Source organism: Anas platyrhynchos, chromosome 1 (assembly GCF_047663525.1).
Source record: "Anas platyrhynchos isolate ZD024472 breed Pekin duck chromosome 1, IASCAAS_PekinDuck_T2T, whole genome shotgun sequence".
Classification (NCBI taxonomy): domain Eukaryota; kingdom Metazoa; phylum Chordata; class Aves; order Anseriformes; family Anatidae; genus Anas; species Anas platyrhynchos.
This window is the reverse complement of record NC_092587.1, coordinates 190503182-190647360: the sequence shown is the minus strand read 5'-3', so window position 1 is coordinate 190647360 and position 144179 is coordinate 190503182. Positions and strand designations below refer to the sequence as shown.

Sequence of the window (144179 nt, the reverse complement as noted above, 5' to 3'; positions counted from 1 at the left end):
GCATACAAGATAGCTACTTAGTGTCACTATCCACGGGGTTTTATGCCTAGTTGGAAAAGATAACTTTGCATCCACGTTGGCAGCTGGTAGTTAAAGTTACGTACATGCTTAGTCTCAGGGGCACATTTTCTTCCCACACTGTACCAGATTAATGCGAGTAATACAGACAAGAGCATGATGGATACAATCTAAAGCACATACAGTCAGACTGCAAAGAAAGGAAGGCATTTTTTTTTTTTCAAGGGCTCAGGAAAGAAACTAGCTGTGTGTTGTCTGTGGTATATTGATTTTGTTTTTGTATTAATTATGTTTTAATTTGTATTTTGGCTACGGTGCCACCTCCTGCTGGGGAAGGGAGGACACGGGGGACACAGGGCTCTGGGCTAGAGGGGCTTCAGCTCCACCACCAAGTGCAGGAGCACAGGGAGCATGGGGCAGTTCTCGTCTGCTGTGGATAAACAAAACTGGAAGTAGGTCTCAGAGATGTAAAGTTTATCTGTGCAAAAGTAAAGGAAAAAGACCCGAAATACTCAAGTAATGCTACACAACTGGCTGTCCACTCTTTCCGTTATGTCAAGGTTGAGGCAAGGAGCATCCCATGGAAATGCAAATGGTTTCTCCTTTGGCAAAGAGAAAGAGCAATCACTGTCTGTAACTCTTTAGAGATTGTGGCAGTGTTTGCTTACGGTATTCTCCTGAGTAGGGCGTGGAAAGAGATTTTAGCATGTTTATACTTGTTTATTTGTAGAGAAACCAGATAAAGCAATGTGTAAAAATCTGTCCTTGGATCTGAAAGGACCGGCTTGAGCCTCAGCAGGAGAAAAGAAACACACCCGTGAGGTCTTGTACAGCCTAACAAGTTTCTGTGTCCTTCAGCAAATGTGTCCCACAGCATCTAATGAATTAGCCACCCACATCGGGACCGGGACCTGCCAGTGACCTCCTCCACTGCATGTGAGCTCAGCTATACCTGGCACAGGCATCTTCCCACTGGAGCTGGGCAGCTCAGAGAGGGACCTTTCACCCTTCCCACCCCAGTGGTACTGCAGGTCATGGGGCTGACAGCCCAACAGCCCTTCTGGAATGGGCTTCCTCCCAAAACACTGCCAGCTGAGTCACATCCCTAACTTTCTGGCATGCTGACTTGGCCAAGCTGTAGCACAGCTGACCTGCAGGTCAAAGCACTTCTCCCAGCCAGCACTTCCCATTTGATTCCACATTCAGAGTGGGAAGCATCACTTTTTGTGATAAATTAATCTTGCTGCAGCATAGTAGAAAGGAGCTCTCCTCCAGCAGGCAAAGAGACCTGCTCACCACCTGCGAGCTCCCAGTTAGAGTTAGATAAAATCCCTTGGCTCCAGCATATGCAGCTGATCAATTGTAATTGCCATCCAACCTGCAGTCTGGGCTCCGTGGTTTTTCTTCCTTTGAAGAGTTCAGCCACTGGCCACACTGTAGCAGTGAGTGCAAATGAATCCCCACTCAGCAGTGGTTGTGTTTTCAGTCAGGAAAAGCAATGGACTTCTAGAAACATCCCATATCTTTAAAACTTCTGTTGGCAATGTTCTTCTCATTCCTTCCTAGTTCATAATCCATCACATCTGTCACCTGTACTCAATGCCCATCTTGCTGTTCACTCATGTGGGGAGGCCCAGGACTTCTCCTGGTTCCCCCACACCAAAGTGGATGCAAAAGCAAAATAGGCAGCCTGTTCCCTGTGCGTTGTGGCACCACTCCCTCTCTTATTCATACCTCACACAAAGCAAACTCTGTGCTCACAAAAGCTTGACTATTCTTGACACTGTTCCCCAGTGCATCATCTTGGCTGTACACGTCTCCTTCTCATTTCTGCCAGCTATATGCAATTGCCCTGACTTGGAAGAACTCTTTCCATCCCTGTGGCTATTTTATTCTACTCTAATAGCTAAGATTGTTTTTTGCCCCAGTGGTGAATACAGTGTAAATAGGAAATGGAAGCATTTGCCCTCTTGAAATTGGAAAAAGAGGTCATATTAACTTGACAGACTCTAACTAATGGCCTCAGAAAGGGTGTCAGCTGGAAATTAGTTTCTGTTCCTACTGACCTGAGCCAATTTCAACGTGCTAAGCTCTTCATAGCAGCCTCCATATGCTCAACCATAGCCTGAGCCATTCAGTCCCTCCAAGCATTGATTTTTGCCCCTAGAATATTTATGTTCTGCACAAACATGTTGTCCAACAGCTGTTCAATGCAGCGAGCTTTTATTCTTGCTTGCAAATGCTGAATTCTGTAACAAGGTATGGAAACATTTAAATCATAGGGATGAATTTTGTGTGGTTGCAAATGTCTTCTTTTGCAAGGTTTTGTTGTTTTTCAGGTCTCTTCCTCCTCCTGGTGCTCTTAAGAGAAATGTTTCACATCTGGGCCTTAGCAAGCTTGTGGGCTATGCAGGTACAATAAGGAGTATTTTTCTCTTTGAACTCTAGCAGACTGGAAAGAAAATACTGCCATCAGCCTTGGACCCCCCCCCGAGGAGGCTTAAGTACCATTGTGGGTAATTTTGCCTGCAGAACTTTATTGAGAAGCAAAGGCAATGCCTAAATATCATCTTATTTGTATGTTGCTCATTGGAATAACATCATTGCAAACATCCCTTTTACGTGAGCTTCTTTCACCCTGCTGAGAGATTGATGGAGGCCTGCGAGAGGCAGGAGGAGCGCCACATGACCTTTCTCTCTCAGTGCAGGAGCAAAGCCATCACTGTAATTCTCACAGGGCAGTGAATGAGATGCAAGTGACTCAGTCATATCCTGGAAATCTGCATCCCCCACTAGGGCTGGTGGGAATCCCCTGGCACAGATGGCCCCAGCAGCCCTTTCCAGCCCTGGTGTGAGCAAGGCATGTGCAGTCTGGTTCGGGGGAGGCTGCTGGTGCTGAGCACACAGGCACTACACTGGGTTGCCACAGCATGCCAAGTGCTCGTGTCCACCAAACGCTTCCCAGGTTGGCATAATTTGGATTGATCCAAATCCAATCCATGGTTTGGAGAATTTCCCTTCCATGAAGTTGCATCTCCTCTTTCATTAAATCCAACAGTGCACGGAATCTCTTTGTTCCTAGAAAGGTTGCTACCAGGCAGGGGGCTCAGCCCAACACAGCTGCACTCATTCTTTGCTGCTGTTAGAAGTGGCAATCATCTCCCACTGTTATCTTTTCAATTTCTCCTTTCCCAGATGCAAACGGAGCCCGATCCTGCAAGGCAGCGGGAGTTTCCCTCGAGAGCTGGAGCACTTCCATCACTCATCCAGCTCATCTAGGCATATTTTTTTGTATTTCACTGTACAGAGAAAGTCACTTACAGTCATTCAGCTGCACATATTCTCCCTGCTACTCTTACAAATAACATGTTCAAACAAGTGCCTTCTCCCATATAGCCTGATTTTTATTATCTCAACTTGTAAAGAATCTTAATCTCTTGTTATGTTTACTGGTCCACTGCCTTGGCAGCCTTAACAATGTGTATTTTATTCAATAATTAGAAAAAAAAAGTGACCTTTACTAAGCCTCAGAGGAGTTAAAGGAGGACAGGGCATGGCACAGGCTCCTGCTCAGAGCAGCAGCTCCTGCTTCTCTGCAGCATCTGGGTGACACTGGACAAAGTTAGAGAGATTAGGAATTTCACAGAGATGTTTTCTGAAAAAAAAAAAAAAAAAGAAAAAAAAAAAAAGCAACACTCTTTTTGTCTTGTGTAAATCATCATTATGTCTCAGCATGATAATAGTGAGATCAATAGTGCCATAGAAACCAACAACGGGCAGTGCTCATGCTGCAGCCCAGAAAATATTCTTGAGGTGTGGCTAGACAAGTACTTCAGTTCAGACTAAGAACACACGTTGCAGTCGCCCCTTTCTCTGAGCTTTGGTGGACATCTTGGTGTGGGTCACAGTGGGTCTGAACTGTATCCTTTCAAATAAAGGTTTAGCTACAGGATTCACCCCAGGACCTGAGCACCTAATGCACTACCATGGCAAGTAAGCCTTCAGTCTCTGGGGACAGACTAGAACTAGTAGGAGGTAAGAAAATACTGTGAAAAGTGCAAAGTGTAGATGCTTGTCCTAAGTACCAGCTGCCTTGCTCTGTAGATCTGTCTGAAGAGACTGTATAATGGACTATGTCCATCCTTCCCCACCATTCCCAGCACCTAAACAATCAATTCCATCTTCTGAAGGTGCCAGCAGTGCTTGTAAATGTCTTCAGCCTGCTGAGGGGAGCAGGGAAGCGGGACCTCAATTATATTTCTGCCCCACAGCTACTGGGGTTGAAGGGTACTCCAGTGAGCACATGGGTGGACTGGGACGGTTCTTTGTCCTGGATTTGGGCACAGTAGGGAAAAGTTTTGAAAGCTATTAATCTGTCCAGCTTCACATGTCTGCATCAGGAGAAGACAAGTCACACCACTTTTGTCAAGGTAGGACCTTGATAAATCCCTAGGACCAAACCTAAGGATTGGGTCGCATGTGGACATCTAAGACTGTACCAGATAACTTCTATCTTTTATGGCCAAATATATACAAAGACAAGAGGCACACCAGACCAGCTTTAATAGTTATCTGCACCTACAATCCACATAGCTTTGTATGACGAGGAGTACACAGTCTGACAGAGGGAACAAACACAGCCATGGAGCCAACACAGCCGGAGGTGCTCAGGTCCACCACAAGCCCAGGGCTCCCCATCTCACAGAACAAATAATGCATGTGGGAACCTCAGCCCTCACTTAGGAGTGGTCTGGGTATCCTGAGTGCAGGCAGTTGTGGAAACAGGAGGTTTCAAGCAGGGACAGGCTTTTACTTAATGAGAACAGGATGCATTGAGCAAGGGGAGGGAGAAGATTGATTGAGAGCAGTCTTGGAGAGTATGCGTTTCATGGAGAAGGTAAGTTAACATTCAAACCATAAGTTGGGCTCTGTCTGCCTCAAGTCATTAATGGAAATAGGTTTGAATTCAAAAATAAGTACTACAGTGCAGCAGAAACAGCAGGCTGCTGGGCAGAAAGGCATTTTGTGTTCAGACAGTGACTGCCTCTCAATCAGTGCGTCCTGGGAATGCTCTCATGTTGTTCTGTGTTGGTGGAGACGACATGTTTAAATAGCAGAAAATGAAATGGTTTTCATTGACAGAAAGCTGTGAGCATCTGCCACAAACCCTCCCAGCAATGCAGCACCACTTGGAAATGGCAAATTTATCCCTGGATGTGATGGAGCGTTTTTCTCCCATTTCCAATTGTTTTGCTTTCAGGCATGTTGCTGCCAGTCTGGGCATGGGACCCATCTGCAAAATGCACCCACCTGGGCATCTTGGACTGCAGGGACAAGTGGTGGGCTGGTGGCTTGTGCAGCCAGAGGAGCCTCTGCCCATGAGGATGCCCACACAGGGACAGGGCAGAGCTATCACACAGCCAAGCACATCCATCATTTCCTTTTCCCCTAGGGCAACAGGTTGTCCCCTACTTATTTCAAGGTCACCAGCATCCTACCCCACCTGATTCTCCTCATTAGAGGGGAATGCTGAGGAATTCTTCTGTGATTAATAACCTTATCTATCCCCCTGGGCTTTTTTTTCTCCCTCCATTTTTAATTTTACGTTCTGCTTACCAGCTGCTCTTGTTCATTAAAAAAAAAAAAAAAAAGAAAAAGAAAAAAAAAAAACACTCTCTAATTCTCATTAACACCATATGTCTCCTGGTTATTTGAGAAATGAATGCAAAATATATTTAAAGGATTAGTCAGATCGTGATAGGCAAAAAGATGGAAAGGCAAAAAGCAAATGAGATGCGCGTCAGACTGTTGCATCTGCTTTTCGCTGCAGCACGTGGGCTCCACAGCCAAACCTAAAACAGCATCCCAGCGTGGTCTCCCCGTCCTGTGCCACTCGTGCTTCCACAGCCGCAGTGAAATCACAGCCATCTCCCTGGCTCTCACCAATTCCAGAGCAGATTTTTTTTTCCTCTTTCTTTTTCATTGGAAAGCTACCACTTACCCAAAATCAGCTTACAAACTTGAGTCAAGAACTGGTTATAGTTGGAGACAGTTATCTCCAAAGCACTGTTGAGGATTCTTAAGACTGTTTTCTTGCATTCACAAACCTGTGCCCCACAAAACACTGCCAGCTGTTGTTTTCTGCTTTATTCCTTGCAATCCTCTCTCTTACAGAATTACCCTCACTATGCGGTGCTTGAAGCACTTTTTTTTTTTCCTGAAATCTCTCTACTTCCCCATCCAAACATATTTATTTGATTTAAATTATGAGCATAGAATCACAGAAAGGTTTGGGTTGGAAGGGACCTTTAGGCCCACCCAGTTCCACCCCCCCTGCCATGACAGGGACACCTCCCACCAGACCAGGCTGCCCAAAGACCCATCCAAGCCTGGCCTTGAGCACCTCCAGGGATGGGGCATCCACAGCTTCTCTGGGCAGACTCTTCACCCTCTGAGTGAAGAATTTCTTCCTTAGGTCTAATCTAAATCTCCCCTCTTTTACTTTAAGACCATTACTCCTTGTCCTATCACTACACTCCCTGATAATCAATCAGTTTTCCTTGGAACATAAGGCAAAAACTCTTACATATTTCTTTTCTCTGGAGTTTCTGTCATGTTACAAAGCCCATTCCAGTATTTATAAATTCAGCCTCCATCCTGACATCCTGATTGGTAAAGGAGAATATAAACAGCAGAGAATTTGGCTTGTCTGAATGCCTCTGCACTTCTCCAGAGAGTGTGACATCTCATCCGATGTGCATTACCTCCAGGAGCACACGATCCCTTGGTGAAATGAACGTGTCCAGATTTCTTAGCCCATCTATTACCATCAGACCCAGAAGCAACAGAGCTGCTGACTGACACTTTTACAGCACTGACATTGAAATTCATTATTTAGTGCAGATCTGCAAATAGCTATGTGGAAAGGAATGAACATCTTTATATCTACACACATATAATGAAATTTTCATATGAAAATCTATATATTTCCTGTGGCAACTTAATTTGTAATATGAATGGTGTTGCTGATTATGGTCTTTTGCTTGTTTGTTTGTTTGCTTGCTTGTTGTTTTTCCATAGGGAAAAAATAGCGAGCCATTAGCAGCCTGAGCAGAGACTTCCTGCCCAGAGGACAGAGGGAACAGGGACGGCTCTAAGTGGATCCTTCGCAGCAGAAAATCTTGTTTAGAGTAATAACCAAAAGCTGCTGTTTCTCCTGAGAGGCTGCTCGTATGCTGGAGGTGGGTTATTTTCATTCTTCCCTGAAGCACACCTGGAAAAACTGAGGCACATGAGTCACTAGAGATAATGCACAAAAATCTTGAAAAGGCAGGAAAAAAAGTCTGATTCTTCTGATCACTCACTCAGCATCCTACACAGAGGACTTTCTACAATCCATTACAGGAAGCTGAAGTAGTGGATGGGTTGCGATAGCTTAAGGGATGGGACAAAAACACCAAGGTAGAAATAGCTTGCAGTTGGTGCCGCAAGATTAATATGGTGTTTATAGTGGGCTAGGAGGGAAATACATTATAATATTTGTATTTTATGGTCATCATATTTTCTTAATGTTCACTTATATTGACATTTAATAGCCTGCTTGATTAATGTCAAGGAAAGCTCCAAGCACAATTTAATTATGTTCAAAATATTTTGAATCATGTAGGCAATTTCTTCCATGTGTTTTACTCAAATTACATTCGTCAACCTCAGGTCCCCAGCCACTGTGCTGTTGCTGCCTCCTCCCACACCAAACTCACCAAGGGGAGCCCCAGCACACTGTTGGCTGGGCAGAGCTCTGTGGATGCTCTCTGGGAGTTCACATTTGCAGCATGGGCAGTATGGCCAGGTATACTTTGCCTGATGGTTCCTCTTGCTAAAGAAATAGTTGTTGTGGCACAGACAGCAACTCTATGTGGTGACAGTAGCTTACCATTTTTTTTTTAAGACAAACATATTTAAGGCCTGATTTATTTATTTATTTATTTTCCCCAGGGAAATTAATGAAAATATTTGAATGAAGTGTTGAATAACTACAGCATCAAAAACAGATAATGTGATCCACTTATGGCTCTCATTAGTACTGAGATCTGGCGGTTTCCCCCATGAGCAAACTGTGATGCAAAAGAAAGTCTGAGTTTCCATTCTTCTGTTTCTCAAATCTGACTTTCAGATCCAGACTCTCAAAGCTATCTAGGAGTGACTAGCTCTCCTCTGGATATATGGGTACTGAATTTTGTACAGACAAGCCTTGGCATTTTCCAAGTCATCTATATTCCTGAGTGGTTCTTGTTTAAAGTAGATTCTTCTCCTTTTCCTTTCTCCTTTTTCTTTCTCCTTTTCCCTTCTCTTTTTCCCTTTTCCCTTTCCCCTCCTCCTTTACCCTTTTCCCTTCTCCCTTTCCCTTTTCCTTCTCCCTTTTTCCTTTTCCCTTTTCCCTTTCTCCTTTTCCCTTTTCCCTTTTCCCTTTTCCCTTTCTCCTTTTCCCTTTTCCCTTTTCCTTCCTCCCTATCCCTTTTCCCTCCTCCTTTTCCCTCCTCCTTTTTCCCTCTCCTCTCCTCTCCTCTCCTCTCCTCTCCTCTCCTCTCCTCTCCTCTCCTCTCCTCTCCTCTCCTCTCCTCTCCTCTCCTCTCCTCTCCTCTCCTCTCCTCTCCTCTCCTCTCCTCTCCTCTCCTCTCCTCTCCTCTCCTCTCCTCTCCTCTCCTCTCCTCTCCTCTCCTCTCCTCTCCTCTCCTCTCCTCTCCTCTCCTCTCCTCTCCTTTCCATCCCCAAATTTTATATTTTTCTAAAATACACAGCCTTTGGAAAGTACAAAACATTTGATAAAACGGTTGCCCTTTTCCAGAATGAAAACCTGCATATATATGCTCTCATGGTGCATTTCCACACAGTTAAGTCTCAAATAAAATTTTTCCTTTGTGCATCTTCAAAAAAAGGAAGGGTGCTTAGGAGAAAATTAGCGATGAAAGGCACCACAAGTACCAAAGCAGTAGAAATCTAATATCAGAACCAGGATGAAATACCACTGTTATCATGTGTAAACAGATTTACAGGGTTTTGTAAATTAATCTGGTGTAGTTGTAATTACTGAGGGGCTGTTCCTGTCTTCTTAAAATATTCATTCAAATTGCTGTAAACTCATCTGGAAATAATAGCATTCAGCAGCAAGACACTGCAGCTCCCAGGGGAGCTGGTGAGGTTGGTCTGGGTCTTTTTTTAAAAAAACTCACCCTCCTCAGGTGGCCAGGGTGAGGATTTGTGCAGATTTCTGCTGATTCTTAAACAAGGCAAGCATCCCAGCAAGGCTGCAGGATGCCGTTGCGACTCCATTTGTAGGACACTGATGGAGAGAGGGCATTAGCATGTGAAATCACTCGTTCTCTGTGTAACTGATGAGCAGAGCGCCTCTTGGCATCCATACTAATGGAGTGGTTCGGCATAACACAGGCAGTTTATTTTCTGAACTCGTGGCTTGGGTCACCCGAAATCCTTGGCTGGTTTTGTTTAAAGAGTAAACAGCAATTTCAGCTTTTCTCCAGAGAATGTCAGATCATTTCAGATGGGTTTGCTTATTATAGCCCTGCAAGTTTTGATATATATGTTATATTTAAATTACTGCATATGTCTTGTCAGTAGAAAAACTAAAGTGAGCAGCAAATGAATCTCCAGATGAACAGCTATGCCTTTTTGCACAGTTAAATTAAGTCCTTACCTGAATTTGATACAGTAGAAGAGCCACTGGCATAAAGCTGAGGCAGATTTATTTAACCAGAGTGCAGGTTAAAGCTGGGGAAAAGCCCAGAATGCAAATATGGCATCTCAAATGCTCATGGTGCACCCATGTCCTCCCTGTAAATCCCTGCCAATCTCCCTCACAGCACATGGACAAGGAATTCCCCCACCTCTGCTGGCAAAGAGCTGAGCACAGTCCCACAGCTGGGGCAAGCAGGCAGGGCAGGGTGTCACCAAGGCAGTAGGAATGTCGATGCTTGTGATACGCCTGTATCATCTGCATAGACTGCATGCTGAAAACAACACAACATTGTATTGACCACATCTCCAGAGGTCCCTTCCCACCCCAACCATTCTATGTTTCAGTGATTTCTGCCTACCTTTGAAGAGGCTTACCTATTTTCTGCATCTCCCACTCAGACCATTTCTTCATATGAAGTATTGGCTGGATGATTGCCTTTTACAGGCATATAAAGGTTACTTTTACTGGAAAATGGAAGCTCCAACAGCAAGTCTTTAGAAAAACTCTCCTGGTGTCTATTGGCACCTCAGTGGGACTGATTTAATTTAATAAATAGATTGTGCATTTCTATAACTCCAGTAGGATCCAGTAGGATCAGGCAGTAAGGATCCCTGCTTATTGCAGGGATCCTTACTGCCTGCTTAGGCAGTGCACCTAACCAGTCTTGTTGCTTGTCCCTCTGTTGATGTGCACATCTAAACTAGGGAGTTTCTAAAAACAATCAATGACTGCTGTGAGACCAAATAAGTTCCTAATCCTTTCGCTCATTGATCGGGGAGCTGAAGCCCCTCAGGGAATGGCAGGATCCCTCACCTCAGCTGTCACAGCCATTACACAATACTGTTGCACTCCTTCCTGAGTCTATAATAGTTTGTGTTTGACTAGAGCTAGAGACTGTCTTCCAGAGAGATGTCTTCCATTTCTGGGAAACCTCAGGAGGTAGAGAGCCTGCTCCTTCTCCTGTTGCACAGTGCTGTGGCAAGTGGTGCCAAATTAAAATTAGTGCCTTGTTTTTCCTTACTCAAATTTTCTATCTTCAGCATCCAAACACCAGATCTCATTATACCTTCCTCTGTCCTGAGCTTAACACGCCATTTGCTAACCATATTTTCTTCATGTAAAGGTTTTGCAGGTCACAATGAAATTATATTTTGGTTTTATGTCCAGTAGTGTGAATGAACCAAACCCTCTGAAGCTCACACAAAGCAGCATTTCCTCTAAACATTGCACAACTGTATGAGGCTTTGCTGTGTCTTCACCAACCTTTCTACACACTTGAAACCACACACACAGCTGGGGTGGGATATAGCTGGCACACTGTCATCTCGGTATCTGTGACCATGGGCACCCCAGAGTCATAGGAAAAATGAACATTTCCAGACTGTCAAGTTCAAGCTACCCCACAGTCCACGTTGGGGAGCAGTGTGTCACTTACCACGAGCACCTCCAGTGGACAAGAGGAATGCAAGAGAGCCTGGCTCAGATGCATGTGTCCATTTGTTGTCATCTAAACCCTGCCCTGAACCATTCCCAGTTCCTCAGCATGGTCTTCATGATGCCATGCATACAGAGACAAAATCACCTGCCCAGTCTTATTTGTTATCCTTCCCTTGAGGCATGCAGAAAAATCATTTTTCCCCAAGTATTTCAGAGGGAGTTGACACTGGACCCCTGTTTCACTGTAATCACAAAATCACAGCATCACAGAACAGCTGAGGTGGGAAGGGACCTCTGGAGACATCTGGTCCAACCCCTGCTCAAGCAGGGACACCCAGAGCAGGCTGCCCAGATCCACGACAAGGAGGCTTTTGGAGATCTCCAAGGAGGGAGGGAGGTCCCATAACCATTCTGGGCAAGCTGTCTGTTTTCTAGGCTTGTCCCCCATTCTGTGGGTTTGGTGTGAAAACCTTGGCCCCATTTGGCTGAGAGTTACTCCAAAACACCAACATCTCCCTTACATATTTTCTTCATGGATAACCCAAAGTGGGATGGAATGCAGGCTGTCTGCAAATCCTCTATTCTCAGCAAATGTATCTTCTGAGTGGGACCTTGAGGGAAGGACCCTGGGCCATCCTGCCTGATAGATAACTTCTACATGACATTGCCCTTCAACGTGCTCCATAGTCCAGGAGGCATGCAGCATGGTTGGAAATGAGGAGACATTTCTTCTCAGGAAGAGCAGTCAGGCGTTGGGACGGGTTGCCCAGGGAGGTGGTGGAGTCACCATCCCTGTGGGTGTTCAAGGAAAGGTTGGATGTGGTGCTTAGGGACATGGTTTAGTAGGTGACATTGGTGGTAGAGGGATGGTTGGATTAGATGATCTTGGAGGCCTTTGATTCCATGACTCGGCAGTGAATTCCTACCAGGCCTTCCCAAGCCTACTCCAAGCACCTACAGCCACATCAGCCCTGCCAGCTGACTGTGCTCCCAGCCATGTGGCCAACCTCAAAGGCTCCTTCTGCACCGGAGGGAGGAAAAATGTTTTTTCCTGAAGAGACTCAAATTATTCTGATGGCTCTGATTGGCCATCTGCTTAGTGTCACACCACCCTCACCTACAACTGTGTTATGCTTGCTGATTTTAGCCTTGCTTTGAGGATGCTGATGGAATCCTTGTAGTGCATCTGGAGAATCACCAGGCACAGCCCCTCACTGGGACCTCTCCCTATGCACTGCTGCCCATGACCCAACAGCGAGCCCAGGCTTAATCTATTTAATTCACCTGTTCTTCACAAACAACTTTTAGCTGCAGATGGAATATGCTACAAAGTCCTGAAATGCCTTAAAGATTTTGCTATGTTCATGCAGTTTACGTTCTATGAGCCAACCTTTTAATTTAAAACATGATCACATTTGCTTAGCCAGACAAATTAAAGTCTGAGCTGTTAAAATACCCACATAAATATATGATTTTACAATCTGTGGTCAGGGTAATGGCTGGTAAAATGCCTGCAGCTGAGGAGCAGAGCAGTAAAACACAGGCAGCAAATCAAAGAGTACATGGGGTGTTCCGTGTCTTCAGCTATGATAACAGTCCATGCCTTGACATCTGATTGACAGCAGGGATTTTTCTGTTGGCTTCAATGAGCAGCGAGGTCTGAGCCCCCAAAAAGCAGAGACAAAAAGCAGCACTCCTGCAGCAGGGCAGCAGAGGAGCAACAGGAGGGGCAGTAGCACAGCAGCCTGCGTGCCACCACCAGAGACGGCTGGAGGAGCTCACTGGAGGCAGGCTGTGGACACCAAGAGTTAATACACTTCTCTCTTCCTAGCATTTTCACCCAGAAAGGCCACAGGGGAAGCTGGGTCTGCATTTAAGGGAGACGAAATAAGAAGCACAACAGAGCACCGTATACAAATGAGCAGCAAGCAACTGCATTTTGCAGAACTGGGCGTAGAGCATCATCAGTAAAATCACAGCCCGGTGCTTATTAAGCTCCATCATGTCCAAATCTGGCTTTTTCATACAATTTGCATTCCCTTGACCTTTTTCTTCCAGTTGTATCTCACAGGGCTATTCCACACCAGCATCTTTCTGCAAAGGAGCTCTGCACTGGTAGCCAGCCAATGACAGAGACCTGTATCATGTCTGCACTGATCTGAGGCAGCTAGTGACTTGGATCGATGGCTTCGTCTATTGATGCCCAGCTTTTTTTTTCCCGTTTTGCCCTAGGCACACAGCTCCATCCTGCACACATTTCCCTTGATTACATCTTGCTGTTGTGCCTGTATCTTAATGCCCCTGGAGCTTCCTGGTGGGGTGGGGATGACACCAGACAGACTTGTCCACCACTCACACACTATGGACAGGGCATGAGGATGCACACACAGACAGGTGTTGTTTGTTTCCATCTAATGCAATAAACCTAAGTAAAAGCCAAAAAGAAATAGGACCTAAAGGGCATATTTCCTGAGAAGAGTTACAAGATTGTACTAAGCCTGGCTTTTAGTAGGGACACAATTTCCCAGTCCTCTAAATACAGACCAGTGAAACGACCATACAGATAGCAGCAATATAAAGCTTGTTTCTGGTCAATATTCAGGAAAAATTGTTACAGCTCTTCCCTAGATATTAACTGGTGAGGCTGGCAGGATTGTTGTTTGCAGGGGCTATGTGTCATGTACATTGTTGAAGTCTGTGGTGTGCCTTATGCTATCAGATAAAATGAAACAAACCATTTCAAGCCAGGTTAGGGGAGTCCAAAGCATGCTTTATTTGCACACTATGTTTGTCCATCTTTCAGGATCCCCCAACCCCAGCTGCAGGTACAATACAGAGGAATCTCTCTCTGGGCTGGAAAGTTAGGTACTTGCTGCTTATCTGTTGTCAGTTTAAACAGCCAGTCTGTTATGCATGGAGAAGGCAGCTCATAGGTCACCAATGTGCTCCAGCCGTCAGAGTCAAAGCTGACAAATGAATCAGTGCGTGATGAGACAGCTGTTGGCACCAAGGAGCTGATGCTCCTCTTTTCCAAATGCCAGTGCGCGGGGGTGGAGGCAACAACCTGGCAGAGCCAACATCTCTCAGAGCTGCTCCTGCAGGTTAGGCTGATTTTCATGATCTTTCTTCTTCTACCCAGCAACACATTTGAATGACCTGAAAAAAAAAAAACAGAGAAAATGACAGAAAAGAAATAAATATCCCAAACAGGGTAATCTTACATGCAGAAAAGGCAGATAGGCAGAGTGGAAGGAGAAGACCATGGCGCTTGCTTTATTTTTTGACAGTCAGTTCTTCAAGACGTGACATATCTTGGCCTTTATAGTATACTAGTCAATGCATCATAGATCTTATTCACATTTCTGGACATTAGTAAGCAAGAAGTAATACTACTTCCCTAGCTAGTCAAGCTAATGCATTAAAGAATTATATTTTCAAAGCTGTCACTCTCATTGAATGCAATGGCACCAAACACTGAAAATCTTTATTGGAACATTTAAAATGGAGGATGATAACACCACTGGACGAGTCCATTAAAATCATAACTACACAAAAATACAGTGGTAGGAGAAAACCTCTCTCACCTTTCTTAGAGACAAGACACCAAACAGGTGATACTTGAGACATGATTAGATTGTTCAATGGAAAAAGTGCAAGAGCAGGAAGCATCCAGGAATTTCTGAAATTAGGTGTTCAGTAGGGAAAACAAACAAACAAAAAAAAAAAACGCTTGGCCATATACTACTAGGCAGCATGCAACCGGTCTGCACGGCATTGCATTTTGAATTGCATTAGTCGGTCTCCCAGGCAACTCATCTTGAATTCAGCAGTGATCCTTCTGGAGCAGAATCTACGAAGATGAACTTAGCCATCAAGCCACTGCTGAGAGTCTACAAGTAAAGAGCAATATAACACAGTTATTAAGGAATACAACATTCCAATTCTTATTCTGAATGAGAAACGGGCTATAGTTAAAAATTACAAAGCTTCTGGATTATCTGCAAGGTTAAAAAAGAAAATACTTGGATTTCTGTTCTGATCTAGCCAACTGGGCTGCAACTGCTCTGCTCTACCAAAAGCAAAGTAATGCTACAGGTGGTGACTGTGATATGGTCACCCCCATTTCAGCAGTCATCATCTCATGCAAACACATTCCACCCACTCAACAGCACAAGACCTCAATTTTTTAACCTGTGTCATCCAGCCCAGAATTCACACAGAGCTACAAAAGTGTTTTCTGTGAATGTGTATCCATCTTGGAGGCAGGAGGAAGAGGATGGCCATACATGCAGACCACAGGTTGTTATTTAAGCAATATAATCTGTTTGTGTGTTATGTATGACACATTCAGCAAGGTTATACATTTTTATTAAAAAGAGAAAGAGAGAGAAAATTTTCTATCGTAGTTGTAAGAATTAACAAGTGTTATCTTATTCCCAGGTTGCTTATCAAAATCTTTGAACAAGTCTGAGGGGTATGACCAGCCCATCTCACTCACTTACATTCATTACACTGAAGTATGAGTTTTAAAGGTCAGTTCTGACAATTTGATGCCACCAATTAACTAGTTTAGCACCAGTCACACTACCAGATGGGAAAGAAATGGAGCAGCAGTGAGCTGCTCAGAGAAGCTGGAGCAGCAGGTTGCTGCAGTGAAGAACAAAGAGAATAAGGTCTGGATGCTAATGCAAAGTTTTGCCATCACAACGGGCTTTTGATGGCCAGACAATAAACAGTGTTGACCATCACTGCCAAGGGTCTGAAATGCATCATCAATGAATTTAAGCCAATTAGATGAGTGACACTAACCCTCTGCCAAGACAGGCTCCATTCCCTGTCCACCTCATGCCTGCACAGATGCAGAAATTCCTCTCTGGCAAAAACAACCCTTAGGTGTTGTCTTCCAAGACTGTGATAGACTGGACAGAAGCAAACTGACACCTGGATGTGCCTGGAGCAACTGCACACTTTCTCCATTGCATTTCTGTAGGTGAAAGGTAGGCACTTCAATGTGATCAAGGGCCTGAGTCAAAGTCATTGGCCCCTGGCCATGCAACGAGTCATAGCAGAAACACATGCTCTATAATCCATCTTGATATATTACATATTCCATCACCTTACCACCCGTGGCATCTTTCTTCCTTCTTTCCATAGGCAAAATACCCCTTGCTGTCTTGGGAAAGGACAAAAAGAATCTTCTTCCTTTTCATTATGCTTGATGGGGATGGGGTAAGAATATAGGTTTTTAATAAATAATAATAATAATAATAACAACAACAACAACAACAACAACAGTAAAAGGCAAATTATTAATTGCAGAAAAAAAAAAAAAAAAGAAAAAAAAATGATAATATACAGCAACAGAAATCTCCATAATAGGGAGAAAAATTTTGCTATATTAATGCAGCTATAGATGAGCTGCCAACACTGCAATCACTCTCATTTTTGATATAATAAATATTAATATATGACCTGTCTCCAGTTGTCCTTGAAAGAATAACCATGGAGGGAAAATGAGCTAACAGCAACAGACACCTTCAAGTATCTAGCCGGCAATATAAAATTCTCTTTGCATCAAAATAAAATCCAGTTGCAAAATAATCACTAGAATTGCCTCAGCATCACTGACAGGACAAATAAGCACACACAGGTGAAATACTCAGAAAAACATTGTCCCTTAATATGTGTGATGAGTCAACCTCCACTGCACAATGGCAGCCTCATACCTATTGAGATCATATTCGGAGTAGTTAATTTATGTTATTATTCAAAATGTCACTGACAATTAGAAGTCCTGACATTAGATCAGAGTTTGACAAATACCTCACCCAGCAAAAGCTGTGCTTTAGCACGGGAGCTGAGCTGGCATACATACACCAGAGCTGCTGCTTTGTTAGGACTGGAGCAGCACTCAGAAACTCCAGGAGAGCCAGAACAATCCACGGGCCAACTATCTACATAGGATTCATTTTTCTCAGCTATCTGTAGTCACTTAAGACCAATTGGCTAGTCTGGGCTCACTCTGCAGACACGGGAGATGGTACCTAGAGTTGTGTGGGCCTGAATCATCCTATGGAGGCCACAATGTCACTATTAAGGAGACAGAAGCCTGGAGACCTGGCTTGAGTGAAAGACAATTACAGTTTAACCTGCATGGTTACCCATGCTCTTTCCAAGGAGAGCGTGAGTTCTCCTCCTGTAAGAATTTACAACATGCTGCCCGTATTGTAATTCTCCTTTGGGGAACTAAATTTCATGAGACAAATAAAGAACAGTAATACAATGATGTAATTAATTTTAGAGTATATTTCATATGGAAACTTGGCAAGTCTCTTATTTCTATTAGCCCTGAAAGCTGTCCTTGATTTCAACACTGGCATTGATGTTGCAGGAGCAGCAGCAAGCCAGTAGTGGTATGGACAGACAGGCTTTCTGCTTGGAGAGCCTGTGGTGTTTGGTGCAGGAAAATGCAGGCCAGGGACTCTCAGAGCTTTGTGAGATGTCATATGAAAAGAATATCTCAGAGATACAGCCTCGCGAACAGTTCCCCCATTTTCTGCCAGAAAGCATTCAACTAGAGGAGCCACTGTCATATGGCATAAATACCCAAATTAAACAAGGAACAGAGAGCTCAGCAGAGAGAATGTGTCTCTAGCACTGCAGCAAGGACATGTTACCTCCTGGGATGTGAAAGAAAGGAAAAAGATACTTTTTTTTTTTTTAAATACATAACCCGGAGTTAAATTCTTACTAGTTAAAGACCAAATGCACACAGACCAAGACCTAAGTGCTGATGAATCTTTCCTGAGTTTTAGAGCTACCTCCAAGGGAAAACCAATTAAGCAAGTTAAGCTGCAGACAGGAAGGGTGATGATGACCAGGCCTGAGGAGAGCAGGCTGGCACTGCAGGATGGGGCTGAGGGATTCCCTTTCTGTGCTTGGGGAAGGATGACAGAGCCCCCAGGACTAGCAGACTGTGTTGTGCCACTTTCGAGCCTCTTTTCCTCCATCATGATATCCTTTGCTTCCTTTCCATGGGGACTGCTACAGGGACAAATTCCTGTGATCCTCTCACAGCCTTCTCTACCTCACAAGCAGTCTGTGTTTCAGTCAGCCTGAGAGGAAAGATACAGGCAAGACATTGCAGGCTTTTAAGTGCATTCCACTACATTGCATGTTTATGACACCATCAAATGGGACAGGTAGTCATTATAGGAAATGACAAAAAAGACGTAGTCAGCATGTGAAACCTGTTGTTACGGATATTCTATTTGATAATGGCTATGAAAAGGAGAATCATCTGGTGCAGGTTCTCTGGGACTCAATTTAAGTCACGTCATAGAATTACAGAATGGTTTGGTTTGGAAGGGACCCTAAATACAATCTAGCTCCAACCCCTCTGCCATGGATAGTGGACATCCCCCAGCACCTCTTCATCCATCATATCTCACCTTTCTGCTGACCCAAACAGCCAGGGCTGGATGACACTTCATCCCGGCTGGAGGTGAGATGTCACCTGCTGTCACACTCAGGACTTCAGGGTCATTCAAGGTCTGGTGAGGAGGTGAGGACCTTCCCATCTGAAGAGTGGAGCAACAATGGAAATTCTTGATCTGCCTTAGAAAGAAAGATCACTGTCCTACTGAGAATATAACAAGCCCTTCACCTCCCACAGCATGCTCCAGCTTCCTTGATACCCCTAGACTTTAGGGCACACATACCAAGTACGTCCAGAGCACTCAGGATGTATACTTACCATCTTTGTAGAAACCACAACTACAAAATAATCATCATCATCATCATCATCATAAATCTATTCTCAACTTATATTAAAGGACAAAGAACTCTAGAAATCCAGTGTCTTGGTAAAGATACACTCTGAGCATAACTGCTGCCTCTATCTACGACTGTTCACCGTGTCCTTGTGGCTTGAAGTGGATATTGAACAACTTCTGATTCATCACCAAGTGCCTCTTTGCTGACTGCCTTTCAGCCAAGGGCCAGAATCAGATTTGAGGTTTTGGGAGGAATGCTTGGACCCTTTCTCTGGACATCTATTAAGCAGCCTCCTTGAGAATTTTTTGCCTGCCATCTTGAGGGCACAAGAGGTTGTGCCAAAGCAGAGCTGTCTTACAGCTTTATTCCCTTGTAGGTCTTGAGAATCACCTCCAGGTGATCTACAAAAGAAGCACTGCTTAATGTGTTCCCAGTCTTTTAAGCACTCGAAGCAGAAGAAGGATCGTGTACCCATCACTGGAGCTGGAGATATGCTATACATGTGCTCACTCACCCTGCACCCTCTTCACTTTCTCTCTCAGAGCCCTGAGTCATCAATATGATTGCTGTATGCCAACACGGCCCAGCCTTTAGTCACTGCATGGAGCATGAGGGCTGTGAAGTGCGTGCATATTCACCTGGGGACTGCAAAGGCAAAAACTCACCGAGCTTTCTGCATGCTATTGCATGTTTTAAGAAATAAGACTGAATGAAAAATGATTTTAAACATTTCAGGGTAAGTCTGCCTACTACCCTCAGACCCTTCAGTTCACAACATAGCTGCAACAGGGAGTTCAGCACAACTGGCCCTGCCTAAGCCAGCAGAGAGGAGCTAACTGGGAGCACAGCATCTTGTACCAGTGCTACCAGGTGGCTGTGGGAAAAGTTGTACACATTTGTGCTGCCCTTGCATCTATGAATCCTGTGTTAAACCCTCCATAAATCTGGCTGTGCACAAAGTCAGCACATAGTCCTAGGTGAATAAATTGAAATAAATATATGTATTCATCCATCTCTCTTCGAGCTTTTGTCACCGTCCCCTGAGAATCCCAGTGTAAACCCTACTTAGTATGTTGGCAAGCCTTCTGACACAGTTATTCTTGCACCACTTTGTAAGATGGATGCTCTTTCCCCAGCTGTCCTCACTGGTCTAAGGAAGTTTAAGCCCTATCTTAGACACTGGCTGCAGAGCTGAAACTTGAGCCACTTGGACCTAAGCCTCTTCCATCCACCAGCAGAACTGAGAACCCCTCCTAGGACCCCACAGCCTTAGTCCTTGTCCCTGAGGCCTTGGAGTTACTCTTGAAACACTCAGGGTCTTCTGAGAAGAATCATTAGAGCCTATGTGGATGAGCAAGCAACAGGTAGTAGTCTGAAGGCTGAATATGCCACTTAAATCTCTTGAGTTCATCCCATAGGACAGCCTTGATCAAACAGAAAATCTCCTGAGACAGCTCCCCTGGCAGGCCAGGGGTGCCTCCGTCACCCACAGGAGGGCGTCTCCCACCACTGCCACCCAAAAGTTCTTTGTTCCAGTGTATGGATCAGGCTCACCCAGCCCAGACACCTCCTCAGCACAACCTTCTGGGCTCACCTATAGCCAGGGCCATGGACCTGCTGAGGTCCTGCACCTCTGCAGGTGATGAAGGAGCCTTCCTTCTGTTGTGATGGGTCACAAATGTCCAGTCTCCATCTAGGGGATAGCCCTTTGCCATTCCTCCTTCTATGCAACATGGAAGGAGCTCAAGGCAGGGCTTGCCCCAAGGACCAGTCTGCTGCTAATCTGCCCTGATGCCATGCAGTGGGCTCAGCCCCTCCATCAGTGCCTTCCCTTGGTACCTCAGCAGCTTGGCAGGTACACAGTCCCTACAGAGAAGTGTAGATCTGCCCTGAGGAGATCCCAACCAGATCCTGGGGGTCCCTGGTCTTTCCAGAGCAAACCAGTACTAAGAAATGGTCTTCGTGGAGCCTCCAAACAGCAAAGAGCCTTAAGTTGCACTTTAAATGAGTTCACTTAAATAAAAAATAAAGTTTAAGGAAATAACTCTTATACTTGGAGACAAACATGGAGACATGAAACAATGGCTCATCTAACAGCTGCTTCTCCATCTGGTTTAGCTTCAAGACTGTGTCTGGATCCCTTCTGAAGCCTGGCTAATTCCCTCGATGATTTCTGCCGTTCCTCAAGGCCTCAGCTCACACTGCAGCTGAAGAAAGGCTTCTCTAGTGAGGACTGCTCGCCCCCCTTCTCCTCTCAGCAGCCCTTCTCCCAAGAGACAGTGCTACCCCCAGGAGACAAATTGCTAAACAGGGAGGGATTTTCCTGCATTGAAGCAAAGTCCCCAATGCAGCTGCAGCTCCTCAGGTCCCCACCAGCCAGCCTGGCCTCAGCCCAGCTGGGAAAGCAGCAGGTTCACCCAGGGGAACACAATGAGAGCTGACAATCGTGCCGTGCTCCCACATGAGGATGAGCTGTACACAGGCTGGGAGGTCTGTGCCCAGCTCTGAACTTGCTCAGCTCCTCACTGTGGACTAGACTGCCTGTTTCACAGCAGGGACAGCGTGCACAGCAAGTGCTCTCTGCTGTCTGGAGAGCTGTGACCAAGCCGTCAGTTCCCATCAGTGCTGACTGCTCATCCACAGCCAGCAGCCCTGAACCAGCTCCTCGGGAGATTTCTCTCTGTCTGACTGGAATACATCACCTAAATACCAAGCTGGAAGAGCTGTATCTTCCCCTTTAAACAAAGAAGGAGGTGAGGTTGTTACCAAATCTCAGGTGCTGTTCCTGTAACATGAATAAGGACCAGAGGACATTGCCACTCGTGGGTGTGCGGACCAAACATTGCAGGTGCCTGTGTCTAGTCAGGTATACTCCACCTGAAGGCAGTGTAATTCAGATATCTGCCATTTATAGTAAATAATTTTAGCTAGCAAATTTAGACTGACTAATAAAGCATTGGATCATGTTTAATTTTGTGTTGAAAGTGATGGGACTATCCACACACCTGCATTAAGCCTAACCTTGGTTGCTTAACTGAATCGTACCAGCATTATATATTTGAAACTTCAGGGGAAAAATAAAAAAGGATCTTTCTATGGTGCTAATTAGATGAATCAGAATAGTTTTGTCTGAATTTTGTAGAGTTTCAGCTCTTTCTGCTCTCATTTCTGAATAGAACAAAAATAGCAGGCAGAGTTATGTACAGATCCTTGATAAGCCCCCCTTCATCTCAGCTTGGTCCCTAAATTTTCTAATAATTGCTGGTCTGGCTATTTATAAGGAGTCTCTATCTTTCCAACAATAAATGCTTATTTCTGCATGCAATTTTTATAACCTGCTACATTCAGATTGCAAGTTGTTTCTGAATATACAAGATTGCATTTCCAGCTCCTCTAGATTGGTATTGGTAAGTATTGTCTACTGACAGCTATTTTAAAATTTTTGGTTACAGTGAACCAATGTTAGTTTGTGTGCTTTAGAGGTGTTTAAAGTATTTTTTAAGAAACTGTAACTATTTTTAAAATTTCAAGTCAAAAGAAATCAAGTCCACATAGTTCTTTTGGTTTTACATAGGGAATAATAAATCACAAAAACACTGGAAGAGTTGTATTTATATTGGCAAAAAATGGAACAGTAATCACAGATTACACATGCCTGCAAGGTAGCAATATACATAGACAACAATATACACAGTCTCAGAAGCAGAAGAGTTGTACAGAGCCTCAAGGCAAGACGTAGTAGAGGAAAGTGAAACAAGGAAAAATTGAGGTAAAATATGCTGGTTTGCTGTTATTTTGTGTGTGTGTGTGTGTTGTTTTTTTGTTTTGTTTTTTCATAAGTACAAATAATCAGAGAAGCAACCTTTTTCAGGACAAGAAGACATTTTTGATGGCATATAGAGTTCACTCATTATGCTAAAGGGTTATGGGCCCTCTGATATGTTCAAGGTCCTCGAAGCCCATTTTGAGTCCTTACTGTAAATAGACAAGTCAGCCTTTTACTGAATGAGGAGAATAGGTTTTATTTAGTTAAGTACCATGCTCACACTTCTGTTTCTCATTGTAATATAAATCTCTCATTCTTTAAAGTCCCCACATTCTCCTTCCCCACCCTTTGGTACCCACTTGAACCACAGCCTCTGTAAACAGCTACCTCATCTGGCATCTGTTGTACCTAACACACACCTATTTGCTCCTATTGTATCCACCATACCTACATGGCAAATAGTTTAGTCTTTAGGCATTGCTATAGGGAAAATACAGTGGCAGGTATAGCCCTGTAGCAGGTCTGCTTTTGGACCTTCAGAAAGAATAGTCTTAATCTTAGTTAAATGCTCTTCACACTGCAATGAATAAAAAAGACTGTTTTCAAGTAATAATACAATGATGCACACCAGGTAGCAGAAAAAGAGGCTGCTCCCTCCAGGACAGTAGTGTGCAGGACAGGCAGCTGTTTCAGGTTTAGGTGGCAAGGATTTGGTAGCAGGAGGGCTGGAGGGGTGGCTACTATGAGCAGAGCCCAGCAGCTGCCCCACATCAGAGCCAGCTCCAGACAGCTCCAAAAGGAACCCACTGCTGGCCAGAGACAAGCCATGAGTGACAGTGCTTGGGCCTCTGGGAGAGCAGATTGAAGGAAGGGGAAATCTGCTGTGCTCCAGCAGCTGGGAGAGAGGGGAGAGAGCTGAGAGAGCAGCAGCCCTGCAGCCCCCAAGGGGAGTGCAGCAGGAGGGCAGGAGGTGCTCCAGGCACAAGGCAGCACAAGTTCCCCTGCAGCCCGTGGAGAGGCCTCTGGTGGAGCAGGCTGTCCCCCTGCAGCCCATGGGTCCCACATGGAGCAGATCTCCACGCTGCAGCCCCCCCATGGGTGGAGAAGCCCCCGGGGGAACAGGTGAATGTGGCCTGGAGGAGGCTGCGGCCCATGGAGAGCCCCCACTTCAGCCTGCACCCCACCCTCCTACCTGGTAGCGTCACTTTTTTGTAGTAGTGTATGGTGGTTGTTGTTTTTTTTTGGTGGTGGATTTTTCCTACAATCCAGGTTTTCCCCATAGGATGGGATTTGCCTGAGCAAGGAATGCTGCTACATGCTTTTTTCTACAGACAGCATCAAGCTCAACATTTCTTGGTCTTATGCGTTTGCAGGCCTTCAGTGAAAACTCTTTTGGGTATGAACTCTGCATTTGAAATATTCTTTTGATTGATTAGTCACTAAATTTGCAGGAACTCAATAAAAAACATAGAGAAGTACAAGGAGAGCAGGAAGGCTTAATGACAAATGGCTCAGGATCTCAAAGTTCAGATAAATGGCCTTGCTAAATGGGCTTCAAAATGTAGAAATTCTTCTTAATGCATCTAGCAACAGTAACGCAGCAAGTGTTGCCCTCAGAATGAATACAGATTTCTTCAGATGAGATCACTAGATTTTGGGGGATCTAATGGTGAGAAGAAATGGTGTAAAAAGTTTTCAGTTACCCAGACAGTGTCAATCTTCTGAACTTTCTTTAGCTTTATAGTGATGGAAAGTGGGAGTCAGAAAAAACAAGTGGGAAGGAAAATAGGTGGGAAACAGTATATAAAGGACCTCTCCAAATACCCTGCTAGCACAGACATTACAAACCAACTGGGGAAGCACAAAGACACTAAAACCTTGAGCATCCTTGGTTTTCTTTCAGTTGGCTGCTCAGCTGGCATGAAACCAGCACACCTCAGCACTGAAATCACAAGCAGGCAGACCACAGAGTCCAAAAACTCAGTTATTTTAACTGTGACTTTCATACTATCCATCCACTAAAGATTAAAAAAAAAAAATGTGAAAATGAAGACGAGGAGGATCTAATAGTTGGGGTGCACCTTACTGCTCATCTCTGTTTTAGTTGAAAGAAGAAGAATTACAGATCAGCCCCATTTCTGTCATAGAGGAGTATCAGTAAATATCCTCAATTAAGACCTAGAAAAGTGAACAGGGTGCTAAGAGAACTGGATGAAATTAAACACGAGGATAGTGTAGACTGAATGGCAGAGGAAATCTTTCTGCCTGACAAATCCATCATTTTGTGGAATGCCCTCCCTGTTACATAATGGGAGGGCCAACAATTAAGGGGAACATCTAAACCCTAGACATGAAGAACCTAAAAAATGCTTAACTGGAAACAAGACAGAACTGGGAAAGAGATCATCAGTATGGGTATTGTTTCTGTTCTTATTTATTCTGCACTCACCCACATGCTTTAGGAAGATGGATGAATAATAAGGTCTTTCCCATCTATAACTTACGTAGTTCTGTAAGTTTTCATTAAGAGGTTTATAAAACTGAGCTTGCAGGGAAATGGGATACCAGAAAATGTCTGAATGCTGCAAGGCAATTTCACAATGTGGGATTTAAACTCATTTTGCCCCCATGAGAAACTTCACTGGGTGACAACTGTGGCATCCTTTGTGTCAGCATAAAAAATGATTTGACTGCTTACAGCATATTTTCCAGGTCTGTGAAAGCCTTTGGGATTATACTGGAGGAAAGATTTAGTTATGTTTCTATGGAAACCATAACTGTTATATAAAAGCCTGTTTAACAAGCAAGAGTGTGATACTGTATCTCCTTCAATGTGAGCCACCTCTGAGATGCCTCACTGATAAACTTCCAGCTGGGTTTGAAAGTCTAGCAGGACACCAGTGGGTTTCTCACACCTCTAATAGGAGTGAGAGTCAGCAGGTACTGCTAGATAAATGCGTAGCATTGTGGCAGAGGTGTTATAATCCCACATGGAAAGTTGCAGTCATTTTGCTAGACTTGAAAATAAATTTTTCATCAGGTAGATTGTGCAGTAATGATTTCCTAAGTTCATGCCTTTCACACTTACCCCCTGTTTTATCCATGTGTAACTTCACTGACTCCAGTATGACCCTAAGGATAAACACGGTTATGTTTTTTCACAAAATACTGAAGTGCTCCCAGCTGTTTGTTTGTAAACACCTAGAGATAGAAGTGGTATTTTTTTCACTTAGTTGCTACTTTTCCTGAGTTGAAAGTCTCTTTTGAAATTAAGAGCTTTGTCCTTTTGACACTGCTCTTCCCAGTGAGCACACAGAAATGGCTGTTGCAGTGAAACACAAACACTGTCATGAATTGGAATTTATTTTCACACTTTCTCCTTGGAAAATAAGATGTTCAAATCAACTTTTGGAATATATTTCATGTTTTCACATTGATAGCACTACCAGCCATGTAGTGGATTTCATTGCAATCAGTTAGAAATAATAAAGCTTGGTGTATTTGATAAGCAAAATAGCAGCAAAAGCTGAGAAGGAAAGTTTGTTTTTAGTTCCTCATGGTTATCTTACCACTAAATATTCACTGACATGAAAAAAAAAATCACTTGAGGGAGGAGCAAGGATCGAAAGACATTATATAGATAAAATGTTATGTCAGGAGGTTCATTTTTAACCATCTCCTACTACTTGGGAAAAGTGCAATGGGTTAAAGTAGTTTTGGATAGTATGAAGATACTTTGTCCTTTAGGGTGTGAGCAGACCTTTATGGATTTTAACAAAGCTATTAACATACAGTTTTGTCAATGCACTTCTAAGTCATTCACAGAAGAGACACAGAATTCCCCCATCCCTCCCTGTGAGAAATAGGGATTGTGTCAGAAGAAACATCAAGGGGATATCCCAGACTTGTTCAGGTCTTTTCAACCTGCAAGGACTTGTGCAGGCACTTAACTATGCATACCATCCTGTTCCCTCTGAAAATGTTGTTATTTTCCACAGAATGAATTAAGCTCATTCAAGTATCCTTACAACATTGCAGCATCTTCACTTGTTTTCTCTCCTACACAAGATGCTGGAGAGCCCATTTGTGTACATTGTAATGGTTGATGTTAATAAGAAACGCATCAACCTATACTGCATTGATGCCATTGAACATTTGAGTGATCAAAACAAAATAATTGCTACTCTTTGCTGGAGAGGCCCAATTGTTAGTGCAGGCAAATTTCATCAAAGTAGTTGAATTGATGCAGCAGCCATTAAACCTAAGCAAGCTACACAGTCAGTCTACACTGTAAGGTGCTAAGAGGTGATTTAGGTCTACAAGGTTTTGTTCTGGTGGGACATGGAGAGTGCAGGAAATCTGGATCAAAATAGAAAGTCTCTAAGAAAGGTTCCACTTTACCTGCTAAAGAGAAATATGGCTTTTCATATATCTGGTGTTGCCACTTTGCTGTTAATTCTGTTTCTGAACTGCAAGTCAGGACTTTCCCTGGGACATCTTGGCTCATTCAGTCCCTCCAGCTTTCAGTGAGCCAGGGAGGTACCTTCTATCCCCTTTCTGCTGGAACAACTGTTTCTAACATCACTTGCTAGAACCAGTACTGCCATGGGTAAGCTCCATTTCTGCAGAGATGGAGAAAAAAAAAAGGGGGGATACAAACCATGCAGCAACTTCTCAGTTCAATACTTAGGGTTGAAAGAGAGTACCACAGTTATACAATCTTGAAGTGCAAGTCATACCCAAAGGCTCGGTGCTGTGGGGGAGGATGAAAGCCAGAATTCAACCCTCCATGAATTCCATCTTCTGCAAGGCCCTGCTGTCTTTCTTTTCAGAATCAACAGACTAACATTCTCCAGTGGTCACATTCTGTAGCAATATTTCCAAATAATTACACTCTGAAATTTTCAAAACAGATGTTTTCAATTGTTTCCTCACTGATAATCATGTTAGTTAATTAGGGTTGTCTTTAAGGGCTAGCAAAGGTAACCAGGACAAACAGCATGAGCTGCATGGTGCACGTCTCTGTCAAGCAGAGCACATAAATTGTATGCAGCTAATGCATCTTCAGCTGTTTCCTCTGCATCTTGCAAAATCTAATAACTTAAGCTTCACACCTCTGTGATGGAAGGAATATTTATTTTCCTCATGCAGAGGGAACAATGCTGCCATATGGGCTAAGATTTCAAGACCAAATTTCTAAGAGCAGTTTCAAAGCTTGGTTCAAATGAACACTACTGACAGCAGGTTTGTTCTGGACGTAACTACTCAGTCTTGTTCAATAGAAATAGCTTTTAGAAATCACTTCTGGAAAGCTCCAGACCTGCTGCTTCTTCTGGTCTCCCTGAGAGCTGTGCCACATGTGCATGGCTAGGAGATTCCTCCCACACCTACTCAGACTCCAGTCCCTAAATTAGAAGTGGAGATAATCCCTACTTAGTCCTTGGTCTGGCCACTGGCCCTGTTGTCATCCTACAGGAACTGGCTGGCAGTTCTTTGGCAACCTGCTCCTCACTCCTAGATGTGCCAGGGACACAGAATGAGTTTTGAAAGTCATGCAGCTGTAGCTACTCAGTTTTCAGCTATGCACGGTTTCAGCCACATCAGTTCCAGTGCACTTTGCATCAGCATCAGCAAAGTGCACTCTTAGTCCCTCATTTCAGTTGAAAGAATGTAATTCCTGTAACCAAATGCCTCTCGAACTAGTGCAGTAAATAGCTGAGACCTGCTCAGCTCGAGCTTCTAAATTGCATTCCCACCCCATCTTTTGTGTAGATGATCTATGTTATGCAAGTGGACCATCAGAGGAGGTCTAACTGAAAGCATTCCACCAGTTTTCAGATGACAAAAGCATCCCCACTCGATTTTTGAAGTTGCTGATAAATATATGAGAAAGTACATGAAGAGGAGGTAGCACTCTGTTTTCCAAACATTTCTTGGAACAGCTCTCATTTGGAGTGTCTATTCACACACTAATATGAGTCCATATTACATCAGGCATAATAGGGAAACATAAAAGGTCAGTTTAGCTGATGGTGTGAATAATTCTTCCCCAGTACAACCTCAAAATTTAACTGAATCATTCTTTTGCAGAGAAGAAGCAGATGTTCAGAGCCTTCCAGCTTGGCCTACCCCCCTTAAAATAAATGTGAAATTTGAAGTTCAAATTGTTTCAATTATCTACATATGCACATGCATACACATAAGAAAACAGGCACCAGTTCTTGAACAAATCATTTAAAATAAAAGTAATTATTTCTTTCAGGCACTTCAGCTCAGCTCTAATGGCCATTCCAAGAATCAACTCTTTCAGAAACCAACTCTACCAGGGGAACAGAGAAGCTACCAAACCTCTCTCCCCACACATATGCTTATTTGGGAAACTGGCTGCACACACAACTTGGATTCACAAATCATAACTTTCCAAAACACACAACTTACTCACATGCTGAGAAAAAACACTTGAAATGTCATGTTGCTGCATTCACTGGTGACGCTGAGCACATGATACCATAACATAAAATACATGGCAATTTTTACTTGTCCTACTCGCTCTGGTAGAAGGACACCAGTAGCTGGCCCTCTAAGACTTCTGTGAAGTCCATGGAGCTGCCACTGCTTGAGCAAAGGGACTCCTCAGATTCAGGAAGAAAACATAGACCATAGAACAGAATAGTTCATTTGGAAGGGACCTTCAAAGATAATCTAGTCCATCTGCCTGACCACTTCAGGCAATTAAAGCATGTTAATGATGGCATTGTCCAAAAGTCTCTTGAACACTGACAGGCACGGGCATCAACTGCCCTTCTAGGGAGCTTGTTCCATTGTCTGACTACCCTCAGAGTAAATACATTTTTCCTTATGTCCAGTCTGAACCTCCCCTGGTGCAGCTTTGTGCTGTTCCTGCGCATTCTGTCGTTGGCTAAGTCAATATCAGTGTCACCACAATTTCTTCACTGAATTAAGCCTGTCTAGTTTAGATGAGTACAACTATTTTTATTCTTATGTCATCAAATCTCACCTCATTAATTATACAGATGGTCGGTTTACAAGTTGAAATGTTCCTTATCTCATAAGAGATGAAAGACAAACATCTAGAAACAAACTAATGTAATTTTGGAAGATATGTGTTTGTATGTCTTCAAATAAAGGGACAAGTCAACCCAGAACTCCCACTAAGTAATAGCATCAGAATCTAGTTTTAGTTTAATCTAGTTCAGCTTGCTAGAAAAAGGTTATTATTTTGTTTTTTTTTTGTTGTTTTTTATTGTTGGTTTTTTTTTTTTGCTGCTAAGTACTAAAGATGAGGGATTTGAATGTTTATACAGAGCTAAATATATGACAAATAAGGGTTTTTTCAGCAAATCCCAAATGTAGATGGAAGTTACAAAATGTTGCCTTGAAGCTATGAATCCCTAGTATTTCAGATGTATTTCAAATGCTGACTGGGCTGGTTTTGCAAAATAAGCATTTAGCTAAAAAAAGAATTGTGTGCTTAATATGTCTTCAGTCAAGTGGAGGACAGAAAGCAGTTAAGGAATCACCTAGAAAATACCAAGTTATAAAAACATCTTAAGAGGTTAAGAAATAAATTGGATCCTCAGATTAAATAAATCAGAGCTATGCAAATTTAAACCCGAGACTCAGACTGGAAAGGTGTTGACTTTTTTTTTTTTTAATGAAATTAAAATCCAGAAAAACATTAAATATTTACTGCTGTATCACTGAGGCTTTGGGAAGTGCTTCAACTGAAGTAACTTTGAATGATGGCGGTAGAGATCCACTCATTTACTCCAGCAGTCCCTCAGGAAGCAGATGATGGGAACCAACACCCTGTACAGTACAGACAGAGCCAAGAGAAATGTGTCTTGTTGCTGCAGATTTGATCAAGCCTGAATTCTGTATATCTGGCTTGTCCATTTGTCATCCACCACTTGGAAAAATCCCATGTTGCCAAAAATGGGAACTGGGAAGCGAAAGGACACTAACACCATGAAAAATTGCTGTGAGCTCCAAAGGCCAGAACTAGAAAACATCAACCAAACAACAAACCTCCAATGTGCTGTGATTGCTGTTGTTTTCACCAATAAAATTCATAGTCATCACTTCCATGAGACAGAAACTTTTTATTGCAACAGGCATTAGATACAGAGCACTGCAACCAGAGACAGTACAGCGAGACAGATCTGCTCCAGAGTAGCCCTTTGATTTTGTTATCAAAACTCTTTCAACCGAAGTAAACATTAGGCTTTTTCTGTTCTTTAATCTGCTATATTCCACTGTTTTTAAAAGAAAATACAGTTATTATGTGAGTGTATTTTGACGTAAGTGACAGGAAGAAAATTTAGCCTGGGTGAAGAGCTAGTGACAAAGGCTGTTGTGTATGTGCTGAGCACAGGATGTGAACTGGCAGAAGAAACAGCTAGATGAGCCAGTGTAGCACACTCCAAAGCACCAACAAGAGAGGTTTAGGGAGCTACAAACCACTCAGCTGGCACTAAAACCACACTAACGTGAATGCTCAGTGTAAGTACACCTAACCACATTCCCTAAGGCAGGATCTCAGGTATGAGCTAAAATAATACTTATAAAAAGTGTCCACAGCTCCTGGGGCAATTAAAGACAAATATTTGATGCTGCTCATAAGCCCACCCATATTTCCATTTCCCCAGGTTAGCTCACATTGGTCATTTTGTGTTTGGTGAGAAACCTCAAGCTGACCCATTATTACCCGTTCTTCTCTGTCTGTCATGTCAAGAGGTCAAATATTGTTTCAAACAAAGGGACAAACAGGCAGAGCAAACCTGAAAGAAACTCACTAGTCAGAGCAAAAGAAGGTGAGAAATCTGTTCCTCGCCTCTAAGCAATTGTCAGAGATTGGGTGTTTTAACAGTGATACACTAGTGGTTACATGAGGTGATGACTGTATTAAATACAATGCGCTTGGGTAACTGAGAAGTTATTCTTAGCAGTGGTAGCTACAAAAGGCATCACTATCTAAGGCATCATCTAAGCTTCATTTAAGGTGGTATGGCAAGACATAAGCAAAAACTAAGCCACAAGAGACAAAAGGTGCAAGAAGCTTATCCACAAGAAGCTAAGTCACTGAGTCTCTCCTCTCCATCTCATTCTCTACTTGGACTGGACCTTCCTTTGTCCTTCCTTGCTGCTTCAGTCATGGCTCTGTCTTTCACCCATTCCCTGCAGATATGGAGGCGATCCATGATCATAAACTGCATTTTAGTCAAAAAGCCACAGGCATTTCCCAGGATAAAGTTAGAGCCAAGCTTTGATGATGTCTCATTTGGAGTGGGATATGAGATGAGTGGAACAGTGATGAAGACGGGGCAAGTGCTCACTTACAGCAGAAGAACTTCACATTGTTGAGTGCTGTATCATCCTGAAGGCCCTGTGGAGGTTCTACCTTTGTCTGGAGACCACATATTTTGCAGCTTTTACTCCATGGACCAAATCTTCCCCATGACAGCCCATCACCTAGTAGCACAGCTGCATCTGAGCATCTGAAGCGGATGTTGTTGGCTGCTGTGTCATCACCTCCTCCTTGAGACATCTCTGTTCTCAGTGAAAAGGAAACCAAGTAGCCTCTTGGACAAACTTGGAATTTGGTCCAGGTACCCCACCTGCCAAAAAAAAAAAAAAAAAAACAGACAAAGGAATGTCTGGGCTCTGAAATCCCCTGGGAAGTGCCCCTTCTCCTTACAATTCTGCCCTCGAGCTTAAAGGCTCCGTTGCTCCCAGCAGTGACCAGCACAATGTCTTGATGCAGTCTATGGTCCCTCACTTTGTCATTCTTTGTTTCCCTCTCTTCCAAGGATGCGATTCTCTCCTTATTCATATCTCATCAGAATAATACCAGAAAATCCCAGATTGGATAGTTACAGTTCTGGTGGAAACCCTAAAGACAGTGTGTTTTGTGATAAATCCCTGGCCTGTCTCATAAGTACACATTAGACAGCAATGAGAGCATGCTCTCTGACATCCCAAGGTACAGTGGTTCACTTCTGCAGGGCCAGGACTTCATCCAAATGGTTTCTAAATATATGGTTAAAAATCCCTTTCCTCACATTTGCCCCACAAGCTGCAGATTTCCAAGAGGGACTCGAGCCCAGGCACTGTAATTCAGTTGTTCGTAGCTTGCAGAGGAAATTTCAAGAGCAAACAGAAGGCAGTAATGTGAAGTACCCAAATTTAACCACCCTAAAAATGGATGAACAAAAAGCCTAGCCACCTGTTTCAGTTTACTTTATGTGCCAACTCTGTGTAGACAAAGCAAGTCAGAGAAGAGACCCCTGCAAATGGTGATGCCTGTGGATGCTTTGTGAGCTGGTGCTGACAAACGAGGGAGAAACCCGTGCTACTTACTTCCCCACCAAGGACTCGATGACTGAGTCATCCTGGCAACGCAGCCGAATGCCATTCAGGGCTGTGTCGTCATTTCCAAACTGCGAGGGCTCAACCTGCAGTAGAAGACACACAAGGACTGAGGCAAGGTGGACAAGGCCCAGGAAACACCCTTCATGTCCTAATGAGGGCAGTCCTTAAGTCCTAAACAATTAAGTCCCAACCAATTTCTGTGCTGAAAAAGAGAAAACATCTTGGGAAGCATGAAGGAAAAGAAAATGTCTTGGGAAGCATATAGGAAGCAAGTCACACCAGGAATCAGCTATGTACCTACATAACACTTTCAACATGCTTTTCTTTGTGTTTTTTAACTCTTTCTGACCCAACAAAGTAAGGCAGAGAGAATTCATCCCAAGAGACGTGCTGGGAAAGGCTGCCACTCTCCATGAGTCCCGATTTTTGGCACAGACGTGGCTTCCTCCAGCAACAGCCACATGCAGACCATGAATCTGCTGGCACTCCTCTATCCAGCTTGACAGCAAAGCAATCCTGGCAGTAGATTTGTTTTTGCTCTAATATAAAACTACTTTGCCTAAAAAATAAAATAATAGTAATTAAAAAAAAAAAATCTTTGCTGGACTAATTATGGTGGCTAAATTTTCTAGGCTAAATTTTCCTAAAAACTCCAATTTGGGAGTGAGACAGTGGAAAATAAGGAGAGTTTTACCTTCAGCGCAAATCCCTTGGCATAGCCGTAGCGGCAGAACTGCCGGCTGCCCCAGTTGCCCCAGTGGCCTCCATTGGGCACAGTGATGACAGAGGTGTGTTCACGTGCCACTGTGCCCAGGGTGCAAAAGGAGAAGATCAGGATGAGGGTTGCTGGCATGAGGAGCTTCATCTCTTCCACTCCGCACCTGTTGAAGGAGGGCTGATAGACAGACAGGGGAATTTATACCCTGCCAAGTCAGCCCGGGCTTCCCAATCAGTCTATCAACAAACACTGTAGGAACAATAGCTCCTGCCCTGGCAGTGACACAGCACTGCTGGCCTGCTTCTAGGAGGTGAGGAGCTCTCCCGGGAACACGGAGAGTCTGACAACCAGCAGATGCTGTGGCTGCAGAGGCACTCTCCATCACTGATGGGTTATAGCAAGACCTACACTGTCCTTTCTGTGTCCATGGAGCTTGGCAGAGGCTCAGTGTTGATTCCCACTGCTGGCTAGACAGAGAGCTGGCCACAGGGATGTTTGCCTTTTTGAGTGGAACCAAATCATAACCATTTTGACTGAAACCTCTTGAGTGAAACCATCATAACTATTTTGTTTATTTCTGGATGTCTGGCAAGAAACTCCACGAAGTAACACAGGGGACCTGGTCTGGAACAAAGTGTAAGTAAACTCACACCCTGTGTCCCCCAGCACCCTTTGTTGAACAGGATTCCTGATAAGCTAGATATATATGTAGGTTATTTATGGTTTCAATGCATTTTTTTTCAACTAGTACTTTTATCTTGATAATAATAATAAAAAAAATATGTGCTTTGTGACAAACTTAAGTCAGACATGCTGAGATGCTCACAGCACTTCTCAGGGAGACTGCAAAATAAGTGCCACCAGGAGTGGAGGTGTAAGGCAGTTTTTCCAGAAAGGTGATACCGAACTTGAGAGCACAGTCTCTGAGGATGGCACAATGCAGGGAGAGGTGAATTTGAAGCCCTGGTTTTGAGAGACTCTCTGCACACATTGATAACCAGTGCTCTCTGGGGCCCTCAGCCAGGCTTGGCAGGAGCTGCTTCTCTGTTCAAGAGGCAAAGAGGAGAACAGATTTCAGGAATGTATCCTGAGGCTTAGGATTTTACAGAAGAATAGGGTGCCAAACCTTGAATTACTGGAAAACAAAGATTTTCACTCTTCTAAACTTCTTCAATCTCTGCCCTGCTCCCTCTGTTCCTGTCCTATTTAGAGGTGATGTTGGCTTTCCCACCCTTCAGGCCTTACCCCCGTTCTGCTTGTCCATGCTTCTGTGTAGGTGGCAATATCTACATGGACGTGGTGGGAATCTGGACAAGCCTTCTGGTGCAAGGCACCAAAAAAAAACACCACAAGTTGTGAAGCCACAGCCTGTTTTCCTTCTTAAACCAGTGCTTTCATCTTGCTTCTCCAAGGGGGGCATCAAAGCCCAGAGGGCAGGTGTTTTTCCTCCCAGGGACCATGCAACTATGGCTGGCAAACCAGGTGTGTTTGCTCAGGCAGGGTCAAACAGTGGCAGCCAGGGACACCCAGACCTGCTCTTGGCTGCACATGAACAGAAAGGAGCAGGAGGACTCAGAAAGAAACAGCTGAGACCCGGTGGTAACACTGCAAAGAAAAAGCAAGACCCCCATACCCATTTCTTTTTCACTAGTCCCAAAGCATCTCCCATGTCTGGTTTACCTCCACAGCCTGTCAGAGCCTACAGCACCCCCTCACAGACTCTGCTCCCATCAGGAGATGCCAGTCTCTTGCAAGAAACAGAAGAAAGGGTCCCAGGGAACCAGGAGCCCATGGTGTGCATGGGGAGCCATGAGAAATGACTCCTACACACACCTCAGTGGCCCCTAAGAAACCTCAAGCCCTGGACTAGCACTGTCACTGTGGGGCTTGGGAAATATCACTTTCCCCATTCATGGTCAATGAAACCACCCTGTAACCTGGGGTGCCAAGTGTGAGATGATTGATTCCTTTCTGATTTATAATTTTCTAAAATTATACATTTTTAAAACCTACCCATTAATCTTACTTCTCTGTCAGGCAGGGAAATTCTGCTCCTATCACATCCTCTACCATGCCCTTGGTAGAATTCTGTGTAAAAGATTAAATATACTCATCTAGAAAAAGTTTGAGGATTCTTTTAGCAGTGTGACTTAGAAGTGAGCATTGCATCATAACTCCCAGCCATGCGTGTTACCCCCTATCTTGGGCACTTTTGCTGCTTTTTTCACAAGATCCAGCTCACACCAGAAGTTTCTGGGAGCAGGGTGGGGCCTGCCATGGTGGTTTGCTAAGAGAGAGAGAAACAAAGGACGAGCAATGCATACTGATGTCCATAACTCAAATCAGCCAGTCAGACGCAAGCAAGAAATCCATTCCTGTCTGTGGAATTGTGGAATTAAAAAATAAAAAATAAATAAATAAAAAAAGGTCAAAAAAAGGTCTTACAACCTCAGTCCGTTTTTAGGCTTTAGTAGGCTAAAAACAGTGTTGCTGAATTACAATTATTTTTCAGCGGTATAGGCAAATGTTTAAGAGAACACTAATGAAAAAAAAGGATGTTCTAGCTGGTCTTCTATTTCTCATTCATTAAACTGACTCATTAATAGAAAAAAAAATAACAGGAAAAATGCAAGTGAGACTTCAAAAGTGAGACAAGAGACAGGATTTTCTAGACATATGAGCACAGAAAGCTTTACAGTGAACAACAGGCTAAATATAGCTGTTTCTCAGATGTAGGAGGAGATAGTTTTGCATCAGCAATGGGATATAATCAAGAGCTTCACTCTGAGGTGGTGCTCCTCTTGTGAACTTGTTCCAGGCAGTTTCCCATCTGTCCATGGCCTTCAGCTTTCATAAATAAATTTTCCTCAGAAACTTAGACAATTCAATTATCTGGTTTACTAGGCTGAGCACTCATTAGTATTTTTTAACACAGAAATTAGAATTTTTACAATTTCTCACATTTCTTATTTCTGTATTATCAGTAAAACTAACTTTCCTTCATATATGAATTACACTTGTCTTGTTCATATAGCCTTATCCTTTATTTCCTCACTTTAATTTTGATTTATAATAACTAATATCATTTTAATACTTTCAAAAGAATACATAATTTCTACGTAGTGGGTGCCCTCAATTTCTTTTGCTTCTTAATTCCTGTTCAAGAACCAGCACATCATTACTGCTTCTTATTTTTGCCAGAAAGTGCCACAGAGCAATCAACTGTGAATGAACCTGTAAGACAGAGAACCTGAAAGAATGTAACAAGACACTTATTCCATGCCTGCAGCCTCAGGGCAGGACCAGTCCACACCTAAGTGTTCCTGAAGAATGAAGGATGTTCAACCTGTGCTTAAAAACTTCCAACGATAAACACATCAAAACCCTTAAGCAAGACAATATAGTGCTCAGCTGTCCTTACTGTTGGAACAGTTCTCATGTCAGCTTAAATTTAGGACTACTGCTGTGGTTTTCTTTTTTCCTGTTCAGAGGCTCCCTGCCCTTTTCCTTCATACTTGATTAATTTCAGTTTTACTTGCTGTCTGTCATGCCCACACAAGGAATGAAAACACATACAGGGTCCACTTGTCATTGAGACCTCACTGTAATTTCTAGCTAGAAAATCAAACATCCTAAAGAAACCCTTGCAGCAGATAGAAAGCAGAGACCATGGCCAGTAACCAAGAAATTGTTTTGCTCGTATCTCACAGTTGCTTACACTCTTTGCACTGAGACATCCACTTCTTTTCCTCAAGGCTGTGTTAGAGGTGAGAATCAGCAGGAAATGAAGTCTCCCTCCCATCTTCCCCTCATAATCCTTCTCATTCTTACAACTCATTTGAGTTGAGGTGCTATCTGGTTTTGATTTCTTCCTTCCTAACCCTTCAGCCAGCTCTCAGTGAGTGCACATATTTCTAGCAGTCATTAACAAGACAGTGAGTAGACAGCCTGGATAATACAAAGGGTTGCAAGATTCATCAGCAAATGAATGAAGAACTCTAGCAAAACTAAACTTTTGGGCCTGGATTTGTTCCTGGCAAGGCATCTGTGTCACAGCAGAAAGACACTGGAAAAGGAATGTGGGAAGAAACTACAGATGAGGGTACAATGGAGAAGCAAAAGACTTCAAGTGGATGAGTTAATCATTCCCAGTAGTGACTTATTTATACAGCTGCAAGTGCATGAGATTATCCTGGTGTTGCTGTTTGAGATGTACTCTGTGTTTCCTACTGTCATCTCTTCCCTCAACTAAGAAGGCCCAATTTCTTTGGTTATCCTGCATATGTTTTCTCTCATCATTTTTCAGTCTCATCATTTTAGCTGATCTCTTCTGGACTCTACCCAGATGGTTATACCAATTTTGAACACCATTTTCTTAGACCTTGCCATTGCTGAATGACAGTGGAAAGGTGGAAACTTTCCACTTGGCTACTTAGTTAAAATGCCTGGTTAGACAGCAAAAGCATTTTGTTCCATGTAGAACTTCTGCCTCACCAGTCATTCTCTTTGAAGGTGACTGCTCTCACATCGGTGTAATACTTTGTACTTGTGCTTGTTTTGAATTCTATCCCCATCTTCTAGTGGTGTCAGCATCTCCCAGGTTGGTGCCATCTATAAATTAATAAGCAAACTCTCTATTCTACCATGCAAGTCATTAATAAAAATATTGAATGATTCCAGACTCAGAACAGTCTCCCGTGGAACATGGCTCAATATATGTTTCTACAATTGGATTAGTCTTTTGACATTTTTTACCATTGATTCAAATTGCTAATTAACAAAAATAAAAGAGCCAGACCCTCCTGTAGTGCAGCTTTACTGACAGCCAGAGACCAAACATCAATTTACACCCACTGCAGATCTATCACTACCTCCTCAGCTAAAGATCATTTTGCATAAGAAAACTCTAGCAACTTATTCTGAAAGCATATTGGGACTACTTCTCAGGGTTGGCCATAACCTCAGACACAAGGCTGCTCAGTCCCCTGAAGAGCAGTGCTGTGTCCTACCTCATGTGGCCAAAGTGCACCCTTTCAGGGGATGCTCCATGTCGGGGTCCTGCTCCCCGACACGGTCCTGATCCTGACTGCATGCACTGTCTGCACCCTGTGCATACCTGAGCTTTCTTCTCCAGTAAGATCAGTGGTTCCCTTGGTGGGGACAGGCTGCCACCAGCTACAGGACATTCTGCATTGAGGCACAGGTTGATCAGCACTGCTTGGCCATGGAAAGCTGCATGGTGCTAACAGCAGTGCCAGCAAGGAAATGATCCCCAAGCACTTCAATCCCAGGGTCCCTGCAGCCACAGTGAAACAGAGAGCTGGGACCAGGCAACTGCATGTCACTGACTTCACCTTCCCCACGTTACAACTGCTGGACATCAACCATCATCCCAGTTCCATTCCTAGACCTTTACCTGCCCTGTGGAAAAAGCAGCACTGCTGTGGCTGGGTGCCAGCCATGCGCGTGGTGGTGGGGTGGATGTGTGCTAGCTCAGCTACACTAGGCCAAACAGAGCAGGCTGAGGGTCAGGGAGGGAGGGAGGAAAGGAAAGGGAAGAAAGGAACTGTGTACCAAGCCCTGAAAAGAAAATTGAATATTTTTAGATTATTTTGATAAATACCAGATCATTCAAAGTATATCTTAATTTTTTAAAAGGGATTTTATTATCAGACCCTGAAGAGGAGAATGAAAAGAAGGAAGAGGGCATGTCCTCAGCATCTAGATGTCTAAAAGTGTTTAATATTTGTGAAGAGCTGTTTACTTATAGCAAATGCTTGTATCTCCTAAGGTGGTTCAGGTGCTGACTTAAAATGCTTTAGTCACTACTGAGCTGCACACTCAAAAACTTGGAGATTGCACTCTGCCCAGAGGCAGGCAATGGGAGTCTCCACTGTACCGCAGGTGTTGACAAAATGTTTTGAACCCACCACTCTAAGATAAAGATTCATGGGAGAAAGCCCATCTTTTTACAGGAAACCTACATGTGGAATTACGGTTCCTTTCTATTCTGAACCATAGCAGAAATACTTAATGGTCACCACGAACCATGAGGAATTACCACTGGCTGCTGCAGCATGAGCATGTGCACTGGTGGGACAGCTCAAGCCAAAGTCTTCTCGCTCCCAAGAGCTCTTCACAGGCCGTCATGCTGATCCAGAGAATTTACTGTGAAACAGAACCTGTCATCTGTAGTTAGCCACACACCTCTGGAATTGACACTGCAAGGTATATCGATCCAGCAAAGCTTTTAAGCACAAGATTAATCTTCTGGATTTCATTTACATCCTTAAAGTTCACCAAGTGCTAAAGGGCTTTGCTGTACTGCAGACAGCTTGCAACACCTTAAAAGCTCAGCCCTTCAATTAGCAGTCTCCAAACCATGGCCCAAAAGCCCTCACCAATGACCAGCAAACCGCTGAATTGTGAGGATCCTCACTTCTTCAGTTCTCACTTGTCACCAAATGATGAGAACCACAGGGGCCTGGATCTTACAGCTTTTCTTGGGGATTTTCTTGTCTCACACGATGCGGAAAACTCTGAACTAACAGGTTCTGCTTTGTCCCTTGCCCAAAGCCTCAGAAAAGACAGGAAGAGAAATGCTGCAGGCAGTAGGAAAGTCCCAAAGGGGGCAGAGTGAGTATGGGAGGTACCTTGCACCTAGGTGCTGACCATTAACATGGACAGAAGCAAGGAGAGGACTACACAGCTACAGGGAGTAGACGTGGGGGCCATTTCACCTGGCTGCAGAGCTCTGTCAGCCACAGGACCCTCTCACACCTCCTCCCCAAGCCATGTGGAGACCCACCCGGAGTAGGTGACACCGGCTAGCACAGCAGGAACAAAGTGCTTGGTCACAGGAGGAAGCTTCTCTCCCAAATGTTTCCTAATCAGGTTTGCTCCTTTGTAGCCAACCACTGTGAGGAGTGGGGAGTGAAGAAGAAGTGCTGTGGAGGAGATATTAGGCACCAAGAAAACTTGGATCTTAGGAAAAGCAATGGCATTTCCTCACCCCTCACCTCATCAGCAACTCATCACGTCCTCACCTTACCTCATCAGCAGCTTCCAGTGCCACAACATTTCTGCCGATTTTTTTCTTCTTTCTCCTATCTGGTTTCTGGTTCTGCTGTGTCTGATTTGGGAACTTCTGGCCCTGTGCTGCCTGTGTACAACCCAGGTAGTGCCTCGGGAAAAGGGAGGGCTGCACCTCTGCTTCCTGCCCTGCACCAAGGCAGGGTGTGCAAGGGGCCACAGCTGCTGCTGCTGCAGCAATAATCCTTCTCTGCTTGGGGGTGAAATATACCTGCTGAGGTGGAATAAAGAGTCCATTTAGTGCAATTGCTGCTGAGACACCTGAATGGGTGCAAAATGCACTTTTTTTGCTTACATTTAATGTTCACACTAATTAGGGAAGGTGAGATGTGGAGAGGGAATACAGATGATAGATAGTCTGTCAAACTTTGCACTGAGCCAGCACTACGTGTTGTTGAAATGTTGACTCTTTAAAACAAACCAAAAATATATATTTTTCCCTAGCCTCCTTTTCAGAAACATCTGAACCTGAAATTCTGCAGAAAAGAATAAAACACAAGAAGTTTCACCACAAGCCTTTATGATTTGGCAAAACAATCAAAATCATTAGGCAGCCTGGTCAGGACACCTGTTCTTCCCCTCCTCCACAACCTCCTTACTCCTCTACTGCTTCTGTAAGTCTCAGGTGATTTTTTCAATTTATGTTTATTTTTTAAGAAGCCACATACCCACATCCCTACCTAATATGAGCTGCACTGACCCACTGCTGGTTTATATCACTCTCCTCCTGGATGAAGCCTACAGGCACAAGCTTCCAAATCCCCTCTGCTCTGGAGTCACTGTGAGTAGTGGGGTGTTCCACACTGATGGGGACTGCCAGTCTCTGAAAAACAGCTAAAATTTCCATGTTGGTATGACAGAAAATCACCTGCCCTGAGATTCTCTCACAGAGGGGCTAGGTGCATGTGCCTGACATCTTGTCTTTTTACGTGTTTGTAAAGTTATATACATGTACTGAAAATGAGTAAAAGCTCTAACAAATGCAAGATTGCTTAGTTCCCCCTCCAAAATCTAATCCTCTAGCTGTCAAGGAATCATTAATGGTGAGCTGTTGATTTAAACAGGGACTTGCCCACAGCAGGTCTCCTTCAGCAGCACTACAGGAAGACCACTTAACTCTTCCCATTTGCTGCCACATGCAGGTTTTCAGTCATCCCCTAGAGTTTCTTCTCATGAAAGACTCCTTGTTGTGGTGCCAATCTCTGCCTATTTATCTCACTGCTCTAATCTGAAAGAGTCTGCATGTATGCGCTTGCCAGTCATCCTGCTCTTCATATATCCTTGAAACTTTGACACTGCTGCTCCATTTCTTTCCCCATGGCTCACCCCTCGTTAGACATGGGGGAAACCTTCCTGTTCAGTGTAAGGACAAGGACAGTGCCTGCATGTTGGTCTGTGGCTCCCTGCTACCATGCAGGAGCGACCATATAGATTATGGTGAAAGGTTCTGGGGAACAGCAGGGAGGGAGAAGAAAGCAGACACCTTTTTTCTTTCTGTGGCATCACCTCTATGTCCCAGCCCTTTCTCATAGTCTCTCTTCACCCCTTTATGTTCATGCAGGCTGCAGCCAAGATTAGGTCTGGGTGTCCCTGGCTGCCACTGTGTGACCCTACCTGAGCAAACACACCTGGCCCAACTGCTACTGTTGGATTCTTGCTTGGTTTCTTATTTTTTTGGGGGGGGGGGGAAGTGAACACTTTGGTTTAGAGAACACGGAGCAACAAAGGGCAGTGAAAAATGTCACTTTCCCATCTACTTGACATTCTGTGCTTCCTCTTTTTTTTTTTTTTTTTGGCACTCAGCTAAAACTCCAATGTACCAGACCCTTCTGGACTGGGTCATTGCGTCCCAGCCTTACCACCCTTGGTCCCTTCAAAAACATCTTTCTGCATCACTCTGCCAAGACTTCTTTGTCTTCAATATTAAATTAATCACATAAAAGTACTGAATTAAATGAGTAATTGATTACTCACAATACACTACTTCTTGAGTTTCCTATTTACCTCTTAGAGTGTAATTTTCTAAGTAATTTTAAGAAGCAGCTAAACCCCTCAAGCAATGCAAGCAGTGGCATCAGTAGAATTGAAATTTGCAAATGCACTGTACTGACCTTCATCATCTGAGCGGGGATTGCTGTTGTAGGAGAAATGAGTTGCCGTTTTTAGTATGAGCTTTCCTCTGTTCATCTCCCTCATGCTTCATTATCACCCTTCCAGAAAACTTTCCAGAGAAACTTTTGCATTGAATCAGGCACTGAAAATTTCAGTACAAACGGTTAGAGTCTGGAGGCTACTAATGGAAGACAATCCTCTCCACCTTTCTTCTTGCCGTTAATTAAACTCAGTGTCCCAACTGGTCCCATAGTCCTCCTTCCTGCTTCTCCTGTTGCTCAACACAAAGTCCCAGGTTTGCCCTGTGGCAGAGAAGGGATCTCTCCTTTTAGCCCCTGCTACTCCAGAGGACTCTTTTGTGCTCCCTGGTACCTAAATGGGGAGGTTCTTGGAGCAGCTAGGGGAATCCCCACTATCATTTTAATTGATATATCAATGGATTTACAAAAAAGGTAAAAGTCTTCTTCCCCTCCAACACTGTCTGTTCCAGCTACCCACGTCATTAACCCCATCTGAAAATCGAAGCCAAGATTTTCCACAGGTATCACCATCTGCTGTGATGGCAGCAAGTCACAGTTTCCCAGATCTTATGCCAAAAATTATTTCATACCAGGATTTCCCCCTGCATGTCCAGATTTTCAGTAGTTTCATGCAGCTGGAATGTGGATTTTATCCATTTCTTAGAATCTTATGGATATTTCTCCAGAAAATCGTTTACAAAAAATAGGGAAACCCTATCTATGAAGGCATGAACCCTCTTAACTTCCCACACAAATGCCCCAGCTGTCATCCCTCAAGTGCTCTATTTTCTCCATCTTTACAGCATACCCTGCTCCTCAGAGTAGGATTACACCTGGTCTTTGAGGTGCTTCTAACATTACAAATGGTGTCTGTACACTTCAGTTGAGTAGCACGTACTTTGGGGAATTTCTTCAGTGCTTTTCTCTTTTTGTCCCTTCCTCACCCATGGCAAGACAGAGAAGGACAAAGCCCTCGAGTTTCTTAACATACAGGTCCAAATGGCTTGGCCATAATTGCTTCACCAGTGAGACTGAGGTCTTCATCTTAACCTTATGCCTACATGAGGTGCAGATAAGCAAACCAAAAGAAGGAAGAGAGTTTGTTTTTCTCCCCAAACTGGGACAAGCCACTGTGGAAAAATACCCTATTATCAGTGAGAGTCTTTTCTATGGCCACATCTGCACAATTTTATCATGTAATTAGACCTTGGCTCCTGCCAATGAGGGATCTATTAGTGAAAAGCTCCTCAGACAAAGGGAAGCCGTAATGCATAAATTAATGCAAATTGAGTGTGGGCTCTCCCCTCCCATGCTACTTGGAGCTGTTGTGATTTCTGTGTTGCTGCAAGCAATTAATGTACTGCTGGAGCCCGGGGACAATGAGCTGCTGGTAGGGGGCAAGGCCACCCTCTCATTTTTTTTCTGAGAGGTCCAGGACCTCAGGTTTATAGCCTGGGTGAGAAGGAAATATGCAGGAAGCAGTCTGTTTGCAGATTTTTATTGAAACCATGTGGTGAGTCATCTTCAGTTTGAAGTCCTTCAGACAAGGAAAGCACTTGCAGAGGGTGCTATAGGAGTGCCAGAGAGAGAAAAATGGGAAAATGTACCTGGTGCAGTTAACTCTGGTGTAAGTGCTGCCTCTCCTCTCTGTTTATACCTCTAGCCTGAGACAATTCGTGTGCAGCACTGGGATTTATCCATGGAGGAGAATGTTTTCACAGCAGGCAGAGCAAGGCTGCCGCTGCTGTCAGTGCTCCTGGAGCCAGACAGACCTCAGGGAAGGCAGTGGCTGAAGAGGCTCCACGGAGCCCCAGAGCACCTCACCCAGAAGGTGAGTAATACCTGGCTAAGACCATCTCAGGATGGCCACAGTGCAGCTCCCCATGGGTTGACAGAGGGAAGTCTGAGCCTTCAGGGATAAGCACAGCATACCCTGTGTGGCATATATAAAAATACACTTGTTTCATGGCACTCAGTTTCACTTGGAGATAACACAGAATTCTACTGCCTGCCCCTCAAAAATGCCATCTTCAGACATGTCAGGAATAGGAAAAAAAACAAAAAAAAAAAACAAACAAACAAAAAAAAACCATTATTGTTATTGATAACAATCCCTAGTTCTTGTACTTTTTCAAGAAATTAATGTGTTGTCCCAGGGTGGGACAAGGCTGGGGCACAGCAGTTCTCTAGTTGCTGCCAGAGGAGATGGGGTAGGTGGAGGCCATGAAGGCAGAGAGACCTTACCCCAGGAACAGACACCATCAAGCCATCCCATTCTTTGCAGTAACCATAGTGTTCCTGTGATTTGCAGGTCCAGGCAGGTAGGCTGGGTGCACAGCCTTTTCATTCCTCATGGCTCTAGATAATGGCTTATTTCACTCCTGCCTTTTTTACGTCCTACAACCAGTTTTGGTGCAGGTAGCTGTGGGTGGCCAACTATCCTGCAATGGCCAAAGGTCTATCAGACCCCTTGTTCTGCCCTACAAGATCAGAAGCAGCTTTTCCCCATTAGCTCTCTGGGTCTGGAACAAGCCTCCCAAAATGTACAAGTAATCTCTTGCAGATGGCAGCAGCAGGATTTTCCAGGAGGCTCGTTATTACTTGGCACTTACCTCACACCGTCCTAACTAGAAAATACCTCCACAGAGGACAGCAGTGGTGATGAGCCGGCCAGATGCTGCTGGCTGCTGCCAATGTATCAGAAACTTGCTGCCCCTGCTCCTGCATCCGGTTTTCACTGCTGCACCACCTGGGACCCAAAGTGAGGAATCTTTGCACTAAAATTGCACAAAAGTGAACATTTTCTATCATGCATGAGCAAATGTGAGTCCTGCTCCTTCTCTTAAATAACTACTGCAGCTCTTGGCAGAGAAACTCAACCCAAGGAAAGCACTGTTCCTACTGTCTCTTTCCCCTGTTTGACCCAAAAATGTCCTTTCAGCTCCCACCCCTACTTCAGAAAAGAGCTGGCTGCCAGTCTGAGGGCGTGATTGCCAATCCCAACCCAACCCCGGCCTGTGCCAGCCCTCAGGCAGGCCCACACGGGCTCGCTCAGCTCAGCAAACAATGCTATAGCTGGAGGGAAGTGCCAAGTATCCCTACAAAATTGCCTCTGTGCTATTTCTCACATGGCACTGCTAGGCAGGATTTATGTCCGTGTTTGTTTTCTCCACTGCTGCTTGGGGGATACTTACCCTTTGCTAGGCTCACATTGCTGGTCAGGAAAAGGACTCCCCAGGCAGAAGGAATTTGATATCCAGTGGTTTCCTATCTGCAATGCTAGTCCAGCTTGTATTAACAAAGTTTTGACATTATTTAGTACTTCCACTCTTCTGGCCAGTGGTACGGGAGCTGGGAAATTCAATCAGGCTTAGGATCAGAGTAAAACATACTCCATGCAATAATACGTGATATAATAGGTATTTTTTAATATACTTAATCCAATAAATACAGCACATGCTGTAATGATATACAATTTCGGTTACCTACATTCTCCATCAATGGTTTGGGTAAACAGACCCCAGCTGTCCAACAGCTTTTGCTAATATTCTCTTTTTTTTTTTTTTTTCCTAATTTTACCATGAAAATAACAAAGGCGATAATCACATTGTAATGATGCTTTTGGCAGCAGCCTTCAACCATGTGCTGCTTGGTGAAAAGCTCCCACAGATGCCCATCACCTCCAATTTCATCTCTCCTCCTTGTGGCACCCGACTGAGGCTTCGGTGTCTCCAAGTGCAGCAGTGCTGGGGCCACAGCAGGAAGGCAGGTGAAACCCCAGGAAAGCTGTCCCCACAGTGAGCTTATGAGGAGCCTGACACCATGGTGGGTGGCTAAGGGGGAGAAGTGGCACCTCCCTCCCACTTCAGTCCATCCATTGCTCACCAGCCAGCAACACTTCAGCAAAACTCCTCCTGCTACAGAGCCACTCCGTGTCCCAGAGTCCTGGGTGGTGAGGACTGGCAGCAGATAGGGTCCCAGTGAGGCTCTTTTCTCATGTTGTTCCCATCAGGGCCTCCATCCATCCCAAGCACAGCCAAAAATCCTCCAGAGATGGAGGTCTCCCACCCTTCCTAGGCTTAACTACTCTTTTCACCACAGCACCAGCTGCAGACCCCCAGCTGAACTGCTCTTCCCATGGCTCCCTTTGCCCAGACCTCCCACCTCTCAGTTATGTGGTCCCAGCTCTCACGCTCGTTCCTCGCAGGTCATGTTTTCCAGACCTCTGACAATTTGTGTTGCTTTCCATTGAACTCCGTCCAACTGGGCCACGTCCTTCTGGAAGTTCAGAGCTGAACAGGACATCCCTGCCAAGGACTCGCAGGCCTTGAAAACAAAAGTCACTCCATTTGTCTTGCAGGCTGTAATTTGGTTCATATATCTCGCCATGGAGACGACCTCCCACCAGTGATTTGTGCTTAGCCTTTGACTCGTTGTGACCCTCAGACCCTCCTCTGCAGAGCAGTGCTAAGGCAGGCATTTTTCCACATGCAGATGCTTATTTTTGTGTAGGGTGGGAGCTCGCACTTGTCCCTGCAGAGCTGCTGTCCCCAGACTATTTCTCCAGTTTGACAAGATCAGTTGTCAAGCTCAAGCTGTGTCCTCCAAAGCATTGAGTCCTCTTCCAGTCTGTTGTGGTCTGCAAAGCTTATGACTTACTTTACAGACAACCATTAATAACAACACTGCCTGATGCTTCCCCATTAATGACTCTATCTCCAGAAGCCAACTTGTTCATTCTTCACAAAGCTTTTCTGTGGAAATTGGATTTGGTCACAGCAAGAGTATTCGTGACAAGAACAGAATTTAAAAGCCTATTAAGAAACAAGACAAAGCAAGTGGTAAGAGGTAACAAAGCTAAACTCAAGTTATTACCTGTCTCCCATCCGAGTACAAAAAATAACACATAATGCATGTCATCTGCATCACCTTGGAGCTCCTAGCCAGTGGCAAGTCAGAAACATGTGTCTGTATGCCACTAGGATGCAACACAGCCGGGGCCAAGCTCCCAGCCCCATAAGCCAGTGTGTCCCAGTGAGGACCTGAAAGATGGAAGGGGTTGGTGCCTGGGGCACAGCTTGTCAGGGAGCCCCAGGGAGCTGCAGCAGGAGCTATTGGTGATGTTGAGGGTCAATAGGAAGCAGCCATCACTCCTGTGAGAAGATAAAAGCTCTCTAGCTGCACCTTACTTGGCCAGAAAGGGACCAGTTTTACACTCAGTCTAATGTCCCCGTCTAGCAATGAACTTTGAGCAGTTGCCCAGTTGTCCAAGCTCATTCTCAACAAATGTGGCCAGTTTCCCTACACCTTGCTGTCGTACTCCTCTCACCCTGACAGCCACTCTCAGAGGACACAGAAGTCAGCATCAGTGGTTACAAAGGTTGGATCACCCCAAGCTGCTGGAATAGCAGTTCCTACATTTCCAAATCTGGGGGCTACCCAGCAACTGCTCTTCCAGGATGCTCAAGATGAATGCTCATCCTGCAACTCTACTGCAGCTGCCCTCTGCCTGCCTGCTCTTTCCCTGCCATGCTCAGGTCCAAGGAGCATCACAGCTCTGTCCCACTGTGCCCATGAAGGCTTCTGCAGTAATGAAGGGATTACACATTTTTCCTCCCGTGGCTATACCAAGGGATTAGCACTGACGGTTAAAACCTTTTCTTTTCCGTGATCTCCTTTTTGCCTTTGTATTTTCAATATCCAGTCTCACAAGGAAAATTCATTTGTGCTTAAGGTATTTTCATTGGGTTTTTTAATTTCTTCCCTTTTTCCCCTTGGTTTGCAATCAGCAAACAGGCCCTTGGTGTGTATTAGATTAAAGAACACCTGAAACTCAGATTTGAGCCAGGAGGCTTGTTATTAAAGAACTTAGGACTTTGCAGACAGCATTTAGGAGGGTTTAACTCTTCAAATGTCCCAAGTTCCCAGACAACACAGAAAATATCAGAAGCAGGTGCAAAGAAAGAGCTCAAAAGAATAAACCTCCATGGCTTAGAAAACAGAACTGATGAAAGTAGAAAAGAGACTCAGCATGCATAAACTGGAAGGGGGAGCATAAATCGTGAAGGAAAAGTAATTAGAACTAACTCAAGGGACAAGTCTAGAGAAGAGTTTTGCCTTCACACTTCTGTCAGTAACACTACAGTATACCCAGTCTTATACCAGTTCAGTCCTGGACAACATTTCAGCAGATATGGCTGTTTCACAGCACCTGAGCCTCCTGCTCAAAGAGCCAACATCAAAGTAAAATTGAGTTTCTCATAGTGATGTCCAGTCAAGTTCTGAAGGTTTTTTACCCAGGAAATATTCTTTTGTCAAAGTTGCTTATCTTCTCTCTTCAAGGAAGAGCCTTCTCTGCACCACCTGCAGAGAATTCCTTACACCTTTTTAAGAGTAGTTGCAAAGTGGTTTTACATACGTGATACCAAAGCTGAGTTCAACATAGGGAACAATATTTAAATTATTCTCAGACAGCTTCTCTGAGACAAGGTGAAGGTGTGGGGACAAGTAAGGGACATATGAAGGACAGAGCGGGGATATTCCAGACCCCTTCTCACCAAGAAGTTCAACCTCTGTCTTTCCAATCTAACATAATGAGAAATCCTCCCTTCGTGGGCTCACAGTCTGGTGCTGTCCCTGAGTGGAGGACTGACTGTTGAAGAAAGAGAAAAGGAGGTAGAGGTTGAAGTGAAGGAGCTTGCCCAGCCAAGGAAATGTTTATTAGCAGGGATGTGGGAGGCATTGCTGATGCCATGGATGGCTGGGAAAGTTCAGTGTACGAGCAGACACTTACCCAAATAATTCAGTGGCATTTTCCTCCAGCACCCCAGCATAACGAATGCAACTGCTGATTTTCCTACCCTTCCAGTCCACGCCTTACTCTTACAGCAGGGAGGGTTTTGACCTTGACTCTAGAAGGAGGCTCTTCACTTTGGAAGGGTTAAAAAGTAATGAGAGATGAGAGGGAAACATGAAACTAAGTTTAGTTCCTTGTTTGTTTTCTAGCTCCCCACTCAGCTTTCTTCCACAGGCAGAGCTAATTACTGGTGTGAATTGTTTTCACTGCTTCCTGCTGGAATATCCCAGAATCACTGACCCATGCCACTGCCTCTGGCTGCCTTCTCCCCAGGCAGCCAAAAGAGAGCAAAAAAAATACAGCAGACATTGAGCAGGGACTTTTCTCAGTGAGGATCCCACTTCTGGGTGGTCCTGTGTGGAGAAAGGAGTTGAACTCAATGATCCCTGTGGGTCCATTCCAACTGAGACATTCTGTGACTCTAACTCCTACGGGGAGTGACAGGGGGACAGGGCTGCCAGGGTGGAAGCTCAGATTCACCAACAGAGAGGAAATGGGAAAAGTTATATGAAAGTGGAAGACAAAGAAAATAGACTCTATCAATGAGTGTGACTCAAGAAGAGCACAATTCAGTTCTGTGGATACAATGAGAAGCTGTAAAACATCTCTCCCTTTTTGGCCTCAGCCAGTTTAGGGCCTCTTCCCTCACCTCACTCCTCTTCACTGCTTCTCCTTACCATCCTGGGTTCTTCTGCCACTGCTCCACCCTAAAGCTGCAACTTTCCTTGTATTCTGAAAGACTCACTTGTACCTGTCATAGTTTAATGAAAACACTTCACCCTTCCTCCATTATAATGCTTAGAAGGAGGGATGACTACCATGCATCCATGAATATGTCCAAATCAACCATGCAGCTCCTGGCCTCAGCTCTGTTCCTTTCATTCCAGTCTTCTCAGCAGAGCATCTCAATATCTCCAATTACTTTGTGCAAAGGTGTCACCCTGAGTATTTTTGTTTTCCAGACTCCTGTAATCCATTTGCAATGAAGTCAGAAATGTGCCACCTTGTAGGTACCTTTCCTGACCCTTCATCGCCTCCATCACACCTTTCCATCACCTCCTTCAGCATCAAGAGCTCCCACTCAGCTGTTCTCAGGAGTTCTTATTTTGTCCTGCTTGCTCAAGGTGCTGTAGACAAAATGACGCACACAAGGACGCTGACTGCAATAATAAATATGGGGCAGGGAGCAGCCACAATCTCACAGGGTACTAAGCAGGAACAAGTTGTTTGAAGAGTTTTATTTCCCACAAGCACAGGAAGGACACAGGGTGGAAAGGAAGAAACAGGAGCAACTAGTTCCAAGGTGAATTGCAAAGATTTCAACAACAATAAATAAATGAATAAATAAAACAAAACAAACAAGTAAATAATTTAAAAACCCTTTCCTTTGTACCAAGAGTACAAAGAGGAGGCAGAAATCTCAGAAGACAAAGGAGGGAGGAAGAACATCCTTAACACTTTCAAGTTCACAGCCTTTTTCCACACTCACACATTTGAAATTTGTTCATGTTCATATCCTCTCTGGTAAGTAATTCTTTCTTAAGAAGTCTGTGAATGGTCCTCAGTAGCACCCATGGGGTGAAAGTTTCCACACACACATTGAATATCTGAACGCATGGACACAGCTGGTTCAGCCATACATTTGTTTAGTCCCAGCTGGGAGCTCAGGCATTCCAGCAGTGTCCAAAGAAATCACAGAGCCCTTATGCAGCAAAACAGACTGCCTGCCACATGGCATGCACTCAGAAGCCTCACAACGGGATATTTAACCCTTTCCACCTAGGCCTTGGAAACAGTTTTGACGTTTCAAGTGGTTATGTTTTTATTGCCCTGTCAGTCCATCACCAGGTACTTCTCTTGCTCTATATCTATGCTGTTAAACTCCACAGATCCATCTATTAACGCAGGAGAGCACCAGACCTAAAATCAAAAGATAACCACTGCGTACATGAAAGGGCAGCAAGGTCACATATCTTCATGGGTGGGTATCCAATATTCAGAGATAAAGGCCCCTGAGGTAGTTCAGTTTTCTGGTATAGCAATTCCTGTTTACAATTAGATATACTAGGAAAATTCATAACTCATCTGTTCTCAAAGGACGGAAGGACGGACGGACGGACGGACGGACGAAAGAAAGAAAGAAAGAAAGAAAGAAAGAAAGAAAGAAAGAAAGATAGAAAGAGAAAGAAAGAGGGCACTCTGGAATACACTTAAACAAAATGGTGTCATTCTTGTCATGACTGCCCCCAAAGGATTTGCGTTACCTTTGTATTATTATATCACTTTCATATTCCTCGTTCAATTAAGTATGTTGCTGTACACATCACTGATCCTTTACATGGCATTAAATATAAAACAGATGCTATGTCTGCATGGCAGGTACCTAAAAAAGCACTAGTCTTAGAAGTTATTTCTTGGCCATCCTGACTAGCTTTTGGCCCTCCCCATTAATAAAGAAAACTCTTAAATTGGCTGAATCCAAATACAATGGAATGTCTTCTTGAATAATAAATAACCCTGCTTCTGGGCTGTGAAGATCTAACAGTGAAATCCTGGGAGATAAATCCATGCCCATTACTCCTTCAAATTTATTATTTGACTAATGTAGGATTTTGTACTGTGTATGCCCCTATTCTATAACTCTGAACCTCAGGGGTTGTTGGGGTCCACCATAAAGTGACAAGGCTCACATCAGCTTCTCACTTTCTATCCATTCACACGCACCATCCCTTCAAAAAGCAGCTGTAATTCACAGCTGCATGTGGCTCTCTCTTTTCAGAAAAACATGAATTAGATACCAGATGGAAACCCAAGACTTTACAGTAATGGTTCTGCTTCTTGTGCAATCCTTTACCCTGTTGCACAAGAAGAGCTTTTCAAAATGTTTAATCTTACATTCCTGAATTCATGCCTATTTTGCCTTTAAGTCACCTTTGAAGTCAAATAGTCAGCCCTACCCACTCTTTCCCCATACCATTGCCTCTCTGGCACCATGTGGAGGACAGGAGTGTTGATGTGACAGCCACTTAGAGAAACATTCACACTATATGATTTGCATCTGAGAGTCCTTGTATTGATGGAGGAGCTCTGTCTCATATTAACTGTCTATTCTGGTGAGAGACCTAATAAGTAAAAACCCCTTTAGCAGACCAGGGTCCCCATGGTGCTAGGCTCTGTGCAACCAAGGAGCAAATGGATATTCTATGTTCTAGTCTTTTTTGCAATCTGAACACATTCATATCCACATATTTGCATGCATAGAATCACAGAACGGTTTGGGTTGGAAGATCACCTAGTTCCAACCCCTTCAATACCCCAAGTTTTTGACACCTTCCACAAGATCAGGTTGCCCAAAGCAGGTTTTGTTCCATCAGTGCATTAAGCAGCCTTTGGACATCACTCCTAACTGAAAAAAAAAGCAATACTAGCCATTTGCAAATTCTGAAAGGAGTGAATTTAAATCTGCCTATGGATCACAGAAGCTTAAATAATGAATATTAAAGCTGAAAAATAGGTGCCTGCAACACCTTGCAAAATGCTCGTGTCATGCAGCATGACCTCACCTCTGGGCATTTCTAACAAACTGCCTTCATGACAGCAGTTACCTCCAAAAATGCCCTAGAAAGTTTCTTGTTTCCTCTTTCAAATCAACAAGTGTTGGACTCTAATCTGAACTGGAAAATAAACTGCATCAGAAGACATTGCAGTCTAGCAGCTCCTCTATGGTTAATGGCATTCTTCTTGCAACCCACCACATTCCCTTTAAAAACAATACAATGCATCTCCAGCACTGCAAAGTTTGAATTTGGATCCTCATTAAGCAAATGTCACCAAAGTTCAGAGCTTTTACAAGCCAGCTTACTTCCTCTGAGAACATTTTAATGAAGTACTTATTTATATTTTCCCTGTAGTAGAAATATTGTATCTGATATTATCTGTTATTTTTTATTTTAGTAGAAGATTTGTTTTTGCTTCCACAAGTGTTTCTTTGACCTGTAATAAAATCCTTACTGAAGTAATGTCTAATTCTGAACAACCAAGTAATTATTCCAGTAAATCCAAAGGAGGGCACAAACAGCTACATCCCTCTGACCTCTTTGTGCCTTGTTTCAGAAACGAACATGTACTTAGCACGGTAGAACAAAATTTCTTGTGTTGTGGTTCTGCAGGGTCATAGCAGAGTGCTGCCTATATTCATGCAATTAAAAAGGAGGTTAATGAATTGCTAAAATGCATGTTTCTAGTGGGTAAAACAGATAGAAAACATATTTAAATGGGCTGAACGCTTTATTAAATGAAATTATAATAGATACTTGTCCATTGTCATTTCAAGATGAATTGCTGTAATTCCTCACCTCTGCAAAGTCCATTAGTTAAAAAAGGGCCATAGTCTCTGTGATGCAAATCAGTATCATCTCTCATTTCTTCTGACCTAAACTATTTCTCTCTCTCTTTTGAATCCTTGTCCTTTGATGTTTCACATCCCCTTTCTGATTTTTCTAGCAGAAGAAGCAATTGGCCTCAACCATGATTTCATATACGTGCTTTCCAGTGCCCATTGCTGTGTCTGAGATTTCGTTGTTTTGCCCAGCTTCGCTGCAGTGTTTGCACAGACATTTCCATGGAGTGCGGCTGCCTTCCCTAAGCAGGCTTCAGAAGTTGATTTAGGAAAAAGACAGTCTTTGGGGTAGCTTTCAAATGCTGCTGTCCTGTTGGACAGATGATTGGAGGTACATCACCACACCCCTGCCAATTTGCCATGTCTGGAACAGGTTCTTTTGTACATCTGTGAAGGAGGCCTATCCTATGCCAAGGTCTGGAGCCCTTGCTGAACAGGAGCAAGCAAACAGCATTTACTCCAGCACTGCTGCTCCTTACATCCATGTGAAGCTTTCATAACATTTTCAACAATGCATTTTACCCAGGGCATTCTAGCAGTGGTGATTAGAGTTTTTCTCCTTAAGTTATGATGTCTGTATAACCGGATTTGTTGAGGGAGAATGAGGTTTCCTCTTCCCATTCCAGAGGATAAGGATATGTTTTGAAATAACCAAGCTGCAGTGGTAATTCAGCTTGGGGAGAATCTAAATGCAAGGAAAAAACAGCACCTAATCTTCTTTCTTCTCTAAAGCATGATTATGAAGGATATTTTAAAAAGAAAAAAAAAAAAAGAAAGAAAATGGGTTGTATCCAGAAAGCAGATAGCACCATTCACTGTTCTCACAATACTTTAAAGCCTCAAGTATGTAGAAGTAACATCTGGTTTTACAAGAACAAGTCTCCAAAAAAGTGCTACAATTTTAACACTTTGGTAAAATCTGTGTCTTGATTGTAGTTGTAGTACATATACCAAAGCCTCATTATGCATCTATTTTTTTTCTTGGTTCATCACAAAGACCTGTCAAAAAACAACTACTGCCTAAACACCCAGTTCCCCTTCTTCTCTAAATGTTGCTTGTCTGCTGTTTCAGTTGTCTAAATGCACCTCTGTCATCTGTAATAAGGTAATAGACCTAAAAATTACTTAGTGTCATCTTGTGTCTTCCACTTAGGTACAGAAGATGTTTTAAACCTAAATTGATGCCTTTATTACATCTTTTTCTTTCTGTTGCTTGTAGCACTTTTAGATATCAGCTCCCAAGGACTACAAGAGAGAGAAAGAACATAAAACCACTCTAACGTTAGTGTTTATTTCTTGTGCTGAAAAATCGCAATACAGAGTTCAGGTTCAGCTTGTACTATTTCAGTTCTATTTCAGCCTAATTTGTCATTTGTGTTTGCTGTATTAATTAAACAACACGCAGATATTCCACACGATGAGGTCCGGTAGGAGCTGGTGTCCAGGCTACATTGCCTGGAGCCCAGATAATGAAGCAGCCTTGCTGGCATTACACGTTCATTAATAGCTTGTGTGCTGAAGTTAAGTGGAGGAGGGGAGGGGTTGAGGGGGAGAGAAAAATAATATCATGACCTGACAGGAAAGAAGAGCAGGACAAATTACCAGTATCCGTGTTATTAATTGCCCTCAGCAATAAAGACAAGGTACCCTGTGCTGCCCTGGCAGGAGTTACTGGCCAGCCAGGATCCTTTCTCGGCTGTCCAGTGCTGGCAGGCCTCTCTCCTCCAGCACTTCTCTGCTCATATGAATATGGTGTTGTGGTGGTTTCACATCAAGGGCTGGCTAATCTCCCCCATACTGCTCTCTCATTCCCCCTCCACCAAAGGCCAGGGGGAGAAAATATAATGAAAAAAGTTTCAAAGGTTGAGATAAGGACAAGATCACTCACTAATTACTGTTACAGGCAAAACAGATTCAGGATAGGGAGACTGACAAAATGTATTGCCTGCTGCTAACAGACTGGAGCAGTGAGAACGAAAAGCAAACTAAAAACACCTTCTCCCATGCACCTCCTTCTACTTCCTCACACCATGATACACAATGGAACAAGGAACAGGGGAATGGGAATGGATCAGTCCATGGAGGTTCATCTCCGCCGCTCCCTCAGGGTCCCTCTCTGCCCCTTCTCCCCATGGGGTCCCTCCCACGGGATGCCGTCCTTCCCGAACTGAGCCTGCGGGGGCTGCCCACAGGCTGCAGCTCTTCAGGAACTGCTTCCACACGGGGTCCATCCCCCAGGATTAAGGGCTGCAGGGGAACTTGTGCTGCCTTGTGCCTGGAGCACCTCCTGCCCTCCTGCCGCACTCACCCTGGGGGCTGCAGGGCTGCTGCTCTCTCAGCTCTCACCCCTCTCTCCCAGCTGCTGTAGCACAGCAGATTTCCCCTTCCTTCAATCTGCTCTCCCAGAGGCCCACCCAGCGTCACTCATGGCTCAGCTCCGGCCAGCAGCGGGTCCCTTTTGGAGCCGTCTGGAGCTGGCTCTGATCTGACATGGGGCAGCTGCTGGGCTCTGCTCACAGAGGCCACCCACGCAGCCCTCCTACTACCAAACCCTTGTCTCATAAACCCATTACCTATATCCCCCAAATTATTTCCTTTTTGTTGTCTAGAACAACTCCCTAGTAAATAGTGAAGTTTTTAATTCCAATGCACTTATCTTCTATCCCCCTTACACTGTACTGCCAGACAATGTTGTTTGTGTAAATGGACTTTCACTTAAGCCAGTTTTATACATATCCTAAGAGATGCAGGCTTATTTTGCTGTCCAGTAAACACAAAACACAAAGTCAGTTTCCTGAGTACATTTTCTATGGATAAATGCAGTTAAAAAAAAAAACACCTGTTTGCTATTCACCCCACTCAAACTATGCTTGTGTTGCTTAAACCTCTTAGGATCACTTACACAAGGCCTTTCTTGAAATAGGCATTACAGACCATTAGTTCACTATTTGTATACCATCAGAATGATGGCAAAAAGATACAAGTACCTAAAATTTCTCCAGGTTGTCAAGAATGATTCTGCAGCTGGACTGGGAGGACTTGGTCTGGTGCACACAGAGCTCATTTTTCCCCTGCCTTTTTCTTCATCCCTCTTTATGTCTGTAAGTTGTTTGGGCTAGGCTCCATATTCTTACATACGTAGGGTGTCTTTTTTAAGAACTAGAGCCTCAAACTACCTCAAAGAGCTGTTGGGTTTCTGCTCTTGCCTCCCTCCGAGGACTTTTCACATGAACTTCAATAGCTCTGAAAATAAGAGCTCTTTTGGCAGAGCTTATCTTTGAGTGAGATAACTGCACTAATACAAGGGTTTTTTTAGTTATTTTTTTTTTAAATACTCCTGAAAAAAAATTCTAACCAACATCCTGAACACTGAATGTTAATTTGATGATGCTATTTTCAGTGAGCGAGTTGAAAGTACCTTGAAAAGACAATACTAATAATGGGAGTGTGCCAAAGACTACAAAATAGCTATAGAGCAGCCATTACAGAGTCATGTGCTTCCAGCAATATTTTTTCACATAAAGCGATTAATAAATTTTGTCAACCACAGCTACCAAAACCTGAGTCATAATTATATTAGAAATCAAAGTGTGCTGAGGCTCTTAATGTAGAAATGTAATTGATGATAGATTAACACAACTCCTCGTTAGGTAATGCTGTCCTGAGCAGCACAGAAAGTTGAGAGCCAGTGTTGTCCATGAACTAACCAGAAAATCTTTATTGTTGAGTGGTAGCGTATGTGTAAAGTAACCCACATTGTTGGAAAACATGACATCTCCAGCTCCTAGGGCTGAATGTGCAGGAAGTTAGCTATTTCTTACTGCATTTTTCACTTAGGTGTCTAATGAAACTCCTCCCAGTAGTTTCACAAAGATCAATCTAAAGATTTTAGGAAAAGAAAATGGAATTTGATTTTCTTTAGGAAAATCACCTTAAAAGTAGCTAAAACATATCCTGTGCCAGGGAAACACAGCCTTTGTTGTACCTAATCACAGTGTTTAAAGTACTAATTAAATGAGAAAAAGTTTCCAGAGACACTATGATCTGTAGGTTCAGATTAATTAGGATAACACTTTAATTATTCAGTGGTATGACGTGTCACCTTTGGAACCAAAATCAACAAAAGTGGGTGTTTGCAAGTTCAGCAACTACCCCAAACCCATTTCCTTCTGGCAGCACTTAATGCAATCACAATTTTCTCTGCAAAGCCTAAAACCACCTCAGTTAGGCAGACTAATTCCCGGACCCTGAAGCATACCCTGAAGAGGAGAGAAGACTTTGCAGAAAAATAATTCACCCCCACATTAGAAGAAATGACTCAGACTTGTTCAAAACTCTTTTCAGTCTCTCCTAATCTTCACACTGCGCAGAAGTGAAAATAAGAGAGGAAAGCACTCAGTCTCAGCCTTTTCTCTCAATTGCTCTTCCATTTTTTCCCTTTCTTTCATATTCCCAAACACCATTTGTGTACTTTCTCTAAGCAGCCTCAGCAGGTTGCCCAGTGTATTTTCAGGGCTGCCAGAGTCACTTTGTCATCCTCTCTGATCAGCTTTCTCAGCACTCCTAGACCAGCTTAGCCTTTTGTGTCGTGCCTCTCTTTTGGGGTTAGCTTCTCCTCTGGCTGGCAGATCTCCTATCACAGAAGCAACACCATGACCAAAACCTTTTAATTATGGCTCTGCCACAGGTAGGAGTACACATTAGTCTAACTAGAGGCAGTCAGAAAAAAAAGGTTATTTTATTAGCAAGATTCAGCTGAAGTTTGGACATTGCTCAACTGGATAATTACAACAATTCCTTCTGGCTTCCAAGATGCACAGAGTAAAACAACATTATTTTCAAGAGGCCATATCCCTGCAGCAAGGGAAGCAGAGGGGCAGGCGCTGAGCTCTGCTCTCTGGGGACAGTGACAGGACCCGAGGGAACAGCATGGAGCTGGGACAGGGGAGGGTCAGGCTGGGGGTTAGGGAAAGGGTCTGCACCCAGAGGGTGGCCAGGCACTTGGACAGGCTCCCCAGGGATGTGGTCACAGCACCAAGCTGACAAAGTTCAGAGAGTGTCTGGACACTGCTCTTAGAAATATGGTTTAATTTTTAGGTGGTTGTGTGTGGAGCCAGGAGCTGAACTTGATGATCCTTATGGGTCTTTTCCAGTTCAGGATATGCTATGTTTCTATGAAACATGCCATGGAGCAAAGTCATTATGGAAGCGATGCCAGATAGATCTAGTGCCATAAAATCGAGAGAGTCACATACAAACTTTGTAATTAGGAAATAAAGAGAGGCAATGAGTCATTACATTCAAGGCTGTGAGAGTTTGAGGGAAGGTTGTTTTCTGTAACTCATGGAAATAACACATAACCTTTGACCTAGCTAGGGTTTTTTTATTATTATTTTATTGTTAGCAGATGTCATTGCAGTCAAGGGAAGCAGGATACCATATGGACATAATTTTGTAAGAGTCATTCATTTAAGTCCATGTCTTTGATAACATATAATTAGAGTTTTCAGGAATGCCAGTCAACTACAAAGCAGACTTCAAATATCTCAGATGCAAAGATTCCCAAATTAGCTCAGCTTTACTAAACGTATTTAGTATTGCTTACTGTGGTCTTTCATTTAAGCAGATATCATCACCAAAGAAGGATTGAGACGGCTTGGCTCAATGGAAAAATTGAATGAGAAAAATCACAGGAGCAGTCAGCAGTGGGACAGGTACTTTAATCAATGCTCTTTGACTCAACATCCTTGTATATTCTGACCTAGGTTTAGCCTAGGTCAAAAGACAGTCCTTTGGGTACTGTGCAGGTAATGAAGAGAGGTGATACTTCCTGAGGGCAGTTCCTGCAGCAGCCCTTGGGGCCTCTCAGGGTGGAATGAATCATTCCTGTGTTAAGGATGTTACCGACTGCCAAATCCAGCTAGCTCTGGTCTCAGAGGACACGTCCTGCCTGGCCACTGGATCTGGGGACCTGAAGTCAACCAGTGAGAACACGCAGGCCTTCAGCCTCCAGGGTCACAAGCACACCCACATTCACGGAGCCCTCAAATAACACAGCTCCTAGGTCCACCTAACATCCATGCCTGTCCCCAGGACCCTTATCCACCCACTGTCCCAGACCTCAAGCCTTTGCAGGGGCAGGTCTATTCCTGCAAGTCCAGCCAAAGTTAGCTGGCAGATGTGTACATATGCACAATAGATTAACCTAACTGGGGAAACATTAACATAGGCAGTTTATTTCCAGTCACTGCTGTTTAGGCTTCTCACATGCAAGCTGCTCTCTCCACTTGCTGACCTCCAGGCCCTGTGACCTGCAGTCCCTCCACCAGCTGCTGGCACTTAGACAAGCAGCATTCACACACGGCACAGTGAGATGAAGGAAAGAATGGTCAAGAAAAGCATTAAATAGGAAGATAGGATAGATGTGTCCATCAGGCACAGGGCTCAGCCAGGCAAGCACACTGACCAGCAGCTTTTTACACTTGACCCTTTTTATCCCTCCTTCTCTCGTGTTTGTTGCATGAGACGGAGATTTCCTATATCAAGTTTTATATAACTCCACAAAGCCCTTCTGATAGCCCATGATAAGCTTCACAGAAGCACACAATCCCCCTCAAATAACCAACAATATTCACAATAATCGTGTTTTTCCTCTTTATCTGTGACAAAGCTGAGGCTGACACCTTCAAGGAAGTGCTATAGTTTCTATACTGGCCCACTGATCACCCACCAGGGAGTTTGCGTTCACTGTTGTCTCTGCTACCACCTGCTCATTAATGCTTGCGTGCCCTTGGGTTTAATTTATCATTTTCCTTGGATTATTTTTTTTCCAAACTGAATAGTCCTTAAACAAATAAGTTAATGAACTAGATGTTCTTTTGTTCCACCTACTTTATGTTCTGTAAGTACCTTTCACTCATTGTTGGCTGTAGAAGCCTGAAGAGCTCTTTAACTTAGACAAGACAAAGCAAGACAGTTTGCTGGAGCTCAGATAAGGTTAAAGGAACCCAATCTGCCAGGTGTTAGTGCACCAGTCAGGTCACAGGGTATTTTGAGTGTCCACCATTTAAAGCCACTGAAGAGTCTATAGCACATTTCACAGGAGGTTTGATGTGAGCTTTAAATTCTACCCAAATAAGTCACCAAATGTAAAGTAGTAAAAGATACCAGTGTTAGATAACCTCCAGTCTGCCCTCCTGCCAGGGCAGGGACCCACCATTTTCTGAAGATTTTAGCCTTTATTAATCCAGCTTAGCCTAATTCTAATTGGCAATTGCATTTTGTCTAAAAAGCAGTCTGCAATGCTGCTACTGGTGATGACTCCAGTGGTGACTCCAGTTGAGTCACTGTCCCTGGGGGTGTTTAAAGAAAGGTTGGACGTGATGCTTAGGGACATGGCTTAGTGGGTGACATTGGTGGTAGGGGGATGGTTGGACCAGATGATCTTGGAGGTCTTCTCCAACCTTAATGGTTCTGTGATGTTATGATACTGCCTCAGTTGAAACAGCTGTTTGTCTTACCAAAGGAGGGACCTATAAAAGTCACTTTGTGTGACCATATTAGTTGCTTTGTGTGACCCTTTATGTGGGACCATAAATCCTTAAGTTTAGGAGTTGAACAAACGCAACAATCATGTTAAATACAACAAACATCTCTAATCACAGCTGCAATGTCACAGGAAATGTTATCTTTTTGTACCTCAATTTCCCATCTGCAAAAAAAAGCTCACAGTCCTTCCTTTCCAATGAATGATGATTTTGGGGGACAGAAACTATTCCGCTTCACTATACACATGATATTTCTGTTCTAGTCTTTTTGGAGACCTAAGCAGCAATAAAATAAAAGTGTGTTTTTTTTCCTCTATTCTTAAAAATGACTTTGGTTTCATCAAGGAAATTACTAGTAGATAATAAAGTCATCATACCTGTGAAAAATATGGATTAATAGGCTGAAATCTATCTATTCAGGAATGATGAAACTCAGACTGGAACATCACTGTGTATCATTTCCAAATGCCTGAACTGTTCTACCAGAATAAAGTTCCTTAAAAAAATAATAATAATAAAATAAACCTAATTATACATAAACCTTCATTCTTCTGATACAGTTGTAATCACAAGTGAAGACAGAGGCCACATCCTGGGCTCCTCAGCCCAGAACCAGAGGTTAGTCTCTTCTCTTTGACCAAAAGTTAAAAAGAAGAGAGTTTAGTTTTTTAAAAATGTAGGCAATTGTGATGCACAACCAAACTCCTGGTTTCTACAGCTGTATGTTATTATTTAAAATAATAACAATAATAATCTATTTCCTGCTGTATTTTTACATGGTATTAAACTGCTGAAATTGGTATACTGAAAACATCTTCTGGAAGAGTTTATTTTTGTTGTGGTTCTTGCAGTGCCTCCAGAAATACCAACCACAAGGAACACTAGATCCTCCAATGATATATTTCATATCTGAATTAAGGGGCCTGCTGTCAGCTAAAGCATCCAGAGCTCCACGCCTGCACGGCCTCTTCTTGGCTGTGTTCAGGACCGGAGTGGAGGATCGAGCTTTACACCTGAATGCCTGCCGGTACCTGATGACCCGATGGAAAACTCCGTCAGCATTCTCTGTGCAACCACAGTGGTGTGAAGCGAGAGGATTTCACCCATCCCTGGGCAGAGACCTGTATCAGGAAGATAAAAAATGTCTAGATGAAGTTGTTAAACTAAATGGCTTGTAAAAGCCTCCTCAACAGGAGGACTGAGTCAGTCAAACGAAGAGGCTATGGACGTAACCTATGGAATAGCAGCACTGTTTGTGTAAGAAGGACGTGAGAAATGGAGCTCAGCAGAACACAACTATCATATAAAAAATAGGCCTAACTTAAGGGGAAAGACATAAAAATGTGAGCTGCTCTTCCCATGTTCTTTTCATTTAGGGGTAGGAGGACAAGGACTGTGGGAAGGGACTGCTTATTTTCATAAGTTAGCCCAGAAGATGCATAAATATGTGTGTAACCACAGCTTGTCTCATTCCCAAGGGGCATTTTCCTGTGGTGCTGAGGAAGTACTGTAGGAATCCTGTCTGGTTACAGTAGCTCTTAAGCACAAACTCTACAGATAAGATTGGTTTTCATTCCAGCAGTGGTAAGAGGACTGTTGAAGGAAAAAAGAAAGTTTTAATAAAAAGTTATATTTTTTTGAATATACCACTTCTGAAATGGATGTGTGTTCTTTGATTGTAGGGAAAGGGCACACGGGTGCCTTTTGGGATCGAAACATGTTGCTTCTAGCTGCGATGTGTTTACCTACTTCAGGGAATTTGGGACTGGAAAAGGAGCCTGATGGCCACAAGAGGGTGCAGAATAGCCCGGTAGAAAAAGATTTGCACTTCCAAACAACCTTTCTGCTGCACAAATCGTCAAGAGGAAAGTGATTTTCATACTCTCTTTCTTGGGCTGTAAAGCTCCATCTGAAAGAACTTTTTCACAGATGAACTTTAACAGGCCTGCAGAATTAAAAAAAAAAAAAAAAAAAAAAAAAAAAAAAAAAAAGTAGAAATATTACAGGCTTTGCTTGGAGTGAAAGGTAAGGTCTTCCTTTGGCTTGAAGAAATGTGAAGACTCCCAGGAAAAGAACTTCAAAAATTCAATTCTTTTTAAAACCTTCCTTAATTTCTTTTTTAAAGCAGGTCTTTCACAAGAGGAACAAAGCTATGGGACATAATTCTAGGTAATTGTATGCACACTTTAACATTATACTGTAATTTATAGTCTCTTTGTAAATATTTAATAGTCTACAGTAACAGTATTTTTACATTCCCCAAAGTACTCCAAACTATCCAGATAGTTTATTGCTGATTTTTCAGAGATTGGCATGCATATAAGTTGTTTAATGTTTTGTTCAACACCTTCTTTCCTTACTCTTGATTTGACTATTATCTACTTGGTAAACTTAATTGTATTATGCATCTGGTCAAAACTAATCTTTTTTTTTTACAAAGTTAAAAGCAAAGCTTACTTCATCCATCCTTTGCACCATTGATTAATTGTTCTCCCTAACTCAGCAATGATCCCATGCTCCCATTGCCTTCTTCTTAGCATGCATGTAGAAAACTCTTTCCTTATCTTTTACGACTGTACAAGTCACAAGGTCAGCGTTGCATCTTAAATCCTCTGATTTTGTCCCTACACATTCCTTCTATGTCCATGCATAGATCTCATGATCATTTTTCATTTCCATAAATTAGAAGTGGATTATCATCTTTCCAATTAAATGTTGCCCTGTGCTGACCTCCTCTGTGCAGGAGGGACTGCACTGTGTCAAGTGGCACTTCACACAAGCTCTCATCTTTCTGTGGGTCATTGCTCATTAGCAAAATGGGAGTGCAAAGTTTGACTTCTCTGCTCTGAGTTTTTTAGCCAGAGCTTAACCTCTTTATGACATGGGTGGCCTGGTTATGTGACTATGTAACAGCCAGCACAACAGCTGAGTTGGTCTGCAAGGATACCCGTGGCAATACAATATTCATAAATTCTAAATTATAATGTATTTGTTGTGTTTGAAAAACAGTTTCAAAATACTAATGCTAATACAATTCTTTACCTATTCTAATGACAGAAGTCATTAGTCATGACAGTATTTTTCTGTTAACAGCTCTAACTTTTCACTAGATGCTGTATATATGCAATTCTTCTAAGCAACCAAGTACCCAGAAGTTCAAACACTGTGGTTGAATATTTGCTACTTCAAGAGGACCTTGTTCAATTCTAGAAGTTCATTTCCCATCTCCAAGCTCTGTCTCCACTGCTTTGGAGCCCTTCTTCCAAAAACATCCATCAGGACGACAGCCTTCAAGGGGATCAAGCCCCTCTTTATGACTGCATTGGCCATTCATGGCTGTTACAGAGCAATGCAGTCATCTTCTGGCCTTTAAGCAATGAACTGGGAGTAGATCTTCAAGCACAAGGAGACCAGGCATCTTCAGCCCAGCATGGCAGTAAGAATTATTTTGCCCAGAAGCGTGATGGCTTATTACATTTACCACAAAAGTAACCTATCCAGTTTCAATGGACTGGAGAAAGAATGAACTATGCTAGTGGCTGTCAGTGGGAGACAGACTTTAATAACTCTAAACAAAATAAAATTCTGTATTAATTAAATTCTTTAATCAAAGAATTAAAAGGAATCAAATTTTTCTGTCAGGCATGCTGTCAAACTGACAAAGTGACTCAGCAAGCAAAATAATCGGTCTGTAATGTGATTATATTTGGGGATTCAGGCTGGGGTTTAGACATGCTATTAAAGACTAAACTGAAATAACAGATTTAATGCAAAGTTGTCAGACCTGCAGTTTTAAAAGGTCCTGCTGTCTGTCATTAAACAAGTAGGAACTTAGCACAAAAAAAAAAAAAAAAAAAATAGCTGCTATGTCACCACGCTAGGGTTTCGTTAGTAAATATCATTAATAAGCTGATCCAGATGTGGAACATGCTCCCTGAGGAGGTGGGAGCGATCACATTTAGATTAGTCCCCAGTACCTGTCTTCTTGCATAATGCAAGAAGCTCTCCAGAGCTTGGTGAGAATCGGAACTGCACCCCATCTCCAATAAACAGATGCCATCTCCAAAAAAAACCACCTGTCAGGAAAGGAAAAGATAGAGGTCTTCAGGGACTCCCCAGGATCTGGATAGGCCAATCTACTTAACCAAGTGGAAGTCAGATACAGGTGATAAGCATTATACCACTCAGAAAACACTTTAACCAGATTAACCAGAGTGCTGGTGCTACTCAGACAAACAGTAAGCATGTCTCTTTTTGTACCTTCATTATTATACAATAGTAGCAAACCCTCTTCACCACCCATGGGAGAGGTTGATTCAGGCAAAAATGCGGTGTGTTTGTGCAGACTGGGCAACCTTAGTGGCTCACTGGCAGGACTTGCCAGTGCTGGCAAATATTACTAAGCCTTACCAAGTATCACTAAATCAATATAATCAATTGAATATTGGCTTGAATACAAAAATGAAATCCTACTTCGTCTAATAGCAGCCAAGAGAGAAGAGAAAGGGACAAAAAGAAAACAGGGTCACCATTTCTGGTTGAATTTGTTCACATTCATTCTAAACTCAGCCTATATAGTTCCAGTCAGAGATGCTGTCATAGCCACTATCACTGACTGTTGCCTTCTTCCACCTCACAGGGAAGTTGTTGTGAGAACTCGGACCTGCTGCTGGGGTCACAGATTCAAAGAGCTGTTCTGCACTCAAGGGGAGAACTCTGGAAGAGATGGAGGCCTTATAATGGTCTGCAACAGCTACAAAGCATGGGCCTGAGTCCAGCTATAAATGGCATCCAGACACGAGAAATCAGTTGGCATCCCTGAATTAAACTTCGTAAACCTGTGACAACAGCAATGGAGAAGGCGAACGGTGATAACTGTGCATTAATGCAACACTTGACATGCCAGTTTTGTTACGTGTTCATGTCTTGTCCTGCAAGTGTTGTTCTGAGCCATTTTAAAATCCAATAGCAATATTGAAGAAGGTAATCTTAAAATCAATGAGAAAAGATCTGGGAGGGCCTTTGAGAAGTCATGTTGTCCTATCTCAAGACAGGACAAAGTATAACTTTATCATTCTATATCGACTGGTGGTCAGTGGTTGAGCATCAGTGACCTAACAACACAAATCAAAAAATCTTGAATAAAAATACTGACTCCAAAGACACTGGTCTGTGGAGGATGCCTTCAACTTTAATCTAAATGGCTAACATTGTGAGTTCTTTTCTGAATTCCTATTTTACTGTGTGCATGCTCTAAGGCACTTTCACAAGAGTTTTAAATTGAAAAATAATGAATCGATGTATTTTCAGTTCTAAGAACATAAAGCTGGTTCATGAGAGCCATTTCGGGCCACGAGCCTCAACCACTCATACAAAGGCACATGCAGCTTGGGCATTGCAAATTAACTTTTTACACTTCCCCACACTGGAGGAGTTCGGGCTGTGCTTTCTCTCATGAAACCAACACACTCGTTTTGTGTTACGTGATGTGCCTCTGAGCTCTCTGTGCAGTGCTCAGGTCACACCTAGGAGGCAGGACACCAGGGAGGGCAGAGATGTTTGTAGTTAAAGATGCCCTGCAGTCCTTCCAAAATGTAACTCTAATACTTTACTGACCTGTTACTGTAAGCCTCAGAACAAAGGCACAGGTGGGTGGTGGTGCAGGACTGACCGTCTTAGCAGGATACAATGCTTAAAACAACAAATTCACAAATATCTACAATGACAGATAACTCTTTTCCAAAGATTTCCTAGGTCAATTCTGGGACAGTTATATTAGCTTTCAAGTCTTGGACCCAAGGAAATCTTAAATGTTCTTTTAGAGATAATTTGCAGTGGTTCTTAATTTGGGAGGTAAAATTTACACTGGTTTCCCTGTAAAGGTGTAGCAGCATGATTTTCTTGAACAGAAACATATTATCCTTCCTTCTCACTTTAACTAGAGAACAAAATACAACAACTAGGAAAGCATTGTTTCTGCACAACTCTATCAATGTGCCCATGAGAACTATGATGTTAGTTGGATTTGTAAAGGCTGCTTCTCTGTGCTGGATTAGGCTGTCTTGATTTGTAAGGGTTAACGAGTAAATAAATGAAGGGCACTTTTAGATAGGACATTAAGGGTCTTGCTTCCAACACAACTATGCTTAAAATAAGAGTACAGCAGCCTATGTGGTTCCAGCTGGAATTAGAGAGAGAAAACATGCTTTAACAACAAAAATACAGATGCAGAAGACAGGAAATACTGAAGAAATTTCGACCAAAGAGAATCCCTAAGGGTCACGTCAAATTGCTGCTTCTTCCAAAGATTTGTGATTTCTTGCTATGAGAGTTACCATTTATTTTAACATTTTATTTTCCAGTCAGAACTCATATGAAATTTAAAACAAGTTGGTTGAGCTCAGTATGCAAAAACCCAGTAAATCTCATTTGATTATGACCCTGGGACTAATTCATTCTTTGGATTCATGAACAAATTGAAAAAAAATCAGTCTAACCAGACCTGAGATTGAATGTTGCTATACTCACTTTCTTGCAAAGCAATAAAAATCCACATTGTATTCTTTCGGGTGTTCTAACAAGAGCAAAGCAGCAGTCCATCAGTGCTGCTTTAGACCAAAACTGCACAGAAGACAGCATCTCGTGGTCTTACCCTGGTGGAAAACCCATGAAAAGAAGGGAAAAAACAAGTGGAATATGGATTCCACCTACCTGGAAGAACACCAGTACTTGGCAGAAAGCCTTGCTTTCCATTTTAGCTCAGTTTAACTACGCCTTCAGCAGATGACCTCAGGCAGTCACCTTGCTATCACCCACTGCAGTTATGGAGAATGATGATGATACTGAGGTAGCTTTTGAGCTCCATTTTGTAGTTAATGGTGGTGTACAAATCCACAGTGCTTTCCTTCAACTTGAGCAAAAGTAATAACCTCAAAACATGGGCTCTTAGTAAGCAGCCAACTGCCTCACGCTTCAGGCAGCCTTCTACAGCAACCACGTGGGCCCAGGGAATATTCAGGTTGAGAAAAAGAGATGAAGAGAACATCCCTCAGGAGCCTGTCAGCTCGTTTTCCCCAAGACAAGGCACTGAGGTCAGAGGCAGATGATTCCCTGGACTGTATCACCCGTGCTGGTTCTCTGTAGGGAGCTTAGCAGCAAACGTACCTGAACAAAATCTCTGGAGCCCAAGCTCCTGCTCAGATCTCACCTAGGGCACGAGCAAGCTGTAGCAACAGTGCCGTGCTGGTGCAGCAATCCTTTCCTGAACTGATGGAAAACCTGAAATGCCGGTGAGAGGATGCAATGCACAGCACAGCAAGGAAATACAAATACAGGGAAATGATCTCTTGTGCCCTCTCCCTCTCTCTCTCCCTTCACACAAGTCAAAGTGACACGGTAGCAGGGAAATGTTGCATTTTAGGCCAGGCACTGAGCAGAAAAGCAGCAGCACACAGCATATTGTAGGAGAATCTTCCTCTCTTACAGGGATAGACACAAATATGTTCCAACACCTGTTAGGATATACATATAGATTCACGTGGTGAGAGAAGTCCCTTTTTCTCCCTGGTTACACCAATAAGCACAGAGACACACTTTTATAGCAATGTTAAGAAATCCAGATTCAGATCCTTGTTCTCAAAAAACTTACATTATCCACCTCAGCGTTCCCAGACAATCCAGCTACTGGGTATTCTTCAGAACAGAGTCTACTTAAAATATTTTAATATTTTTAGGAGTAAGGACCAAAGCCTAAGTGTCCTGTTCCTTCCAAATAAACGTCTTAACAAGCTGTGCTCACTCTCACAGCCTCATGAATATTTCAGAGGTATTTATGAAAAGGAACAGCCTATCTTGAAGCTGTCTGTGCCTGGTCTGTGACCAGTTTCAACCATATACTATTGGTGCGTGTGGTAAGCAATCTCCCATTCTCAGGACTTCTAACAGACTAAGACATGCATCTTCCAGCATTACTACATTAAGATAGTTACCCTCACATATTTCAAAGTCCTTTCTGGTCACAAGAAGATTAGAAGCACTGCTGAAAACAGTATAATAAAATATGCACAGATGATGAGTCAGAGAAGATGTTTCTATGTATGAGTTAGATATCCTTTGTGCAAACCATACGACTTCCCTTGAGGAAGGCAGATTTTCAAGCAGAAGTGATGCTATTTAGAAAAATTGCATGTCAAACACAGCATTTGATAGACTTTTCTACAACCTTAAAATACAATCACCTTTGCTGCTTCATGGCTATCCTCCATGGAGCAGATGAGACCAGAGGCAACATGCGCTTTCAGAGAAAACAATTTTTAGTCATGCTTCATACACCAAAGACTGTGCTTTACCTAAATTTGCTTCAGCTTTACCACATTGTAAGCAACTTCTAGCAGCTACTATTTCACATCCTATTTGCTCCAGTAGCCTAAGGAAGATCAAAACTGACCGGAGAACAGTCAACATGGTTCTTTCATCCTGGCTTGCTAGTTCAAAAAAAAGTAATAAATCTCAGAATAAATCACTAAAATAATCAAAACAACTTATTTTTAAGCTATTTCTCTTATAGTAACACAAATTTACAAAGATTTTACAGAAAATAATTTACAATGTAGTAGCTTTCTACCTCTACCAGACTTGCAGGGCAAAATGAAAAAAAAAAAAAGCTTTGGGGTATGACAATAAAAGAGTATTAGTTCTTCAGAAAAGTTGCAAAAGACCACCACGGGACTAGAAGTGAACAATCTTTCATCCCTGCAATATTTAGTTATCTGTTTCTTAATCCGAGCTCTGCAGGCAAGTAGTTAAACAGGAAAAGAGCGGCAGCATGTTGGGACACCTGCACGCTGCTTTAGCCTCTGTTGTGCTAACGTCCTTCCACTTGCCTTTCTGGAGCCTTTCCATGCAACACTGAGTCTTTCATTTGCAAGTTGATTTCTTCTACCCATGCAGATGACACTGTGGTATCATCTTCATCTTTGTCCTTCTGTTTCTGTGCTGTTCCACTGGTTCTGCAGCCTGAGACTGCTGCTCCAGCTTTCCCATGCACAGCGACTGATTGCTAGTGATGCGAGAATCTCCCCTTCCCCCCTTCACCTTTTCCTCACCTCCACTTTTGTAAAATTTTACCCAGGAAAAAATGAACACAAAACCTAGTGAAGAGTAAGCCTTTAAGCAACTGACAAGCAGTCCCCAATTACGTAAGCAGGAACAAGTGAAAACTATGTATTCATTATCAGGAAAGTATAATAGCAGACCACCTGCCACCTGAGGATGCTCAGGGAGAAGAGTTATTCAGGGAGGTCCCTGTGATGATTTTCCTTCTGGCTGGCCATCAGAGGTGTTTTTTTTTGTTTTGTTTTGCTTTGTTTTTTTACCCCTTATGTTTCTTTCCCCCTCCTCTCTTTTTCCTTTTCATTTTTTATTGTCACCAAAATTAACTGTTACTATTAAAGCTGAAATTTGTTGCCTACTACGAACAATCTCATCGTTCTCTGTGCAACAAGTCTGTTTAAAAATATTACTTCATATTGAACGTACAGAAAATGACATTAATTCTTGTGCAGAGGGCCAACAGGAGGTTTATCACATCTTAACTGAACATTTATACTGCAATGGCTTCAAGCAATTTACAATGCAATTGCTTCAACCAACAGAATACAGACTCAAAGCAGTGCAACAATGTGTTTGTTTTAATCACGTTCATAAAATTTACATCGTTTTCTAGAAAAAGTTGCTGCAATAATTAATGTCCTATGCTACAAGATAAATTTTTTTGTCGTTTCAAGTATTATAAAAACCCCAAAAGTAAAAGGTATACCCTGAAGAATTCCAACAGCCACAGGGACATTATTATTTTGGCTCAGATAAAAAATGAAAAAACAGAAACACTGTGCAAATCTGGTTTGTTGGGCTTGCAGGTTCACATGATACACAAACTATCCAAATCAGAAAGAGACAATCGGTTAAACGATATCCCTGGGTTTAAAACATACTAGCAAAATATAATATACTGGTGTCCTATTTAACATATGAAATATCCTTTAGTATAATTTATGGCTTATGTAGTCCTTGACCTCAAGGATGTATTCATTCTTTCTTTTTGGTGAAATCATACGGCTTCCACCACTGTGCAAACTGCAACACTTTCTTCCTCTGCTCCTCAAAGTTCTGCCTCACTCCTTTTCTCCAGAGCCGTGGTTCCAGGTCCAGCATGCCACCAATGATTTCCTTTGCAAGTAGAACAAAGATAGATAATGGTAAGTGATAAAATACTGTATCACTTAATGCTATTTTAATAAAAAATATAATAGTTTTTTCCCCAATTATGAAATCACTTGTCAATGTTTTTTACTGAGAGCTAGTTATAAGAACTGGAAATTCTGAAAAATATACCAATTCCAAATTACAAATGTAGTTTGCTAGATGATTGCCTCAGCAAAATTCTTTTAAGTACAACACAGCAACACACAGCATGAATGTCCTAACATTGCAAAATTGTTGATGGAACATTTGTGACTAAAAGAGGGAAGTTTAGGAAAAAAAGCTACCCAACTTAATTCAAGTAAGTTATATCATTGCCCAATCCCTCTTAATATTTTTGCACTATTGACTTGACTCTTTTAATAATTGATCATTGTGACAGAATAAGAAAATGAAGATTTCATTGCAGCACTTCCTGCATATACCCTCTATTCCACATGGAGTAATTTAACCACACAAGTATTACTGCAGGAGTTGTCTATGAGCCTGTGTGTGTATGTCCCCTATTTTATTCAAGCAGGAATCAGTGTACCTATATGAGGACACCACTGTCATTAAAAAACAATCTTTTTCCTTCTTAAACAGCTGCAAGTATTTTCCATCTATCAGACTACATGTCAAATCTCCAGAGTCCCTATTGATTCAAAAGAAAAATGGATCTATAAGTCTGAGGAGCAACCAGTGAAGAAATCAACTATTTCTTTATTCACAAGCTGAGTTATAATGACTCACCATGAAGAGATAAGCAATGAACTGTGATAAGGTACATCAAAGTGACTGTTCTGGCAGCAACTGGTTTAATTACTTAAAATTTACACAACAGAGTGTAGTTGGTAAATCAATCTTTTACACAACAATACCTTTCCGAAGTAATGGGGGAACTTGTGTTGATCTTCAATGACATGAGCAAATCCTCCTTGAAGGCCAAAGTCCACTGAGAAGTATGGCAATCCTTTAGGAACCTATACACAAAAAAATGCATTTTTAGATGTTTAACAGACTGTAGGCATTTAATTCATCTCCCCACAACTTCCTGAATTTGAAAGTGGTTTTACAGTTGGCAGTATGACATTTTATTTAAAACTACTTCTCAGACCACTTATGTGTAGTATAAAACTGCTACCGAGTAACAGTAAAACCAACAGGTATGGGAAAAAGAAAATACACGTCAACTTGATAAAAAGACACCAAAACCAGAAGCAACAGTTTGCCAGGTGGCAGAACAGAGGACATCTACAGAGGACACCTTTGAATATCAGGTAATAGACTGGGAGGGACAGACACAAGAGAAGAGCCAGACAGCAGCATGCACACCAAGCAAATGTCATCCTGACTTCACAGCTCTACATTATATGGGACAAGTAGAAATTTTAAGACTGTTACCAGCAAGCTACATTTATTAAAGATCAGGTGATTTATGGTAAGAATAAATATATACCCACAGGAAATATTGATACTCTGGGTGAAGGGGGAGGAAGGAAAACGCCTCTACAGAGAATAGGTTACTGGAAAATCCCACTACATGACTATAAGTTATGATTAACCTGCCAAATTGGATAATTTCATAATTCGCTCAGTTATTTTCCACTCTTAATTGTTGGAGATGTTCCTGTATAGATAAGACTTAAAAAGCCTCAAACACAAGCACCTCCTCTGCTACAACCCAAATAACTGCAACTTCCACAAGCAACGTTCTTTATATTACTCATGGATGGAGTTCATTTTCTTCTTCAGAGCAGCCCCACTGGAGCTGCGCTTTGGACTAATGACTAGGACAACACTGATAACAAACCAGCATTTTAGCTGTTGCTGAATAGTGCTTGCTGCCAGGTCAGCTGTCCCAGCTGTGTCCCTTCCCAGCCCAGGGAGCAGAGTAAGAAACAGAGCAGGGTTTGATTCTGTGCAAGGGTTGGCTGCTTAGGCTCATGTGCTAGGGTTCTGCCTCTGGGCACTAGTCCCAATTTCTGCACACAATTAGCCCATTAGATGTCTCAATCGTGTCTATTTTTGTGCCTGTTCTGTTTTCATTCACCTTGCATCTTCCCTAAGTCTTTGCTTCAAATCAGCTGAATTCTTTCTTGTCTGCACCTAATAGAGCTAGTGAAAGCGAACAGCTATGCATTATCATCCTTAAAGCAAACTCCTATATACAGGAAACCATCATATCACAGAATCATCTCGGTTGGAAGAGACCTCAAAGATCACTTAGTCCAACCTCTGACCTAACACTAACAAGTCCTCCAACTAAACCATATCTCTAAGCTCTACATCTGAACACCTTTTAAAGACCTCCAGGGATGGTGACTCAACCACTTCCCTGTGTAGCCTATTCCATCCCCTTTCAGTCTTTTCTTTCTTAGGCTGCCCAAATCCTAAACCATTTTATTTAGTTAAGTTCTCTAACCTACACTCTCCTCCTCTATAACTTAGAACCAGAGCCGAATTTTCCAGCCAAGTCCTCACAATATATAAAGCCTCTCATACTGTGCAGCCACCCAACCTCTTACTCTTCTGCATTTAATGTCTTGCTGTTGTATCAGGCTTCATGTCCCACTGTTAAAACTCACTTCCTCTTCTTTCTCCTTCACAAGGATGTTTTAGCATAAAATCACTACATTTACTAAAAGATAGTTTCAGAAATTAGGTATTATTACTACACAGTAGTAAACTATACGTGGTAAAAGCTATGCACCAAACAGCATTCACTTTCCTATTAAAATGATGAACTAATCTTTGAACCTAAAAGTTTCAGGATTATTCCTTCAAGATTTGTATACAAAGATGTTTCCATTTGGTATCCAGGAGACAGACTAGTACTGTTCCTTTCTTTTAAAAATAAAGATTTATAATACTATTTATATCTTCACTTCATAAATTTAGCAACAGAAAAGGCTGTTCCAGGTCAATGCAAAAGAGACACCGTATTTTTTTCTGGACAGTAATTTGCAAGCCTTTTGATCTATCCTAATTCTTAAAGTTAATCAAGAAAATTATGCTGGTGCATGGCCTCAGCATGCCAGCTTTGTTCTCAACCAATGCTTGCAGCTCAGTCCATCTGTTGTTGAAATAAATGGGAATCTTTTTTAATGTCAATTAGGAGTTCAGTCAGACTCTTTAATTCTCATCACGACTATGCCATCTCCTGATCCACTAATTTAATTGTTTTCCCTTTCTTCTCTCTTTGAAACAGTTAATAACCAAAATAGACGAAAATAATTTGCTGAGAAATTCAGTGTTCAATACATTTCATTACTTACAGATTTCCGAATATCTTTTGAAGAAAGATCAATTAACTTCTTGTTCATGGACCACTCTTCATCAGACTCCATTATAGCTTTCTGTAAAATCATTTTTATCCAAATGTGAGAATAGTCCCTTCATACAGCAAGCAAAGTATTAACTTTTCAATGGAGTAAAGTGAATTGTAAGTACTTTGCACTGCAAGTACCCATTATTTCTTAACAAAGTAACTTCAATTTTGGCAACCTTCCTGATTTCAAGAACTTACGTACTTGATATAAGTATCATTTAATATCCTTAAACTCTCTTAATTCTATTCCTCTTCTTTTTTTTTTCCTGAAATTTATCTTTTGCCTGACACGAATTATCTTTAACAAGAAACTTTCAAATTATTAGGGACTAAAAGGTCACACTTTCTTTTTACTAAGCTCATGTTAAACCCACTGTGATTTTATTACACTATATTAGCATTTTTTTCTCCCTTTCCTTTAAGAGAAAAATCCAGATCAGAAGCCTGATTGTACTCAAATACTTATAAAGCTGCCTCCATATCTTCCATAGTATAGAAGTGGGTATAGCATAGGTACCTCTTAATTTTCATTTACTGTATATTTTAATGGTACAAGCTTGTACTTACATCTTTCTCTTTGTATTCCGAGAAAACACAAGTTTTACTAGCACTTAAAGCATAACCAATGATTTCAAATGTGGTAAAAGTTACTGCATTGCTATTTGTCACACTAACTGTTCCACTTCATCAAAAAACAATCGCATTACTTATTTACAGAAAACACAAATAATTTTTCAAAGAACAAATAAAATAATTTACTTATAAATATTAATGTGTGTGTGCACCCAGCCTTATTTACCCTTATAAAAGATTTTTCAGATACTAAATCGAATAAAGGCAAATCACAATCCAGTTTCTGAAAGTCAAAAGGCCCTGTAGAAGCATCAATGACCTTTTCCTTACAGGGTTAGTTGAAAGAGACCAGAAAACCTATAGGAGAAGTATTTATCATGCTATCTAATGCTCAACAGAAACCTAGGACACGTGAAAATTTGGCCTACTGAAATAAAATGAAGATGATATAATGACATTTGTTAGATCAGTAGATTATTATTTTCTTATTTTATATGTCCCAAGGCACATGCATGGGTTTTTAAATTTATACTACAGGACTTAAGTGAAGAGTATTGCAATCCTTACAGCTCTTCAACAAACTATGAATCTCTCATCTGTTTCCAGAACTAGTCAGTGCAGTCAGACTTGAGGCAATCATGACATACAGCTCTTCCACTGACTACTTGAAAAACAGAATCACCTCACAGGATTTGTTTTAAGATCAAGGAATATTTCTTCATCAATAATAAATCCATCTTTTTGATATACTTGTATATCAAAAATAGTTTTTCAAAAATAGATGAATTATGATAAACACATTCAAATGACCTAAGAAATAAAATTTTCATATACCTTAAAGTAGATTGGAGCCGTATCTCCTACTTCTCTTGGAAGAGGAATGCATTCGTACACCATGTGATATCGTTTCTTCATACTCATATTTGTTTCGATGAAGACACAGTCCAAGTCTCTTGCTTCAAACATTTTCACCAAAGCTGTTCTGAACATCTGTTTAAAGAAAAAGAATGTATAATTTGAATTAGGTTTTCAAACTTTCAGATATATTATTTTACTTACATATATATATATATCTACACACGTGTAGATATATATATATATATATATATATCCTTAGAAATCAATAATAAAATGGAACAGCAGCAATCATAGTAGGAAAATCCTGTATTCTTCAACAATTTAATACGAACTACATTTATTATGGCACAAACACAGGAAGTCTAGGAAAACAGTCCCCAGTTCAGGCCCTCGCTTCAGTCCTTGCCTGAGCAAAGTTTCAGGGATGCCTGTGCCTAGCCGTGTACCCAGCTGCCATCGATCCTGACTTGCTCCTGAACCTCCCTCATCACTGCAAATGTCTGGCCATCACTGGCTGTGGCTGACCCCGTCCACCATCACGGCAGTGAGGAGATGCTCCCCCAGCTTGCTGTCACCTTCCACCCCATCTCACCTGCCACACGTCACCTTCCCAGTGGAGCAGCCTGATCTTGCTGCTCCCAGACTCTGGGTAGTTGGTATTTGCATCTAAGAGATGCAAGAGCATAATGGTACAGCTTGCAGTGTAGTTGCAGAACTAAATTACTGAGTACAATAGATGATTTCAGAGACCCATTCAGACTCATTTTCAAATGCATAAAAGATTTTGACTTTGTGACAGGGTGGATGTTTCAGAAAGAGTCTCAAGTTAACATCCTGAAAACTGCTGTTTTAAATGAAGGCCCTTGTATTACACCCACTCCTTAACCACTCCCATACTGTAAGCCAGGAATTCACAGAAACTGTGTGCTTCATAGACCACAAGTACCACAGGTCCATTACTTATGTAAGTCATAAATTAACCTTTTCGCATTGATTTTTTTTCATTCTTGATAAGTAACAACGCTTAGAAGTACAAACACCACAATTAAAAGGCTAACCCCATCTGAGGTTTAAGATTTCCTATTTTAATGCAATTGGAAAGTTGACAAATCAAACATAAGCAAATAAAGGCATTCATAAATATATCAAGTACTACAATAAGAGATGGAAAACGAGGCACTACCACAAATCATTACCACAACAGTTGAGGTCTCTTCTCCTCGCCCCTTTGTCATCTTCCACAGTATAATAAACCAAAAGTATAAGAAACTTAGTCAAATCTCTGCATCTTAACCAAGTATTTAAGCTCTCCAAGCAGTCACATGTGCCCTGAATTCTTCCTCGTAATTAAGTTGCTTCACCCTGTGACAAAATAGTGCTACAATTCTCCCTCCTCCCCTCACCCCCCCAAAAAAAAAAAAAAAAAAACAAACAAAAAAAAAACACAATGAAACACAGCTGGAAGATTATTTCCTACTAAACAGATCACTGTGCCTAGTGAACAGATCACTATGCCATGACAGATACGGGACCTTAATGGACACAGAGACAGGTAACCAAACTATGAGTTTGCTATCTTCTCCCCCCTCCACCTCCCAGACCTGTACTGCTGAAATGCACCAAAGCAGGCAGCTGTGGTGAGATAAGAGAAACATTAAACCAAAAGTTGAGAATTATTACTACTTAAAGTTGTTACCCTGCAATAACAAGTGAAATACAGATCCAGTGAAAAGCCTGGAATACATACAGATGTTAGCTAACATTTCCCAGACTGCAGTTTCTTGTTTCTTAATGCATTGCACTTTTCCTCCAAATTCTGAGTGGGCCAAAATACCAACAGTAATCAGCACTGGAAAGGACAAAGCTGCTCGTAAGAGCAAACAAGAGGGCATGGCCTATGTTCAGATGCAGAGGATGTTGATACATGCCACTGTTCGAGCAACTGAACGTGCAGATTTATATCTTTTCATATTAAAAAATTACATGTGTATTTACTTTGGCAAGTGAAGCGCATAAAAGTCTAAAACATGAATCATGTTAAATTCAAGTGCCAGAAGCCAAACAGTATAAATGAACCTTTCCTGCTTTATTTGAACACATCTTGAAAAAAATCCCAGCAAAAATAGTTAGCTAAAACATGTGCTCAATCCAGTGTAACAGAGATGTTTTATTCTCTCAACCGCAACATCAGATATGGCTCTGGCATCATTAAGTTAGCTTAGCCAGTGACTAAGTGTATGTTTATACTCCTGTGGAAGCCTTCCAGACTCCTTCTACTGAATTACACAGGAGCTGAAAAATAACGTGTCCATCACCCTATAAGTACTTTCCTACAAAGAAATGTTTAAACTGAAAATTATTACATTGACAGCATTGGTGGGTTTACCAACGAGCTGCATTTTCTAGCAAGGAAAAGTCATGGGTTGAATACAGAAACTGCATTTGCTCATCTTTTCTTTATCCTATTTTCCTTCTCATATACACTCAGGAAAGTGGTCATCTTTTACTTGTAACTGTTTCGTCTACACCCCTACTTAGTTAAAAGCCAGCAGAATAAATAAAGGATACAGGATAAATATAGTTCTCTCTTCTCTCCAGTGCTCTGTTTTAACTCCTGATCCTACTCATCACACTTATTTGCTTCTTATACAACTTTCTAAGTCATTTCTGTCCTATGAAAAAGTTCTTTTCGTTCCTGCTTGGGAGGAGCATAATTAACAAAACAACAATGCATAAAAATTACACCAGCCATGCGAATCAATGCTGGGAGCAACCATGGAAAGTACGAGAATCCATCTGCCAGGCTTGAGGCAAGATCAAAGTTACTTAAACCATTTCAAACTCAGGGATTAACCTGTTTTTAAATCTAAGCAACTATGCAAGCAATGACCTTTTTCCATAGTCTGAAGTAGTCTCCAGTATTTTGATGTAAAATACAGGTTGTAAGTTATTTTTCCCTTGTAATAATCATAAAGGTGGGGCTGGGAGAGAGACTGATCCTTGTCAATCTTTTAGGCGTAAGTTTGTTACATTTCTCCCTTGATTTCATTTTCCAAGGAAAACAAAACTCAAAACCTTCAAAATGTCTTCATATGACAGTTGGAAAGCATGACCCACTGTGCCTGGCACTTTATTCTAATAATTCTTTTCAAAAAAAGTAGGAAATTGGATTCTAACAGGGACCTGACTTATATGAAGAAGAATGAAAATAGTTCTGTCTTGCTATCCACCGCAAAACCAGATTAGCTTAAAAAATTTCATGTAAACAACATATCTTTAGCCATTCTTTTATTATAAGTGATCTTTCCGTCCCGAAAACCTTTCTTAAGACAGTCATTCCACTTTCTGTAAGGGATCAGCTGTACCTGTGTTGTTCTTAATATGTTCCTCTAGCCTGCTTCCAAAGACCTCCAAGGACAAAAGCTCTGCAACTTTCTTAGGCAACATTTTTCTAGAGCTTATAAATGGGAATGTTTCTTCAGTGTTTACCCTGTGTTTCCCTTTACCAAGTTTTGATCACTAGTTTCCAACCACAGCGCAAGAATGTTCTGCCCCTTAGTAGAAACGAAAAGAGCTGACAAGCTGAAATTACGCAGTTACACGTGACAAGTACAATATTATTCAAAACATTTTATAACAAAACCGTTAAAACATGAGAAGGTGTCTCAGCTAACCTGGATTTCTTCCCAGATTTCTTCATCCAAAAGTGTGGCTGCAGTATGGTGCTGTAAGGGGGCTATCAGGCAGTGTCCTTCAGTAAGGGACTCGTTGCTTGGTAGAGACAAGTATACCTACAAAGAGTAAACAAAAATTGAAGTGCCTATCCTTCTAGTGTTAAAAACCTTCCTGTCGCTATGGCTAAGAATTACATTATCTGATAGATTTTAAACAATAGAAGCCATTAACTTCTACTTACAGCAAGGACTTTAAACCAATTAAGCTTTCTCTCTGTTATTTACCTAACTCTTCAATAGTTAATGAAAAACACAGAACCATAGAATGGTTTGAGTTGGAAGGGACCTTCAAGATCACCTGGTTCCAACCCCCTGCCATGGGCAGGGACACCTCCCAGAAGACCAGGTTGCTCAAAGCCCCATCCAGCCTGGCCTTAAACACCTCCAGGGATGGGGCATCCACAGCTTCTCTGGGCAATCTAGCCTTTACACCTGCTGAATAAAGAAATTTCTTCCAAATATCTAATCTAAATCTCTCCTCTTTTAGTTTTAAGCCATTACTCCTTGTACTGCCACTGCACTCCCTGGTAAAGAGTCCCAACTACTGAACCACATTCAGTAAAAGCCTAAGCGAGTGGGAAAAAATGATTTTTTTTTTCTTGTGCTGAAGTTTGTTTTGGGCAAGCTGCTCTTGGTGTCCTTACATGAGCAGGAAGGTTGGACCAGGTGACCTCCAGAGGTACCTTCCAACCTAAACCATTCTGTGATTGTGACAGTTGGCATTATCCATCAGTAGCTTCAATGAAGTAGCAGTATCTACACAGCAGCTCCACTGAAAAGGCAGTAATATCAGGATAAGAGACCAACCAGTTATGAACCCGTTTATTATGAAATCACACTGGTTTTGTCCATTAGAATACACATGCTTTTTTTTTTTATATCTTTTATATAGATATATATGTACATACAGATATGTATATATACATACAGATCTGTACATACATGTAGGTATGTGCATTTAATTCCTTGCTATATAAAAAGTTTATAAAAATGAAAATCAAATAAAAAATACTGATAATAAATGACAACCTTGCATAATGATCAGAAAAAGCCTATATTAAAGCATTTCAGATGTTATAAATCCAAATATTTATACATATTTTAAAAGCATTAACAGAAACAAGAAGGTTCACTGTACCAAACTTTTCTTCATTTCAAAGGATTTTAGGCTTAAGAATGGAATTCTCCACTTAGTTTTCTTTGACATCATTGAGATACAGTTTGTAACCAGTTCAAATTTCCTCCAGTGCAGTGTGATTTAGTCTTTCACAAAACTACCTACAGTCTAATCTCTGCACTCCAATCTTTCATTGTTGCATCTGTCTTCCACAAAGCAGAAGTTCTGATATCAAAGACTAGCTTTATAATTCATGACAGACTTGTATCTTTCTGTCCCCAACCCTCAAGGAATTCTTGAAATCAATAGGAAGGTCTGGGAGAATAAGATGAAGAACAATAAAACATTTCAAAGCAGCAATTGCGTTCTTAAACTTAGGCACTCTACCATTAACACTGCCTTCTTTTATTTCTTTTTTGTTTTTACTTTTGTGCTAAATTACTATTTTCTTACCTTGTTACCAATTGCAATAATAAGATGTTTAGAAAGTTCACTGCTATCAAAGCAGTACGGGCACTTTTCCATGCGTGCAGCAAGCAGTTGGTGCTCACGTATTGCTTTTCTTCTTTGTATTTCTTCCTCTTCCCCACTGCGTGCTCTTTTTGCTGCTTTGGAAACAAACATGTCATCCAGAGTGTAGTACTCTCTGTCAGTTTTTTCCATCAGCTGAAAAGATACACACAAAAAAATGCATTTTTATACAAATAGGCAAGGAAAAAAAAAAAAAAAAACTTAGCTCTTAGGAGCATCCTTTACTGAGAAAACGATAAAGTATGTAGCAGCAGTAGCACTGCTGCATTCCATTCAGCACCTGCAAAACATGCTATTATCAGATACGTCTCCTGAGAGCAGTCAGACACAATCTCAGACAGCATAGATATTAAAGTATAGATGTGTGACAGTAGTGAGAGGAATATATTACTATATTACATCTCAAGTTAGGGGCTAGGTATTTCAACATTACCCTGACATAACTCCAGCTTTAAATAGATGCACAATTTTTTCTTTATCACGTATATCATACATTTTATTTCAGTCTTTCCTTTCCTCCTCCTCCTCTCCTATTACAACTATCACTGCCCATTAAATCATCTGTTGTAAAATAGCTACACCATAACTCTGCGCCTCCTATTCATACTCTGTGGAAACATGCCAACAATTGTTCTTCTCAAGTGAACAATACTAAGCCATTTTGTGAAGAAAAGTCTTTCTTGAAAGTACCTGTTGCTAGATAGGCATAACCAACACAACATCACCAGAAACAAGGCTGAATAATTCGCATTTTTGTATGTTTGTTTACTAATTGTTACACTTTAGTTAAACACCATACATTTAAAAGGAAGCTCTGAAAATATTTAGTATTTGTTACAAAGATGTGCTTAAGGGTCAATGATATCTTACAGGATCTTTATTAAATGGAAACCCAGACAAAACGGCTGTGTCTCACCTAGACTTCAAAGGAATGGAGTCTGTAGCTAGGAACTGGAGGCGATGACAGGGTGACAGGGTGAGCAAGAGACAGTGAATGGAAAGGAAAGGAGGGCAGAAAAGCGTGTATGTGGGTCACAGGACAAACTTAAATGACAGAAGATTTCACTAAGCTTCACCACTCAACACACACATGTAGATGTGCTTATAACATTAGTCTTTATCAATCTTTGGTGACAAATAAATCCCATGTTGTCTTGCCTAAATGAAGACTTAACAAGTCTTGATTACCAAGACTGTAAAGGATTTAGGAAAGTATTTATCCACTTACTTTTCTGGCTACTCTGTGTACCTTTAAAATAATGTGCCAGTAATAGCCTAAACATTCAACATAACTAAAGCAAAGGTAAAAAGCTTTCAAAATAATTTTCCAAGTTTTTCCTCACTAAATAAAGTCCTTATGCTGTGATACTTTTATGTTATACCTGACTGCGATTTTACCTTGAGTAGTTTCAGTAATTTCCTTATCAAAATGACAGGGGAAAAAAACCCAACACATTATATAGATCTCTTGATGCTGGAGGTGCTGGACCTTCAGAGCACCGGCAGATTTATGTATGAGTAGCTTTCCTTCAAGAATTAGCTATAGCATTTCCTTCAAGAAACAGCAAAGGTGTCTTTGCAACAAATCCTAATACATATTAAAATACAGACTGGGGTAGCATTAGTCCTTTGCTAGAGGTAACTGAAGACATTTTATTCAATAGGTAGATTGCTTTCTGTGACTGTGTAAATGACATGTCTTTGTCAAGATAATGAAACAGAACCTCCTGAAAACTCTCTTAAAGCAGTTAGAAACATCTACCCAGGGAATAACTGAAGACCTGTACATCCATTTTCTCTTCCTTTTCAAGACCTGAAGTACTGTCCTTGCACGGAAAATAACATTGACATGAATTACATTGTTCACTAGATATACTTAGACTAGCTGAAGCTTACATTCTGCCTGCAGAGACAATATATGTTTTCCCACAAAGAGCAGGTTTGAAAATTAAAGACTTTACATTTGATATTTTGAAGTAAAATATTAATATCTAGAGCACACACACACACAAAATTATTTGTAGTCAATTTGCTAAATATCTCTTCCTTTGGGTATTAAGGGCTCCTGAACCTACACATACATATTGTGAGCATTCAAAAGATTCAAAAAGGTCTAGTGTCAAGGGTGTTGTTACAGTTTTATTTCTTGCTGAGGTCTGATCTAAGGGGCTTCTCTTCAAATACAGTCTCTCAGACATTCTGGTTACAGGCATAACATCTCATTACAGAAACAGTTATTAAATCCAACCGAACAACATTAAGTTGAATGTTCGATATCTAGATCATAAAGCTAAATAACAATGATTCAGCAAACTACCCCTCTGAGTTACAGACCCTCTGGAACCATTTCCTTTGTAACCTACAAAAATCCTGTCACGATGGACTGTTGATTTATATATGTGCGATTTATTTCACATAATTTGCCTGTTTCATTCAATTTTCTTATACAAAAAACATATGGTGCTTGGAGTTGTCTGCCTTGTTTAATGTTCCAATGTAGCCACCATTTAAGACAACAGCAATATTAAGACCAACTGCCATAAGTGAAACATTTTCCTAATAAAAGAAAATCCTATGTATATCCCAGGAGTAGTCTGTTTAGATAACGTAAGACAAAAAGAAAAAAAAAAAAAGGAGGGGGGAACACTGTTTTGGAGGGAAGATAGGTAGTTTTCCACCCCAAAACACAGACAACAGCTCTTACTTTTCCTGAATGCTCAACGAAGTTCCCTAAAACAGATCAACAATTTCTTTTGAAAAGGCTCAGTACTTTCAGTACCAAACAACTGAGTTAATTATATAATACTAAACAGATAAAGTTATATGGTTATATATTAAGAGCCACCTTCCAACTGATATTTTAACTGAATTGAATAATAAAAATTATAAAACTAAATCTGGAAAATGCAATTCTGGTTTAAGATGTGACATTTTGTTCAACAGAATTGGATTAAGCAAAGTCAAGGAACTCAATAGCATAGACACAAGACTACTTCAGAGTAATAAGGGAACAATATAAAGGTAGGTAGCAATGCAGCATTTTGGCAATAGAAGCCGCAGGAAAGGGATATAAGGAGTATGCACAGATCAGGTTTGGATCACTTCTAGCAACAAACAAGATACTGAATCATAGAATATCCCAAGTTGTAAGGGACCCGCAACAATCATCAAGTCCAACTCCTGGGTCCCTAAAGGACCACCCAGAAAGTCAGACCATGTGTCTGAGAGACTGCTCAAATGCTTCTTGAACTCCAGCAGGCTCGGCACCATGACCACTGCCCTGGGCAGCCTGTCCCAGTGCCCAACCACCCTCTGGGTGCAGACCCTTTCCCTAACCCCCAGCCTGACCCTCCCCTGTCCCAGCTCCATGCCGTTCCCTCGGGTCCTGTCGCTGTCCCCAGAGAGCAGAGCTCAGCGCCTGCCCCTCCACTCCCCTCGTGAGGGAGCTGCAGGCCGCCACGAGGCCTCCCCTCAGCCTGCTCTGCTCGGGGCTGAGCAAACCCAGGGACCTCAGAAGCTGCTCCTACATCTTGCTCTCTAGACCCTTTGCCATCTTTGTAGCTCTCCTTTAGTAGAGTAACTCTCTTAATAGTTTTATGTCTTTCTTATATTGTGTTACCCAGAACTGCACACAGTACTTGAGGTGAGGCCCCACCAGCACAGAGCAGAGCAGGACAATCCCTTCCTTCACCCAGCTGGCAGTGCTGGACCTGCTGCACCCCAGGGTACGGTTGGCCATCCTGGCTTCCAGGGCACACACCGAAATATCATTACAGATCCCACTGCAATAACAGAAGACACCAAAGACTGTAAGGCAGTTCAAGAAACCAACACCCCAGTTTCAGACATTAAATAAGTGCTTGAAATAAACAAGATCTAAGAAGAAAGTTATTTCAACTTGCTTGTGCAATAAAAAGGCTTAGCCACTAATAACACCCATCCAGCTGTACACTCCTCAAGCACTATACCTTTCCCTTGCTGAAGAATAGGCAAGGGGGAACTGGAAAAATAAGGGCCTATTATTTTTTCCCCATTTTCACACATTTAATAAGTTTACAAGACCTTTATTCAAGTAATAAATCTAGTACACCAATGTACGCTGCCATTATACCGCAGTTTTGAGACAAAGAGACCCAGTTACAGATGGTCAGCCTGTCCCTGAATCTTTGTTTCTTGTCATGTTTTTCACATCCTTTAGATGACCTTAAAATAATGTTAAGATGGGACATGTGTTTGCCTTTAAAAACAACAGTCATGAAACGAATAACATTTTCTTTGCAAATTCCCTATTATCATAATGTCCCTCCAACATACTTCAAAATACTTCAGGAAGTTCAGAAACCTAAAGACAAGCACAAGTATTATCCAGCAAGAACTGTGTATCCCTACTAAAATAAGATATACTACAAGTTTCTGTCAGTTAATCTATTCAGCAATGTTTTTGCTGCCTTTATAAAAAAAAAAAAAAAAAAAGTCTGCAAGACTCTGCAATACTGGAATAGTAGCAATGAACATCATTAACACATTCTTTGCCAGTAGCAGTAAAAAGGCCTCTGAGGGCATAAATCCTTAAATATGATCTTCCCTCAAGTGCTACAGATGCCAAGCACCCATGTGTCAGCACTGAAATACAACAAAATGCAGCTGCTGTTACACCAAACTAGATAGTACTCTTCAATTACTACTCTAAACATTAGCTTTTCTTTTCAAATAAGTTATTCAGGAAGAAAATGGAAATCCTCCCTCCAAAAATTTATACTCTTGCTTTTCCAATAAGGTGTCCAGTATGTTTTGCCAATTGCATGATTTAGTTATAATGAAATCTCTCTGAACAAGGTACTAGGGAATTGAAAGAACAACAAGAGAGTTCTCAAAATATGCTAGAAGGGAAGCAAGGAATAAAAACTGATTTATTTCATAAATATCTTCTTCAGTATAAAAGAGAGAGCTAGTACAAATCCAAAGAAGAAACTGTGCTGCTGTATTAGAGTTGCTGGAAAGCCCCTGTGCTGCATCGGGTGAGGTATCACACCTGTTAGACGTGGAAGGCACTGCATTCTGGAAGTTGTGTGGTTAGTTCCCTGGCCATGCTTGATGTACGCACGCTGTATATCAGGTGCTGCACAGCAAAATAGGCAGTCGCCTATGTATCACTTCTAAGTTTGGATGTCTTTCTTACATCTCTGAACAGCCCAAAGTTTACATAAGAAGTTCAGACATCTATAAAGATGATGCACCTGAAGTCATAGTTCCTACCAGGCACTGGCCAATAACAAGAGCTGACCCAACAGCCTCCTCCAAGGCAGCATCTTCTCAGTTCCTTGCCTTCTCTTTCCCATTTCACTTTTTAGTTCTGGACTCATCTGACACATCCTTCTTTCATATGTGCCCTCTATTTTTCAACTTCGCCTTTGGCAAGCAACAATTAACTAGAGAATAAACAGGCAGCTTCAGTATGCTTAACACCACAGCATCCTACACCTCACGGCATGCAACAGTCAAGTTTCTACCACCCATCTGATGGGGATCTGTTTTCCAAAACCAGGCTGCAGCTTTGGTTTAACCAACAGAGACAGCATCAGAATTTTGCTTGTCCTGGCCAACAAAGGTCTGCAATATACAAACATTTAGCAATAGTCAGGGAAGACATCCAAACGTCTTTCAAGAGCGCACAAAAAGCATCCTTTGGGCTCCCATTTAGACAGCTTTACTACAGTGCAAATGTGCAAATGTGGCAGACACCCAAAAAAAAAGAAAAAAAGATCTCTAACCATTCAGCAGTGGAATTCAAGAAAGGATTAGCATCTGACTGTGCATAAATGAGAACAATTTGAGATGGAAAAGTTACAATGTTGTATTTGATGATGAAATCCATAGCATACCCTTATTATTCATGTTAATTATCACATTGTGTAAGTAATTATATAATGTTCCTTTCATATTTTTTTATTATTATTATTTTTATTTTTCCAGCGTTAACATTACTGAAGCCATTAGGCACCTTGGCATAGGGCCACTTCTGAAAGTAACTTTTGTAGATCTGTATTCAACACACTCCAGAGTCAGCCTCATTTTTCTGCCAGCACTTGTTCAGATCACTGGAACGGACTCTCAGTTTAATTTTACACTGATTCTGTTTTTCTTATTGCTACAGTAAAACCCCTGGAGTCTTATACAGTGCTGGCTGCCTCCGTATTCAATCTGAAGCATGCTGCATCTCTTATCTCTCCCTCCGCTGCTATCACTTGCTCTCTGGGTGCATCCTATGGAAAGAAAGCCCTACTGAAGAATTTAATATCGTCATTGAAGTTAACCTCAAGAGACACAACTCCTAATCAACGGGCATTCCGCCTACATAATACACCGAGTGTACCTTTTCCTCTTCAGATTTCCTCTGAAATTTGGGGATGAAACAGGAAATTCCATTAAATGCAATTAGCATGGTAACAAAATATTCCTGCATTTTTTTCAGGTGGGTTTTCAGCTTATTTTCTTGTTCTATTTTTTATTTATGTGCTGAACTTCTGCTACTTCTGTTTTCTCTCTAACACAATCATATTTAAAGTTACTTCCATATAAGCTAATAAAAGTAAATCTGCTTGGAAAATCTGTGAAAAAACGTATATAGATTGTATAAAATGTACCATTTTGATTTTAAATTGTCATGGCAACACTGACGTCTTCAACCTTAAATGACAGAGTTAATATCTGTGGAATGTTGTACTCATCATATATTTTGGGAAGCTGCAAAAAAGAATAAACTATTTTTTTGGGAATATAAACCTGAGTGACATAAGAATACATCTCACCACATTTAAATTTAGTCAACATTTAACACTTATTGTTTAGAACAAAATCACCTCAGAAAAAAAGCCTTTCTGACCTCAAACTGCATTTGTTCAAGCCATATCAAGATAAAGTTTTATCATGTTAATTTTATTATTATAGCTCCAACCTCCCTACAACAAAAGAAACTGATTTTGTAGGTTTTATTCCACAAATAATTCAACACATAGGCATTTCCCAAACCGATCTTCCCAGTGAAATCATACACTAAACACATAGCATCACAGGATTTTAACATATCAGTGCACGGTCTTTTTAAGTCCTATGTCACTGACAGGAGAACATCACAAATCATGCTGTGAGCAAGGTAGCTCGGGACCACCTTGGAGCAGCAGAAAGTTAAGCAAGAAGCAAACAACAGAGGATTGTTCAAGGGTTAGGGACCACGCTCCTTGCTGTTTCTGTTATTTGAAATGAAAATTGCTCATTTTGCTTCAAATAGTTACCAGGACAGATAACATTTTATGTAAAAGTCAACTGAATTTAATGTAAGCCAAACAAAATACCTTCAGCCACAGACTGTTAGAAGTGCAAACGATTAGCATTTAACTTTACAGTTATCCCTGTCCATGCCTCTAAGTCATAAAAAAAGGCTGTCCTGCATAAGTCTCCATTTGTAACACACCTGGTACTTCTAACCTAATTCTTAACGAACACGAAACACTTATGCAGTCATTTACTATGAGCTGCATCCACACAGTTCCTCTTTTTCCCAAGTTTTCTTCTGTAATCTAGCTCTCACAGCTGTTGATTCAGTTCCACACACAGGAACAGCTTTAATTTTGAATCCACACAATATACACAGAAAGCTGTCTACTGTATTAAACTGAAACCTAGTGGAACACAGGATAAGATGCTTGAAACTATCTGTCTCGGGTTTTTGTATTAATGTTTCTACAGCACACCACGCACATGCTTAGATCATTAAGTAAATGTAAAAAGCAACAGTGCACAAGAGCTTTTTAAGAGTTTTATCAGGTGTATTAAATGCTGCACTAGAAGGGCTTCACCAGGTAAAGAAAGAAGAAAAACATTTATTACATAATAGTAGAAGCAGCAGCAACATCCTGCATTTTTTAGTTTAGCTTGTAAAGTGCTTGCAGACTATTATTTTGCTTTATGGTGATGGAAATGCAAATATGTACAACAGGCAGGCTTGCACAGCAAGTGAAAATGATAAGGCTGAAAGCAATTTTCCATTTTACAGACTTCAGAACCAAGGAAAGGCAACGTGTAAATGCCCTGTTTGCTAATCTATAATACCAGCATATCTCTTTACTAAATCTGTAAGTGAAGGCCAGCATTACTAATGTACTTTTGTACTTATAAATAATTGTCTTATATGTTTAAATTCATGTTACAGATTACTGCAGAGATTTTGAAATGAAATTAGTTTATGGGCAAAATTTAAATGGCCTGATGAGCAACAATCTTTCTCACTTGCTTTTTGTAAAACAATCAAAAAGGAAAAAAATGCCTTAGAATTTCTGCACACAAATAAAAGGTAATTTCTATTGAAGTAATGTTCTAGAAACTAGTCTCCATACACCCACAAGCATCTACTGATGAAATGAAAGGATTACATAAGTTTTAAGCATGAATTTGGGAAAATTGAACAACTTATTCAGTACTACTCACAGATGAGGGCAGAAGGAACTACAGACATGTTACTTAAAGCTAATAGTAATAAAAACTGAATACTTCACATATATTTTGTATTATAAAACTGTCAGTAAAAAAAAACAACCCAATTTTCAACTTTTTTTTTGTATCCTATAGTCATGCTTCTGTAGCAATGTGGTACATTTGGTACAATGTGGTAGTTTCACTCAGCTTCACAATTAGCACCATTTTGCATTAAGAATGCAAACCTGGCATTCATCTGAATTTACTGCCTGGATACCTACAATCGGATCTCTTTCTCCTTATTTTAGAGGTCTGCAACACAATTTCCTGTGTCTGAGCTAATTCCCTTAATTCCTTTTATAGCCAAAAAAATCCTTTAGCAGCCATTCAAAATTGAACAGATGGCTCACACCACCAGAATACGTACTTCTCTCCAGTGACTCTCCAAAATGAATCTTGAGAATCAGTTTTATACAGGTTTTATAACGTTAGAAGAATCCCAGCTTTTTGTTTTGAAATTCTACCATTCTTTACAATGAGCTCTAGTTTTGACAGTTCTGAATAGTTACATAACAGTAACAAATCGTCAGGTTATACTTTCCTCCAGATGGTTTATGTACCTGTTAGGCAGAAGAGACTCCCGAAGAATCTATTAGTAAACTCCTTTTATAATAAAAACTAACCATTTACTCCTGTCTTCTATTTTCTTTTCAGATTGCCATTATACTTGCCGTCCTCTGTTCCCCAGCAGCACGGATAAATAACGGTTGCACTCACCAGTTCATGAGTTTCCATACTACTTAAGCAGGGACCATTTGGTTTTAGTGTTTGTTATTATTCATCTCAAATTCAAGTTTGGATTTAAAATGATGGATTTTTATAAACTGAAGCTAACTTTCATTTCACTGACAATGTTGAGACAGTTCATCATTTATTCTCCATAAATAATATCTCATGCATAGGAATCTCTCTGACCTCATTTACAGTTACTAGAACCACTGAATAACTGAGGTTGAAAAGACTTTCAAGATCATCAAGTCCAACCATCAACCTGACCTACCAAGTCCCATCACTAAACCACGGCCCTTAATGTCACGTCTCAAATAACCCCAGGGATGGGGACTCCATCGCTTCCCTGAGCAGCTTGTTCCGATGCGTAACAATCCTCTCCATGAAGAAATTATTCCTAATATCCAATCTAATTTCCCTGGCATAACTTGAGACCATTTCCTTATGTCATGTCACTTGTCACCTGAGAACAGAGACGGACACGCTCCTCACTGCAGCTTCCTTTCAGGTAGCTGTAGAGAGCAATGAGATCTCACCTCAGCCTCCTGTTCTCCAAGCTAAACAACCCCAGTTCCCTTACTCACTCCTCAAATGCGAATATTTCATTAGTTCTGTCAAGCACTCATCTTTCCTAAATGCTTTATTGATATTGTTATCAGTTTTTAGCAAAACAACATTCCTGCAGGCTTCTTCCAGTGAGCTTAATTCCTGATTTTATTGTTTTAGAAAACAAAACATCTACTCAATATAATTCTCTCTAGATCAATTTTCAATCTTTTTTTTATCAAAACCTACTTTCAGGCTGCTAGGCTCAGGTTCTGTTCCATTCTCCTTACTTGGACATGTCAAGTACTTTTAAATAACTGTTAAGTTTTGGATTTGATTTTTCTTTTACCCTCCAAAAGTTCTTTATTCTTCTGTTCACTCATCCTTGGATTTATTTATATAATCAAGTTTTATCCCATTTGTGGAAGGTGTTCTCTCCCTTAGAATGTTTTTGTCAGTAGCACACATTTGCAGTCAGCACTTAGTACTAGAGAAAATCCCAACAGCCTGCAAGCATTTTCTCTTTATGTATTCTTTTTCCAGTACATAGATACTGCTTTTTTTTTTTTTTTGTAATTGCTTCTTTTTAGAAGATAAACACTATATTACATTTTCCTCTATAAGTATGCAGTAGTTCAGTTGCCAAGGTTCATGATCATTTGAGTAGAATTTTTACACATACCGAGGCCAGGCCATTTCTACCTGGATTGAATTTCAACACTATCCCAGAAAACCTTATAATGCAGGTAACTTAGATCTTTGAGGAACTGCCTGCAGGTACAAGATTGCAACCAAAGATGCCATGCACACAGGATTCTTTTTTTTTTTGTTTTCTTCAAATCAAATAATTATAGCCCATAGCTTTTAGCAGTTGGTACAGATAATAGAATGAGATAAGAAGTCACTGAAAGGAAGTAAAAGGGGATATTCAGTCCAATCCCCAATTACCTTAACAATCCATAAACCAAAAGCAGAGAGAAATACCAGCTACGGAATTTTTTTTTTTTTTCAAATTGGTAATGGCCAGAAAAGCGCACAGAGGATGCATCATTAGAAATGTGACCTGCTTTTATACTTTCACCTAAGCAGTCACAGTCTAGAATAAATGCGAGTGAATCACTGGTTGGGGTGCTCTTACATGAAGTGTCTCAGTCATCAGAAACTTAGAAAATTTATATTTCAAAGTTGAACAGAAAAAAAAATACATTTACATTAAGAAAAAAAATACAAAGAAAAATTACCAGAATTTTCCCTTTGAAGACTTAGAAAACTAAATCTCATAGAAGCCTTTGATCTCCGTTCAAGTTTGCTATTCTTCCCTGCATACAATCCAGTCCTTGCATTAAAAGTTACTTAGTACAATGTCAAAAATACAAAAAATGAAGACGGGTAACTGAACACACACTATGAATCTTTCCAGTTTGAAGCAAAGAAACTTGGAATCAACAAATATGGAAAGTATCTTTTGTGTATTCATATAAATTTTAGAAACTTCAGGGGTAAGCTAAGAAGATTGCATTTATAGCATGAAAATCTATAGGCAGAAAAACAGCACAATCAGTTCATGAAGGAGCTGAATGCACCATATTTCCTGCATGCATGTTTCTATCTCTTTGATGTCAGTAAAATCATCCAACAAACTTGAACATTATTCAAGACAATCAGAATTCTCACCAAAAAGCACCATACCTAGCACAGTGGGGGTCATTGCCTCTTATTCTTTTGATTTTCCTTATAATAAAATGCTGAATCAGAAACCTATACACATCACACCTTACCTTTGATGCCATACGCATGAACAGTGCATTTTGATCCTCTGCTGTTCTTGTCTTTTCATTTTTGACTAAATCCTGCAGGTTCATACTGTCATCATCCGGAAAGTACCTTACTCTTTCTTTATCTACATGAGTAGTGACCTGGAAACAAACATATTGAATACAATAAAAACCTAGTGAGAAAGATCAAGAATGGAATTCAGACCCTGATAATTTCAGCAAGTTTAAAGAACAGAGGATCAAGCCAAGCACATCCGAAACAACTGGGCTTGCTGCTTCATTTGACCTAAAGAAAGGAACAATGAGCATTTCCTATTCCTTCAATAGTTTCAGTAGGTCTAAATAAAAACATTGCCTTGTTTCACAATCACTATATCTCTTATATCCTTAGGCTGTCATAGCTACAACACTACCAACTCAAGTCGCACAGTAATTCACTGAAATGGTTGATCAGTTCACAGTGATGGAATATTCCAAAAAGTAATCTCCATTATTTACAGAAGTTTTTTTAATTTTCAAACTAAGACAGTTAAGCCAGAAAAGGGAAATAAATAAATAAATAAATAAAGGAAAAAAATGTGAAAGAAAAAAGAAAAAGCAATCAAATACATTATTGAAAATTTTATAAATGTGGTACCTCTGCCATCTTAAGAGTACACAACAAAACAGAATTTGTCCTTAAGAGCAGAATGAAACTAAATACTGCAAAATCATAGGGTATGGTAATTAACATAACAGAGGTGGCGTTTTTCCAACATAGAAAGAACAGGAAGATGACAACCAATACCTCACCTCTTGTTCTTTTTACTCCTCCACAACGCTATTACAAACTGATCTGTTGTACTAATCAAGCACGTACTAGAAATATAAGGTATTGTATGCTCCTCCAGCCCCAAGTTCAAAACACTAGTTTATTTATTGCTGCAAACAAACTTTAGAAGAATAAAATATTTCTCCAGCCTCCAAGCTTCTCCATGTTCCCCAAAAGACTTCGCTGTAAAAGTTGGGTCATAAGTTTTATTATCAGCAGCAGTACTTTTGATCAGAAGAAAAGTGAAATTACCCACAGATATTTTAGAAATATTCAGTTCAGATAAACTTTATGCAGTATAAACTGCTTTGCTAAGAGCCTGATAATTTGAGAAAAGACTTACTTTTCCTTGACTGTGTATTTAAATAAGCCCTAAAACAGTCCAGAGGTCAACATAAGTCTGAAAATAAACTTCATATATGCTTAATATGTTCTCTAACACTTAATTACAATCATCTTCTGAAGAGCACTTTTTAACTACCTATCGACAGTCTGATAAGTCACACACATTAATTCATGCACCATAAAAGTAAATTTACAAAATCATTTCTGAATTTCACTCCTTAGCACTCACTTTTGTAAAACTTACCATCTGTCTCTTTCTCCGTCCTCCTCTAGGCTCCTGTGGTTCAGCTGATGCAGTCACAGGCCATGCCCTTCCACTTTGATCTGTTCTGACAAGGATCACTGGCTCATCGTCTTGATGGCTTGAAGCCTGTGTCAGAAGATGTATTTTAAAACAGAGGTTACAGACAAAAACAAAAGCAGCACCTAATCTCACACTAAATAAAAACATTTATTTAAAAGATTATTTAAAACATTTAAAGCTCTAAAGATAAAAGAACAGATTCTTTACATGTTGCATGTTTGTTGTAATTCAAAGCAAGCAGCATCACATTACACAAGTTCTTTTCCACATTAAGAAGGGACAGGAGATTGAACACGTATCCAACTACGCAAGTCCAGAGCAAACATAAATTTCCTAAAAGAACCAAGCTTGGATTTCTTGTTCTTTGTCATAAAGCTTCATCCCCAGAAGAAATACTATGCTTCTGAATACTTCAATAGATAATACTGAATAGCTGGTGAAAACTTTGGCTATGGCTTTTGAACACATTCCATTAGATCAGACTCCCATTTCCTACACAACTGGCACTGCAAGAAAGAATTTTACAGAGTGGTCCTTACTATCAGACACAGAAAGTTAATTCCAAAACTACTGATGATGTTGATTTACTTTATCAGAATCCATGAAACACAATGCCAATTGCTTGGTTTCAGCTCATTCTGTCAGACAGTGACAGGTGAAGTCTCTATCATTCATATGAACACACGGGAGACCCCTTTATTTTTTTGCCAGATAATATAATTCCTTATTATATTGGACATATTCAGACTGTAAGGGCAGAAGCAAACATCTGCCTCAATGAATTACCTACAAATGAGGTCATCTTAGCTTGGACAGAAAAGTGTAATCCCCAAAATCCCAGTTTACCCTTCAGCACCTAAGAGTTTACAGGCCTGTAGATCTATCAGTAGAGTTCTAGAGTTGTATTGAGTTACTCCTCCATGCATTCTCAAAACCGCTTCCATTTTGCCAGAGATGGATGGCTTAAATCTATTCTACATCCAAACCCAATCAGAATGCCTGGACTAAGCACCTTTATCCTTAAGTTTTATCCCTGGTTGGCTTAGTTCATGTTCAGCATTCATTAACACTCTTGAATTGCTCAAAAAAGGCTGCAAGACAGATTCCATGCAGAAAAACATGTCTTTTGGTGAAAATACTCTGGAGGAAATTCATTCATTTATGTGGGAGATATAACTTCAGGGCAGCTCAAGAAATTGCAAATCCACCTCCCATGATTTCTCTGCCCACCAAGCAGGGAGGAGAGGAAGAAGAAGAGGCCTGGAAGAAGCAAGACTAAAGAAAAGACATGAAGGACTCACTTGACCAGACAGAATTTATCAGGGCACCTGAAAAGTAAGGATTATCACATAGCCCAGTGATGACGGCCCTCTATGGATCCCAGTCCTGTTGACACAATACCAGGGAGATGAACGAACGTATTCATTTCCCAAATGGCTTCTTCAATACTTCCCTGCACTTCAGCTATTGCAAATTCCATGTCTAGGTACTCACAGTTGTAGCTTACACTACCACTGCCAGCTACCTAGAAGGAAAGCACAGGAGGGCGAGGCACTGCTTCACATCACCCCTTTTATGAACTCAGCCCTCAATCTTCTCATACCTTCATCCACTAGTGTAACTGCAAAAACTTCTTTATCAGTTTATGAATTTATCTCCCACCACCCAGGTCCTCATTTGGGATGGAAGTTACCATCTTTACAGCTGAGCTGCATGATGAACGTCCTGTCAAGAGCCCAGCTCCCTCCAAAACTTTCCCACTACATAGGGGTGCATCAGATGCAAATAAAGATAATAGACAGAGACACATTTGCACATATAAACAAAAAGAGAAAAGGTGAGAATTGTTCACCAGAAAAATAAGTATTCAACTTTATGGAAAGCTTAAGAATTAAAAAAAAAAAAAATTAAAAAGAAAGCCTGAGAGCTTCTTGATTACTCTAAAAAACAAAGATGTTTAGGTAAGTCAGATGATTAAATTAGAGCAAAAAGGGGGACATCACTAAATCTGGTGATATTAGGACAGCTTTTGTCAAGTCTTATAAACAACTTTATTAATCTCAATTTGAAGCTATTTTCCACCAAACAACTGACGTGCCTGCTTTACATCTGCCATCCTTGACTAATGAAAGCCTGTCCCAGAAACCCCAATCAAGTCTAAAAGTTCTGTAGATGCTGAAGTGTGCTGACTCCGATGGCCTAATCATATTTTTCAGGAAAAGTGACACAAAGCTAGAAGTTATGGAACAAAAAACTGTTTAAGTAAACCAAAACTCTCTTCTTTATCAAAGGCAAATCTCATTTTTGCAGAGCAAACCAAGACGTCCAACACTGGTCTGGCTCCAGTAAGAGTATTCAGGGAGGCACGTTGCATACACCACCACTTGTTCCCTGTATCAGCCAGATTATCTGCCTCGGTCGTTCCGTTTTCAGAACAGAAGGTATTTTCTATCTCCTGGGAGAGGGTAGGGGGAGAAGAGGTGATTCACTGAAACAGGGAAAAAAGGCTGTGTCCTGCACTTCCCATACTGTGAAGTTCAAACCTGCCTATTATCAGGCAGGTTTGAGACGGACAACCAAGGCGGGAGTACGCTATGTGTTCACACCATCACTGGGCTGTTCAGACAGATGTAAGAACTAGTTATCATCCCTGTACAAAAGCAGCATTACTTTGAAAACATAACAGCAACAAAACACTTGGTATCAGATGAGCAAAGACAAAGGATGAGGGTGTAAAAGAAGCAGGACGTACACCCAACTTAAATGGGATATAAATGCAAGTGGAGTACTCTGGGCATAATAACATACAGGTAACCAGTGCAAGTTGCTAGGGCATTTGTCATTTCTTTCTGTGTGTCAAGAAAACAGGGAGACATCTGTGAGTACTGTAATGCTTAAATGGCCTATGACTTAGCACAGCTCAGCCCTGTGGTGGTAGAAATAATTTTAACAGTTGGAGGAACTGGAGAATGGAAAGTCAAAGAAAAAAAATAAGTTCTAAAAAACAGGATTAGGAGGGAAATTTTGTGAGGAACATTTTGCTTGACAACAAGAAACTCACCAATCTGCAACACTTGAGTGAAATAACCACTAAATTTCATTTGTAATGGTAGAAAAAGACAAGAGATGCATGTGCTGGCTAAATTTTACTCTCAATGCACACGCTGACTGATTTTACCCTTACTGCAAGATAACCAGGTACAGGAAAAATCATAAAAAGAGCGGTATTAAAAAGTAGGAAAGGAATAACTGTAAAAATTTATGCACTGCAAATAGGGAAAGCAAAGACAGAGAAAATAGTATAACATATCATAGGAAACATACAACAAATGCCCTAGTTCTTTAAAGACTTGGATAACTCTACAGGTTTGGAAGCTGAAAATGTAACAGCTGACATTGCAGCGAACATTCAAAACCCAGAGATTGGTTTATTAGTCTGAAATGAAAATGACATTTCTAAAGGAAAAAAACATATTGTCCTAAACCTGACAAACCCACCTGGCCAAGCAGGGACAAAGCAGCTCTCCCACAAGGACAAGTCAAATCCATATGCAGAAGGGGATGCAAGTAACATGAGGCAGGTGAGTAGAAAGATACACCTGACTAGGGATTTCATATGAAGAGGACTCTTCAGAAATGGTTACTTGTTAGATTATTACCTGAGAATTGTGATGGGTCCTGTTGCCTTCAGCAGATGTTGCTATGGAGTTTCTAAAAAGATGCTTATCTTAAGTCCCTCTCTCCCCACATCTTTACATTGTCAAGAAAAGGGACGAAAATTTTCCATAAAGAATGGCTGCATCATTTCCATTCCCAGTCTCTAAGCTTTCACCTCATTATATAAATGACTTTTCAGAAAGATTAATCATGAAAAACAACAGACATTACAACACCAATGTTGGTTTGCTGAGGAATTGCACAGAATGATAAACAGATTCTTCAACTTACAAGCATCTAATTCCTTCTCAGAACACCTACCTCAAGATTTACGTGTCTTCACTACAAATTTTAAAATGCTGCCATGTCAAAAAGGAAGCCATTTCAGCAGCGATTATTTTCCCAAAATGAAGGTTTACAAGGTATGCTACATCTCAGAAAAACAGATGTTACATGCTTCTGAAGACAAGCTCCAAAATACTAGATACTAACAACAGTTGCATTATGTTTTTTTTTCTGATTTCTGCCTGCTGCCACAGTAACATACAGGCAGAACAGGCAGAAGTGGGAACGCTTCCATTTTTCCACATACAAGACTTCAGATGGCCTTCTGCCCCATTTGGGGCATTACACTTCCAGAAAAATGCAAATTTAACAGGAGAGAAACTGAAGAAACATAAGAATGACTAAAGGCCTAGAAAAAAAAAAAAAAAGTTGAAAGAAAAATTAGACATAATTAAGAATATGCTAGTAAGCTGCAAAAACTCAAACGGTTTTGGCAAACGACCTGCATGATGAATAAAAAGAGGAAAAGAAAAGGGTTTTAAATTGCAGAAGAAATGCAAGTTAGGTAGCAGAAATGTTCTTCTAACATTAAAGAGTGTAAAACAACAACAGTACGATTACCTAAAAAGAACATGGAATCATCATCATGTTTGGTTTGGTTTTAAAAAACAAGAAAGGCTAGAAAACTGCTAACAACCCCAGATGTGTACAATGGAGCTAGAGATGAAGGCAGCAGGGCAATAGACTTCAACAGGCTCCTGTTCACACATGAAATGCTGCAGAGGATAAACAGATGTAACACGTACTCTGAGTCGGTACCCTACAGAGAATGGGGTTTTTGTTTGTTTCGTCCACAGAGTCCTGGCACAAGACACACAAGAATAACCATATTTAGATTTAATATTCCAGAAGAATAGAAAAAGGCACAAAAGAGAGTAATCTTTAACTTTAGAAGAGAAAGTACAAAAAAAAAAAAGTTGTCGTCCATCAAAGAGAATTTAAAATAAGCAGATAAAAGGATAAAATAATTGTGGACAGCACGAAGGCTAATGTGTAGTCATGTGAAAGACTAAGAGTAATTGCATACTATGAACTAAGATGAATCCAACAGATCAAATATGCCAGGCATGGTTATTCAGAAGATTAAAGAAGTTAGTAGAGGTAAAGACACCCTTCAGTAGCCAAAATCCTATCTAAATATAAAATATAACTGAACTACGAACTGCATAAATTTGGAAAGTTTATTGTAAATTAAAAAAAAAAAAAAAAGTAAGGCAAAAGTTAATATTGAAGAGGATCTCCCTAAAAATAAACACTAAAACTATTTCTAAACACACCAGAATCAGAAAGCTTTCTGACAGAAAAATAAGAGATGATCAAGCAGTTACTGCAATATCAAAAATGATAAAAATAGATTATTTGCATTCTAAATTTAAGATGTTGCTATTCCACATATTTTATTTTATTAAATCATGGAATAGAACTTAGGAATCATCTTCAAAGTAAAATGTCAGTAAAATGTTTTCAAGAAAGCTGCCATGAAAAATTCTCTCAGGTTCCAAAAAACAATTCCAATAGATAACATCCATACTCTTCAGTACACATCCTGTCATTTAAATAGTCCACCATACAAAAATAGTATAATGTGACGAGTACAACATAAATATTTTAAAATGTGCCAAAGGCTGATTCTGGGAATTGCAATGTATTTAAGGTTTGCAATGGACAAACTCATACAAGTATAAGACACTAAAGCAAGTGTGGTATATTCGGGAAGAGCCTCTGCAAGGAGGGGTCATGACTCACAGTACTATTAGACTTTTCTGAAGGACTTAAAGCTATGTGGTTACCCATCTAACCAAAAGAGAGCACTCAGAACTCTCATTTATCTGCTGAACTACTGTCAGGGACCTCAATTAATTCGGAAATGCACCATAAAACCTCATATATAAGAGGAATTATCACTCCTCTCCTCATTTTATCGGTTGTTGTTTCTAAAACAACTCTATAGGTTTGCATTCCTATGACTATATGACACACTACCTGGTAATATCCATTCAGCATAGTACAAGAATAGAGTAATGACTTTCTTCCTATTAATAATCTCTGAAATCACCCATAAGACCTTACAAATATTCCCAAGAACTGTACTATCTTTCAGAGAAGAGGCACCAAATATCTTCTTGTGCTTTAAACAGAGATGCCAGAGAGTCTGGATTCTGCTTCTGTTTTAAATTGCTTTTATTATCTGGAATATGGATTTATTTCTTCACACAGTGGCATGGCATTACACAGCATTGCAAAGATTACTTTGAACCTTCTCGAGTTGCCAAATTAACTACTTCTATTAAATAAACGTTTTATGCTATAAATACAAAATTAATTATATTACTAAGTATTTTTCTGATATTACTATAATGGTGATACTGGTTATAGTAATAATGTGATTAAATTACACAATAATGTAATTAAATATGATACATATTATTATTATATGTTAAAATTGAAAGTGGAGAAGAGGCTCAGTCACTGTCCTTGAACCTTGTGATGACTCTTACACAAATATTATTCACAGTCCTAAAAAAGCAAGGATTGTTTGAATTCACCAAACTAGACTGGACTCGTTTGTTGTCATTAGTGAAGGAACATAAATTTCTGCTTCAGGCCAATTAAATATGCAAAGTACACAGTAGTTCTTACCAAACATACAAAATGCTATAGAGCGATTAACACAACTGAACAAAACAGAGCAGACACGTCTGCTTTCAAAAGATAAATGCTTAAATTAAATACATAAATAAAATTCAGTTCTGAAAAAGATTTTTGAACTCTCCAGAGATTGTGTCTGTTCCATAATCCTGCAGAAGGAAATGAAAAGGCTCTGCCACCACATGTGCAGGAACAGACATCCGAGTACCTAAGCAAACATGAAGTAATGAAGGAAAAAACAAAGCTTGGTGACAGTCTTCAGCAAGGACAAACCACAACAACTAAACACTAACTCTGATCTCAAACGAATTAGGTGCTGGATTAAGAATATTTTTTTTTTCTTTCCTTTCTGTTTCCTTTCTCTTACAGTCTATGGCAAATGGAAATGTTTTGAATCCATTGCTCTCTTATTCCTCTACTGGTCTAAGTGTCAAGGAGACACGTGGCACTTCTCAGCGGGCTGGACATAGCAGAAGACCTATCTTCCATCCTCTGTCTCTTTTCCTCTCGAGGTGTTTTCTTCTCCCATTTCAACTACCTCTTACTCAGTTCTGTGTTTGCACTTACACTTGAGTTACCAGAAGGAAGAGTCAACCCCATTCAGGATGAACAGCCTGCCTCCTTCAGCACTAACCACACTGTACTCACTACCTTGAACGCCCATGAAAGGTAAGTTTCAAAGCATCTAAGCATCTAGACCCTTCGGGGTCTGCCACTGAATAATGTGTATAATGGCAGAAAAAAAAAAAAAAAAAAAAAAAAAAAAGCAAAAGGTTCAGCTTAGGTCAGAAACTTAGTATTTCAAGGAAGACCCAGTAAACATAGTAATAAGCATCACTATTACAACTTCAAAAGGGATTAGGCTAATAGTGAAAGAAGATTGAAAAAAAAAATGTTTTTACAAGATCAGAAAGTTAACGTACCATAATCAGCACCCTGCATTTAACAGAGGGGAGGTACATTAGAAAACCTAACATGGGCTGTAACACAGCAACAAAGTACCAACATAAGAGTATCTTCATCAGGTAGTGCTAGGTTTATGTAGATAGCATGAGACTCAAAAAATAAATAGAATAGCTTCAAAAAAGAATAGCTTCTAATTCATAAGTGAAAACATTCATATTACAAAAGGATTAGATATATATAACTACTAATTGTTTTGTCTCTTTTTTCCCCAGTTAGAGTGACATTGATTAATAGCATGTTATGTAAAAATGTAATTTTGTCTTATAGATATAAAATTGGTTGCCCTTTAAATTCAATTTTTTGTTCTTATATTATGAAAAAGAATATTTTATCTAAACTGCTCATTACTCAGAATAACTAACCTTATCTTCTTATTCATCTCCTCTTTACATTGAACGCCTCCAATCAACCCTGCATTCAATAATTTTTGTTTGCTCTCAGTACTTATTTTCTTAGAGTATCTCTGAGATGGCCATACAGCCAGCCACAGGACCAATGCTGTGCAATGCACAGCAGCTTGTAGTGTGTCCAGTAACAAGGAAATATCAGCAAGCCACATACCTCAAAAATACAACTTTAGAAGAAGGTTTAAAGATGCAATCTGGTATTTCAAATTGCTACCTACATTTTGAAATAGTCATATAACCATAGCACAAATAAGCCACTGTAAGCATGTGAAGCATCTGTAGGAAAGGAAGAAAAAAAGACTCAATAGCTTGTTTTTATAGCAACGACATCACATACAAACTAAATTCTCAGACCATAAAAAAGAAAGGTATTGCAGCATATTGGTTCTTAAGTCCACAAATTCCTGTTTCATCGTATCAGACAGAAATGTAATATAAGACCGACAATGTGATAAGCAGAAGCTTGGCATGTGTAAACAAAAATAGTATTTAAGTATATGTTATTTCCTTAAGTAAATATGAAGATTTAGTAACAAGTATGTAGAATTCTAAGCCCAGTAAAAATACTTGAACAAATTTCTCTGTTTACAAAATAGATTTTCTCTAGCTCTGATGCGAGAGGTATTTTCAGACAATATATATCAGAAAAGATAGCTTTAAAAACTGAAAGCATCAGAGTATCCCAACTAGCAAACAGTCATTCAAGCTTATGGGGGGGGGCTTAATAATGCATCTTCATTAGCAGGACAGCTAGTTCAACTTGAAAAATCATCATTAAAGGGGTATATGTAAAATAAAATTTAAAAGAAAAGCAAACAGGTTCCTCCTTTCCATATGAAATCAGAAGTGTGTGCTGTATCACAAAGGCTTTTCAGGAATAGTTTTGCTTTTCTTTTTTTCTTTTGAGGCAGGGGGAAAGGAAATTTGTGAAGAAAGGAAATTTCTGAAGAAAAATAGAACTCATTATGAAGAAATTTTGTTAAGGTGCAGACACACAGCAATAAAAATATGCAGAAATTCTGCTTAGTATTAGGAGAAAAACCGACCTAGAACTATGGCACCGCTGAGTGCAAGTGCTGCATGGCACTTGGAAAGGACTTTTATTTCTAGTGTTAGAACATACTCCAAAGCTTCACATGATCTGCTTGAAGTTTTATTCACTCTGCTCTTATATCCCTGTTAATTGTACTGAAATCAGTAAGAAATATTTCTTTTACTTGCTAATCCAGTTTTTTGAGTACTTCTTAAATAAAAAAAAAAAAAACAATTTCCTCTAAATTACATTTAGGAAGTTAAGGAACTTTGTCTAAATATGTTTTTGTCTTATAATTGTTTAATCTTCTCTAAATGACATGAGCAAGAGTTTTCAGGAAATACTCTCACAGAAGCTGCACATACCTATTATTTCTGAAAAGTAAGCACTAATGCTATTAAAGCTGTTCTGCAAATGGATGCCCACTTTATTATTCCTTGTTTTAGTTAGAGCGAGTCATCTCTCTGAATGGGGAAAACAGACTTTTGCTGAAAAAAAAGAATGGTACAGCCATCCTGCAGACAAGATTCAAGTGTGATAGAACAGCAATGATTAGAAATTATGATGCGCTGAAAACATTTGAGAGTAATCAGGCCAAAACCCATCTGTTGGAGTATCTCCACACCATCCGAAGCTCCAAACAAAATCACAGGTTTTCATCATGCATTTAGCAAGGACCATTAACCCTCAATAGTCCAGCTTTTACACAGGTGTTTCAGGTGTATTCTTCCATGAAAGTTTTAAATAGTTTTTAAATAATGTTTGGTCTTTCTCCTAAGTCTTGGAAACTTACTACAACTGTACTCAAGTTCTGCATTGGGTATGGCACACCGAAAGGCCATGCAACCCTGTAAAATTAAAACATATTACAGGTAAGTTTTGACAACCAAATGTCTTTATTGCAGAACAATCTGCTTTTATATTCTAATTTCCAAAACCTAGAATGTTGGTACACCTGCAATTTTGAATGCTACTTTTTAAGTGTGGGGTTGTTTCAGTTTTCTAAACATTTCTAAACATTGCATCTGAGGTATTGACTATATTTCTTCTTTCACTTCTTGTTCCCAAGTATTAACTACTGTCTAATCGGAGTTATTTCAGTTTTGTTCCACAGCTGATTCCTCTCACCTACTCCTATTGTCATATGGTTTAGTTGTCTCAGGATAAAAACTGTTCTGCAAAAAATATCTGGGCATGGTCCTGTGCAAACTACTGTTGATGTCCCTGCTTGAGCAGGAAGGTCAGACCAGGTGACCTCCAGAGGCCCCTTCCAGCCCTTACCATTCTGAAATCCCGTGAATTTCTTCAGATAAAGACCCATTATGTTCCATCCAGTCTCTGCTCGATCGTAATTGTACATAATGGTATGTAATGGATTTTTGCATTTGAAGTATACTAAGCTCCTGATGTTATAAAGGTTTTCACTAAAAGATGAGCCCTACTTATGCCATAAAACTGGCTAAATTAAGAGGCAGTTTTTCCCTCCACTGTAACATGCCCTCCACCTGAGAGATGCACAAGCAATGGACTGGAGAGTGTTATCATTGTCTGGAAAAAAGAAAATTCTCCCTTAAAGCATTGTCATGTTAGTAATTTGCATACTCTAAAGTGAAATATATTGCCTGCCAAAACTGAAGCCTATTGTTCTACACATACCTTGCCCAAAGGACTTTACAGAAGCACTATACATGCTTCATTAGGAAAAAAAAAAATTAACAGATTTCTTCAGAGTTTTTTTGCTCTTTGTTGTGGAAAACATATATCAAATGCCATTTTATTTGTTATGTTTTAAGAATATTTATTTAATAAGTCCTACTAGATTGAAGACACCTGCATTGTCACACAAAATTCAGTTATTCAAATGAAGACTTGCTATGCTGTAGTCATTCATATTTTCCTTACAATTTACCTCAAATGTATAACAGAAAAGCCTTTATTGTTTTTTCTACTTTTCAGAACTGTACTCTCTTTTAAATACACTATGACAGTATATTTTCTACCATGTTATTTTGCTTAAAGTACCGCCTTTTACCTTCCATTCAATTTTGTATTAGTTTTTGCATTTTAAACACAATTCATCATTATTAAGAATTGTCTCCAGCAATCACTCAGCACAGACTACTTTTTGTTTTCTGCATACTGATTAAGTGTTGTGGAACCCAATAACAGGTTTTAGGTTGAGAAGGGTGATTTTTGTGTTTTGTTTCAGTTGGTTGGTTTGGTTTTGCTTTATATTGTTTTTCCCCCTTTAAAATGTATCTATTTTCAACTTTGAGTATAAAATTGCATTAACAATTTTTATAAGATTCATACATTTACATTTAATCCCCCATCATGAATAGAGTTTACCCGATTCTGTATCATGCCAATATATTTCCTGATCAGAAAACACAAACAATTAAGCCAGTTTTTAGCAACACAAAGGCAGACTGTTTTTCATTTAACAGATTTGACTATTTCTTAGAGGACAACTGCAGGGAGCATTGAAGGAAGTGTGAGAAGAAAATGGAAAAAAAAAATCTTAAAAAATTTTTTTAAAAAAGAAAAAAGGTAGGGGACACAAAGCACATTGTAAACTATTTAGAATCATCACGAAGAACACCTTCTACCTCCAAATTAAAGCATAAATGCCTTCTCTAACAATGGCAAAAAGTGAGCTCCTAATTAAGAGTATAAGAAGAAAGGATGCCTCCAAGCATTTGTGACTCGGTGACTTAAAGACGCAGATACCATTTCTATACAATTCCCAAGGGGTTTATTTTTCATTAACTTTTTCAGTCTCTTCTTGAATTTATTTAAACTTCCTGCATCTACAACATTCGAGAGCAACCATTCTGCAAAGAATACTTCTGCATTTGTTTCCAATCTGGCTTTTGCTCATTTAATTTGTTTACTTCCTAGGCTTTGTACCACTAAAAATCACGGCAAACAAGCTGCATCAGAGTGGTAATGTTTTAGATAGATTTTGTCAAACAAAAATTAAGAATAAAAGCATAAATTACATCAGTTATGACTGGTACTGACAATAGCAGAGATAAGATCCTCAAAACTAACACACACACACACATCGGGAGTCATGTAGCACTTTCAGACAACAGAAATACAAACTATGCTTAGAGATAAACCAAGAACAGGTAGAAGTTATTTTTAAATGCTGAAGCCTCCACAATTTTCTGCTTTCTTGATACCGAGCCAAAAGGACATATGGTTTCCTCCCTGTTAGAGCAATGGAGCCAAATTCAAAATGTTTTACAAGCAGATAGGTCAAACATTTACTATGTTTAGTTAAACAGAAGGAAGTGTAGAAACTTTGTATCCCTGATCTTACCTTACTTAATAATTCGTCAGTTTTATCCATAAGAAAATACAGACTTGTATCTCAAAGTGAGGACAAGATGACTCCAGCTTTGAGAATGTTTAGGAAGAAGATTAGGTGGGGAACTCACGGCATGCACATGTCCTTGGATGTGTGAATAGTATGCATGCCTAAATTGAAACTGTAAGGTACGAAAGATCAAGATGACCTGAGCATGCACAAGAATTGGGTTCAACCAGGAAACACACGGAGGAAGACTATCAGTGACCACCAGCAGACCCCAAAAGACAACCAGTAGAAACAAATGCACATGTGTCAGGGACATTTACATGTTTCAATGAGTTCCAGGAAATAGTACAAATATGTTAACTGTTCCTTGGAAATCTAATGAATACGTATATTTTGACTGCATGTAGCCTTTGTAGTTAGGCAACTCAGCATGCACACTAGGTGCAAAAGACTGCCTGCTCTCTAAAATTCCAAACTGAGTCTTAGAAAGTTTGTTCAACCAACTTTTACAGTAACACTCTCTCCTTCTATTCAGGAAGTATTCATTTTTGTCATCTATGCTAAAACAGAAACACTATGGCACAGCAGCCTTCTCTTACATAGATTCACTAGGGCACAAAGTGCATCTTTGCTTTTCTCAACAGACCAATAAACATTTACACATAGGCATTTGAACATGAGCATCATTTAATTCCACCTAAAATTAAATTCAGGATTAGTCCAAATGCCTCTTTTGCACATTCAAACTTTTTTTTTTCCCCATAGATTGAGAAAGTTGCCTTGTGCCAAAGACAAAACAAGCACAATCTACACTTTGAATTCACTTTTTAATAAGGTTCACTGCAAATGCATTCACTGTAATTGTATAAATGCAATGCAAGTATTGTCTACTTCTCTCTCACTGGAGCTGACCATGCAAAAGCAGTTGAAACACCTGTGCATTTTGCAATTAGTACTTGAATCACAGACTTCCCATGTCCAACAAACCCACGGTCTCTACCCCAAGAGAGCTGTTTAATCCAATGCACCAAACGTCAGGCTTGTTCAGTGTTTAGAGTGTTTAACCATGGGCTGTCCTGATCTAATTCCATGTTTCAAAGTAGAAAAATAGCATCAGAACACTTAGTAAATATTACTAATACAGAAAACAGTCTGGTGAGCACTTAAGGATATCAGATGCTGACATATTTAGAGGTGCAAAGAGAAGAAATATTAATAAATTACCTTTTACTAACAGTTGTCTGTTCCTTTGCTAACTTAGAGCAGCCTGAGAGGCAGCGGTGTGACAGCACTGGGAAGTTGTATCTTCGTTAATGCACTTTCAGGCATTAAGCCTGACACTAGCAGTGCTTAGCTCTCCTAACACAACTGCCAGAGCACACCAGGTCATAGGCTACTGAAAATAATTCATTTTGCATTTAAGCGTCTGATACGGATATAGATGGATATTTAGAAATTTTATCAAGAGCATAAGGTACAAGAAAGAAGTAGGAAACAGCGTAACTGAGAAATGAAATATTTAAGATCAAAAACAATGTGGAAAAGATTAAATAAGTTCAGTGAGCCAATATCCCCAAACAACATTTCTCTAGTATTTTTCTTTAAGTACCAGAAAATCAAGAGAACCACTACCCATGCATTCGAGAGGAATACATATAAAAACCAACCTCTCTAACCCTATAAAAACTATTTAAAAATTCGTATCTCAGTTCAGACAAAATAATTTCTTCTATAGAGACCCAAAACCCACAAGCAATTTAAGAACAATTCAACTAATAAAATGTTACTGTTTCTGCACTTTGTACACATGGAAGGCCAGCAGTTGAAAACAAATTAAGTGCTAGACAGGCAAAATGAGGGCCACTAGTGCATAAAAAAACACTTCAATAGTGCTGAAAAATAGTTTCAGACAAAGTCACTATTATTTTTTCTTTCAATATCAAGACAACCCAAACATGCTTTAGCCTGTACTGAATTTTAATCTGGGATACTTTCATACAACAGAAACTTACGATGTTATTATTTGCGTTTTCTCACTTTGATAGAAATGTCACATTAACTACCAAGAACAAAAAAGAAAACAACAAGCCTCTTCCTCAAGATAACTTTTAGCTACACAATTACCCAAATGGACTTATTCAAAATGCAGCTATGGACTTCTCCCTTGCTTCAGTATCACGTACAATTTTCTTGCTATTCTAGGTTCAGAAAGATGGACACATTTGTGCTTTTTGGCTTCTTTCAGCTGGAAATCTCCACTTTTAACTTCTAAAGGCATTACTAGCAGCAGGTCTTGAAACTAAGCATGACTTTGGCCAAAAGGAACAAAGTAAAAAAAAACAGTCCTACCAGGACATGTAGGTTTGAAATATCAGGATTTGAAAATCGTGCTTAAAACCAACAATTTGGGGTCATTTGGGGGTAGAATTACTGTCCAAATCAAACAAACTATAAAAACTAGGATCATCTCTATTCTCACTTAAATTAAATAAAGCAGGATTTAAACCGCCACTTGAGAGTCCCTTCCCTCCGTAGTTTCCCGATCTCTTCAAGGCAGAATAAAGCCAGCACTGTTGCCAGAAGAATTGATCCTGTCTTCTGTACAAACCCCAGCCACCCATGCCCCCTTACACTAGCATGAGTCTTTATTCAGTCACACAGTGAATCAAATTGGGAAATTGATCCATGTTCAATTAATCACAAAGGAAGAAAAAATAAATAAAAGACTAACTAGGGAGATTCATTCACTGCTTCTTGAATTATCTTCCCAGTCCTCCCAACAGAAATGAAAATACAGCAAAGCCATGTTTTGGGACCTTTCAGCACAATGTTGGCCATGCTGCTTCAAGGAACCAGAGAGAAACCTGCCTGAAACCAGCCCTGCTGCATCTGGAGGGCACCATTTCCACTGGCAAACCATGAAAAGTCCATAACACTGTAATGTCAGCAGGCCTGGTTCTCACCAAGTAAAGATCATTTCCACAAGACAGCTGAGCTAACACAGAAAATAAGCATTCTGAAGTGAAGAGACCTGAAAACCAAGCTCATACGTACAGGAATTATCTAAGATGCTGATCCTAGGCTTCAGAGAAAGCCAACACGGAAAGCACAAGGGTAAATGTTTTGCATCCAAGACACTTCAGAGGGGAAAGAGCCCTGTTTCTAAATCCCTTCAATCTTCAAATAAAGTTTAGATCAATCACAATACTAAGGTGGTCGTTGGAGGCTTAGCCAAGCCCCCGTGGACTTGAAGTATTAACAGTTTTTTTCCCCATTGTTTAAAGGGAATACAGAAGGAGCAGGTGCCTTTTAAGTCTGCAGACCCGACTTAAGTCTATAAGCACAGTAGAGTGCAACACTGAAGATGGACAGGCACATAAAAGACACAAGAAAAATCAAATAGAATCGAATAGTTCAGTTGGAAGAGACCTACAAAGATCACCGAGTCCAAATCATAATTATCATATAGCATATTCTTGAATAGAAATAATAATTCCTTCAAGGCTTCAGGGCAGCAATCTGGTATGTTGTAGACTTCGCTATACTAGAAATATCTGTAATTCCTCAAAAAGACTCCTTCTGGACTACTTAGACATTTTTCAGATTCCAGTACAAAGATTGACTAGGAGCCATGACAGGCCTAATCAGAAGGATGCAAACATGTTTTTCATAAGTTTAATTTCTCAGTTCCCAAACCCTTGCATTTCTGAACTCAGTGCTTCTGCACATATTTAGACAATATACATTGCACAGCCCCCATCACTTGGTAAAAGCAAAAGCTAGAAGATCAACCACTGTCAGGATGACAAGGGCTAGAATGGCCTCATGCTAAGTATATTTTCACTTTTTTTTTTTAATGACTCTCCCTTTAGAAAATTCAAGCAGTATTTACATCTTGTACTTTTGCAATGACCACATGTTGCTAGTTTTAAAAATAATTTAAATCAAAATTAAGATAAAAATCAGACTATGGTTAAGGCTTAAGGCTGCTCAAAATTGTTATTCGTAACTCATTTTCCAAGGAATGTGTCTTTATAACCTTTTCTGAAGACCACCATAACCTCACCGTCTATTTCCAATTTTAAAACCTGAATATATTTTTCTGTCATTACACTACTCCAGTCTGCCTTTTTTTTTTTTTTTTGTATATGCACAAAAAAACATGCCTAAGAATTGGTCTGCAGCAAAGCATACAGTTTACCTACATAGAGCCGTGGCACTATTAAATTCTTGTGAATTCAGGGACTGAGACTTAATACTTTAATATGACTGTCATGATGTAGATGCTAGAGGTCAACCTCCATTTCAATCTGCCTTCTTAATGACAAGCAATATACTAGTCAATAGAAGAGTCTGGGATGAACTCTTCCTGGAAAAAAAATCAGTGGCTATTTGAACTCTGCTGACAACACGTGGATGAATTTTTACTGTTGAACTGGGGTCAAATTAGACAAATCTGTGATGTTCTTGTCCGAGTCTCTTCTCCATCAATGAGGACCACAGCCCATAAATGAAGGTATGGACCCTTCCTTACAAATCATGCCTTCTACTATTCTTAAGTACATTTCATGTTCTCTGTGATTCATCTTCTGCTTGCATTAACATTGTATTAACACAACAAAAAATATTTTTTTCCCCTTACCTCTCCACCAGACTTTGCTAGGATCTGCTGCTGAGTCTCTCTTAATTTGCGTGCATTGTCAAGTTCCTCTTGAAGTTTTGAAGCTAACTCCTTCAAAAAAAGTGGTATTACTGAATTAGTTGAACCATTTTAAACTTTTAGAAGGCTTTCTATAACAAGTAACTATTCGTTTAATTTCTTTACATTTTGATATATTTTTTAAAACCCTAGTAACAAAAAAGACTAAAGAAAATATCTCAATATAATTCACACGGCTCTTTACCAGAGATAAAACACAAATAATCATCCAGAACAGAGGTATCTGAAGTATAGAAACATATATTGTAATAAGAACACCAAAAAAATTATGTTTAAACATTACAGAGTTAATGAGAAATGTTTTGTGCAGCTAAGCACAGATGCTACTTCTATTCTTCTTTTACTATAAGGATATTAGATAAGGAAGCTTGAACACATCAAGTGTATAATACACACATACATGCACACACACACAGTGGAAATAGAGAAACCTCTCTCAGAGAATTCTGCTAATGCAGTTCTACATTTCTCTACATCATGTGTCCAACTTGGCACTTAAAACCTGACACTTAGAGTGTTAAAATGGAGAGGAGATGGAAAATGAGAGCGACACACAGTCTTGACAAAACTGTGTTTGACACTCTTGCTCTCTTGCCCATCTCTTCATGAAGTAAAAGGCAATTTAGATGCTCTTGGTTTGCTAAAAAATATCAGGTGACAACCTATTAATCTATAAGAAATACAATCATTTATACTCTGACCATTTTGCCAGTTTCATTGATTGGACTCCAGCAATCATGCCAACACTTTGCTCCCCCAAAATTAAATAATTTGATCAGTGCCATGGAGCGAGTCAGTAACAAAAAAAAAACCTTGGATTTCATTTGTCCCACATGGTAAACCTCGAGCTCCAGCCACTAGGATGTCCTGTTATATAACCATCTGTTCCGATGAGTGGGGTGAACTTGTTTAAAGTTCAAGCTGTATTTTCGATCTGACCAAACAAAATCCATAGAATTTTTTTAAAGAGCAACAAGGCAAAGATTAGTTATTTTATGATTTATATTGTTGGGGTTGTGCTATTTTTTTCATTTTCTAAACTAATTCAGAGTGTATATGTAGAAAAAAAACAAATACAAAATTAACAAAATTGTAATGTTGTCTTCTGCTACATGATCTTGGTCAAAACAAAACCATAGAATAATTAAAGAATTACTCTCTCCTCACACACCACCTGTATGTTTATTTAAAAGACTCCTATTCTGTTACTGTCAGGCTAAAAAGAAAGAAAATATACTTGTGCCCAAACTTTCATCTAGACCATGCTACTGAAGCACAGCAGAGGATGAAAAAGTCTCAATTTTTGCTGGTCTTCATGACAGTCTTTGGAAAACTTCACACACACAGACACCCCCCACACACACACATTATAGGAATTAGTGTATAGATAGCTTCAACCATCTTCCCCATGGAAACACAGGGCTATAAAATAACATTTTTGAGTTGCTGGTACTAGTCCATCACAATCCTATAATATAATTACATTAATTCATAAATACACTTTTTCCTCACCAGTGTATTTCTATCCCTACATATTAACTAGAAAAACTACAGATTAAAGCATGGAGGCAAATACTTAAATCATTAAAATTCGTTATGTCTTAGAAAATACACAGCTGTAAGTTAGTTACTTCTAATTCCCTTTTGCGATTGATAAGATTTTAAATGGACGGGATTTCAATGAAAAGTGTACTTGTTCAAATTTTATAAAGTTACATACATGCATTTGTGTCTAAAGTCTGTGAAAAAGATCCACAAAATAAAATGTTTAAAAATATTTATGAAACACTTTTTCCTATCAAATTTAAATTGTGATAAGGGCTTTGTGAAAGACTAACACTATATCCTAATCCAGCAATAAATGGTATGAAAACCATCCTAAAACTTCCTACAGAGAATCAGCAACCCTCATGCAATATTAGCCTGATACTTGAATTCATAGCATGCCTTGCTTGTTACTTAGTGATGCAGATTTTGGTGCACAGGCCTCTTTTACAAGAAGCAAACAGATGCACTAATAATTAATTAAAAAAAAAAAAAAAAGAAAAAAAAAAGGAAAAAAGTCCATAGTGATAAGATTTACTTCTAAAAGTAGTATCCTTTGAGAATCTTCATAAAAAGTCATCAATACTTTAGAGCAGCTACTCAAAGCATTTGTAAAACATACTTTAAAAACTAAGAGTATGACTTTGTTATAACTGAAATTTCCAGGCAGTATTACTGAATGCAAATAACTCAGTATAGACATCCTTAATGTAATAAAAATGTACTTCCAGAGTTCAGCGTTCAAAAAGAGTAAATTTGTGATCCGTCAGGTTGCTGTCTGAAACGAGCCTTCAAAAGCAACATTAAATGTGCAGCGGTGGATCTCGGCTCCCAGCCTCATGCAGATCAGGCAGGGTAGGCATTTTGCAGTGCTGTCCACAAAACATTACAGTTGTTCCCACTGCAGAGCTGGATGCAATAGTCTATGTGACTCTTCAGTTTCTAAATCCTAACCTAATGTGTTATGCTTGTACAGCAGAGCTATGGATCACAAGCATCTTCTTGTGACAAAATTAATGAAATAAAAAGCTCAAGACACTTTGTCTCATAAACACTGACTAGGAGCTTTGCATTTTTCACCTGCTCCATGCTTAATAAAAAGACATTAAATCTTACAAAAAAAAAAAAAAGAAAGAACATCTATTCTGAGATATGCTGCCTTGTATACAAACTTGGCAACCTGATCCCTCAACTCTAGTCTATGAAGCATGGCATTTGAAGAAGTTACATTAAAAGTACTATGTTTATTATCTTCAAGTCTTATCTGATCAAAGCTCACAGAACTTCTCAATTGCTTGAATAAACACTTTTGTTGCTGTTGTTGGAGCTTCAAAGAAAAATTCCAGTAAAGCATGACAATTTTTCAGAAACATTACCATGTTTCCCATGAGCTCAGCTTTCACAATCCTGGCTCCCAGTTTGTTCATCTCCTCTTCACTAAGCACTCGAGGTGGCTCATCCTTTGATGTATCCCTGTAAAAAAAAACACAGCTCTAAACCCATATAAAAACAATGCAGTATTCATCTGTATAATTATTTTATACCTACTGTATTGGCATATAAGCTCCAACTGTCAAAATAACCAGTAACAATGTACCATGGAAATATATCTGCAGTCAATAGTAGTTACTGCTTACAACAATTCTCGTTTACAAAGAACACTACAAAAGGTGTCTGAAACCAAAAATCCTACACAATGCTTTCACAAGGTATGTTTCATTTCACTTTTGAGGTCATTAAAATGAAAAGCACTGCCTAATGAACACTTTCTCAGCATGAAACAATGGTCAAGAGCCACCTGCAGTTATAAACAGACAAAAAGAAAGGAAAAGATGAGTAGAAAGAGTAACGTAAACCCATCCTGCATCCATCCTTTCTGGCTTTGGCCATGCTCTTTTACTCGTCAGCTCCAGCAAAATCACCCGTTTCCTAGTTCCTCTGTATGCCAAGTGGTCTGCCACCTCAAAGACTATTTCTATGCCCAAATTTATCTACTTACAGCACAATCTTTGTTTATAACAATGTTTTGGCTGATATGGTAGAATTTCCATGGAAAATTAACTGGTACCATTTTTAAAATACGAAATCTCCCAGGGAGACTATTGCTAATAGCTTCTTATAATAAATTACACCTCTAAGAATTACTGTAAAAAGGTAAACAACTTTTGCTCATTTTCTCTAACCTTAGAATAGACTAAAACCAATTAACCCTGAAAATAAAATAGTTAACAAAAGAGATATAAGAATATAGCTATGATATTGGTCCCTGCTATTAAAATTAAGAGAAACAATTCACTCACTACTCAATATGATTAAATCCTATAGGATTTGAAGAATGGGAGAACTTTGAAGATGGTGTGATGTTTAACTGCCAGATGTCTCATAGAGAAAGATTACCAAAGTTACTTTTGTCTGTTTTGAAGATGTCCAATCCCAGAAGTCAACAAGAATCTTTACATAACTTTACCAGAAGAAGAATCTAGATGACGTTCTTAATTCTCCTTCACCTGTATTTTCAAAACAAGCCAGAGCACCTCAGTAAAAGGATCAAGAGATGGTTATTACTTTATGTATGTTTTTAAAGTAGCATGAGTGCTTGAATCATCCATCACCTAAAATTTTGAGACTAATGACGTGTTTTTCATCCTGTCTCAGATTTAATTCTGAAGCAGTCACGTTATTAAGTGTGATTTTCAGCAAACACTAGCTGGATGGACTTCTCCCATGGGGAGATCCCTTGGGCATCCAATCAGCACCTTTAATTAACCTGTGTCATAACTGTCCAAAACACTTTGATTTATAGGTTGAAGAAACTCCCCGTGTTTTAGAAGCAATAAAACCTAAAAGGTACATCGTCAGTGTGAGAGATGAGGAATTGAACCAGCAACACCTATTAATTCAAGTCTCGAGTCAGTGAAGTTTACTTTTTGAGACTGACTGAACAACCCTGGAAGCGTGCGTGTACTACAGCCCTTACAACTTTAGGAGGAGGAAGAAGAAAGTGGCAGCTTATAAATTGTTCCCCAAACTAACTGCCCCCAATAGCCAACCCTGAAAAATTGCAAGAGACAGAACAAAACACGGCTCTTCACTGAAGGGAGCAGGAACACAGGTCAGATGCTGTCTCAAACACAGCAAGACGAGGCACACGGGGAGCTGAGAGTCAGCTGAAAGGAGCTTGAAAATAAGCCAATAAGCAAAACTCCATTGTTTTCCAGACCTAAGAAATTTCCACTTTACTAATATATCAGCTTGGTAATCAAATTGGTTAAGAAATAGAATTACGATATAAAAGCAGATGCACAATTGGGTTTAACAGTACTAAAACAGAAAACATGCAAAAGAAAGTATCAGCTAAATAGCTTCTATGCTTAATTCTCTTCTGTGAAGGAAAGAAGAAAATTACCTCAAGTTACCTTTTCTATCATAACAATTTAATTCAACGTACTTGAACAAGCAAACCACTTCCGTACACAATCTAGTTTCCCAAATTTTCCATTCTGCCCAGCTAGAATTAGCATTGCACTTACTACACGTGGTAACCAAAAGGTAGAAGGTGCAGCTTTTGTACTTGTCATACAAAGAGAGTCACCATTACTTAACGAAATACAGAAAATATGATTGTAAAGCAGTAGTTGCTTGTTTTGAGACAACAATCAAGTGACTGGGGTGCCCAGAGCCAGGATGAGAGGCAATGGGCACAAACTGGAACACATGAGGTTTGGGGATTCTGTGACAGTATCACTAACTACTACTTGTTCATTATGTGTTGTACTTGGTCTGGCAAGTTTATGCTCCTCATAGCAGCTCGTATGGTACTGTTTTACACCAGTGACTAAAACAGGGTTGGTAGCACACCGATGTCTTGGCAATAGCTGAACGCACAAAGACAACAGTCCCCCAGCCCCACGGGAACCAAAAATCCATGGAGCAAATCAGAACAGATGCAGGGTCTTCACAAGGTCTCTCTCACTATCTGTGCTCTGGATGATCGCCAGAACTCTCTTGTTGTTAATTGCTCATCATTGTCAAACGAAGGTGCACTGGATGTCAGAACTTGTATTTGACACCAGCTGTATGGCAGAGGTGTTAGATCTTGCTTTCTCCCTTTCGTTTCTTCCAGGACAAAAAGAGATAAGGAGGGTAGACTTTCTAAAGGACTGTATGACATTTACACAGAGTATTTGCTGCTAATCAGTGACACATTAACAAGGTACAAGTTTCATATCTGTATAAAAAAGGGTATGAATTAAGACAAAAGGTAAAAACCTAACCACAAATAATTGTGCTTTCTTTTTTTTTTTTTTTTAAATCTGTGCACAAAAGCAGCTATGGATCACTGCTCCTTAACATGTTTTTATTTTTCCCAGGCATACAGCTCTGAGTGTATTTTCATTTTCATGCAGTCTGTGCCTGAACTGCAGTGCAGATGCACTTTGTGCTCTTCCAGCTCCTGATAGCACCATCCCTCCCTTACACAAACACCAAGGCTCCTTTATGGAAGGCAAAACAGACAGAAGACAAGTGCGGACCATGCAGATCTGGCACTTGAATGAAGTCATGAACAAAGCACAACTCAGGATCTAAGCAAGTCTCACAGGTTCCAGCTGAGATAGGCCATAAATCATTCTAACCAGAAGTTTACAAACTGCACATTAGTGGTAAGCCCCAGGCACTTCAGGGCAATAAATACTCTGGCAGTATCTGGAAAAATAAAAAAGATCGCTGGATTCAACCATCTAAACGTCTCATACACTGCAGGTGTAATGCTACCAGGTACTATTCTCAGAGTAAGTAAAATGAAGATAGATTTCTCCTTTTCCATCGAAGGGAAATACTAAAACAAAACAAAAACAAACAAAAAAAGCATGACAAACACAAATGGGATTTCCCATAGTGTATGCAAACTGCTCGTAGCAGTATTGGGAACAACTCCTGCCACAATGCATACTCAAACTCATGTTTAGAAAATAACAATGTACCATACATAATGCAGTCTCTCTTCCTGCTGTGAAAGAAAATGTAAATTTCATTAGCTCCCTTCAAAGTAGAAAATGTAGTAAGTAAAATCTAGAAGAACTACCCAACCTGTGCAATACAAAGAACCGTGTAGACACAGCCACCTGTTTCTGGTTGGCCACGTGGTATGATTTAATGCACAATTTTCCTTTGCAAAGATATAACGGGGTATCTGGAAGTACTATGCGTAGGAACAGTTGTAAGTAAAATAAGTAATTTTAAGGTATTGCCTTGTTATTAGACTCCAACAATTACACATTAAATATAAATTCATGATTTCACTTAATTTTTTTTACACAAATAAGTGACAGGTGGTTATGAGAAACAAGAAATTAATACCTGACTGCATTTCATCAACTGCTATTTCCAACTAAATCATATCAGCCACCTTACATACTCAGGCCAACAATAATTAATTGTCCAGTTTTCCCAAGCAGTTAAAGTCTATGTGCCAGCATAACACCACCCTGACTCAAATGCTTTTGCACATGCTTACCTACTATCAGAAAGACCTGAAGGAAACCATTCACAGTAATTACCACACTACTCCTATCACTGGAAGAGCCAGCAAGCTGGTAATAATGAAGAACAGGTGGCTTTGAATGGAGTAACAGCTCGGTTGTCTGCAACTGATGTTTCTGACCACCCCTCCTTACTACTCTCCATTGTCTCTCAGTAAAGCAAGTCAGGCAGACTGAAATTCCCAGCACATTAATTTTGCATTTTCCTTCCCGTTCCTGCTCATTTTTTTTTGTCATTTACAGAAAATACACTTTTATAATCAGTACCTTCTACTATTTTTCATATGCTGTTAACTTAGCTTATAAGCATATCTCACAAGTGGCAAATCTATCCCTTGCTGCAATAATTATGTCAGCTGCTACTCAGCATTTCCTAATATTTAATCTTTGTCTTCCCTAAATGAAACAACAGATGAAGCATGTATTGTTTTTGTTTTGTTTGTTTGTTTGCTTGGGGGAGGGGGAGTGCTAAGAAGCCAATTTCACTGCAGTGTGCACCAACTTTATAAAGAAGCTGCAGAATAATCCACCACTGGCAGTTCTCAAACATGCTGGGGAGACAGAAGAAGTAGGGGTGTTCATTACTTAAACCCATCCCAACAAGCTAACCAAAGAGATCTGACCATATAACTAATACTACACAAAGTCAACACAGTTTTAGGTGTAGTAAAATACCTGGAACATGATGTTTTAGTATCAGATGACGTTTGTTTCTTCTCAGAGGTATCAGCTTGGTACTCCTTTTGTGATTTCTCTTTTTCATCACTTGGAGTTCTTTCACCATCAATTTTTGCCACAGCATCTGATGACTTTTGATCAGATACTAATTGTTCATTGCTCTCTTGTGGGTGTGTTTTTGTCCACAATGCAGTATCCTCACTAGGTTTTTGAAAACGACTGTTCAAAGAGCTATGAGCATGCAGTTTTGAAGAGGACTGCTGTGGCTTGTAGTCCTTAGATGCACTGTAAGATGACAAATCATCTTCAGAGGGTTTCAGAAATTTGTGTTTTATGTCACTTAGAGAGAGACTCTTTCCTTGACTTTGTTTTTCATCCCTGTGTTTTTCAGCTTTGGAGCTGTAACCTCCCAGTTCTGAGTCTCTGCTACTGTGTCCACGTTTTTGGTCTTCTCTTGATCCATCTCTTTTGTAACCTCTGTCTTCTTGCATCCATCCCTTGTCATACCTCTCTCTCTTATGTCTCCCAAACGTGTTCCTATCATCTTCATGTTGTGTAGTGCTTTTCATATGCTGTTCTTTCTTTTCACTTTCTGAATAATCAGTTTTCTTCCATCTATCACCTCTATAATAATTTTCCTTTTTCGACGCAACTTTTTCAGCTGCTTCTAACCGTGACTGAAATGCCTCCATTGACTGCAAGAAAGAAGAAAAACGTCATACTGCTTTTAAGATCATAGGGTATTGTAAAACTCTCTAAGAAGTATTACAAGAAAGGCACCATTCTGTGAAAATGAGTCACTGTGCAGAGCTATGAGCCATGGAGTGGAAAGGAAGACTAATACAAAAAAGAGAATTTATAGTCTAGCGTCTGAGGTGCTCTGTTGGGATGGCATTTTGATCCCTTCTCGTAGACTATTTCTAACTTCCATTTGGTGACTCTATAGTAAAGTGCTGAAGCACTCCCGGAAACAGGAGCCAAAGCCCCAGAACTGTCTCCTCCTGGTAACTTGGAGATGAGGTGCTTACGCTAGAAGAAAAGTTTCCTCTTTCTCGCTCATGAACTTTACACTTCGGCTCACCAGATGCACACTTTCTATAGAACCAATTATGCTCCCACTAAACCACTTTATGATCTAGTTAAATTCTTAAAAACACAGGTGAGCAGGTCCAAAATATTTAGCTTGAAGCAGGCTTTAAAGCTCAGTCTCTAGCTTTCTGGACAAGAACTCTGTCCATTAAGCAATTATACAAAATGTGGAGTGTTCCTCTTCCCTCTTTTGAGCTGAATTAAATGCCACCAATTACACGATTTTGCTCAAAACATTACATGCCGAGGTACATCAGGGAAGGATCTCTTTCAATCGCTACCCTGGTACTGCAGCAGCCATAACATTCAGGTTGTTTTTACCTTAGTTTATTGAAAAAGACTCTTAAATATAATATTCTTTAAAATCAGTCATACCAACAAATTTCCACCAGTGCTGACCCTGTTTATTTTATCATTCAGGAGTGACAAGTATGAAGTCATACATACTGTCTTATCCAAGACTTCCACAATAAAGCCTACCTCACCAAAAAAGAAAAAAAAAAAAAAAAAAAGAAAAACCACCACTACAGAAAATTCAAATATACCACTATGGCTAACACATACTGAAGTCCCCACACCTTTGACCAATGCTTTTAAGGTCCATATTTCAATACGCAGGGGGGACAGGCCTTAAAGAGTTAATAATGTTATGGTAGACATTAGCCATCTAAATTCATTTTTAAACACTTCAGATGCAAGCACCTTTCTCAATACATCTGGACGGAGTAGATCACAAGTGGTGAGAAGACTCATATCTGGTAAAGTTTGACACAGTTCTCTAAATTATATTGGCATTGCTATTATCCACAAACTGTATGTGCAGGAGAAAAACATATTTCCTAACAAACATCATAATTTTGAAAGCACTCTGGTACTTTGTAACTCAGATCATTTGATCTTCCCAATATAGTAGATAAGTATTTTAATATATCCTACAGAAAATCTTGATATTTAACAAAAGAGATACAAAATTAAGTCAGGTACCATTAAACTGTTCATCACTTGAGAGAAGCTCCGAAGGCTGCTTTCTCCTGATTCTTTCCTGTGTCTGACACTGCTCATTAAGTACATGTGCCTTCATATGAAAGTGACCTTTTCAAAGCATCTACTAATATGAAAAAATAATAATAATTAAAGAATCTTACCCCATATCTCTCAGCTACAATTTCCTCAACGTTTCGTTTCTCTCTCTCAGCCTGTTCCTTCATCCTTTGGTAAGATTTTCGTAACCAACTTAATCCAGCATCTTCTACCACTGTAACTAAAACATAAAACAATGAGAAATTATGGTTTTGTATTTCAGTAGTCACTTCTATTTAACAAATGTGCGTGACTTTAAACCTTCACTGGAAGTTACTGTAAAAACTGAAAGGATGCAGAAGAAATATAGAAGGAATATAGTAATGAAATTACATGTTTTTATAAGTCCATGCTGGATGTACCTCAGTCATATTTATGATTTAATTTAAGCTTCTACATTTTGTCATAGAACACAACATACACCTTCCATGACAGGAGCAGCACAAGAGAATTTTTGGCATTATTTGTTTTTATGTTTTGTTTTGGTTTGTTTGTTTTTTTTTTTACTCAAGTTAAAAAAGCTTCTCATGGTCTTCACCTTCTGTGCCCATTCTTTGGCCCACTCTTCTGTACAAACAAGTGCATTTTCCTTCTCATAAAATTAACAAGTAACCCGCTGTTTTTCATTTGAGAAGATAGTACAGGTCTTAACACTCAGGACACATACTCACCGATGCTTTTACAGATCACTTATCTCTGCTACTCTTAAAAGTGGGCACGAGCCTAATGGTTTGCAGGACAGACTGCCCACAGGGAAAGGTTCCCAAAGAGAAATGTCAGGGATGCTATTGTTCCCTGTCAACAGAATACAAGGACCCTTCTTATCACAAAATAAGTGTTTCATGACATTATGAAAAACATTTTTCTAGATGGTCTTACTGGAAATAGACAGGATAACCCAAGAGTAAGGAAAGAAGGTTACAGAAATAATATTTTTCACAAATTTCATCTGTAATGTACTTCATTTTAATGTGACTCAGACTTCTGTAGTTGAGTATCTTAAAACTATAATTTGTATAATGGAATGAAAGGAACCAAATGAGATGACAAAAATTTACCTTGTCTTGGTTAAATGATGCTTCTTTCTTTTAATTAGTTCAAAATTGAGAATTTCTATGAAGATGCTGAAGGTTAAACCACTCAAGATTAAAAACCAGTGAGGATAAGCTCCGCAAAACAATATGATGTTAACCCAATATTCATTACTGAATTTTAATTTATATTCTACTTTATTCATAATCCTACTACATCAACATTAGCGGTAACTTAGCTAGCAACCCAGAGACCACAGAGCTTATACAGAAATTTAAGATCATTAATGAAGTTGCTATTTACCTTTTTTAACTGAAGCTGATTCACTTTCCGTCGGTGGCAGACCTGTACCACCGTCTTTCCAATAGGGGTTGAGTTCTCTCTCAGAAAGCATAGCCTAAGAAAGAAAGAATTTGAATGTGTGTATAGCATATGGTTTGTATTTTTGAGAATATCTGATACATTTTGTGATGCTTCTGTGGGCATAGAACAGCTTAGTCAGAACTTGTTCTGGCTAAAGAAAGGTAGAAAAAACATGGCTCTCCACCCCGAGTAAAAGCTCTCAAAGACATGGCACCTATGTTACACAGAAGTTTTTCTGTTCAGCTTCGTTGCCTATGTAGCAGTAATGTGCACTTGTGTCTGAAGGAGGGATATAAGGGCTCTTAGTTTTGCCTCAAGTTCTTGTTTTTCTTTCTCAAACTAGATTGTTTATTGTGATTCTGTCAGCTGACTGCTATGGAAACAGGCTAGAAAGTCCACTGGAGAAAAGTCTGAATAGGCAATTCCTGCACCAAAAAAATATTAGTTTTATCTGTATTGTATTTCAACTCATCACCACCAGCAGCATGCTATATACACCTGTTGCACATATTGCTTTGGGGAAATACACCACATGCATTGTGGTGTAGAAAACACAAAAGTATAAACCTGCATGGAAAGCAAGTAGTTCAGTGGGAGAGGATATAAAAATCATATTCTTCTAGGATCAGAAGAAGCACATATAAACTGTCATTAACAATATAATACATGCTGACATTCTGGTAATGGTCCTTCAACAGGTCAGAAAAAATGTTCAACAAAATATTACCTCAAAAAAAAAAAAAAAAAAGATTAATCCCTGTTCAAAATACAATAACTAAAGTGCCATGGCACACAAGAACAGCACTCCAGGTCAGTCTAGTTCTTCACAACACAACTAACTGGAAAACCTAACAGTACCAAAAAGCTGTGATCAGCCGCTATGTTTTCAGAACAGACCACACTGCATTTATAGAGCTAAATGAACAAATGAAGCAGCTAACAACTGTATGTAAATAGAACTAATTTAATAATTTCAATGCCTTCCCCAACTGTGCATCAACACACGGGAGATTCAGAGTCCAGCTACTGCATGAAAGGCACAGCAACTGTTCTGAATTATTTCTTAATGAAAAAACAGCCTCAGCACCTTATGCTTTAACACAGAAACTTAGGTGAGCTTTTATCACACAAAACAACAGTGCACCTTTCACGCACAACATGGGGAAGAACAGAACAACAGTCTGTAACTAAACAAAACATTTCAGAAGCACTTCAAACATTATAGAACTTAGTACTTCCTAAGTTCTTACAGAACTTAGTACTTACTGGCTTTCTTCTTACCCATAAGACAACTAAGGACTTTTCTCCACAAGGTAAGCCTGCTGTATGAATCCTTCCCATCCCAGACAGAAAAAAATATCTGATCAATTTAATAGAATCATTATCATACAGAATATCAGGCATTAATTTAAATAACTTAATAACATAGAAACCTATGTATTTGAACCAATTCATCATACAAAATGTAGTAAAAATGTAGAAAATATTGGTATATTAATTCCTCCTACCTGTTCAATTTCTTGAGCTTTCTGTCGTTTCAGTATTTTTTCTTTCTCTCTTTCACTTTTGCATGATGCTAGTGGCACAGTTTTCAAAGATGCAAAGTCTAAATTCATCCATTCGTCTCTCTTAACAAAAAAAAAAAGTAGTAAGTAGTAGTAAAGTAAAAGTACCTAATACACAAAAGAATCAGTGTCTGTACTTCCACAAAAAAAAATCCAACCAGTGCAACTAATATCAAAAGCTACTAACAGTAAACAACGTAGGTTTTACTAATATATATGAAATATTTTGATGAAAAGCAAATGTGATTTTAACAACTTCGGTCTTTTAATATTCATGTATTCAAGCATGACTTCATATCTTTCTGTAATTTGAAATAACTCTTCCCAATTTATGACACTAGCAATATGCAAACCATATAGACAGCTTATTTTTTGCTTAAATAAACTCTGTACATCTAGACCAGTTCCCTTTCCATCATTATAGAATTTCATTTTGCTGCTTTTGTCTTCATGAACTCCTACATCTCTTCAAGCATATACAAAGCCTACCATCAGTCACTGAGCACAGTTCATACCTGGGATATCTAGGCACCTAACAGCACCCTCAAATTAAACAGCTGTTCATCTAAATTCTGTGAACTGTATCCACAATAGCAGGTAGATGCATTTACAAAATCTAAGCCAGATTGAGGGCATTTTAAAAATAAGGACTACTGTCTATAGAACAGCAGCATATAAACAACCTACCCAAATTTCAAGCACTTCTTTATACACACAAAACTTCAAGTCTCAAAAGAAAGCAGTGACATACACATTATTAACAACCACTATGCAAAAACAAGTATTGGGAACACTTCTATGTACACTATAGCCATTATAATGATAAGCCTACACCTATTTTGAAACATGTCCTTGTAGATGTGTCTCTTCATTAAAGTTTGAGTTGTCAATCTGAACAGATGCAGTATGGTACTATTTCTCCATTGCTCAGAAATGGTATTCCATTGCTGTGCTGGGCTCCGTCACCCGCCCAGCACAGCAGTGCTGCCTGGTGCTCAGAGGGAGCCTCCTGGGTGCCCGGCTGTGCCCATGGCCTCCTGTCCTGGCACTGGGCACCACTGAGCAGAGCCTGGCTCCAAATGCTTCCATATATATGAAATGGGTTTACATGCTCCAAAACTGTTCCATGAAGTGATCGAAAACACAAAAGGTAGGAATGACATGGAAATTCACTCCTCACTCAGAAGTAGACATACCCAGAATGAACAGGGCAAGTCACTTTATATGAGAAATGCTTGGCAAAAATAGTGGCTTTACAGTATAAATTACCATGACATACTTAAGGATTTATATTTTGTTACTATATTATTTAAAAAAAATGATTCAGAGATTCCTTTTTATTTCTCTTAACAACATACACAACTGCAGAATGAGAAACAAGAATAGAATTAGACACTAAACGCAAAATCATCATTTTCACACAACTGAAAACATCATGACACCACATTTATGCAGCTAAGATTACAACAGTTCAACTCTGTTAACGAGCATAAACAGTGCTTACTGGGTACAGAATTCAGCTAGGGAAATCAAGAGGCCTTGACTCCATTATTATTGGTGGTGAAAAGTTCTGCATATCCCTTCCTTATATCTGTATCACTGTAATTACTGTAGAAGCAAGAATTCGTTCAACTGTAGAACAGAGACCTAAATTATGTAGAAAAAGTTGCGTCTCTAGTCAATACCTTTGAGTTGACTTTTTTGAGTAGATCAGGCCATGTTCCTAGGGCTTGAAAACTGGATGAAAAGAACTGGTACTAGACAACTGCAAGTGTTGCACCTTGTTAAATACTATGTAACTATTAGGTAGAGAAGTCTTCCATTGAATGAAATGTAACATTTACCCAGATAAACACAGACATTTGTCTATCAGATAGTTTTTGTTCAATACACTGCAAAAGAACTGTAAAGAAACCTAAGCACGTTTCACATTTGGTCATGCTGAATCCACTTCTGGAATAGTTATCAGACTGCTCACCTGCAAGGAGGGTCCTTTCACAGCATCTGGTTCCTTGTTGACCTTCCAAGCCTTTTCTGTGTTATCTGACTGTGACACATTTGACTCAACCCATTCAACTGAAGAATCCTAAATAGAGAATTTAATATAAAGAAGAAGAGTATCTTAAGATACATTGATAAAATTTATGATACTTACCAAGTATATAACTAGCCAAACTTGATGCTGATTGCTAAGCATTACTAATGTAATACTGTTTATTATTTTAAAATATTGATAATAAAAATGTAATCTTGATAGTCCCACAAGGGAATTGTTCCCTTACAATCAAAGCATACTGCTAGACTTCATGAGTATGTATATGTGTAACACAAGTTCAGACCAGCAGTTGACTAGCAGCATAATGCTATTAAAGTTAAAACCATCAAAAAAAAATCAATAACAAATATTTTCACAGCATTACAAAAGCAAAATTAAAGAAGTCTACGTTCATTAATATGTTTTATTATAAAAAAAAGTTAACCAGTAACACAGGTAAATCTAAACCAGTAATCTAAAGCTCTTTATACACTATCTTCTCCCATTTTCCCAACTGACCACCTACACTTGCAAACTATGCACTGTGATTTCACACTTGAAGCAAAGAGCGCTTCATTGAATAGAATTTCTTTGCTATTTATATGAACCTGTTATCTGAATAAGAGACTCTGGATCAAAGGAACCAGAATTGTGCTGTATCCTGGGACTCACTGATGTGATCTGAGCAATTTTGATGACTCCCACTGTAAACATGGGACATTTGTGGCTTACTTCCCATACTTAAAGCAAAGTTGAATTCTGATTGCCTGTCCCAGGAAAATAAATCTCCTCACACTGCACGTTCATTCACTCAGTAAATTTTTCATATCTGAAAAGATAAATCTTTTCAGGTTTTCTGAAAAGAACAATTACACTGCTAACAGACTTGCACCAAACCACTGGGAGGGATGTTTTACACAGCGTGGCCAGAAAGCAGCACCCTGATTTGTAATGCAGTCTCTGTACTGTTTTGCCAGATGCAAAATCTGCACTGACTACAGATGCAAATGCACAAGCCTAAGCCTTCCTTTAGAAAAGTGTACAACTCCCAGCTGAATATCTATGGAAAAAGGCAGTAGTAATTCATGCTTAAAATCAAAGTCAAACATGCAATTTTAGACACATTGTTTTATCACATACCATTGACTGCAGAGAACTATGAATTTTTTTACTCTATCCTAGAAGTCACCAAAAATCAAATTTTTTTCCCCACATTTTCTCTGCTGAAAAACTGTAAATTTATTTCCTAATAAATGAATTGAACATTTTAAAGTTCTGAGGCACTCACAGCATCTTCTGAATTGATTCAATACTTGCTATATTAAAGAGAGAAACTTTGCCACAGTTTTTCACAATAATCAGTCTTAGTATTATTAACTATGTGTACCCATGGGGAATAAAATGGTGCAGGTTTTTAAAATATCATTTGAAGCACTTTAAAGTTTATTACTTACTGAAGAGCTATCACTGGAGTCATCCTTCTTTTCAGATTTATGTTTTTTACTTTTCTTCTTTTCTTTCTTAGATTTTTTTGAATGCTTATCCTTTTTCTTTTTTTTCTGCACAGAATGTTCCTACAAGTAAAGGTTTGTAAATGAGATTCAGTAAACCAAGTCACCCACACACGAGCAGAACAATCACAACTTAATTACCAAACCACACTGAGAAAGGTAAAACACATGGCTGGTCATAGCTACATTTTACTTCTACTACCCTCTCTCTTCACCTTGGGGTGGAGGGGAGCAGGAGGAACATGCTACACCTCACACCCATAACCAGCTCCCCACCCAGCAGTACCTTTTTCACTGGAACTAAGGCACTACAATTCCACACAGAAGACCATCTACATTATGTTTGTTTCAGTCAAATCTAATTCCTCAGGAATGACTTCAGCAATGCATGTGCGCTTTGTTGAAGCACCTGTACAAGTTTCTAAACAAATACTTAAGGATGTGATATCTGGTGGTTCCGTTACAGCTTCTCCCGTGAATTACCACACACGGACTTAATACCAAGCCTTGTGTCCTCCAGAATTCTTCCCTATTCTTGTCTGGTAGGGCTTGCATGTGGTAGAAATTAAAGCTGGAACTGAATGACTAGTTTTTTTTCCTCGAAGTGAAAGATTATTTCCACTTAAAATAACCTAAATTTGAAGCATAAGGAATTCAGAAACTGGAAGGTTTTCTCTATCACCTTAAAGCCCTCAAAGCTTCCTTTCATGTGGACATGCTGCAGGGCCAACAACACAATTCAATGACGTACAGTTGCATCACCTTTTCCAGTTGTTCCACGCGTTCATTCACTTCAGGAAGCATCCACGTATCTTCACCTCGCAGATGTTTTTTCAGCTTGCGCCTCTCCTCCTTCTCATAATTAATTTTGGCCTAAGACAAACAGAGAAGAAAGATAACCAAATGGAGTTAATAGCATTAAGTACAGACACCTTTGTAAGCCACGTCGACACAATCACACACCATTTTAAGGGCTGTACTTGAGAACTTCTCCTTTCAGAGGACAGCAATAAAAATACTTTAGGATTATGTTTTAGCTGAGTTTCCCATTTGGCATATTATGCACGCTCCTTCCTCAAGCTACAGCTTTGCAGCTCCTCTAGCACTGATTTCCTTCTATCACACTCAGTAAGTGACGCAACGACATTCAACTTCCATTCTTAATTCAGTGAAATCTCCTGTTCTTACAGCCCTCATGAACTGCATACTATATGTATACAATACAGTGAACTTACCTTCTGATTTTCTACTTCAAAAAATTACCTGGGTAATTACACCACTGCCAAGCACAGCTCACTCTCTATTAATTTTAGAAGTAACCACTAGCAAGCCTATCTTTGTGCACATTCAACCTTAGAAGTATCTCGGCCAGGTGCAAAATTTGGATTACAGAAGTGCAGGCTCTCAAGAAGCATGGAAGTACTGGCATTGTGGGCTGCCAAATGTTCTACCCTTTCTGGTTATGGGGAGAAAAACAGAAATATTTTTACTACTACTTCTGAAAAATTAATAATCACTGTAGCTTCAACTCCTGAAAAGGATTCCTGCAAACTATGTGAATAAAATAAGGACCTTTCCAGCCACTGAAGTTTCCTCTGTTGCATTCAACACAAGCCTGGTTTTCACAAACAAGTTCCCTCAAACACGATTTGCCATTATGAAAACTGTTTATCCCAAAATGCAATCATCACACTTAGTTAAGCAGGAAAAAAAATATATTATTACAACTCTACTTCTGCAGTGTTTTCAACAGCTTGAGATAAACCATGCTAGTTTTACTAAAGTCAAAGCAGAAGCTGCAAGCAGAATTTGGTTCTTCCTGAGTTGCTGAGTTTACCAGACAGCCTTTGCAATGGTAAACCAGGGGACTGCACACAGGAAGAGTGACAATGTTACATAGTGGGAAGCGACTGTGTCCTTTCACACATTACAAAAGTATCAAACCATAAAATCATTCTCTGGATCCTTTCCTGTTTCCTCTTCAAGTCTTCCTCCTGGGCATCATTCGCTGTTCTCCTTCCTGTATTTACTCCCCCAGCACCCTCCCAAGCCCACCTCTGCTTCTCATTTCAGACATTTTCTTTTTAATTTGGAGCTGGAGAGGGGTCCCTATCAATTAGGGCTCTCATTTATTTGTGTTTTTTTCCTGTGTCTCAGGCTCTTACCCTCCTCTGTAATAAAAAGCATATTTTAAATGAAATTGCTATTTCCCTCATGTTGCAAAATTTACAAATATACCTTGAGTTACATGAAGCTAACGTTACAAATAAGGTACAAAGGAAACTTTTATCCTTCTGATTAGCTCTACAAATAAGAAAAAAAAACACAAGCAGTATTTATGCAAAGTAGATACGTGATCCTAATAAAAGTGGCTGATCACAGCTTTGGCTGAAGTGCACAAATCCGTATTCAGGGCACAGAGCGACTTGAGATCAGCATTAAGCTGCAGACCGCTGTCTCCCGAATTCTGGCTGGAACAGGCTTGTGTGAGATGAGTCTGTGGTGGCAATGCCACCGGACTGCTAAAAAGAGGGAGGCACAAAAGCAGCAGCCTGAAGTTGGTTCTTCTAACACAGAGATACTACAGAAGATTTGTAACAATATCCTAACTAAAAACAAACAAGAAAGCTGCCTAGCCATTTAGAAAGACTCCAGAAGTTACATTTTCACCCGAATTATCAATTTAACACCCAGCAAGAAAGGCAGAAGCAACAACCTCTGGTCCTTCCAATCGCTAAAAACTATTTACCTCCCTCTACCATCACATTACAATATTTATTTTTATAGCTGGTGAATGTTTTTCTCTCACAGCACACCCCTAATTATTTAAAGTGTCACCAGGGAGGAGGAGGGGATTTGTCTGCATTACTTTATTAGCGCCAAACGTCCTTCCTATTCCACTTGCCTTGTATAATCAATCACGCAGGGCTTACTAGCATCCATCTATTTTTTCTTCCTTTTCTACATTTTATAATTAAGTCTGCTGTCAGCCTTATTCTATGCTACGAAGGCTAACTAATAGTTTCACAGCTCTCAACCCACAGCAGTTCAAGCCTTTATTTCAAATGGAAGTTCATTAATACAACTCATCCTTTTACCCTTACAGACAAGCACTTAACATTTGGTACATTTTAAGTTGCCACCACAACAACATTTGTGAGCTTCCTTCTGGGGGCTGGAACTTGATGATCTTTAAGGCCTCCTTCCAACCCAAACCATTTTATGATTCTCCATAAATAGAGGATGTCTCATTTCTGAAATAACTCTGCTGCCAAGTAATGAATTAATTCTGCAAGTGGCAGAGCACACCAAACACAGAGGACCACTAAAAGCGACTAGCAACTTCTGCGGTACCCTAATAAAGTTGCTCAGTCCCATTTGAGGCAGGCACGAGGTGAAGTCTAACACTGGCAAAGCTCTCCGCGAGGTCTGTCGGTGTCACATAAGCAATCACTTCAGAGTACTAGGTTAGTACTGCTTGCCACAGCAGCACAGCAAACTCTTTACAGCCTTTACCACACACAGGCCAAAGGATCTTGGATTTCACAGTCCCATCTGAGAGAGGAAGGAAATCAAGCTCAGGGAAATTGCTTTCCAGTCTCATTACAGAGCTGAGGCAGGTCATGAGTCCCGGCCTGCAGGGCCGCTAACCACAGTAATTGCTGCGTGAAGTAAAAATCCTGTTCCCAACAGCTTGTAAAGCACGAAACACCAAAAGCTGCAAAAATGACAGCACATCACTGTAGGATCTAACAGAAAGGATCAAACACCCTGCCAGTGGGCAGAATCCACAGGTCTCCAATAATTAGAGGTTCCTACAGGACAGTACCTCACAGATGTCCAGAAGTGGGCATGCCTCACCTAGGGCTCACTCCCTCTGCAGCACACCGAAACCCTGACCACCAACACCCTTTCCCAATTCCGTTTACCATTTCAGCTCTCACCAAGGCCACTGAAAGTCCTCCACTCTCCAAACCACAACAGAGACCTTGCAGTTTCCCACCTTTCAGTGTGGCATTTCAGGGTAAGATGATCACCACCACCACACAACAGCTAACTTCTTCATTCAAAAGAAAGAAAACATCACTTTTCCTCCAAGTAACAACCAGAAGTTCTGCAGCACACCACCAGATCAGTACAGCATGACAGAGACAAGCGACAAAGAAGCCAAGCTGCTCTCAGGGCCAGCTGCCATGGAAGGGCAGGGCTCCACTCCCACACCTCCTCCATGCTCCAACCCCGTATGTTCCCAGCACTTTCCTTGCATTTCCCTGCCTCTCACTGTACTCTGGCTCAGGTGGAAGCCACTTCAAGAACTACCCCGACAGAAAATGCATCCCACCAAGAGCAGGGTACAGCTTCATGCACATCAAGCTTCCAAGCCGGCCCCAGGGCAACGTCTCGAAGGCTACCAGTTTCCATGCAAGGAAGAAGAAAAAAGATATGTACTTTGGGTCCTGGAAGGAATGAGTGTGGAAAAACTCCTTTTGGCAACAGCTTTCTGTTAGGCAAGTTCAAAAGAGAAAACGCTTAGCCCAGTCCTTAAGATATCAAAATGAGGAATCCAAAATCCAGACACTGAGCTTCAACTCCTGATTTCAGAACTATCTCCTGTCCTACCATAAAATTGGTCCCACCCATTTGCCACTTCTGATATTAAGCTATCAGAAAGGTCGCTGTGGGTGGTGTTGCTCTCCCAACTTGCATCACAACAAAGCTCAGGGCTGGGACAGCCTGGTTACGTGAGCGCACATCTCCAGGGAGTCCTTCCTACCGTCCTGATGCTCCCTACATCAACTCTCCACCTGAGCACGCCAATTTTCTTGTATGCTTACTGCTTTTCCTACCCTCAATGTTCTGATTATCCTTACACACCAGAAGCTTTACCAAGCTTCATTCAAAAGGGCTGAGCTTCCACCCCAGGCTGCCACAGCCAAGCTGTGCCAGGCTGCCTCTGGTAACCACCACCTGCTCCAGCCGTGTCAGCTGGAACATCACTGCTCTCTGCCACCTCCACCTGCCAAAGGGTGCACAAGACAGATCACTGATAAGATCTAAACCATTTAAGCTTATTGTGATCGGTACTCATTACAGAACAGAGTTTAAAGAAGAGGCTAGAGAACTCACAGCCGAAAGCACCCAAAAAGAAGGACTCGCAGAGCCTAACAGTGAAGGCAGCAGCACGGCTCTGCACGACCTGGCTGTTCAACCAGACATTGCTTGCAAAAACGTATGTCAAAGTGGTTTAAAAGAAGTCTGAAAGCCTGTGGAAAGGCAGTATTCCTTTCTCACTGCTGTTACTCTTCTAATTTCAGTCAAAAATGTGAGTACAGTACCACAGTACCACCTTCCTGTAAGACAAAAAATATTTTTCTGTTAAAAACTGAAGTGTCAGATGCTGCCGAAGTATTCCGCTACCTCTGCAAATCCTAGTCACTCGAACAACCCAACAGCTTTTCTAAGGAAACACCTACCCGGGCCTCAGGAGAACATGCTGATTTCATGGCTTACCTGGAGGTCAAAGGCTGTGCATTCTGTGACATCGCTACTTTTTATTTTAGGTTGTATTTTCAAAGAAAATAAATAAAAAATGTAAAACAAAAATAAATGTAGATTCCTGAGTCAAAAGCAAATGCATTCCTGATTATAATGGATTGTACATCTCAAAATTATTTCAGAAATCTAAAGGACTAAAACTAATACACACAATTTCTTGTTTGTGCCGTAAGCCTGTTTCAAAGAATCATTTTATGTTGTTTCATGAACATCTTATTTGTTTAAAATACTCAGTTCTCATTTACTTACACTTTTTTTTTAATCCCTCTGTATTGCTACCAAGAGAAACTCGGAATCTCTCAGCCATCCCTAATGATTAAAAGACAATTTCTGCATAAGCAATGGCCAAATCACATCAGCCTTTGAGACCAATGAGTCAAAGACTTGAGGTCTAATTCACAGAGCTGTAACACTGAAAGACAAAAATACACGTAGTAGCACAGATTCAGGGACTAATTCAGGATTGAATTATTGCCAGTATTTACCAAAAAAAAATGTACTCACATCTAGGGAAAGTACACATGCCTGCACTTACCCAAACATCTATCAAATTATCTTCTCCTTCTAAACTCGCAAACTGAAACAGTAGTGTCATGAACATATCACACTCATCAAAACAAGATGCTATTTCTGGAGCTTGATAACAATTTGCATGTCAACACTTAATTATTTGATTACTGATCATTATCCATAAACATTACCAGCTGCCAGGGTTTGAGCAATGCAGTTGGGAGGACAGACTACACAAATAAGATACATTTCCAAAATTTAAAAGAGAAATCTCAATCAATGGGTTGGTTTGATTTTCATAAGAAGTAGGATAAAATCAAAACCAGCAAAACCAGGAAAGTTTAATTAAAAAAAAAAAAAAAAGTCAGCAAGAAGCAACTTCTGGTCAGCTTGTTTTAAAAATAAAGGGCAATAAGTCAAGTCTACTTCTACAGCTGTTTCAAAATTTGTAATATATTTAAATCTCTTTACATTTGTGGATGTGCAATTTGCAAATAGAAAAGGATGAGCTGATCCTAGCAACTTCTTGTGAGTTCAGAGATTTTGGCAGAATTGCTTCTGAATATAGAGTTCCCTTGGACTCCTCACTGTCCTAGCCATCAAGAAAAGGATGGTATTGGTGACCAGGGTTAAAGGTTTCCTTTTCTTCATTGCCCTAACTACGCTCTCTATAGAACAGAAGACAGACTAAAATTTTTCAATATTTTATAATCACAAGCTGAGTAATTATATTTATAATAAGTAAATTTATATTTACAAATACAGGTTATATTTTATAATTAAGGTGAGTCAGCTAAACATCTCATCTTTCAGAAATGGAACTGAAGTGTTTATGTTCATGTCCATAAACCTCTAACATTATTAGGAGTGAATACTCAAAGACATACACAGCCTCCCAATTCCTTTCCCAAAACAAACAGCAGGAGCTTCCAAGACTGCAACCATCAAATAAATGCCCTTAGAATATTAGCCAAAAGCTAAAAGTCACTGCTATTCTACTACCCTGCCACACAGTGCTCCCAACCTCCACCTGGCCTCCTGCTCCTTTTTTTAAGCCACACATATACTGCAGTAAATCCGTCAAACTAAGCCCATTTCTTTCTTGCCTTCACGAGCAACAGGGTCAAAGCTCACAAAGATGAAGTCTTGCAGTAGTTTCCTCCCAATTCTGTTCTGCTCATACAGCAACGTGCAGTCTGACCATAATGAGATTAATCTAAGTAAAGCAGAGAAAATCAACACGTTTAAAATATTAATCAATGCTCACTTGTCAATATTACCAATTATGTATACATTAATCAACAGACTGACATCTTTAAGAGTTCAGAAAACCAGAAATACTTTGGTTTCTACAAATGAGGACTGTTTACCTTCCCCAATAAGAGAAGGAAAACCAAACCACCGATCTGTCATTTGCAGTTTTTCCTGCCTAGAACTTCAGGCAGAATACCACTGAGTTCTTTTAATTTGTCTCTCTCCTGCTTTCTTCTTTCCTGAGCGGGCAGCGAAAAGAAAAAGAAAAAAAAAAAAAAAAAAAAACTAAACTGCTTTTAACATCATTCAAAAGAGAGTTTATTAAGAAAGTGCAAAAAAAAAAAAAAATTGAGTTCAAACTCCACTGAGTATTGGCTATTGCTAGATGTAATGTGTAATGATTTCCTTTGTTCTTCATTCCTAATAATCTCTACCACTTGAATAGCTTTTGAATGAGCAATGATACAACACCTTTATAGATCAATATTTTTTCCCCAGTTATTACTTTCGAGTGATAAAAATTAATTGTGAGCACTGACGTATACAGAAAATTAGAGTTGCCTTCCTTGCACATACTGCCTTACTCTCACCTACATTTAAGGAAGGGGAGAGATGAAATTCGATCAGTCAATGCTATCTTGAAATATCCTTCTGGAACACAAGTCCTGTGAGGAGCGGCTGAGGGAGCTGTGGTTGTTTAGGCTAAGGAAGAGGAGGCTCAGGGGAGACCTTGCGCTCTCTACAACTGCCTGAAAGGAAGCTGTGGGGAACTGGGGATCAGCCTCTTCTTGCAGATAACCAGCGACAGGACTAGAGGGAATGGCCTCAGGTTGCACCAGAGGAGGTTCAGGTTGGAAATGAAGAGACATTTCTGCTCAGAAAGAGCAGTCAGGCACTGGGATGGGTTGCCCAGGGAGGTGGTGGAGTCACCGTCCCTGGGGGTGTTCAAGGAGAGGTTGGACATGGGTTAGTAGATGACAGTGGTGGCAGGGGATGGTTGGACCAGATGATCTTGGAGGGCTTTTCCAACCTTAATGTGTCTACGATTCTATCACATCCTTCTGCAATTCTTTGCTGTGTATTTTTCGTTAATAAAAGGCAAAAGTATTTCCTCCACTGAAGTCGTGATTTAGAACACAAGATAAACACCTCAAGTAGCACAAAAAGAGAGAGGTGGAATTCATGCATTTGGTTTTATTTAGCATTGCAAAAAATTGCAGATACTTCTTTTTTTTTTTTTTTTTTAATATTTCCACATAGGAATAAAATGTATTCATGACATTTTAAAAACAGGCTAAATAATGTGATGTACTGTTTCTTTGTCAACTTGAAGAAAAAAAAAAAAAGAAATTCAACACAGCATATCTTGTAATATAGCACAACTTACTGGTAAGAAAAGAAAAATAAATTCAGATTTTGTTCCAACCTAAAATCTCAAAATCAGATTTTCTATTATTCTTCAGCAAGGCTGATGAGCAGCATCTAAATCTAGAGGAACGCGTCAACATTTAGAGTTAGGACCCACAAAGCTACATCTACGTTACCATCAATGACCTCTTGAGACATATCCCAAGAGCAAGAATCACAGCCATTACAGCCAAAATATTGTGCTTTGTAGCACCAGCTTTGCCTCTGCCAAAGCCACCTTCACCCCTTTCCCTCCTACATCCCCGTCCCTTTTCCCCCATCCTCTGTATGCGTAGGAGCCCTCATCACCAGCTTCAGCTTTTTCTCCATGGGAGCAGCGTTAGTTTCACTGCCGTTGTTTCACTACTGCAACCCAACCTTTCTCAGCTTTACTGTGTCTCCTGGAATTTAGAGTTAGTTTAGTGATGACAGGTTAAATACAAATCGGTTGAGTTTTCCACAGACTATAGCATATTTAATACCACCATCCAGTTACTACAAAAACATCACAGAAGCGTTTAATGCTCTCTCTCTTACATCTTCGAAATATCTCTAAAATACTATTGACTTGCAGTCAATAGTATTTTAGAGATATTTCGAAGATGTAAAAGGCCATCCACGGACATTTGGAAAGACTAAGTCATGTCAAAACTTTTAAACAACACCCTCACAGAACAAGAACACTTCTACGGCACATTGCACTGCTGATGCAAGAAGAAGTGAAGAAGAAAAAAAAAAAAGAAGAAAAATGACTATTTGATATTGATAAACTACTCTGTCAATGCCTGACAGTGTAAAATGTTTGCACAAACAGAGCTGCATGTTCCCAAACAGCTTGCTGCACGAGAAGAGGTAAGGCAGGATAATGGTGCCCTACCTAAGTTTCACTTTCTTTAAGAATGTTTTGTGCACATCCAAGAGTTTGAACCAGGCAAGGGAGCACTCCTAACAGTATTACTGCATAGTGGTTTAAACAGAGCAGGAGGTGCAGAAAACATTAATAACACAAAAAAGAAACTTCTGCAGGAAAATACGATCTGTTGCTAAGTGAAAGGCCACTCCCTCCAGCTGCTGGTAAGGGGGGAACACACAGGGCAGAGCTGTCCCAGGGCTGTGCAGTCACACAAGGGAAGCCCTGCTGCTTAGGAACAGCTCCCTGTGGGCTCGGGGAGACACCTGCATGTACCTAACACCCCCTCTGTGCCTCCTGCTTTGAGAAGTGGGGAGAGACAGCAGCACCAGCCCAGCCAGGACACTGCCACTGCTCCACAAACACCTCTGTGCGGCCGGTTGGCCTCCTCCCATGCCCTGGCGTAAAGCAGGCAGAGCCCCGGCTCCACCGCCCAGCACAACCCCCCTGAAATCACCCGGCGGCCAGCCCCTGCCCTGACCTGCCCTGCCCCCGCTCCCCACGGGCTCCCCCCGGCTCCTCCACCCGCCCCCAGCCCGGGGCCGAGGGGCTGGAGGCTCCCCGCGGGGGCCGGGCCGCCCACCTCCGCCAGCAGCTCCTCCCGCTGCCGCCGCCGCTGCTCCTTCAGCGCCGCCAGGCTCGCCTCGCTCTGCCAGCCCGACGCCATCGCGGGCCCCGCCGGGCCGGGCCGGGAGGGAAGGAGGGAGGCGGGCACAGCGCGGCGGAACGGGAACCGGGCAGCGGCGGGGCCCCGCCCGGAGACGGAGCGGAGCGGAGCGGAGCAGCGCCCCGCATGGCTCGGAGCCGGGCACGCAGCGCCTCAGCCCCACAGCGGGAGCTGCAGGGGTCAGGGGCTGGACCCCGCCGGCATGGTCTCGGCGTGGTCTCACCTCCGCCGCTCCCTCAGGGTCCCTCTCTGCCCCTGCTCCCCGTGGGGTCCCTCCCATGGATGCCGTCCTTCCCGAACTGAGCCTGCAGGGGCTGCCCACAGGCTGCAGCTCTTCAGGAACTGCTCCCACACGGCTCCGTCCCACGGGGTCCATCCCCCAGGATTAAGGGCCGCAGAGGAACTTGTGCTGCCTTGTGCCTGGAGCACCTCCTGCCCTCCTGCTGCACTCCCCTTGGTACCTGCAGGGCTGCTGCTCTCTCAGCTCTCACCCCTCTCTCCCAGCTGCTGTAGCACAGCAGATTTCCCCTTCCTTCAATCTGCTCTCCCAGAGGCCCAAACAGCGCTGCTCATGGCTCTGCTCTGGCCAGCAGCGGGTCCCTTTTGGAGCCATCTGGAGCTGGCTCTGATCTGATGTGGGGCAGCTGCTGGGCTCTGCTCACAGAGGCCATCCATGCAGCCCCCTGCTACCAAAACCTCGCCACGGAAACCCAACACAGCATTACACCAGAGAAAAGTCCCAGCAAACAGCCTGTCATGGCACACATAACTCAGCAAGTGCCTGTGCTGCTTGGCTCACTGGACCATGAGCATGGAGCCTGGAAATACTGAACTGCAGACTGAATGTTGGCCTTCCTGCTGGGCCAAAATAGCCTCACATCAGCCCTGGTCCCCTCATCTGGAGCAGGATTCATAAGAACTGAACAAGGGGAGAACATGGCCTGACCAACTCTCATGTGCCCCCATGCTACCCAGTGCTTGGTGCTCCACATTGCCACCCTGCACAAGGACCTGGCGGTTCAGAGCCTCTGGGCTCATTTGGCTTCAGTACCTGGCAGGTTGGCAGCCTCTCGTGATATGCCTGCATGAGAGAGGGAAATTAAAAAAGGCACTTACAAGTTGCAGTTGGCCAACAGTATTTGACAAGGCTGGTACATCTCAGGTGAAACAAACATGCATCCAAGACATAATTTCTTTGGGATGAGATCAGAGCATTATTAATGTGTGTCTGACACCAAACGCATTCACAGTTGCCAAGTAATAACGTTATTTAGGTGAAGGTCTGAGCGAAGCATTTGGTAATTTGTTAGCTATTTGCATTGGACAATATGTTTTCAAAGTGATAACAGTAATTTAATCATCATCTTTGTGGTGGTATTAAGTGCGTAAATTGCATTTGCATCTTTATGCTGTGTTTGATTTATGCCATGACAGCTAACAACATCTCAAGAAAAACTGTCATAGATCACCCCTAGGTAGAGAATGATAACTGATAGAGCTTCATAAGCATTGTTTGGCAAAGTGGTACAAGAACCCCCTCTGGGGAGCCACTTACAAAGGAAACAGATGGATACAAAAGACATTCCAGCAGGATTGGCAAATGCCATGCTCAGTCCATAGCTATCTGCAGCCAAGTACACTGGTTGTGAGAGGAGAAGCAAGGGAAGTGTATGTTTGGCTCAGTAAGGAAAGCCTCTTCTTTGACCATGATGTGCTCTTTTTGCAGCCAAACTGATTTCTCTCCCTCCCAGCTCCAGACAACCCCAGGGCAGGTCAGGTGGGTGCTCCATAATTCACTCCACACAGTCAGGCATATTTACCAAATAGATTTATATTGAAGCTAAATTGATAGCCATGAGTTGATCTGACTAGTTTTGACTGAATCAGTTTAGGAGGTACTTGGAAGAGCTACAGGAGAAAAGAAAGCCTGGTAACTGACAGAAATGTGGTTAGCAACAGCTGTGGTCAATTTCTTCTTCCAGGAGCAATAGTGAGAGCAGGGAATGTGTGTTCTACAGCAGAAGGTCACAGACAAAGAGAACTCAAGGCAGTGTGTGAGCTTCTGCTGTATTTGTTGTTATTCTTGATACCCCTAATCCTCCATCCACATCGTTAATAAAGCAGCAGTGTAACTTTTCATTTAAATCCAAGTTTCTACTACTCCCAATTTTAGAAGAGAAACTGTGATACAAATGCATTCTGGAATCTCAAAATCTGAAGAACAATTGAAGATATTTTACAAATGTGATCATTCTGCTGTTGGTTTGTTTGAGAGATGACTTTAATTCTGAGGTCAGCCATTAGGAAAAGGATGACATAATTTAATCTCATTTCTTCTCTTCATCCAAGGAAAGGATTTTTTTCAGAGGAAGCAAGCAAAAAAAAAAAAACCTGAAACTTTCATCTGATTTCTTTCAAGATATTACTGTCTGAGGACTTCTCACATATTCAGAAATCTCCAGTTCTTGGTACACCGCTTCTGATGGTCAGCAGGGCACCTCTGCTCAGTCATCTCATTCCCACTGCCAAAATTAAGCAGGCTAATAAAACAATAATGTTGTGAAGATACTGATCTTTGCTGAACTCCTACAGGGAGGCGCTGACCTTGCAGAGTGAATTATTTCCTATTTAATGGCGCATTTTATGCTTTCCCTGAAAGAAGCTGATGACTCTTCAACTGACCTGCTTAATAAACCTTCGTACTGATAACTTTCACTGCATGCCTTCAGTGCTCTGATATTTTATTTTCATAAGAAAAAGGCTGAAAAAATCCTCTCTGCTCAGTGCAATCCTGTACAGTTTTCTTTACATGAAAGGCAATGGCTCAATAGTGAAAAGAGGCTCTATACTGTGAGAATATAGGATTTTTTTTTCAGCAGAGGTGAAGAAGCTGCAAGCACGGTAAATCCAGCTTGCAGCTGGAGAGAATTTCTTGCCTTAATTTTAACAAAACATTTTGAAGTGTTCATATTGAAGAAGCTCGGCATCCAGCAGGATGGTGGGGAGAGCACAGAGTGGGTACAACCAAGTCAAAAAGGTCAGAGTTTCAGTTAATTCTCAATCTGTTCATTTTTTAAACCACCTGGTTGCCACTGGTGCTGCTGAGCAGTCATTTAGATTTGATTCTGAAGGATCAGATAGACCAGGATGGGAATTTTCAATGGCTTGTCTGATAAAAACGGCAGTCCCTTGAGAAATGATAGGAGAAAAAAAAAATATGGGAAAATGTGTATTTCTTTTATAGAAATTTCATGATGTCTCCTCAGCAGAAAATTAAAGTTACTGTGTCTAAATTCAGTGTCATAAAATGATGGACCACCTTGCCCAAAAAGCAATGCAGTAGCCATGCCCGGGTTATTAGCTGCTTATGCCTAAATTGTGCAGTGAGGTCCTGAACTGAAAACCAAGATGACTTTCTACTGTCCGTCAAAAACTGTTCTGGGCAGCAGCAAAAGAGCTCCGTGACACTGAGGATCCTGACAGCCTGCTTCAGGAAGAGGAGCTGGGTTTACAATGGAAGTGAAGGAGACTGGTGAACTGAAGAATGATTCACCTTCTGTTCCATACTCAATAGCAAACTATGTGGGGTCTGCCCCTGAGCAGCAGTTACTTCGTTAATTTGCTCAGCTACATTGAAAACAAGTGATCTTTTCAACTATAGTTCGTCAGACCAGGGGTGAGGTTTACAAACACATCCCCTTTCTCTCTCCCCACCCCGGCTTCATGACTGTGATAATGAGAATTGTTCATCTGGTAAATTCTCTAGTGACAACTACTAGCTAATAAATGTTTTGTGAGGAATCCATATAAGTTCAAATTGCATTGTTACACATGCGAAATGATAACATGTTCAGTTCATTTCTTGCTTTTTTTTAAAGTCTTTTGAGACTTGAGAAAACAAAGGCTATTATCAGCTGGCAAGCACAGAGCAGTGATAACACCTGTCCTGTCCTTTCTTTATTGAGTCTGATAACACATCTTCTTAGAAAACCTTTATTTGAAGGAATGTGAAGGGCCTTTTCTATGCCTGCTCAACTTGGAGAGGTCCAGCAGTGCACATGACAAGGAGCTTCAAGTCAGCTGCTTCCAAAACCAGACATACGTACTGACTCTGACCACCTGGCTGGGGCAGAAATGAAAGCCTCGGGGCTTTGGGGTATCAGACCAATGCAACAAGAACCCAAACAACCTTAAGCAGAGCTTCAGTGCAGTGCAATGGGTTTGCCTGTTCTGTTTTTAAAGTGAGATTGAGGTATATCTTTGCTTTCTAAAGCCAGGCCAGTTGCATAAGGCAGCTTGTAGCCCAGTCCCACAGGCAGCTGTATCAGGCTGATAGTTACAAGAGCAGGAACACCTTAAGCTGGTATTACAGACACCTTGTCCTGAGAAATCACAGCCTCTGGCTGCTCCTGCTGTTTCCCCATCAGCAGCCACCTTCCAAAGACCTTGGGGCTGCCTGCCCTTTTCTCCTGCAGTGCTTTTGGTCATTCCAGTGCACACTCGTGTGGCCAGCACCCAGCAAAGAAAAGGAAGCTGCCGCCACACTTCTGGCTGGACTCAGGGTGTGGCGTATTGTAGGAGAGTCTCCTCCTTTCGTTGCAATAGAGAATCAGAACACAGGTGGGGATGGCAGCTTGTCTTTCTCTAATGAGGTGGTGAACACTCCTGAAAAAAATGCTGAGACCAGTAAGGTCTTGCTTCATGGAAAAGGCTCTGAGCACTACAGCACCGTAACGAAAATTGTAAAGAGAATTTGACTGCCACTGAGAGTGCCTGTAATTGTCTCTTTTGGCAGCAACTTGAACAATTTGCTTCTCTTCAATTTTCACCCCACAATTCCTGAAATTGCTTTTCACTTTTCTTTATTTTACAGTACTGTGTTAAGAGGGAAGGGTAATTTCATACCCAACCCTTGCCTCAGCCCTTGACCCAGAAATAGCTGTATACATGGAGTAATTCCTCTAGCTCAAAGGATATGGGTAAACTTCGTGATCAGCATTGCTTCATTAAAAGGAACTGATGT

General features: G+C 40.7%; 2 protein-coding genes across 3 annotated transcripts; both read right to left on the bottom strand.

The window, feature by feature from the left end:
- Positions 1 to 30850: 30850 nt before the first annotated feature.
- Positions 30851 to 43415, bottom strand: VMO1 (vitelline membrane outer layer 1 homolog). Of its 2 annotated transcripts, none has more exons than XM_005025936.6 (4): positions 43065 to 43415; positions 33838 to 34038; positions 33132 to 33226; positions 30851 to 32389 (listed from the first exon to the last, which is right to left on the bottom strand). In XM_005025936.6, exons 1-4 carry the CDS (start codon positions 43071 to 43073, stop codon positions 32104 to 32106), a joined length of 591 nt encoding a protein of 196 aa, XP_005025993.2. In that variant the 5' UTR covers positions 43074 to 43415; the 3' UTR covers positions 30851 to 32103. The 2 variants fall into 2 exon arrangements, with proteins under 2 accessions (XP_005025993.2, XP_021132291.1); XM_021276616.4 differs by lacking the exon at positions 43065 to 43415 and adding an exon at positions 40913 to 41153.
- Positions 43416 to 71554: 28139 nt separating this feature from the next.
- Positions 71555 to 139229, bottom strand: CWF19L2 (CWF19 like cell cycle control factor 2). The gene is made up of 18 exons (XM_027468339.3): positions 139073 to 139229; positions 129615 to 129725; positions 128796 to 128915; positions 127285 to 127392; positions 125250 to 125369; positions 123682 to 123775; positions 122412 to 122527; positions 120175 to 120872; positions 115336 to 115432; positions 112337 to 112426; positions 95253 to 95378; positions 93856 to 93993; positions 82193 to 82405; positions 80563 to 80679; positions 76865 to 77020; positions 75405 to 75485; positions 73008 to 73109; positions 71555 to 72114 (listed from the first exon to the last, which is right to left on the bottom strand). Exons 1-18 carry the CDS (start codon positions 139154 to 139156, stop codon positions 71974 to 71976), a joined length of 2712 nt encoding a protein of 903 aa, XP_027324140.3. The 5' UTR covers positions 139157 to 139229; the 3' UTR covers positions 71555 to 71973.
- Between the last annotated feature and the right edge of the window lie 4950 nt (positions 139230 to 144179).

Excerpts from the sequence above, each read along its gene's own strand:
- VMO1 (XM_005025936.6), bottom strand. Across the intron at positions 33,227-33,837 it reads CCAAGGGATTTGCGCTGAAG|GTTGAGCCCTCGCAGTTTGG; the intron begins GTAAAACTCTCC and ends CTTCTACTGCAG. Across the intron at positions 32,390-33,131 it reads ATCGAGTCCTTGGTGGGGAA|GTGGGGTACCTGGACCAAAT; the intron begins GTAAGTAGCACG and ends TTTTTTTGGCAG.
- CWF19L2 (XM_027468339.3), bottom strand. The coding sequence starts at position 139,156 with ATGGCGTCGGGCTGGCAGAGCGAGGCGAGCCTGGCGGCGCTGAAGGAG. Across the intron at positions 82,406-93,855 it reads TCATGCGTATGGCATCAAAG|CTGATGGAAAAAACTGACAG; the intron begins GTAAGGTGTGAT and ends GTATCTTTTCAG. Across the intron at positions 80,680-82,192 it reads TTATTGCAATTGGTAACAAG|GTATACTTGTCTCTACCAAG; the intron begins GTAAGAAAATAG and ends TACTCTTTGTAG.